Source organism: Rana temporaria, chromosome 1 (genome assembly GCF_905171775.1).
Source record: "Rana temporaria chromosome 1, aRanTem1.1, whole genome shotgun sequence".
Classification (NCBI taxonomy): Eukaryota; Metazoa; Chordata; class Amphibia; order Anura; family Ranidae; genus Rana; species Rana temporaria.
Genome location: NC_053489.1, coordinates 304143665 through 304277188, shown reverse-complemented (window position 1 = coordinate 304277188; position 133524 = coordinate 304143665). Strand labels below are relative to the sequence as shown.

Below are 133524 nucleotides of genomic sequence, written 5' to 3'. Positions count from 1 at the left end.
TAAGTCGGCCGCTGAGTGGTCGACTACCAAAAGGTCGTCTAAGTAAGCCATGACCAGAATGCCCTGTTCCCTTAGGAGGGCTAATACAGGAGCCAGGATCTTCGTAAAAACCCGAGGGGCCGTGGCTAGCCCGAACGGAAGGGCCACGAATTGATAATGCCGATGGTTTAGGGCAAACCGCAGGAACCTGTAATGGCCGGGGAAAATCAGAACGTGCAGGTATGCATCCTTGATATCGATGGAGGCCAAGAACTCCCTTCCTTGAAGGGTGGCCACCACCGAGCGAATGGACTCCATTTGAAAGGAACGGACTCTTTAAAAAGCGGTTTAATAACTTTAGGTCCAGTATAGGCCTGACGTCGCCGTTTGGCTTCGGGACAACGAAGAGGTTTGAGTAAAACCCTTGTCCCTGTTCCCCTGCTGGTACCTCCATAATCACTCCTTGAGATAGGAGACGATCTAGAGCGGACAGAAGCGATGCTTGCTTTTGAGGATCGCCTGGGAGTCTTGACGCCTGAAAGTGAGGAGGGGGGAACTCCCGAAACTCTAGTTTGTATCCCTGAGCCACTGAGGACAGAACCCACTGGTCGGAGATTCTGGCCCCCCACAACTCCGAGAAGTACCGGAGCCTTCCCCCCCCCACCCGAGAGAGTGGGGGCGCCCCTTCACAAGGCCGACTTAGGGGCAGCCTTAACCGGCTTGCGATTCCATGGTCTCTTGTTCCCTGCAGCTTGCCCCTGTGGCCTGTTTGCAGGTGCGCGTCCAGGGGGCCGTCGATACTGCCTAGAGGATGAAGGCCCTGGGACTGGAGAGGTTGGGCGCTTAAAAGAGGGACCCCGGAATCTTTTCTTAACCGGCAAGAGGGTGCTCTTACCACTAGAGATCTTTTGAATATATTTGTCAAGATCTTCTCCAAACAATCTCTCTCCCTGAAAGGAGAATCCTGTAAGGAGCTTCTTGCAGGGGGTTTCTGCAGACCAGTTTTTTAACCAAAGTAATCTTCTCATGTGAACCAGAAACAGGGATAGGTGGGACGCCTGTTGGATCGAATCCTTGATAGCGTCTACCGCGAAACATAAAGCTCTAGGTAGGTCGGCCAAGTCCTGAGCCTGTTGAGCCGGGAGGTCCTTTAGGGCCTGCTTTGCCTGGTCCTTTAAAGCCTGGCAGACGCCAATGGCGGCTACGGCTGGCTGGACCACTGCCCCCGCTGTGGCAAAGGATGCCTTCAGTAAGGTTTCAAGTCTTTTATCCACAGGATCTTTGAACATGTGAATATTGTCCACTGGACACGTTAAAGCTTTATTGACACATGATATGGCTGCGTCAACAGTGGGGACAGCCCATTTTTTTTCGAAAACGCCTCCTCTAAGGGGTACATAACTGCGAACCTTTTAGGAGGCAGAAAAATCCTGTCTGACAGCCCAGTCCTGAAATATCAGGTCCTTTAACAAAGGATGAACCGGGAACACCAAGTTGGCTTGGGGCGCCTTTAGGGAGCCCAATGAGGACACAGCGGAAGCTAGAGGCTGAGGCAAAGGCATCTTAAAAGCTGACCGCACCATATCCGTTAGGGACTGAACCCACAGTTTTTCTGCGTGAGAAGCTGAAAAAGGTTCTTCTATAGTAGAATCCTCAGAACCTAAATGGTCCAGGTGATCCTCGGTCTGGTCTCCTGGATCTTCCAATTCCTCAGGGGAAAGGACATCTTCCTCAGGAGTTTCAAACCTGGGAGACGGGGACCTAGCCCACTTCTTCCCTGATAAAGAGGCCGTAATAAAAGCGGCCATCCTCTTTTCAAATCCACCCAAGGTGGAGGCTAACATCTCTTCCGTGACATAGGAAGGAGTTGGTTGAATAGGGCCAGCCGTAGCACCTAGCAACCCTGATGGCTCACCCAGGGCAGTAACCTCCGGATAGGTAGGGGCAGCTGGATTTTGGGGAATATCCTCAGAGCCCGATGGGGAACCCTTTGGCTTTTTAACACCTTTAGCATTTTTAGCGTTCCCTGCACCCTTAGGAGCCATAATAAACAAATCTGAGATACTCCGCTAATATACAACAAACTGTAATAGCTGGAGAAAAACACACATTTAAATAAATGAGGAAACAATTAGGCTAGGGTAATGTTAGACAGAAATTAAACACTATTGTGCCCCAAGGGCTTAATCACAGCTTAATATTGCTTCCCTTAATGCTGGGCTAGGGGAGCACCAAATAATAAAAAGTACTCTGACTGCTACTTAGTACACCGGCTTTCTAGAGAAAATATGAGCTTAAACACCTCCTTAGTAAGGTGTGTACAAAAAACGGCCACTAGGTGTCACTGTGTCAGCATAACATAGGCAAACCTATCCTGCTCAGCATCGCTGCTCCGTGTCCCTTCACAGCCTACAGCAGACTGACAGGCTAAATAGAGTTTTCCCCCCTCTGATGTACAGAGGGGAGGGGACTCCCTGGGGCGTCCCCCCCCCCCCCCCCCCCCACGCAGCGTCGGCGCGCCCCGCAGTCTATTACAGTGCGCGCGCACCCGACGCCGCTCAGAGGAAGCAGGAAGCCATGTGGGGAGAGGAGCCCAGGAGCTGCTGGAAGACACACACAGGTAACCAGGAAGTACTACTTCCAATCATGGCATGACCCTTTACAATCTTATGGAGCAAACCCCCACCTTGTAGCAGCAGCAGCAGTCTACTAGCCCAGCCAGAGGAACACTATACCTGGGTGTCTGAGCCATCCAGTCATGCAGACTTTGTGGTTTCTCTTTTAGCCCATGCACAGAGGCATAAAAAGGCTTACCCCAGAGTCCCCTGTGGGGGGTCCACTGACAAACCAAGTTCCGTAGGCCCCCCGCTTACCTTTTCCACACCGCAGGGTATTGCTCATGCAAGAGGCCCAATCTTCCCCCTTCACCGTGGGTATGGTCATAGACCTTCAGGGACCGGGGTCCAAGTCAGGAACACCACACACCTGGACCTATACAGCACTACTGGCAGCAGGTATCCATAGGTTAAAAACCCAGTCCTGGAACCCAGAGTCCAGCCCTCCAGGGAGAGGCATTATAGGCAAAACCCCATCCATGAATTGGGGCCCGGGTACCGTCCACTTTGGCTATGAAGCACCTTGGACGGATCCGGTCGGCTGGCCCTGGTCCCAAGGACAAACTGCAGGCACAACCTTCAACGTGCACCAACACCTAAGACACTGGCGAAAAAACTGAGGTACTCCCACTATGGGTGGGGGTTATATAGGGAGGGAACTTCCTGTCGGAGAGTGCCAGTGTCCATCACCTAAAGGTACACTATATAACCCATATGTAATGGCTATGCTGCTCTGTGTCCCGTGATGTACGATAAAGAAAATGCACTAATTACTGTATAAATGTGACTGGCAGTGAAGGGGTTAACACTAGGGGGTGAGGAAGGGGTTAAATGTATTCCCTGGGTGTGTTCTAACTGTGTGGGGGGAGGGAGGTGACCGATGCTGTGTCCCTATGTACAAGGGACACAGATCGGTCTCCTCTCCTCTGACAGCACGTGAAGCTCTGTGTTTACACACAGAGCTCCACGTCTCTGCTGTGTTCCCGCCGATCGCGTGTACCCGGCGGACATCGCGGCCGCCAGGTACATGCATCGGCTTCCCAACGATGCGCCGGGACAGTGTTTACCCGCTGGGCTCCCCCCAGCGGCGCGCGCGGGTAATGTCAACAAGAGGACGTCTAAAGACGTTTACTCGGCACTTCAGGTCCGCGCTGCAGACGTCTTTTGTCTATAGCGCGGATCTGTAGTGGTTAAACTAGGCTTCCCTCTTTCACCATGGTTTGGTGGGAGTCCCAGGGCAGGTAGCAGAGACCCCTGGGTGTTTCCCCCACCATTCCCCTTCTGGATGGTGTGTGGCCTGCCCTGGCGGTATGGGGGGGTTCAAGTGCACATGCTATGCTGTGTGTGTGCAGTTTGAGGGTCCCAGTGCACAGTGGTGTCTCCATAAATGTTCATCCAGGAAAGTACAGTACCTTTATTGGAAGGGGGTCCCCTTGCAGAGGGTTCAGCGGTGTTGAAGGCACAGAGAGGATCCTGGCAGCATGTCAAACGACACGGCGGCCATGTTTGGGTGGTCTGATGACATCACAACGGCCATTTTCCCTGGGTCTGGCTGATGGCTATGTTTATGTAGCCGATAAGGTCATGGTGGCCATTTTTCATTAGTCTATGGAGATGCCAGAGCTCCTCTTCCTGTCCCAGGATATATAAAATGGATGCCGACATTGGTGTTGCTGGGTCATAATTGCGGCGCTCCTCTGTTTGGTAGGGTGAGTCTTTGGGGGTCCTTGTGGATCTCCCTCTCTGCTGACAGGTACCCTGACCATTGGGGTGTCCCTTAGTGGTGCCTTTAAACTACATGGTCATCTTTCTTATGGAGACTCGGGGTCACACCTCACCCCCCTGATCCACTCGAGGTGGCAGGTCCCTCCGAAACACCAGCTTACTATTGGTTGTGCTGACAGCGGTCCTTGAGTCATTTGTATCCGGGGTGGAAGTGGCGGGTGGGCAAAGACGCAAGAAAAATCACCCCCCCCGCCTTACCCTGCTCAGTCTGTCTTATCTGAGCCTGATGCCACCGGAGACATGGCCCGTCCAGGGGTGTTTAACCACTTGCTTACTGGGCACATAAACCCCCTTCGTTCCCAGGAGAAATTTCACTTACGGCACTGCGTCGCTTTAATTGACATTTGCGCAGTCGTGCGACGTGGCTTCCAAACAAAATTGACGTCCTTTTTTCCCCACAAATAGAGCTTTATTTTGGTGGTATTTGATCACCTCTGCGGTTTTTATTTTTTGCGCTCTATAAACGAAAAAAGAGCGACAATTTAAAAAATATATACTTTTTACTTGTTGCTATAATAAATATCATTTTTTTTTTAAAAAAAAATATTTTTTTTCTCAGTTAAGGCCGATACGTATTTTGACGTATTTTTGAAAAAAAAAAAAAAAAATCGCAATAAGCGACTGGTTTGCGCAAAAGTTATAGCGCCTACAAAATAGGGGACAGAATTATGATTTTTTTTTTTTTTTTTTTTTTTACTAGTAATGTCGGCGATCTGCGATTTTTATTGGGACTGCGACGTTACATCGGACACTTTTGACACAAATTTGGCGCCATTCACATTTATACAGCGATCAGTGCTATAAAAATGCACTAATTACTGTATAAATGTGACTGGCAGTGAAGGGGTTAACACTAGGGGGTGAGGAAGGGGTTAAATGTGTAGCCTGGGTGTGTTCTAACTGTGTGGGGGGAGGGGGGGTGACTGGGGGAGGTGACCGATGCTGTGTCCCTATGTACAAGAGACACAGATCGGTCTCCTCTCCTCTGACAGCACGTGGAGCTCTGTTTACACACAGAGCTCCACGTCCCTGCTGTCTTACCGACGATCGCGTGTACCCGGCGGACATCGCGGCCGCCAGGTACACGCATCGGCTCCCGAGCAATGCGCCGGCAGTGGGTAATGCTTTTAAATGACGTCCAAACACGTCCAGTTGGCACTTGAGAGCCGCACTGTTGACGTCTTTTGTCAATAGCGTGGGTCTCAAGTGGTTAATATCTCGCCCCCTGACCCATCTGATAGTGAGGACGAGTCTTCTGCGGTCTCGGCAGCGAGGGAAAAAGTGCTGGTGGATGCACTTGTTACTGTGGTGCGGGTAACTAAGATGGAGGATGCGGCTGACAGGGCCACAGATATCGTTGTGTCCCTTTGGTATGCATAAGTCACTTTGCACATCAAGGATGTTTCCTTATCTGCCTTATTTTGATAAGTTTGCCTATAAGGAATGGGAACAACCAAAGTCACCCTTTGTGGTCCCCAAATGTTTTTCAGTACGCTACCCCTTTGAAGAATCACTTTTAAAGTGGACTACCCCACCAGTGGTGGACCCTCCTGTTTCTAGGTTGAATAAGGCAACCATGATCCCAGTAGAGGAATCCCCGTCCTTTAAGGACCCGGCTGACAGGAAAGCGGATTTTTACTATGGCTGCGTCTGCATTGCGTCCAGTCTTGGCCTTGGACCTGGTGTCACAGATCCTAACTGAATGGGCCAAGCTTTTGTGCCAGGGTCTGGGGTAGTGAGCAGGTCCATGGGTTGCAGTTGCTTCTACAACCATGATGGCTGTATAAGAAATAGTTTCTGACAGTTCTCGGCTGCATTCAGAATTAATATGATTCTTCAGTGATCACATGGTACAGGGCCAAGCACCACCTCCTTATACCATGTGATTGCTGTAGCCAGAGTTCACAGTAGTTCTGAATGTCAGCCATCTTTACTACTGGACATGCAAACATATGGTACCAGGTTGGAGCACCACTGCTTGGTACTTGGATTTGTGAGCTGTTGTTTCAGGTGAATACACCCCCTGGGGGCAAAGACCTGGTAATATGTACAAGTACATCCTGCTCAGCCATTTATTCAGTGCCTCGGTGGAAAGCAGTTTAAAAAAAAAAAAAACACAACACCGTGATGGCCTAAAAGTGGCTGACCATTCTGTCTTGAGTAAATTGAAACACAATCTAAACATTCTCATCAAACTCACTGACAAGGAAGATTATTGTAGCTGTAGACCAGTGATGGGAAACCTTGGCAACCCAGATGTTTTGGAACTACATTTCCCATGATGCTCAACTACACTGCAGAGTACATGAGCATCATGGGAAATGTAGTTCCAAAAGATCTGGGGGTCCCAAGATTCGCCATCACTGCCCTAGACAAAGAGAATTATATGAGAATGTGTCAAAATATTTAACAATAAAGAGCAGTATACCAAGATACAGAACAAAGTTTTGTATCTTGGTATACAAAATGTATTTTTGTCATACATTCTAGGGGACCTTATCTTCAAATCCATTAGGGTTATTTATGCTGCCACATTCTGGTGACTGGTAAAGGAAAAAAAACACATATTAGCTAGATTGTTTTATTAAAAAAAAAAAAAAAATTGCTTGTATCGCAGGAGATGGGCCTTGTCTGTGCACAAAAATAATAGGATTTTTGTACTCACCGTAAAATCCTTTTCTCTGAGTTCATGGACTGACACAGCAGCAATCTTGACAAAGTGGGTATTAGCCTTCGATTAGGAGTGACTAGGCAGAAAACTTGTTAAAGTGTTAATCACATCATACACTGTACAGTACCGCCCAGGGGGGCAGTCTCTCTGGGTATAACCCCTCTCCCTGCATCTCACAGCCCAGTTAATCAAAAAGCAGTACAAACATAAAAAAGGTGAGGTGGGTGCTGCGTCAATCCATGAACACAGAGAAAATAATTTTACGGTAAGTACAAAAATCCTATTTTTTTTCCGTTCATGGATGGACACAGCAGCAATCTTGACAACGTAGGACGTCCCAAAGCAGTGTCAAAATGAGGGGTGGGAACAGCATTAAAACCCCAAAACAGAGCCCCTCGCCAGAGAAGTTGCAACCTTAAACAGCCAGTTGCAAAACCTTGTGGCCGAAGGACGCATCCGAAGATGCACTTACATCAACTTTGTGGACGACCAGGTCGCCACCTTACACACCTGGGGAAACAGACGCTTGATGGCAGAAAGCCCAAGAGGCACCTAATGCCCTGGTCAAATGCACCGTAACAGGAAAGGGAGGTGCCCGCCCCTTTATGGCATAAGCCTAAATCAATCTGTCGGATCCACCTAGAGATGGTGGCCGACGAGACCGCCAGGCCCTTCTTAGGACCAACCACCGAAACAAATGGTGAGTCTGACCTCCGGAACGGAGCAGTAGCAGACAAGTATACTCTTAGAGCTCGGACAACATCCGAGGAATGCAACGCCACCTCCTCGGGATGCGACGGACGAGGACACAAGGATGGAAGTACAATGTCCTCATTGAGATGAAAGCCGAAAACGACCTTACAAAGAAAAGAAGGTTGTGGGCTCAGCACCACCTTATCCTTGTGGAACACCAGATAGGGAGCTTTGCACCAGATAGGGAGCTTAGGCTGTCAGCTCAGAAACCTGTCTGACGTAACAGCCACCAAAAAGACCACTTTCGGAGAAAGTGTCAACAAGGGAATTAGCACAGAGGACCAGATTCAAGTCCCACAGAGGAAGTGGAGGATGGACCAGAGGGGCCACATGCCAGACCCCCCTGCACAAACATGCTCACTAGAGAGTGAGCCGCCAAGGGTCGTTGAAAGAAATCTGCCCCTTAATCATGCTTAAGGCAAGCTTTTGGTACACCCCACGCTGTAAGAACAGCAGTACTCTGGAGACCAAATAAGTACACGGATGCCACCCCATTTCCTCACGCATGGATATGTAAGCCTTCCAAGTGCAATGGTAAATCATCCTACAGAATAACTTCCGAGCTCTCCTCATGGTAGAAATCACTGAATCCGGCAAGCCTCGGTCTCTTAGCACCTGGCTTTCAATAGCCATGTCGTTAAAGCCAGCAACTAAAGCAGGATGAAGTATGGGACCTTTGACAGCAGGTCCTCTCGCAGCGGTAGACGCCAAGGCACATATACTAGACGCACTAGGTCGGCATACCAAGGACGCCATGACCATTCCAGATAAATTAGAATCATTGGAATCCCCTCTGCCTCTACTCTGCCAAGCAGATGAAGGAGCTTCAGGGGAGGGAAGGCATATATTAGCCGATATTGACTCCACAGTGCCACCAACGCGTCTGTTCTCGGACATATCAGGGCCATGGGCGGCAGCTGGGCTCAGCATCAGAGTCGTCCCCAGAGGAGGGGGGGCGCTTTTTACCCCCCGTGTTCCCATGTGCCGCTTCCACCTTGTCAACAAAGGCCTCCAGGATCGCAGACATAGCGTCCACTGATACAACGGGTGCATAGGCACAAGTTGCCAACTCAGGTGTAGCAGGGGAAGATGGGTCCACTTCTGACGCCATGCTGACACACAGGGACTCCAGGCAAGGTAACACCCCACCCTCCTAGGTGCCGCAGAGACGAGAGGCCCCCCCAGAGGACTCGCCACCCTAGAACGGTCACCACACAGCTGCCGTCAGCCTCCCATATGAGGTGCTTTCTCTACAGCCGCCTGTGTCAGTCTGAGCCTCTGCAGCGTGTGTTGTCAATTTGCACCAGTTAAACGAGCGCTAGAGTCCAAGGACCCTCGCAAAATGGCCACTGAACGACCGTACTATAAACTGCACAGACCACAAGAAAATGGCCGCCGAGCGGCAGATAGAGGCCAAACAGGCACTGCCAAAGTGGCCACGAGCAGCATATATAGAGGCCAAAACAGGTGCCGGGTGCAGCCAAACAGGCCGCCGGGGGGGGGGCGTTAGACGCCGGGCGCCGCCAAGATGGCCGCCTACCGCATGGAGGGAGAAACACACAGGTATGTAAAACACAACTCTGATATGGCAGCTCATCTAGCACCCCAGGAAGCAGACCCACAGTGCAGTTCCCCAGCCCCAGATGGAGCCCCCCGCAGCTAGCCTAGCTCTCAGAGCCCAGGAAGGATGGAACCCCCTACTCGACCTCCCCAGGAATGCCCAGCTATGTCCTCCTGTCGGAGCAGCGGACTGCTACTTACCCATCCTGCGTGGATTACGCTGGAAGCATCCTGGACAGACCATCATTCGTGTGGTGACTGTCGGCCCGGCCTGCTGTGACTCGGACATATAGACCGGTCATATGCGTGCCCCGGAGCGTGTAGCTCACCAGCCACCCGTAGGTTGACGGGCATGTCGTGGACTAAGGTAGGCACACGCTCGATGGCCAAAACTGGGGAGACTACAAGGATCTGGGATCCAGCCTGTCACCCATTTCGGCAGGTGATAGAAGATCACAGGAACAAGATAGAAAAAAAATCTCCAGGCCATGGGCCCAAAAGGGAGTTATGTCCTTCTCCTATGCTAGGTAGAAAAAAAACTGAGCTGTGAGATGCAAGAAGAGGGGTTATACCCAGAGGGACCACCCCCTGGGCGGTACAGTACAGTGTGTGATGTGATTAACACTTTCTAATAAGTTTTCTGCCTAGTCACTCCTAATCGAAGGCTAATACCCACTTTGTCAAGATTGCCGCTGTGTCCGTCCATGAACGAAAGAGAAAAAATAGTTTAGATAATTTTCTCAAGAATCTGTTAGAATTAGGCAGCTGGCTGTTGAGAGGATCAGTACCTAGGCCACATATTGTAAACACAGGGGACAACCTAAAACATTGTCGGTCAGCACTAGACTCTGTAATAGTCCACTGTTCATTAATATATTGCCTTACAAGCTAGCAGAGTGCTTATACAGGTCCAGGGCCAAGAATCGCAGCTAGGGGTGGGTCATGTCCTTGAATACTTTTGGGCACTGGCCCACTGAGATGGGTGAAAATTTAACCTGAAGGGTCCTGATGCTCCAGGGTCTTCAAAAGTGTGATAGGTAAGAATGAAACTAGATGTGTAATTATTGCTCCTAAAACACCTAATAGTGCTCCCTGCATGTTGGTCCTCTCTATGTGGCTAGGCTGTGAACTAGTCTCACACATGTGGTATCACCATATTCAGGAAGAGCAGCAGAATGTATTTTGGGGTGTAATTGGAAGTATGCATATGCTGTGTGTGACAAATAAATTAAAACAAAAATTCTTAATCATCCCAAGAATTGTGTGTGGGGGGGGGGGGGGGAGTACAACTTAAAAAAAACCTTGCCATGCCTCTTCCTAAATACATTGGACTGTCTACTTTCCAAAAAGGGGTAATTTGGGGAGTATTTGTACAGTCCTGACATTTCAGAGCCTCAAGCAATGCATCAGGTGTGATTAATTTTCCATGATTTGCACAATAGCTTGTATACAGACTTAGGCCCCTTACACACTATTAGATTTTCTGCAGATTTTGGTCTTCAGATTTTCTAAAACCATATAGGGCAAGGGCCTATCTGATTGCATACACATTGAAACTCTTAGGGTTTGACCTCGTATTATAAGGTTTTGTTAAATCTGAAGCCAAAAATCGGCAGAAAATCTAAAAGGGGGTCTTACTTTCACACAGACTAAATAATATCCAATTTGGGTTATTTTAACCAAAGATATGTAGCAGTATATACTGAAACAAAAAAAAAAATGTTCCACTATTATTTCATTTATATCACAAAAAAAATAACCCAGTGGTGGTGATTAAACCACCAAAATAAATTTGTGGGGGGGGGGGAATGATAAAAATGTTGTTTAGTAAAATGTCATACACTGTACCCAAACAGAAAGAAGAAATCACCGCTCAAGGATACTAATCAGGAAAATCTGATCCGAAGCCACGGGTGCTGGCAGTGCATGGGATAATGCAAAATGAAGGAAGGATTTCTGGACAGCTGCACTCCAAAACTTGTTGCTTTTATTGTAAAACAAAAAAACAAACAAAGGATACATGCCACAGCAAACGGGGTACAAGCTGGCGCATTTCACACCAAACCTTAGTGCTTAATCATAGCTTACAACTGCACTGTACCCAAACAACTGGGTACTATTTTTTGTGCATTAAGATTCACTAAAGTTTATTTCTTCCCAAAAAATGTATTTTTAAAATCCACTGAGCAAACACTGTGCAACATAAAAAAAAAAAAAATTAGAACACCCACCTCTGCTTAATATATGTTTGGGGGTTCCAAGTAATTTTCTAGCAAAAAAAAAAAAGTAGATTTTTACATATATGCGAGAAGTGTCAGAACTGGCCCGGTGGTTAAAACTACCACTTCCTCTGTAGCAAAGGTCATGCTGTGGCATCCCCAATCCTTCCATGTACATCCTCAGCTAAAGGATGTGCTATAAGCAGCCTGTTAATTGCAGCAGGCAAAGAGGAGTTGGATGTAATAAATGCAAATAAAAACTTTGTTGGTATTTAAAGTCGTATCTTTTTGGTTAAAAAATTCAAGTAGTTAATCATGACAGGCTGCAATTTATGCATGTCAACACACTCTCTTTACAGATGATTTTCATTGGCCAGTATTATTTTCCTTTGCTGGTCTAGAAAAAAACTTTTACTCAAGAGCTGCAAATGTTTATGTCCATGTTGTCTGATGGACTTGGATCACAATAGGGATTATTTACTAAAGGCAAATCCACTTTGCACTACAACTGCAGACTACAAGTGCACTTGGAAGTGCAGTCGCTGTAAATCTGAGGGGTAGATCTGAAATGAGGGGAAGCTCTGCTGATTTTATCATCCAATCATGTGCAAGCTAAAATGCTGTTTTCTATTTTCCTTGCATGTCCCCCTCGGATCTACAGCGACTGCACTTTGCACTTGTAGTGCAAAGTGGATTTGCCTTTAGTAAATAACCCCCAATATTTGCTGTCTTGAAGGGTTAATTTTACAACTCTCACACCATTTACTTAACATAGAAGTACAATTATATAATATGAAATTCCATTTAATCAGCAGTATTACATCAGAACTCCAATTCTGCCTAGTATTGTGTGCTACAGTAGAATGCGTATCTGTATGCTTTATACCTAGAAAAGAAAACCCACAGGAGATGTTCTGTATTCAAGCAAATCTCCACTTCTTTGATTACAGTCTGCAGACTTATAAAGTTCATTTCCTGTCCTTGGCCTTTATCTTTGTGACCTTTGGTGTGCCGTTTATTGCTGCAATGTTCTATTTTTAATTAAATGTTCCTGGGTCAACATATGCATATGCAAGAAAGTCTCCAAGTTTATTGCCCTCGCTGTCATAGTGAAGCATCTTAAAGCAAACATCACAGAAGAAACATGGGTCATCTGGCGCAAAGCTGTCACTTTTTGTCACCCACCTAAAAAAGAGGAAAAAATTAAACCTTAAACCACTTCATTACTACATAACTGGTTGCTGTAAATAAAATATTGCCAATGCCTTAGTTTCAACTCAAACAGTAAGGACAAGTTAAAAATATGTAGATAAAATCACAGGCACTATTTATGGGGTGCTGCCATTGATGGGAAAAAATAAATACTAACTGCTCGATTGTATATGACAAATACTTTCAATCACAGCCCTGAAATATGTACACTGTAAATTTAAAGTGTTACTAAACCCACAACAGTAAAAACCTGTACGTATATGCAGCATAGCATGCAGGTTATACTCACTGTGGAACTTAAATCCTCTGCATTATTTAAAAAGGCAGTTTTATCCTGTATGCACAGATCCTTCTCTCCTGCACTGACTATCTGGGGAAAGGTAGCCAACCTGCACATGCTCAGTTGTGTCTTTTGTGCTGAAGAGAACATTTACTTGTTCTCAGAGCTAGCCAGGTCACATGATATTGACATCACACATGTGGGTGTGTATACAGGCTGCAGTGGAAATCTCCTCCTACCTAAACTCTAAGCATTGGATAAACTGTGCAGTTTATCACTGACCGTGGTGGTATACAGGTCTGCCAAAAAGGTATATAGTGGCAATATTTTAATGTAAAAAGATTCATAAACTGTGCGGGGTGGGGGCAGATGAACTATTTTCATATTAATGGGTTTAGTCACACTTTAAGTGGAGCTATGACAGCCACCGTATGATTTTCCTCTGTTCCTGTCCTGGTGACAACCCAAAATTTGGAATTTTCTTTCACTTACAGCATTAAAGCGGGGGTTCACCCTATAAACATAAAATTAGGCATAGTAGCGTGAGCTACAGTATGCCTGTCTTGATTTTTTTCGCCCGGTACTCACAGTGAAATCCTCTATAGAAGATTCCGACTCCAAGCGGGGAATGGGCGTTCCTATCCAGACGGAGGATGATTGACGGCCGGCTCTGGCACGTCACGCTTCTCCGGAAATAGCCGAAATAGGCTTGGCTCTTCACGGCGCCTGCGCATAGTCTGTGCGCAGGCGCCGTGAAGAGCCGAGACCTACTCCGGCTGTCTTCGGGGAGCGTGACGTGCCAGAGCCGTCCGTCAATCATCCTCCGTCTGGATAGGAACGCCCATTCCCCGCGGGGAGTCGGAATCTTCTATAGAGGATTGCACTGTGAGTACTGGGCAAAAAAAATCAAGACAGGCATACTGTAGCTCGCGCTACTATGCCTAATTTTATGCTAAAATGTTGCTATGGAGGGTGAACCACCGCTTTAAGAGTAAACAGGACAATTAGATAGGGCCAAATTCCCTAATGGGGATACAGGCAGACATAAAAACCTGACATGATTTCTAATCCCTTATCACTATATCCAAAACGTAATAAAATACAGGTTTGGCCTTTAGTTATACATCAAGGCTTTTCCACAGAGGCACTGAATATGGAATTGTGGCATCTGGGCTAATGAAGAAGGTCGTGTGGGATCAGGACCAGATAATGTGACTATGCCTACAGAGTTTGGTAAGATGACATTTACTGGGCCCCTTGGATCAAAGTGTTTGGAAGAGCATTTAGCCAGCCACCTCCATGCACCATTATTTGTATCCACTGTAAGTAAATATCCTTTAGTAGAATGTATAACCACTTGCCATCCATGAAGAAATAACCGCTCACTAAGCCTCTGAACCTTTGCAATGCTCCCGCCCTACTTTAAACAAACAGGTGCTGGCTCTGCACAAGTCTATGAAGAAAGAAAACATCCTGGACTGCCGCACTCTTAAAAGATGTCTTTATTGTTGAAAAAAATCCAATCCAAAGCAATACAATCAAATGAAAATAGGGACAGAAGGCTAACGCGTTTCACATCATTAGATGCTTACGCATAACTTGCCATCCAGCGCACGCCGATTTACGTCGGCACAATGGCACAGCTGGGCAAGTGGGTGTACCTGTATGTCCCCTTTAAATTGCGGCTTATTGGGTGGGCGCGCTGCATACTCAGTGAGCATGCTCGCGGGTCCCACGGACTCCCTGCCAGTGTCATTTACACAGTAATCAGTGCATTTTTATACCACCGATTGCTGTATAAATGACAATGGTCCCAAAATAGTGTCAAAAGTGTACGACGTGTGCGCCGCAATGTCGCAGTCACGATGAAAAAAAAAAAATGGAGATCACCACCATTACTAATCAAAAAAAAATATTAATAAAAATGCCATAAATCTATCCCCTATTTTGTAGACGCTATACATTTTGCGCAAACCAATCAATATACGCTTATTGTGATCTTTTTTTAACAAAAATATGTAGAAGAATACATATCGGCCTAAACTGAGGAAATTATATATATATATATATATATATATATATATATATATATATATATATATATATATATATATATATATTTTTTTGGGGATATTTATTATGGGAAAAAATATTGCTTTTCTTTTTTTTTTTTTTAAATGTATGCTCTTTTTTGTTTATAGCACAAAAAATCAAAACTGCAGATGTGATCAAATGCCACCAAAAGAAAGCTCTATTTGTGGGGGGAAAAAAAGATTTTGTTTGGGTGCAACGTCACACATCTGCGCAACTGTCAGTTGCAGTACCGTATCGCAAAAAGTGCTCTAGTCAAGAAGGGGTAAATCCTTCCGGGGCTAAAGTGGTTAAAGAATGAGACCATCAATTACAATCTTTTGGATATATCCACAAAGGTCCCCCCGTCAACATCTGTTCTATTCAGATCAAGCATTCTGAATGCACTCCAACTTTCCTGATATTCAGTGCTGGGAAAAGCTTGCATAAGTACTGCAGCCAGAGACTGTCGGGTAACAAGCATTTTAGGAGTTTGATCATGGCAGCCTACATACAGTCATGCCCGAAATTGTTGGCACCCCAGAATTTTTCCAGAAAATCAAGTATTTCTCACAGAAAAGTATTGCAGTAACACATGTTTTGCTATACACGTTTATTCCCTTTGTGTGTATTGGAACAAAACAAAAAAAGCAAATTGGACATAATGTCACACAAAACTCCAAAAATGGGCTGGGCAAAATTCTTGGCACCCTTTTAAAATTGGATAAATAAGATTGTTGCAAGCATGTGATGCTCCTTTAAACCTTCCTGGGGCAAGTAACAGGTGTGGGCAATATAAAAATCACACCTGAAAGCAGATAAAAAGGAGAAAAGTTCACTTAGTCTTTGCATTGTGTGTCTGTGTGTGCCACACTAAGCATGGACAAGAGAAAGAGGAAAAGAGAACTGTCTGAGGACATGAGAACCAAAACTGTGGAAAAATATCAACAATCTCAAGGTTACAAGTCCATCTCCAGAGATCTAGATTTGCCTTTGTCCACAGTGCGCAACATTATAAAGAAGTTTGCAACCCATGACACTATAGCCAATCTCTCTGGGAATGGACAGAAGAGAAAAATTTATGGCTAGTTCGGATGGTGGATAAGCAGCCCCAAACAAGTTCCAAAGAAATTCAAGCTGTCCTGCAGGTTCAGGGAGCATCAGTGTCAGCGCAAACTATCCATCGACATTTAAATGAAATGAAACGCTATGGCAGGAGACCCAGGAGGACCTCACTGCTGACACAGCGACATAAAAAAGCAAGACTACAGTTTGCCAAATTGTACTCGAGTAATCTAAAATCCTTCTGGGAAAATGTCTTGTGGACAGATAAGATCAAGATAGAGCTTTTTGGTAAAGCACATCATTCCACTGTTCACCGAAAACGGAATGAGGCAAAGAAAAGAACACAATACCTACAGTGAAATATGGTGGAGGTTCAATGATGTTTTGGGGTTGTTTTGCTGCCTCTGGCACTGGGTGCCTTGAATATGTGCAAGGCATCATGAAATCTGAGGATTACCAAAGGATTTTGGGTCGCACTGTAGAGCCCAGTGTCAGAAAGCTGGGTTTGCGTCCGAGATCTAGGGTCTTCCAGCAGGACAATGACCCCAAACATACATCAAAAAGCACCCAGGAATGGATGGCAACAAAGCGCTGGAGAGTTTTAAAGTGGCCAGAAATGAGTCCAGATCTAAATCCCATTGAACACCTGTGGAGAGATCTTAAAATTACTGTTGGGAAAAGGTGCCCTTCCAATAAGAGAGACCTGGAGCAGTTTGCAAAGGAAGAGTGAGCCAAAATTCCGGGTGAGAGGTGTAAGAAGCTTATTGATGGTTATAGAAAGCGACTGATTTCAGTTATTTTTTCCAAAGGGTATGCAACCAAATATTAAGTTAAGGGTGCCAAGAATTTTGACCAGCCCATTTTTGGAGTTTTGTGTGACATTATGTCCAATTAGCTTTTTTTCCTCCTTTTTTTGTTTTGTTCCAATACACACAAAGGGAATACACATGTGTATAGCAAAACATGTGTTACTGCAATACTTTTCTGTGAGAAATACTTGATTTTCTGGAAGAATTTCTAGGGTGCCAACAATTTCGGCCATGACTGTATATTCTGTAGACCAAACAGGATTTAAAAAAAATATATAAAAACTATAAAGACTTACTTTGCAATATACAATTTACACACGCAACACTTTCTTGAAATAAACCAATGCCTTCTAATATGTAATGGGTATAGGTTCCTTTCTAAGCAGTCATCATGGTGTATTAACCTTTATAAGAAGGAAAAAAAAAAAGGTCATTTCATAAATCAAAGCTTAAACTGCATTATATATTACACACATCTATCCCAAAATATTCCTAGATTAGTTAGTGATCCGATTTTATTTCCTTTTTTTTACTGCACATTTCAAAGCTGGCATTATACCCAAACACCTTGCGCATTACCATGAGGTAGCAGCTCTGAGAAAGGGGTCTGTCCCCTGAAACACATCAGACATCCAATCGGGTGTGGTTCCATGGGTACATCACAGTCTGCTGACTTATTTGCAGATTGCTTTTATCCGCTTGTCTTGGTATTTGTAATAATTTTGTCAATGGTAATGCACAAGGTGTTTGCGCCCTCCTGTGTGTCTTTTACAGTGTATTGAAGATTTCCCACTGAGGCATTGCTTATTGAAGCACTGCGAAGGATAAAACCCCCTGGATTTAGCGCTAGAGTGTTTATGGAAAGTTTTGGCATAACACCCACACTAACAAAAATTTTGACTTGAAATTGTATGTATTGTAAAAAGGTCATAGCTTTTTTTCTTTTTTTACAGCTAAGGCTCCATTCACACTTGTACAACAAGTTGTGCGACTCTGAAGTGTAAATTTGAAGCAACTTAAAAACGCTGCGACTTGGAAGCAAATTGTTGTCCCTCTGCAAAGTTGGACCCACTGTTGCATGTAAAACATTCAGGTACAGTTAAAGCGGGGGTTCACCCCCAAAAAAATGTTTAACATTGTCATTCTGACAACTCGGCTGAATGTAATCGGCAGTTTTTAAAATTTTATTCCCGTACATACCGTATTTTCACCGCCGCTTCCGGGTATGTAATCTGCGGGACTGGGCGTTCCTAATTGATTGACATCCTTCCGACCGGCACATACAGCGCGTCACAAGTCGGCAACTCGTGACGCGCTGTATGCACCGGTCGGAAGCCTGTCAATCAATTAGGAACGCCCAGTGCCGCAGATTACATACCCGGAAGCGCCGGTGAAAATATGGTATGTATGCCAATAAAAAAAAAAAAAAAAACAACAGCAGATTGTCATTCTGACAACTCGGCTGAATGTAATGTTAAAAACATTTTTTTTGGGTGAACCCCTGCTTTAAAAAGTAAAGTCTATGGCCCACACGTTGCACGAGTCAGACCAAAGTAGTCGCACATATATGAATGGTTACAGTCGGAAAACATGGGGTAAGACATCATGCAACTGTGATGTCTAAAGTCGCATGACAAGTCACACAAGTGTGAATGGGGTCTAAAGCTGGTTCAGCAGGGACCGGCTGTATTTTGATCCACGTATGCTGGTTGTGCAGAAGTCAATCTATCCTGAATGATCCGCGCTGCTGAATGATCTGCACTCAGTGCAATTATCCCCACAAATAAGTACAAAATATCCCAAAAGTATTTGCACGCTAACCCTTTAAATTAATAAACATACTTCATACAAATTCCATGTTTGTACAATTACAGAATCACTGCAAAATCAATACATATTAAACAAATTTCTTTGATAAACAAAGTAAACTAATGAAGAAGCCACATTAAAAGGCTCTGCAGCAGAATAAGGGGATTGTGAAATGTTAAAGGGCGCTGTGGGGGCTCTCAAAGGTTGAGGGGCACTGCAGGCCCCTGTGGGAAATTAAGGGTTCTGCAGCTGGTTGCAGGAATTCAGTGGGCTGCAAGGGGCACAGTGGGGGCCTAATTCAGCAGATATTCCCCTTCTCATTCCTCTTACTTCAGGCCTGCTATCTGTGCAGATATCTGCCAGGAAGGAAGCACGAGATTTCACTCCCTGGTGGGTTGCCGTTACTGATGACCGGTCTGCTACTGCTGTACATCAAGAGGCACTGATCTACTATGCCTCCTTGTGATGCAAATTGGAGCAGCGCTCAGTTCTGGCAACCTGGTAACAGCAGCTGTCCCCTGAAAGTCCAGTCTGCGGTTGAGAACCACTGATATAGGCCACAAAGGTAGATGGCTGTGTGTTCCCCAATGAAAATTCAGTCAAATACTATGTGACTATACACCAACACATTACACCAACACCACACAGTACTACAACATACTCACAGACAACAACCTTCGACCCTCTACAGTCTGGCTTCCGACCCACAACATTCTACTGAAACTCACCAATGACCTACTAACTGCTAAAACCAATGGCCATTACTTGGCCTACACTCCCTTGGCCTTAGTGTCACTTACAAGGCCATCTCCTCCGCTCCTCTTCCTTTTTCTGTTGGGGTACCCCAAGGCTCCGTCCTTGGGCCTCTCTTATTCTCACTCTATACCTCTTCCCTGGGCCAGTTGATAACCTCCCATGGCTTCCAATACGACCTCTATGCTGACGACACCCAGATCTATCTCTCCCCTCCTCAACTCACCCCCTCGATCTCCTCACAGATCTCAAACTTACTGAATGACATATCGGTATGGATGTCACACCACTTCCTCAAAATCAATCTTTCTAAAACTGAGCTTGTTATATTCCCTCCTTCACGGTCCCTCCACCATGACTATCATGAATATCAACAACACAACCATTGGTCACTCCACACACATGCCGAGGTCCTGGGTATAATCCTTCACTCAGACCTATCCTTCAGTCCCCATATTCAATCACTGTCTAAATCCTGCCGCCTTAAAGCGGAGTTCCACCCAAAATTGGCATGTCATTTTTTTTGGGGGGGGGGGGGATTGGGGCCTTCAGTAGGAGTGGGACTTCCTGTCCCACTTCCTCCTTCCGCCCAGGGACGTCATATCGCCTACGGTGGCCCCTCCCTGTAGGCGATCGCCTGGTGAGTGCCCAGCCGTGAAGCCGAAAGCCGTCACGACCGGGTGCCCACAGTTAGAATGGAGGCGTCGGCGGAGGGGAGGAACGGAGCTACGGGAGGCGCAGCGCTGGACAGTGGAGCAGGAAAGTGGATGTTTATTAAAGCCAGCAGCTATGCTTTTTGTAGCTGCTGACTTTTAATAAACATAAAAAAAAGGCCGGAACTCCGCTTTAACCTCTGCAACATCTCCAGAATTCGACCCTTCCTGACTAATGACACCACAAAGCAACTTATTCACTTCTTGATTATTTCCCGCATTGACTACTGCAACTCTCTCCTTAATGGCCTACCCTTAAGCAGGCTATTCCTCCTTCAGTCTATTATGAATTCTGCTGCTAGATTAATACACCCCATTAACCAATCCGTGACTGCTGCTCCTCTCTGCCAATCCCTTCACTGGCTTCCCCTACCCCACCGTGTAAAATTCTAAATGCTAACCATAACATACAAGGCCATTAACAAAATCGTCCCAATCTACATCACCAACCTCATCTGCACATATCGCCCCCTGCGCTCCTCCCACCTCCTGCTCTCTAGCTCCCTTGTTACCTCCTCCCATGCTCGCCTTTAGGACTTCTCCAGAGCCTCTCCCATCCTCTGGAACTCCCTGCCCCAGCATGTCCGATAAGCCCCTATCCTGTCCAGCTTTAAGAGATCCCTGAAAACGTATTTATTCAGGGAAGCCTATCCCACACCCACCTAACAACTATCCCCGAGCCACCCCCATTAAATTCTCAGCAGCTATTACCTTTTGTACCACCACCCACTCCCTTTAGAATGTAAGCTCTACGAGCAGGGCCCTCCTGTACCTTTTGTATTGAACTGTACTGTAGTTGTGTTGTCCCCCCTATACATTGTAAAGCGCTGCGTAAACTGTTGGCGCTATATAAATCGTGTATAATAATAATAAACTTTCTAAAATTAAAATACAATAAAATACATTTTAAGCAGCTTTTTTTATGCAACAAGAAGATGCACAGCCTCAAACAATGCAAACTATTTTATTTTTATTCATACAAGAACATGTTTCTCTTATATATTTTACTTTAGATAACTGCAAAAATGAATGTCATATACTTACCTTATATCTGTAATTGTTACAACATGTTCGCAATCTCCTTGATGGCTGTACAGATAAGGAAAGCCAATTTTTATGTTGAGGTCATTAAACGTACAGTCTTCCATCTTAGCTACCTGAAATTTACCATAGCCTCTGTCACGAGATTCAGCCCATTCAACTATAGTTCTGAAAAACCAAAACAAGTTTTAGAGTGCAGAAAAACTGTTTGTAAACCCCCCCAAAAAAAATACAGATTCTGGTTACTTAAAGCAGATTACCGTGGTCAAAGTGCCTCCCTCCGTGATAGGCTGCCCTATAGCGTGGCCGAGCGTGCCGTGTTCGGTATATGTCGGTGGTGGCGTTCAGCGCGGGGATCGGCTCAAAAACAGCGCAAGAGAACACCACCAAGGCCGCAGACGGACGCCGGTCCGGACAAGGCTGCCGATGGACGCCGGGCAACTGTAAGTAACTGTATCTGTAAATTGTCAGTATTTTTTTTTTTTTCCCCTAGGATTCTCGATTGACGATAAATACGGTAACTGGCAAATCCAATGAAAATAGTTAACTTGGATGCCTCCTGACCATCCTGGGTTCTACCGGCAGCACAAACCAGGATTCCTGACCTGCACTGACAATTTAATTCTGACTGCCTGAAATACCTCCAGAGCATGCATCTGATCTTACTCCTGCCAACTGAGGATCAGAAAATAAGGCAAGGCGTTGTCTTGATTCAAGTGAAAACTAGACACCACTCTAGGCAAAAAATGGATGAGGACGCAACATCACCTTATATTGTGAGACCAAAAACGACTCCTTGCATGAAAGAGCCGCTAAATCTGACACTCCACCTAGTGAAGTGATAGCCACCAAAGAAGCCACCTTTCGAGATAAAGGACCAACAGAATCTCTGATTGGTTCAAAAAGTGGCCTCTGCAAGGACAGACAAGATCAAACTCAAGTCCCAGGGACACAAGACAGGCGGTACCTGTATACGTTACCCGCTGTATGAAGTATGAATCAAGGAGTGAGAAACAACAACCTCGGGAAAAAAAATGGAATGGGACGAACTCTGACCCTTAACAGTACTTAAGGCCAATCTCCTTTCCCCTACTGATTGGGGAAAGAAAAACAAATCTCCCACTCATATTTCTGTGGGTGCCACATCCTGGCTTCACCCCAGGCAAAAAAATATTTCCAAGTCCTGTAATTGAAGTTCCCCAAAGCTGTCATCCAGGACCAACAGTGCTGACATACAGGACTCAAGACCATTAGGTCCCGCTGGACAGGGAGTGCCCAGGGAGTAACCCGTCGCAAGACGCACTATGTCAGTGTACCAAGCCCTCCTGGTCTAATTCAGCTAACATTAATATCAGGGTTACCACCTTCCGGATTCTTTGCAAAAATGTGGCAGAAGTCAAAACAAAGGGAAAGTGTAAAATAACCCCTTTCTGCTGAGCGTACGCAGATATGCGTCCTCGGCTTTCAGGGGTTATACCGGGATTATGCCCGCAGCTGTAGGCATCATCCTGGTATAATTTTTAGAGCCGGCAATTGGCTTTCCAGGGATAACAACCGATGCGGCTAAAAGCCGGTCGGTTGGGTTCGTAGGACCCATTTACTCCGCAATAATGGCCCTATACTCAACGCCAACCGCCAGAGTGTTTACCTCGGGGACGCTTTCTAAACCCTTTGCCATTACTAATGGCACTCGCCAAGGGTGTCCATTATCCCCGTTAATTTTTAATTTGATTCTAGAACCCCTCGCCTCGTATATACGAACACACAAGGATATCAGTGGCTTTCCCTCCTCCAAAACAGTACATACTATTAGCCTTTTCGCTGACGATATTATCCTAATGCTTTCGAATCCTGTCACTTCCCTGGCTTCGGTACATGAAACACTTCAACTATTTGGGAAAATTTCATACTATAAAGTCAATGAGAGTAAATGTTTTATTTTGGGGATGGGGATTAGCGTTAATTTAAGACGTTCGCTCAGTTCACGATTTCCATACGCCTGGAGCACCGAAGGTATTAAATACCTGGGCATTACCTTATCTGCTACATCAAAAGAATTATTTGCATCTAACTATACCCCATTCTTGGCTTCTCTCCCGGTCAAATTGCAGGAGTTGGCTAAGTCTGAACTGCTGTGGTCGGGCCGCTTAGCGGCCTTCAAAATGATGGTTCTTCCGCAACTTATATACCTGTTTAGAACCCTCCCCATTCCGGCTCCCAACTCATTTTTTACTAAAATCCAGACCCTGATTAATAGATTTCTATGGAAAGGTAAAAAAGCAAGGTGGGCGTTTCGGAACTCTATAGCATCTAGAGAAGCGGGAGGGGTGGGGAATGTAGTGGTGAGAGATTACCACGTGGCTGCCGTCTTGGCACAACTGAGGACTTGGTTCCCTGACTCCAAGAGATGGCAGGAACTAGAGGAAACCCAATATACACACTGAAGCCTACATGACCTCCTAATGTCGTCTGCACTTCTAGTTAGACCCCCCCAGTGGAATGTCTCCTACGATGGTTTCCTCTTTGAAAGCTTGGGATGTACTTTTGAAGACATCCCAGATGCAACATCCCAGGACGTCCCTCCCAATACCGGTGTCATGTCTCACTGGTGTCATCCCAGACTTAAATATTACTCACTGGGCTAAAAGGGGAATAGTTAACATCTCTGATCTGATGATAGGTCCTAATGGGAAAACATTTAGATCACTCCAGGTGGAGTTTGGTTTGGGAGAGACCAACTATTTAACTTTTTTGCGAATCAACCACTTTCTTAGGACTAGTCGGACTCTCTCGATCCTGCTCCCTTGGAGGATAGCACTCTACCTCACCAAACAATTTACTAACATCAAAGGAATATCCCTTTTTTACAATGTTATGAATAATAAGTTGATATTTGCAAAATCCACCAATGTAGCAGCATGGGAGGGAGATTTGGGTGTTTCGTACTCCTCAGAACAGTGGCAGCAAGCTCTACGAACCACCTATACCTCCACCAAGAGCATTAATCTCTGGGAACTGTACCAGAAGATGCTCCTAAGGTGGTATTTAACTCCATTTAGAATCTCGAAATTCAGTTCCCAGGTTTCCCCAATGTGTTGGAGGGGCTGTGGTCTTGTGGGAACTCTGTTCCACATACTGTGGGATTGTCCTTCCATACTCCCGGTCTGGGGGGAGGTCTTTGCCCTGGCTGCTCGAGTGGTGAATATGGGGGTACCTATATCCCCGGGGTTGTCGGTCCTTTCATTGGGGATAGATTCTATCCCGAAAACCAGCAGAGCAGTTGTTTTCCATTTTCTACTGGGTACTAGATTAGCTATCACTCGTCACTGGAGAGACCAAAAAGTACCCACAGTACAAGAGATAATTGCAATAAATAATACACATATTAACTACGAACGGATGTTCGCGGCATCTCAGGGCAGATTTCTGTCGGCGTGCGAGCGGTGGAGGTCGTGGACTGAGTGGTACAATGGGGAGCACAGTTGATAATTTTATACTTCTAGATTCAAATGAATGCATGAGAGTTTAAATAGATATGGATCCAGAGTGCACTTATAGAAGCTTAAGGTCTGTTTTCGTCTTGTTTTCTTTTACCTTCATCCTTTTTTCTCTTTCTCTTCTCCCTCTTTTGTTTTTCCTTTTTTCCTAGCTAATACTCCTCTTCATTCACCTTTTGTGATGCCTTGACATCCTCGAAAGTGTCAAATGTGGGGAGCTCTGGGGCCTGCTGTTGCGGGATGGGCGGATCGGGTTGGGGGAGGGGCCCTCCTGGGAGTACACAGTCTGATCCCATTGGGGTGTCGGGGGGGGGGGTGCTTCCCCTTGTCCCTGTCTGTCCCTCCCGCGGCAGCATCGGCCTGGGGGTCGTTTGGACCCATTCAGGGCTTATACATAATGCTATGTCTTCTGGTTACTTGGTGAGACTATATGAATGTACTATTGACCATTTGCAACTACGATGTCAAGGTTTTGTTCTTTCTTTCTTTCATTTGATGTGGTTTACAACATACGATGTTCAATGTATTCATATATGTGAAAATGTAATAAAAACATATTGAATAAAAAAGCCGGTCGGTTGTTAACCCGGAGTAGCGGGAGGGGACATCACCCCCCCTTCCCGCCGCCTCCACCGCTCTTACCAGGCCTCCCATCCCACCGGGAAACCCAATCCACGATGCGCCACCTCTGGCGCCTAGAGAGAGACGGAATCCAATCAGCTATGGCTTTGATTCAGTCTCTTTAATGTAAACACAGAAGCGACGTCATGACGTCACTTCCGGGTTAGTCGGCTGCCAATGGCACCGGATTTAAAAATCAGTTTTCGGCGATCTGAATACTTTGAAGTGCAAAGGAGGGATCGGGGGTCTTTTAGACCCCCGATCCCTCCATAAAGAGTACCTGTCACTCTTATTACTGTCACAAGCAATGTTTACATTCTTTGTGACAGCAATGAAAGGGATCAATTTTTTTTTTTTTTTAACACAATTTTATACAGTCCTGATCAAAAGTTTAAGACCACTTGAAAAATGGCAAAATAGGATTTTTGTACTCACCGTAAAATCAATTTCTCTGAGTTCATGGACGGACACAGCAGCATTTGACCTTAGGGTAATATATCCTTCCTTCCAGGAGAGACTAGGCAGAAAACAGCACTTTAAGTGTTAAAACACTTTCCTCAGTACAGCTCCTCCCAGGGGGCGTGGTCCCTCGGGTATAACCCACTCTCTGACTCAGCAGCTCCAGTTCGTTACGGACACAGTTCATGGACGGACACAGCAGCATTTGACCTTAGGGACATCCCCAAGCAGTGTCAAAAAAATTAGAGGGGTGGGAAAACAACACAGCAAACCAAGCTACACCCCAAACAAAACCGGAGTTTCTCAACGGAGGAACTCCAACCTTACACTGCCGCCTGTAACACCTTGCGGCCGAAGGAGGCATCCGAAGATTCACTCACATCCACCTTGTAAAATTTTGAGAAGGTGTGAATTGACGACCAGGTCGCTGCCTTACACACCTGTAACACAGACGCTTGATGACAGAAAGCCCAAGAGGCACCAATCGCCCTGGTCGAATGCACCGTAACATGAAAGGGAGGCGCTCGCCCCTTCAGGGCATAGGCCTGAAGCACAACCTGTCTGATCCACCTAGAAATGGTGGCCGACGAGACCGCCAGACCTTTTTTAGGACCAGACACCGACACGAACAGTGAGTCCGACTTCCAGAACAGAGCCGTAGCAGATAAGTACACCCGTAGGGCCCGAACCACATCCAGGGAATGCAAAATGTCCTCCTTCGGGTTTTTCGGCCGAGGACATAAGGATGGTAACACAATGTCCTCAATAATGTGAAAAGCTGAAATTACCTTCGGGAGAAAAGACGGCTTCGGCCGCAGCACCACCTTATCCTTGTGGATGACCAAGTAGGGAGCCTTGCAGGACAAGGCCGCCAGTTCAGACACCCGTCTGACTGAGGTAATTGCTACCAGAAAAACCACCTTCTGTGATAGAGTGAACAAAGCGAATCTTTCGAATGTCCTCAAAGGGAGCGTCTTGAAGCACCGAGAGGACTAAATTCAGGTCCCATGGGGCAGTGGAGGATGCACAGGAGGGGCCACATGCCGGACCCTCTGCACAAACGTACGCACCAGGGAGTGCGCCGCCAAGGGTCGCTTAAAGTAAACAGCTAGAGCCGAAATCTGACTCTTAACCGCACTTAAGGCGAGAGCCTGATCCACTCTACGCTGTAAGAACAGCAGAATCCGGGACACCACGTATGTACAGGGGTGCCATTTCATCTCTTCACACGTACGATGGTAAATCTTTCGTGAAGTAGACTTCCTTGCACGCAGCACGGTAGAGATCACCGAGCCTGACAGGCCACGGTCCTTCAGCACCTGGCTCTCAACAGCCACGCCGTTAAAGCCAGTGACTGTAAAGCAGGGTGGAAGATCGTAACCTGCGACAGAAGATCTTCTCTCAGGGGTAGACGCCAAGGGACGTCTGCCACCAGACGCACCAGGTCCGCGTACCAGGAGCGGCGCGGCCAATCCGGGGCGATCAGGATTGTTGGAATCCCCTCGGCTTCCACTCTGCGTAGCAGGCGCGGAAGAAGCTTCAGAGGAGGGAAGGCGTAGATTAGGCGATAGTGACCCCAAGGTGCCACCAACGCGTCTGAGGCGTCCGCCCACGGGTCCTTTGACCTGGCCACGAACCGTGACACCTTCCGATTGAGACGGGACGCCAGGAGGTCCATGTCTGGAGTGCCCAACTTTCGGCACAGACTCTGAAACACCTCCGGGTGAAGTGACCACTCTCCTTGGTCTAGTGTTTGGCGACTTAGGTAGTCGGCTTGCCAATTCTGTACTCCCGGAATGTACATGGCCGACAGAGCCGGAACGGACCTTTCGGTAAGTATCTGCGACAGAACTACTAGTTCTCATTTAAGTTGAAAATAATAAAATAAAAAATGTATTATAGCATACTGTGTTATATTAGTACAGAAACTGTGAAACATAATAATGCCCTTCTGCCATTTGTATGTTATGGTTAGTGGAGAGAGTTGTTCTTTATACATAGTTTGTCATTGTTGGGCCAAACTGTCATTGTCTCTCCCTAAGCTGTCAGTATATGGAATGAAGCAGGGGTGCTCTGTTATATAATGTGGCATAGGGCGGATATTCAGGCCGCTGCAGCCCTTCAACAATGAGACAAGGGGATACTTCAGCTCTTAGTTGTCACATGTACAGTTCAACTTATGTCATGTACCTTTGTATTACACGTTCATAATTTTTAGGAGGCTGCGTCCACCTATTCTGTAAATACTGTTATATTATGTTTTATTATGTATTTTTTCCCCCTGAAAAAAAAATGTATAAACTTATATTTGCAAAAAAAAAGAGCAAACAAAAGTCCTGGATGGCCAAACTCCAATGTAAAAATGCATATAACAGCAAATGAGAAGGCCTTCAAAAAATACAAGGTTGAGGGTTCATCATCAGCATTCAGACTTTATAAAGAATGCAACAAGAAATGTAAGGGTGCAATTAGGGTGGCTAAGAACATGAAAGACACATAGCGGAGGAGAGCAAAAAAAATTCCAAGAAATTCTTTAAGTATGTAAACCGTAAAAAAGGAGGACAGGCCATATTGGCCCCATAAAGAATGAGGAAGGACATCTGGTTACAAAGGATGGGGAGATGGCAAAGGTTTAGAATGTATTCTTCTCTTCAGTCTTCACGAGGGAATCGAGAGGCTTCAGTAACCAAAACTGCAGTGTTTATCCTCATGACACATCACAGGAAGCACCATGGTCAACAGAGGACAGAATTAAAATTAGACTTCGGAAACTTAACATCAATAAATCACCGGGACCAGATGGCTTGCACCGGAGGGTACTTTGGGAACTCAGTCAAGTAATTGCCAGACCATTGTTCCTAATTTTTACTGACAGTCTGCTGACTGGAATGGTACCAGCTGATAGGAGAAAAGCCAATGTAGCGCCAATATTTGAAAATGGGCCCAAAATACATCCCTGGGAATTACAGACCAGCCTAACATCAATAGTATGTAAGCTTTTGAAGGGGATGATACAAGTAATTTTAGTAATGAGAACGGTATCATTAGCAGTAATCAGCATGGATTCATGAAGAATCGTTCTTGCCTAACCAATCAATTAACTTTCTATGAAGAGGTGAGTTGCCATCTAGATAAAGGAACGCCCGTAGATTTGGTGTATCTGGATTTTGCAAAAGCATTTGACACAGTACCCCATGAACATTTACTGTACAAAATAAGGTCCAATGGCATGGACCATAGGGCTAGTACATGAATTGAAAACTGGCTACAAGGGGGAGTTCAGAGGGTGGTGATAAATGGGGAGTACTCAGAATGGTCATGGGTGGGTAGTGGAGTCCCCAAGGGTTCTGAGCTGGGACCAATCCTGTTTAATTTGTTTATAAACGACCTGGAGGATGGGGTAAACAGTTCAATCTCTGTATTTGCGGAAAATACTAAGCTAAGCAGGGCAATAACTTCTCTGCAGGATGTGGAATTCTTGCAAAAAGATCTGAAGTTAAAGCGGGGGTTCACCCGTACATAACACTTTTTCCCCTTAGATGGATGCTCGTTTTGTCTAGGGGAATCGGCTAGTTGTTTTAAAATATGAGCCGTACTTACCGTTTACGAGATGCATCTTCTCCGTCGCTTCCGGGTATGGGCTGCGGGACTGGGCATTCCTATTTTGATTGACAGTCTTCCGAGAGGCTTCCGACGGTCGCATCCATCGCGTCACGATTTTCCGAAAGAAGCCGAACGTCGGTGCGCAGGCGCAGTATAGAGCCGCACCGACGTTCGGCTTCTAGTGACGCAATGGATGCGACCGTCGGAAGCCTCTCGGAAGACTGTCAATCAAGAAGGAACGCCCGCTCCCGAAGACCCATACCCGGAAGCGACGGAGAAAATGCATCTCGAAAACGGTAATTACGGCTCATATTTTAAAACAACTAGCCGATTACCCTAGACAAAACGAGCATCCATCTAAGGGGAAAAATTGTTTTATGGGTGAACTCCTGCTTTAATGGGGTGGGCAACTACATGGCAAATGAGGTTCAATGTAGAAAATAGGAGAATAGTGCATTTGGGTGGCAAAAATATGAATGCAATCTATACACTGGGGGGGGAGAACCCCTGGGGGAATCAAGGATGGAAAAAGAGGGGGTCCTAGTAGATGATAGGCTCAGTAATGGCATGCAATGTCAAGCTGCTGCTAACAAAGCAAACAGAAAATTGGCATGCATTAAAAAGGGGATAAACTCCAGAAATAAAACAATAATTCTCCTGCTCTACAAGACTCGGCCGCACCTAGAGCATGCTGTCCAGTTCTGGGCACCAGTCCTCAGGAAAGATGTACTGGAAATGGAGCGAGTACAAAGAAGGGCAACAAAGCTAATAAAGGGTCTGGAGGATATTGGTTATGAGGAAAGGTTGCGAGCAGTGAACTTATTCTCTCTGGAGAAGAGACGCTTGAGAGGGGATAGGATTTCAATTTACAAATGCCAAACTGGTGACCCCACAATAGAGATAAAACTTTTTTGCGGAAGGGAGTTTAACAAGACACGTGGCCACTCATTAAAATTATAAGAAAAGAGGTTTAACCTTAAACGATGTAGAGGGTTCTTTACTGCAAGAGCGGCAAGGATGTGGAATTCCCTTCCACAGGTGGTGGTATCAGCGGGGAGCATCAATATTTTCTAGAATCCATAAGATAAGCACCTGAACGACCACAACATACAGGGATATACAAGGCAATACTGACATATAATCACACACATAGGTTGGACTTGTGCCTTTTTTCAACCTCACCTACTATGTAAGGTAAACTCCCTCCCCACAGTATAGCCACCAGGGTGACTCCCATCAGAGATACTTGCTGTTCTCGCTACAGGAACCCCACCTGAGAATCCAAACCACTCACCTCAGTGGCCATGCTACTAGGGATTTAGGGGCCAGGGATACCCAGCTGGAGATCACTGCCCTGGATCTGTAAGGTACTCTGTGCAGTTCTGTATTGCCTGGCAGATCACAGAAATGGCCTGTAAGGTTGCATTCTGTCACTGCATAGCCATTTCAGTGTCTGGGTAATAATCATCTTGGCCTTAGGCCAGTGTCCAATCACCTATAGGTGACAAAATACCCCTATTGTAATGGCTATAAAAGGTGCCCCGTGTCCTAGAATGTATGATTTAGGCCTCATGCCCACAGACATTTTTACAGCCACTTTTATGAGCGTTTTTTGCAGCTTAAAAACGGCTCTCCATGTTAGCCTATGGCCTCATGCTCACCAGGACGTTTTTGAGCTGTAAATGGCTGAGCCGTTTTTAAGCTGCAAAAAAAAAAAAAAAAAAACAGGACCAGTGCATTCTGAAGCTTCAGCGTTAGAGCTGTAAAGACGTTGGCAAAGGGTGTTAAAAGCAATTTAACGAGGCTTAACGCTGTGTTGAGCCTCGTCCGGCATTTCTTTCTCTATTCAAAATCCCTATGGGAGCCCATTGATTTGAATAGGTCGCACCAGAAGTCGGATCAAGATGATCCGACTTGCAGGGCGACTCGTGTGAAGAATCTTGAAGGGGGAACCCCACAAAAATTAAAAAAATTTGCGTGAGGGTTCCCCCCAGGATGATACCAGACCCTTCGGTCTGGTATGGATCTTACGGGGAATACCCCACACCGAAAAAAAACGGCGATCCATACCAGACCCTTATCCAAGCACGCAGCCCAGCAGGTCAGGAAAGGGGATGAACGAGCGCTCCCCCTCCTAGACCATACCAGGCCACATGCCCTCAACATGGGGGGGGGGGGGGGTTGGGTGCGCCCCTTACCCCAAAGCACCTATTCCTGACAACCCTGGCCATTGGTTGTCAGGGGCTGGGGGCTTATCGGAATCTGGGAGCCCCTAGTACCCCTACCCATTCACCGCTTCTCCGCTCTCTCCGGGGTCTTCTCCCGCTCTCCGTTTTTTTTCTGCCTTCTGCCGGGCTCCGCTATCTTCTTTCAGCTCTTTTACTAGCGGCGGCCCGGTCTTCCCCGGCGTCTTCTTCCCTCTTCTCTTCTGATGTTGACTTGACAAGCTCTCCCACTGTAATGCCGGGTGCGCGGTCCGCAACAATTTATATAGGCATGGGGCATGGTCACCGGGTGATGTCACACGGTGACCCCGCCTCTTATGACGTCACTGCCTGGAACATGATGGGACTGTGATGTCATAAGAGGCGGGGTCACCATGTGACATCACCCAATGACCAAGTCCCATGCCTATATAAATCATTGTGGACCGCGCACCCGGCATTACAGTGGGAGAGCTCGTCAGAAGAGAAGAGGGAAGAAGACGCCGGGGAAGACCGGGCCGCCGCTAGTAAAAGAGCTGGAAGATAGCGGAGCCCGGCAGAATGCAGAAAGCACCGGAGAGCGAGAGAAGAACCGAAGAGCGCGGAGAAGGCACCGGAGATCAGGAGAAGACGCCGGAGAGACCCCCGAAGTCGGAAGAAGACCCCAGAGCTGCTTAATAATTTTAAAAACCTGTGTAGTGTGTTTTTTTATTGACACTTTTTCCCCCCAGATGAATGGGTAGGGGTATGATGTACCCCCATACTCATTCACATAGGGTGGGGGGCCGGGATCTAGGGGCCCCCCTTATTAAAGGGGACTCCCAGATTCCTATAAGCCCCCCGCCCGCAGACCCCAACAACCAACGGCCAGGGTTGTCGGGAAGACGCCTTGTCCTCATCAACATGGGGACAAGGTGCTTTAGGGTGGGGGGCGCAGTGCCCCCCCTGCTCCAAAGCACCAACCCCTCCCATGTTGAGGGCATGTGGCCTGGTATGGTCTAGGAGGAGAGCGCTCGCTCGCCCCCTTTCCTGACCTGCCGGGCTGTGTGCTTGAATAAGGGTCTGGTATGGATCCTGGGGGAACCCCCACGCCGTTTTTTTTCAGTGTGGGGGGATTCCCCTTAAGATCCCTACCAGAACGAAGGGTCTGATATCATCCTGGGGGGAGCCTCACGCAAAATGTGTATTTTTTTTGCAGGGTTCGCCTTCAAGATTCTCCGCACACGTGTCGTCCCTGCCAGTCGGATCGTCTTGATCCGAGTTCTGGTGCGACCTCTATTCAAATCAATGGGCTTCCATAGGGAACCATTGATTTTGAATAGAGAAAGAAAAACGCGGCTGAAAGCTAGCGCGGTGAAACGTGCATTGAATTCAAAGCACAACGCGGAAAAAATCTTGTTAAAAACGCCACTTTTTTTTCTGGCACCAGTACTAGCTTTACAGACCGTTTTTTAAAACGTCCGTGGGCATGAGGCCTAAGAAACAACTTCAAAAAATACTTTGGATTCCAAAACAGGTTATAAAGATTTACAACTCAATTCAAAATAAAAAATGTATATGCATTGTACCTGCTTAGATCTCTGCACTCTGGATACCTCATATCATTGTAAAATATACCTTCAAAATAAAAGAATGCCGATTTGAAAAGATCCTAAAAAAGAAATAATTGAGAAAATAAATATAAAATATTATTCAATTCAAACTCAAAACTTTTACTAGAAGAGGGAAGGGTTAGAACTTCTGTTATGTTTTATTGCTAGTCAAGGCCTCTGACTATGGAGATCTACCCTCTCTACTTACCTTGGTAATCATTACCACACAGACAGAAAGTGCTGGAAAATCCAAGATTTGGTAACGGTCACCAGAAGTGAGGGTAAATCTTCCATCAATGGACCTGTTCCAGGTAAACAAACTGTCCAAGGGAGGCTTTCCATGGATCAAAATTTGGCCTGTTCAGCATTCAATCCATGTATGCCAGGCTGGTTGTACAAAAATCGATCCACTGATCAACTTCAGAACACAATAGCACAGTGGAACGAATTCCCCCTATCCACATTGAACATGTGGATGGGGAAATCGGGTCATTTGTTTTTCGTTAAACCCGCAAGTTAAAATAGAATGATTAATGTATGGCCAGCTTAAGAGGGGAATTACCCTCACTTCAAAGACATTTCCTCTCATTTCCTGTCTACATATGGCCCTGATATTAAGAATAAATAGTTCAAAAGGTACATAACTTAGTATTTGTTGGACTAATAAATGACAAAATGGTGATGTTAACATGTGGTTCGATTTTAAATCCATGCCTTCAAATATAATTGGATAATGTCCACGTAAAAATAAAATACCCACAACTCACCAATACTAACTGAAAACTAATATATGTCAGGACAAAGTTTTCATGTACAAAACAAACAAACAAACAAACAAAAAAAGAACAAACACAAAAGCTCTTCAAGGTAGGATAGAGGTAGGGTAAAATTCTTATTTCCTCATTTCTTTGTAAAAAGAGATCCCAGTTCATTGTACCCCAACAATAATTTTACCTTGCAAATATTTTCAGGAGCCAAATCTGGATTGTCACTGAACTCCCCTCCAATTTGTAGGTCACTGACACATTTGATGGCATCTCTCAATTCTGAAAGCCTCTGGCTGCCAAGCACTAATATGGTCTCATAGGGTTTGTATTCTTTGTGCTGTAATAGAATAAAACATGCCATTAAAGTAGAGGTTCAGCCAAAAACTAACTCTAAAATCTACTGGCAACCACAATCTAAGATTAACCATCTAACCCTGTAAAGCAAAAATCGCTATACATACCTTTTCTGCAGTCACACCCTCCGGTCCAGTACCACGCTGAGATGTCAGCGGCAGCTTCTGTGTGTAGGTGTGTGCAGGAGAGGCAGCTGACAACAAAAGCCCCATAGTAACTATGGGTGAAGTCACTTCACAGCCGTTCAGTTTTCAGCTGTCTCTTCGACACAGCATCTGCCGCTGGAGACCAGGCCGGATAAGCTGTAGAAAAGGTATGTACTCATTTTTCTTCATAGGGTTAGATGTGGCTGCCAGTAGATTTAGAGTTAGTTTTAGGCTGAACTTCCACTTAAATTAAGACATCTAAATCAGATATACTTTTGAATAAAGCAAAATACTGTTTGGGTGTTTGCCTCCATTTTGGTAGCCACAGAACACTCAGAAAAGCATTGTAGTGAAAGTGGAGTACAGAATTTAAGACACAGTGGCATGTAAAGATATGTAGATCTTCCAGAAATTTAATTGTAGGCAATGGTGGTAAAGACTCCAGAGAAAGTAGTATGGACTAGAAGGGGACACAGCCAGTGAAGTGTGTGTGTACATTGGAAATTCCAGAGAAAGTAGTGCAAGCAGTGGAAGGAAAGCCAGAGAAGCCAATGTCCACAACACTGTCAGCTACTGCAGACAGTATGGGAAGAGCTAAGACAGAAAAGCCAATATACACACTGGAGAAAGAGCTACAACACAGATGTGTGCAGTTTTTAGTGCTTCGGACATTGCCAAAGAAAATGTGTCTGGGTTCTATTCTGTCTACTGGCAACTCATAAGAAACAGCTGCAAAAAAACTCTTGGGAGAAAAGTCTTCTCTTCCCATCATGGTGAACGCCAACTTAATATTTTAGAAAACATTTTCAAACATCTTATTCAGCTAAATTGTGCACTATAGTTACTATTACTATGTTTAAAGTAGATCTCAATAGGCCACATGCACATGGGTGCATTTCCCTAAACAATGTAAAGACACTGCATATTTCTGGTCTCTCAGATGTGCTGGAGCTGCATACAGCCACCCAAAGCCAAGAATGTGTATAGGCAGCTATACACAGCTATTTGCATAAAGTAGTGCACATGCAGACATAATGTACCTAGGGGATTTGGTGCATTACATCCATGTGCGTGTATTACTTTACAGAAAAAGGGACACCTTGCTGTGTACAGCCACCTTCACCAATTCATGTCAGTGTGTGGCAGTGTCTAGGTTACACGGGCAAATGCATCCATATGCATATAGCCTAAACATAAAAAAAAAAAAAAATGGCAATTAAAACTATTCCCATGTGTGCAAACAAATAGCAAAATTGTGCAAATTCTGTGCAAGTGCGTGTTTGTGTAAAAAACAGTTGCTTAGTGGAAAACACTGCAATGCAACAGCATTAAACTCAGCAAGTGTTCAGATCCAGTTCTTTAGGCCGGGTTCACACTATTGCGAATTGGATGCGGGATCTCCGATGTGAATTTGCACAGGAGCCCTGTGCGTCTTTTGGTCCATTTCAGGTCCAAATTCTGCCCCAAATTCGGTCTGAATTCAGACCTGAAACAGTGAACCAGAACGCTCAGGACCCCTGCTGGGAGCCGCATAAGGTGTGAACCGAGCTTAAAGGGGTTGTAAAGGTTCGTTGTTTTTATTTTTGTTAAAAAAAAAAAAAAAAGATCCTCCTCTTCTGGTCTCCCAGTGGTGCTCCTGGCTCCTCCTCGCATCGAGGGTCCCCTTGGAGACCCTCATTCCAAGGGGGCACCCTTGCGGGCACGCTCTCGAGTCCTGCTGCATCCATTGACACAGACAGACTTGGCTCCCATGTCCCTGGATTTGATTGACAGCAAGGGCTGCTGCTGCTATCAATCTATTCAATGAGGACCTGAGACAGCGGCTGGAGCTGCTGGGCTTGTTATCATTGGAAAGATCGGGTTCAAGTAAAAAGGGGGATCTAGGGGAGGGTGCTGCACTACAGAAGAATTTTCACCTTAATGCATAAAATGCCTACAGACACTTATTATTGTACCACTCTCAACAGACCTGTCACAGCCAAATATTTCAAATTCTGACTCATCAATCCAGGAGTACCTGCTGTCATTTTTCTACACCCCAGTTCCTATGGTTTTTGTACATAGCTAAAGTGATATTAACGCTAAACATTTTTTTTACCTTAATGTATGCTTTGCATTAAGGTAAAAATCGTTTTGATATTTCTCAGTCCTCCCCATTCCCAGTGTGAAAGGGAAGAGAGGTGAGAAGAGATCCAGCACTGTGCACAGCTGCATCTCTTCTCTCCTCCTCTTCTTCACCCAGGGACTCGAACAGCAGCAAAAGCCATTGGCACCTGGTGCTGTCAATCAAATGCAGTGAGAAGGAAGTGGGGGGTGGGGCTAAGCCCTGCTGCGTGAGTGTCTATGAAGAGCTTCTAGAGACTTGATTTTCGGCAAACCACTGCATGAACAACATTGACAATTTCTTCCTGTAGTGTGGTGAGGGTAGCTGTTTTTTTTTACAGTACAACACATCCTTTAGTGTTCCCCCACAGATAGAAATCGAGGGGTGTTAAGTCTAGGGAACGTGGAGGGAATTCCACAGCACCTCTATGTCCTATCCAACGTCCTGGTAGAAAGTCATTGAGATATGCTCTCGTCTCTGGAAGTAAAATTGCTCACCCGCATAAACTGCACAAAATGGCTGGTAAAATAGCTCCATTTATACACTCTTCTTTTGTATAAAATTCTAAGGTATGTGGCAATAGATCACTAGACTGAGTGATAAGATGTGATCTTGACTGAAGTGTATATTGTTCCTTCTAGTGTATGACTATGCTTTAAACTGCCTGAAGAAGAGGGCTATGCCCTGGGAAACGTAACCTGCGTTGGAGCAACAGCAAGTCTCCACACCCCCCTCCACTGATGTGGGGTTGGTGTTCATCAACACTAAGAACAACCAATCTATGTTCAATATTTGATGTCATGTCTGTGGTATATATGTATATTTCCATGTTTTTTCACAACTTTTAATATGTATAATATGAAGAATTTGACATTTTATTTTTTGGTACCGCTATAGTTCTTCTAGTTTAGTAGTAAGGGAATCTTTTGTGCATTTAACCACTTGCTTACTGGGCACATATACCCCCCTCCTGCCCAGGTGAAATTTCAGCTTCGGACACTGCGTCGCTTTAACTAACAATTGCGCGGTCGTGTGACGTGGCTCCCAAACAAAATTGACATCCTTTTTTCCCCACAAATAGAGCTTTCTTTTGGTGGTATTTGATCGCTTGTGCGGTTTTTATTTTTTGCGCTATAAACAAAAAAGAGCGACAACTTTGAAAAAAATACAATGTTTTTTACTTGTTGCTATAATAAATAGCTCAATTTAAAAAAAAAAAACACTTCTTTTTTCTCAGTTTAGGCCGATACGTATTCTTCTACATATTTTTGGTAAAAAAAAAAAAAAAAAAAAAAAAAAAAAGTTATAGCGCCTACAAAATAGGGGACAGAATTATTTTTTATTATTTTTATTTTTTTTTACTAGAAATGGCGGCGATCTGCGATTTTTATTGGGACTGCAACGTTATGGCGGACACATCGGACACTTGACACATTTCTGGTGCCATTCACATTTATACTGCGATCAGTGCTATAAATATGCACTAATTACAGTATAAATGTGACTGGCATTGAAGGGGTTAACACTAGGGGGTGAGGAAGGGGTTAAATGTATCCCTGCATTGTGTTCTAACTGTAGGTGGAGGGGGGGTGACTGGGGGGGTGACCGATCTATGTCCCTATGTACAAGGGACACAGATCTGTCTCCTCTCCAGAGACAGCACCGCTGTCTCTGTGTAAAACGGCAATGAGAGATGATCTCATATGTTTACATATGAGATCATCTCTCATTGGCCGCACAGATCGCATCGCAAATGGCCACTCTGATTGGCCGTTCGCGGCGATCTGTAATTGACGTCCTGTTGGATTTTGGGATCCGCACAGTAGCCGTCATTTGACTATAGCGCGGGTCCCAGGAGGTTAAATTCAGGATGAGGTACTGGACTATTTTTTGTCCAATACTGTGGAATCTCCCTGTGAGACCCCCCCCCCCCCCCCCTTCCCAATTTAAATTTTTTCAATAAAATGGGAATGCGATGCATGTCAAGGCACACTGGACCAGTGGCCGTGCCTTCAAAAAAGAATGGTCCAATTGAACCCCTGGATAACAGTCCACACCAGACATTGAGCCCTGGTAAATTAACTGCTTTGCCCACATTAATATGAAAATGTTCTGGGGCCCAATAAACACAAATTATGACAGTTTATAGTACCATTTCGTTTAACCACTTCATTACTGGGCACTTAAACCCCCTTCCTGCCCAGACCAATTTTCAGCTTTCAGCGCTGACGCATTTTGAATGACAATTGCGCGGTCACACAACACTGTACCCATATTATATTTTTATAATTTTTTCCCCACAAATAGAGATTTCTTTTGGTGGTATTTGATCACCTTTGCGGTTTTTATTTTTTGCGCTATAAACAAAAAAGACAGAACATTTTGAAAAAAAAAACACAATATTTTTACTTTGTTATAATATCTCAATTTTTTTTTAAAAACTATTTTTTTCCTCAGTTTAGGCAGATACGTATTCTACAAATTTTTGGTAAAAAAAAAAAAAAAAAAAAATCGCAATAAGCGTTTATTGATTGGTTGCGCTAAAGTTATAGTGCCTAAAAAATAGGGGATAGATTTAGGATTTATTTTTTACTAGTAATGGCGGCGATCTATGATTTTTGTCAGGCCTGCGATATTGCAGCAGACACATCGGACACTTTTGACACTATTTTGGAACCATTCATATTTATACAGCGAACAGTGCTATAGAAATGCACTGATTACTGTTAAAATGTGACTGGCATGGAAGGGGTTAAATGTATTCCCTGGGAGTGATTCTTACTGTAGGGGCAGGGGACTGACTGGGGGAGGTGACCGATCTGTTTCCCTATGTACAACGGACACAGCATCGGTCTCCTCTCTCCCTGACAGGACGTGGAGCTCTGTGTTTACACACAGAGCTCCACGTCCTTGCTCTGTCACTGCTGAGCGCGGGTACGTGGCGGACATCGTGGCCGCCAGGCACGCACATCGCAATCTCAGCGATGCGCTGGGCACAGTGTTTCCCCGCTGCGGGACTGCAGTGGCGCGCGCGGGGAATGCAAATAAAAGGACGTCCACCCGGCAGTTGAGAGCCGCGCTGTGGACGTCTTTCGTTTACAGCGCGGGTCTCAAGTTGTTAAACTGCACTTCATCAGACCACACCATTTTCTGCTCATCCTCATATACGAAACCAATCACAGTACTCCATTCTCCGATCAGGGTCATCTTCATTCATGCCATGCAACCATCTCCAGTGTGCCCTCTTCAGAATACATTGTATGCTTTCTTTCTTGTCTATATTCCCATCACACCCATTGCTGGATTACAGGCTCATCTGTAGCGGGTGCTGTAGCGGTTACCAGCTGGACACTGAATATATCACAGATCAATCCCTATACCTGATGAAGGGGTCCTGCGTGGCTCCAAAGCGTTGCACTAGTTCTTTTGTGATGTGATCTCTATGCAATAAAAGCTTTGGACTGCAATTCAAGATACATGGTGTGCTGGCAAATATGTGTATTAATTTACATTGTATGCTTGATCTGCCAATTCCTGTGCACATTGTTTGACAAACATTCATGCAAACTGGTTCAACATTATCTCCGAGGAAGCGCAACTTTTTGCTGTGAAATACTTCCCAGTACGTTGCTTGTGCACATCACACACAGTGCCATAAGTTTCGAACTCATCACAAATTAGGCAGTTGGTGGTTCTGTTACAAACTCACGTTGCCGCTGTCATTAAACTTCACACACATTTTCCGATTTACAATACCACTTCAAAATGGTTGTTTGAAAGTCAAGCATACTGCTGCCATTTTCTTTGACTCTATCCTGATGGTCACATGATGAGATCAACAATGATGTGACTACTGACATCTTTAGGGGAAACATCATACTACACATTGCTGCCATAATTCAATTCAGGTTTTAAAAAAGGGCATAGATAACAACTGTTGAAGTGTGTATACATTATTTGGGTGTTCTCAGTCTCTCTATTTCCCTATACACACACAGGACTTTGTATGATGGCACAATTTTGCTATTTTTTGCACTGATTTATGATTTGCGCAAAAGTTATAGCGTCTACAAAATAGGGGAAAGTTTTATAGCTTTTTTTGTTTTTACTAGTAATGGCGATCTGCGATTTTTAGCAGAATTACGGAGGGCAGATCGGACATTTTTTACACTTTTTTGGGACCATTGACATATATACAGCAATCGGTGCTATAAAAAATGCGCGGATTACTGTATAAATCTCACTGGTAGGGAAGGGTTTAACACTAGGGGACAATCAAGGGGGTTAAATGTGTTCCCTCATGTGTGTTTCTAACTGTGGGGGATGGGACTGACTAGAGGAGGTGACATATGCCTGTTCTTAATCGCTAGGAACAGCAGATCTGTCTCTCCTCCCCCGTCAGAATGGGGATTTGTGTGTTTACATGCACACATCCCTGTTCTGGCTCTCGTGCCCACCATCGGGCGTGGCCGGCAGACATTGCACACCGGGTCACCCACGCAGCGGACATCGCCCTTAAAGGTGCCAATGTACACCTATGGTGGGTTGCGGGATCGTGCCAATCTGACTTTGGTGTCCAGACTAGCTTGGCTCTGAGGAAGGGGTTGCGCCCCCGAAACGCATCTGCCTATATCCTTGCTGTGTCCATACCTTGTAACATTGTGTAGTTGTATGGCTCATTGTGGGTTGCCACTTTTGCGAGTATACACTTTTAATCTTTTAATACTTATTAAATGTGTTTGGTAATGCACTAGTTGTGCGCACCATCCTTTTGTTCTGTATTATAGTTTTTACCAGATTACCCTATCTGAGGAGGGCAGCATCCGCCTGGTTTTGGAACTCGGATGTCCCTGTTGCTGTTTAAATTATGAAAGACCCTTTTAGCACTGGAAGTGACTGTTTTTCTTGCATTTTCAAATCTTCATAAAAGTGAAGGCTTTCTTCCCTCTAATATAGGGGCATGTAGGATTATAAACTGCCCACTACTGTGACATGTAAAAAAAATGCGTAAAAATAAAGCTGCCAATATGGAGCTGAATAAACTTTAATGCATATAATAAATTATAACAAACCTTTTGGAAAATCATTGGATAAATCAAATTCAAAGTTAAAACCAGTTCTCCCTCATCAACCATGTCTGAAGGGTCTTCTGGCCTCCTTCCTAAACCACGGGATTGCTATAAAAAAATAAATACATAAAATAAAAAAAAAGACAGTTTGCAACATGCAAGTAATTTATTAAGTTAACTTTTTTTTATATAAATCAGGGGGTGTATTCCCAAAGTTTGATAAATCGTTGTTCAGAAAATCTATTTAAAAAAAAAACGAGTCTGGTCTTACAACCTAATGAGTATAGGCTGGCTGTAGTGATTTCATATTCTGGTCAACTACCTTTTCCTGACAAGGAGGTGCATTTTTAAAGAGAACTATTCTCGGTGTATAAACTGCCTGTAAATATAAAATAGGAGGCACGGACCGTATGGCATTTGTTTTAAGGGCGATAGTGTAGCAGTACTTGCATTTGAGGCTGGGTTCACACTGATACTACACGACAGTCAACCGACTTTCATCCTACTTTGCTCTGCGACATCAGTCCTACAATCTGTCCTACATCCATCCGACTTGAATGAACAGGATACTACTTTGATCCAACTTTGTGATCGTCTGACTTGTCCTTTGACCAATCAAAACAATCCCAGAGTGAGATAAAATTCCTTTTACTGCTGCTGTAATCACATGTCTGATGTCAAAAGTCGGATGGTAAGGACAAGGATCCTATTATGATCTGACTTCAATGATATTCAATGGGCTGATGTAGGATCAAAGTCGGACCAAAGTAGTACAGGGAGCATTTTCAAAGTCGGACTGACTTTAAGACGGCTCTCATAGGAAAACATTGATTTTCACACGTCATGTGAAATGAGCTCCCAATGTCAGAGCGTATGTCTACCAGTGTGAACCCAGCCTAACACCACTTTGTATAAATCATCAGAAATGTGACAGAAACGCCAGACAATTAGAAATATTACCCTCACCAAGAACAGAAAGAGAAAATTGTGAGACCACCAGCAGACTAACAGGAGATAAACATTCAATTTAATTTCCTCCTTAAGCAGCCGTGGCCGTCATTTCCGGTTTTGCATTGGTTCCTGGGAGATCTTGGTCAGCTTGGCATAGCACTGCTCGCGTAACATTTTACATTGGCGTCTATGGAAATTCTTGATCAGCTTGGCGTGGCTCCAATAACATTTAACGTTGGCGTCTATAGAAAATCTTGGTCAGCTTGGCATGGCAAGCTGACTTAGATTGCACTGCACTACTTTTGAGTGAGATTGGTAGGTGCATGCTGGGTAGCCAGGAAGGAGGACACTGGGTTCAGATGCCCACACTGGAGATTGCCGCGCTGTGCAGGAACTTCACAAAGTAAGAAAACAAACGCTGCACAAATAGAAAACTGGGCATAGTTGAAACTGGAGCGATTACTCCTTGTGATAGAAAGTGATCGAGCACTCGAAAAAGACAGCTTTTTTTTTGCAGATTCAAAGATACATAAAAAAAGCGCAGAAGGCCCTGAAATTCCAGCTTGTAACCTAAAGCCACTATACTGTGGACTAGTGGTGTGCCGCAACATATCGGCAGAAAATTGTGTTTTTGGCATTTTGCTGTAATAAAAAAAAAAAAAAAAAGTGCCGATAATTTCAGTGCAGTAGCCGCAACGCCAGGTTGTGCGGCGGCATCCCATTGTTGTGCGGCGGCATCCCATTGTTTTCCTTTTTCTTTTTTCAGTTACCAATCACCTGAAGGTGGCAGCATAACCCAATCATAATGGATTTTGTGTTCTGGGATGTATGATAAAGAAATTACTTTTACATTTATTCTTACAGAACGCCACAAATTACTTTACTTAAAACGTGCTGGTTTACAATGGGTTAACTCAATCAAGGTGCATGATGTCTTGTGGATTTCCCTCTTATTTACAACTGACAGTTTTACTAACAGCCGAAGTACTGCTATTTCTACACTCCTAGTGTTCTTACAGGAGAGATGCAGCTGCTGTGTGTCTGCCCACCCCTCTCCTGTCCATTGACAGAAGACTTTGTAATTTGTGAATGGGTTCACACAATACAAAGTGTTCTGTGACTGGGTGAGAGGTGAGGAGGGGCAGGCATTTCTGGATGCAAAAAAATGCATCCAAAGTCGGGGGTCGTCTTATACGCCGGGTACGGTCTCAGTACTCACTTTTTTTTCCCCAGCGGTGACAGTCTCCATACGGCAAGCGCGAGCGTGAATGATTTCAAAGACGCGCCTTCTCTTCAGAGTGTTCTGTGATAGGAGGAACAAAAATCTTCCCAGCAGCGCCTCTGTTCTGTGTTCCTCCTATCACAGATGCCTTCTCATCCTCGGACGAGATGAGAAAACGTCCGTGATAGGCGGAAACAGAACAGAGGCGCTGCTGGGAAGATTTGTGTGCCGCCTATCAGAGAACACTCTGAAGTGAAGGCGCGGCTTTGAAATCATTCATGCTCGCAGCATGGGGGACTGTCACCGCTGGAAAAAAAAAAAGTGAGTGTTATTGCACTGGGGGGGCAACAAGTTCAGGCATGTAATGGCACAGTGGCAATGTGGGGGCATGTAATGGCACAATGGCAATGTGGGGGCATGTAATGGCACAGTGGCAATGTGGGGGCATGTAATGGCACAGTGGCAATGTGGGGGCATGCAATGGCACAGTGGGGGCATGCAATGGCACAATGGCAATGTGGGGGCATGCAATGGCACAGTGGCAATGTGGGGGCATGTAATGGCACAGTGGCACAGTCTGGGCATGTAATGTAATGGCACAGTCTGGGCATGTAATGTAATGGCACAGTGAGGAATGTAATGGCACAGTGAGGAATGTAATGGCACAGTGAGATTTGAAAAAGCCTGTTTCTGTCAGCTGTTCTGGCTCCCCCTCAGCTTCCAGAAAGACTAGAAGGAAGGGGGTAGTCTTATACAGTGAGTATATCCCAAAATCAAAATTTTTCCTGGAAAATTAGGGGGTCGTCTTATACGCCGGGTCGTCTTATACGCCGGAAAATACGGTATTCAAAAGAATGAAGAGTACAGTTCTTAGACTCATCGTTATTCAATACAGATTAGGCAAAGATCTGGAGAAAGCATTGCATTTTTTGCACTGTGAAAACTATCCATATATGACTGTCAAGTTCAGTCCTTTACCCTGGTGCCCAGCAAACATGATGAAAAATAACGAGGACCCAGTACTGTGGACCGCCGGGCCCAAATATTGTGGCGGTCCACTACTTCGGCTTCCTAAATAAAAACACAAGGATGTAGCAGCTAAGTTGGTAAATATGTACGGTCTGATCCCCAGAAAAAAAACATCTCAGAGAAATCGCTGCAGCCACTAGAGGACACAGATTATCCAGCTGCAGTATGGCCTAACCTTTAGACCCCTTTCACACAGGCATTTTTCAGGTGCTTTTGGGCTAAAAAAGGCTCCCCTACAGTCTCAGTGTGAGAGCCTGAATGCTTTCACACTGAAGCGATGCGCTGGCAGGACGCTTTGAACACTTTTTCGGCCGCTAGCTTTACCATCGCCGACGCCCCAGTGTGAAAGCAGCCTAAGGGGGTACCCTCTTTCACTACTTCCCCTACATAAACAGTAAGCAACGCTGCCTTGCCACCATAAAGTGGTAAGGAGGCAGCAGATTAGCTTATGATTTAGGATGTCCATACACTTTACAATCTGACAGTACAATCTCTGAGAAATCTCCTTTAGATTTACCAAAACGATGTAATAGAAGGACACGCCTCAACAATCCATTCAATGTGCATCAAACCAGACAGGTCCTTTCACTACACAGTTGATGGTAGATCTTAGAGATTGTACAATTAGATTGTACAACATATGATAAATAGAAAATAAAAAAAATGTATACTCACCCGAAATACCTGTTGCTATGCGGAAGTCCGTAATCTGCCTCTTTCATAGCCACGGTCCTCCTTCTAGTGAATGGGGCGCGCTGCTTTCTGGGAACTGTGTGTGTTCCCAGAGAGCAGCCGCCCATTCACAAGTCGGCGCGGGACTCGTGCATGCGCAGTAGGAAACAGGCAGTGAAGCCGTAAGGCTTCACTGCCTGTTTCCCTAAGTGTGAATGGTGGCGCGGGACCTGCACCGATCGGCATCGGGGGGGCCATCAGCGTGGGCGAGGAGGACAGGTAAGTGTCCTTATTCAAAGTGAGCAGCTATAGTGTTAGTAGCTGCTGACTTTTAAAAAAAATAAAAATTGCGGGTGGAATCCCACTTTAAGGCAGACAGCAAAAAAAAAAAATTCATGGCCCAAAGATACAAGAATGTAGGAAACACAAGGCAAACATTGGCCTTAATGGCAAAAACATAAATACGATGAAACAAGAGGCAACATGAGGCAACTTACAATGCCTTGAAAAGGTATTCATACCTCTTGAATTTTCTACATTTTGTCATGTTACAACCAAAAACGTAAATGTATTTTATTTGGATTTTATGTGATAGACCAACACAAAGTGGCACATAATTGTAAAGTGGAAGGAAAATGATAAATAGTTTTCAAAATTGTTTACAAAAAAAAAAAAAATGAAAGGCCTGATGTGCATTTGTTTTCAGCCCCCTTTACTCTGAAACAACTAAAATCTAGTGGAACCAATTGCCTTCAGAAGTCACCTATAAAGCAAATAGAGTCCACCTGTGTGTAATTTTATCTCAGTAAAAATACAGCTGTTCTGCGAAGCCCTCGGAGGTTTGTTAGAGAACCTTAGTGAACAAACAGCACCACGAAGGCCAAGGAACACACCAGACAGGCCAGGGATAAAGTTGTGGAGAACTTTAAAGCAGGGTTAGGTTATGAAAAAATATCCTAAGCTTTGAACATCTCACGGTGCACTGTTTAATTATACGAAAATGGAAAGAATATGGCACAACTAAAAACCTACCAAGACATGGCCATCCACCTAAGCTGACAGTCTAAGCAAGGAGAGCATTAATCAGTGAAGCAGCCAAGGGGCCCATGGTAACTCTGGAGGAGCTGCAGAGATCCAGAGCTCAGGTTGGAGAATCTATTAGTCATACACTCCTCAAATCTGGCCTTTATGGAAGAGTGGTAAGAAGAAAGCCATTATTGAAAGAAAGACATAAGTCCAGACATAAATCAGTTGAGAATCTGTGGCAAGACTTGCCATTCACAGATGCTCTCCATCCAATGAGCTACAGTTACACAGATAGTCAGGCTGAAAAAACACAAGTCCATCCAGTTCAACCATAAAAATAAATATCAACCATTCCCATATACAGTTGTGCCCATAAGTTTACATACCCTGGCAGAATTTATGATTTCTTCGCCATTTTTCAGAGAATATGAATGAGAACAAAAAAATTTCTTTCACTCATGGTTAGCGTTTGGCTGAAGCCATTTATTATCAATGAACCATGTTTCTCTTTTTAACCACTTCCCGACCGCCTCATGTAGATATACGTCGGCAGAATGGCACAGACAGGCACATCAACGTACCTGTACGTGCCTGCCTAGACGTGGGTCGGGACCCCCCCCCCCCCCCCCCCCGCTACATGCGGCGGTCGGATCCCCTCGGGGAGCGATCCGGGACGACGGCGCGGCTATTCCTTTATAGCCGCTCCGTCGCGATCGCTCCCCGGAGCTAAAGAACGGGGAGAGCCGTATGTAAACACGGCTTCCCCGTTATTCACTGTGGCGGCGTATCGATCGAGTGATCCCTTATATAAGGGAGACTCGATCGATGATGTCAGTCCTACAGCCACACCCCCCTACAGTTGTAAACACACACAAAGTGAACACTAACTCCTACAGCGCCCCCTGTGGTTAACTCCCAAACTGCAACTGTCATTTTCACAATAAACAATGCAATTTAAATGCATTTTTTGCTGTGAAAATGACAATGGTCCCAAAAATGTGTCAAAATTGTCCGAAGTGTCCGCCATAATGTCGCAGTCATGAAAAAAAAAAATCGCTGATCGCCGCCATTAGTAGTAAAAAAAAATAATTAATAAAAATGCAATAAAACTATCCCCTATTTTGTAAACGCTATAAATTTTGCGCAAACCAATCGATAAACGCTTATTGCGATTTTTTTTACCAAAAATAGGTAAACGAATACGTATCGGCCTAAACTGAGGGAAAAAATTTTTTTAGATATGTTTTTGGGGGATATTTATTATAGCAAAAAGTAAAAAATATTGCATTTTTTTCAAAATTGTCGCTCTATTTTTGTTTATAGCGCAAAAAATAAAAACCGCAGAGGTGATCAAATACCACCAAAAGAAAGCTCTATTTGTGGGGAAAAAAGGACGCCAATTTTGTTTGGGAGCCACGTCGCATGATCGCGCAATTGTCTGTTAAAGCGACGCAGTGCCGAATTGTAAAAAAACCCCTTGGGTCAATTAGCTGCATATTGGTCCGGTCCTTAAGTGGTTAAATCATAATGGCGACAGAATTGCCCCCTTTAACATTAATGACAGCTTGAAGTCTTTTGTGGTATTTGTGGATGAGGCTCTATCTTCTCAGATAGTAAAGCTGCCAATTCCTCTTGGCAAAAGCCTTGAGTTCCTTTAAATTCTGTCTGTTTTGCATGAACTGCACGTTTGAGATCTCCCCAAAGTGACTCAGTGATATTAAGGTCAGGAGACTGAGATGGCCACTCCAGAACCTTTACTTTATTCAGCTGTAGCCAATGACAGGTCAACTTAGCCTTGTGTTTTGGATCATTGTCATGTTGGAATGTCCAAATACGTCCCATGCGCAGCTTCCTGGCTGATGAATGCAAATGTTCCTCCAGTATATTTTGATAACATACTGCATTCATCTTGCCATTGATTCTGACCAAATTCACACACCATCCAAAACCTCAGCAATCCACCTCTGTGTTTCACAGTAGGGATGGTGTACCTTTCATCGTAGGCCTCGTTGACTCCTCTCCAAATTTAATGTTTATGGTTGTTGCCAAAAAGCTCAATTCTAGTCTCATTACTCCAAATGATTTTGTGGCAGAAGGTTTGAGGCTCGTCTCTGTGCTGTTTAGCGTATTGTAAGCGGGATACTTTGTGGCATTTGCGTAATAAAAGACTTTCTTCTGGCGACTCGACCATTATGCAGCCATCTTTCTTCAAGTGTCTCCTTATTGTGCATCTTGAAACAGCCAAACCACATGTTTTCAGAGAGTCCTGTATTTCACCTGAAGTTTTTTGTGGGTTTTTCTTTGCATCCCAAACCCTTTTCCTGGCAGTGGCTGAAATTTTAGTTGATCTACCTGACCGCGGTTTGGTTTCAACAGAACCCCTCATTTTTCACTTCTTGATTAGTTTGAACACTGCTGATTGGCATTCTCAATTCCTTGGATATCTTTTTAGATCCCTTTCCTGTTTTTTTATACAGTCCAACTACCTTTTCCCGCAGATCCTTTGCCAATTCTCAGAATCCAGAAACGTCAGTGCAGCACTGGATGAAAGATGCAAGGGTCTGTCAGGAGTCCAGAAACACATTGACCTTTTATACACGCACTAATTACAAGCAAACAGATCACAGGTGAGGATGGTTACCTTTAACCACTTAAAGACCTCAGGTGTTTTTCAGATTTGGTGTTTGCAAGACTAAAACAGTTTTTTCTGCTAGAAAATTACTTAAAACCCCCAAACATTATATATATTTTTTTTCTAACACCCTAGAGAATAAAATGGCGGTCATCGCAATACTTTTTGTCACACCGTATTTGCGCAGCAGTCTTACAAGCGCACTTTTTTTGGAAAAATTTCACTTTTTTGAATAAAAAAATAAGACAACAATAAATTTGGCCCAATTTTTTTATATATTGTGAAAGATAATGTTACGCCGAGTAAAATGATACCCAACATGTCACGCTTTAAAATTGCGCCCGCTCGTGGCATGGCGTCAAACTTTTACCCTTAAAAATCTAGATAGGCGACGTTTAAAAAATTCTATAAGTTGCATTTTTTGAGCTACAGAGTAGCTCTAGGGCTATAATTATTGCTCTCGCTCTAACGATCGCGGCGATACCTCACTTGTGTGATTTGAACACAGTTTTCATATGCGGGCGCTACTCGCGTATGCGTTCGCTTCTGCGCGCGAGCTCGTCAAGACGGGGCGCTTTAAAAAAAATTTTTTTTTGTTTTCTTATTTAATTTTATTGATTTTATTATTTTTTACACTAAAATATTAAAAAAAAAAAAATGATCACTTTTATTCCTATTACAAGGAATGTAAACATCCCTTGTAATAGAAAAAAGCATGACAGGTCCTCTTAAATATGAGATCTGGGGTCAAAAAGACCTCAGATCTCATATTTATGCTTAAATGCAAAAAAAAAAAAAAAAAAAAAGGAAAATTTGTCATTTAAAAAAATGACAGAAAAAAAATTGTCTCTTTAAGAGGCTGGGCGGGACTGACGTTTTGACGTCACTTCCGCCCAGCAGAGCTATGAGGACGGGTGGGGGTCATCTTCCCCTCACTACAGTCCTCACTCTCCAGGCGGCAGCATCGGATCTCCTCCGCCGCTACCGACGGCTCCGGTAAGCGGCGGAGGGCGCGGAAAAGCGGCGGGAGGGGGGGGGCCCTCTCCCGCCACCGATAACGGCGATCTCGTGGCGAATCCGCCGCGGAGACCGCCGTTATCGTTTACACGGCCGCCCGCTGAAAACATGGATATCTCAGTTGTGGCAGCAGCTGCTGCCGTTACTGAGATATCCATGTTTAAAAAGAGGACGTATATATACAGTGGGGGGTCCTTAAGTAGTTAATAGCCATTCCAACCACTTTGTGTCAACTTGTGTGCATGTTATCAGGCCAAATTCACTGGGGTATGTAAACTTTTGATCAGGGTCATTTGGATAGTTTCTGTTGTCATTATGATTTAAAGAAAAAAAGAGTGAACACCGTTGATTGATAATTAATGGCTTCAGCCAGACACTAATCATGAGTGAAAGAAATGTTTTTGTGTTATTCATATTCTCTGAAAAATGGCCAAATAAATCATAAATTCTGCCAGGGTATGTAAACTTATGAGCACAGCTGTATTTTACAAAGAAGAATGGACAAAAATTTCACTCTATAGATGTGCAAAGCTGGTAGAGACATACCTAAAAGACTTGAAGCTCTAATTGCAGAGAAAGGTGGTTCTACAAAGTATTGACGAGGGGATGGAACACAAATGCACGCTACACTTTTCACATATTTATTTGTAAAAAACAAATTGAAAATCATTTATCATTTTCCTTCCACTTTGTGTTGATCTATCACTAAAAATCCATTTACGTTATTGGTTGTAACATGACAAAATGTGAAAAATCTTAAGGGGTAAGGATACTTTTTTAAAGCACTGTAGTTTTAAAAGAGCCTTCCTCTTAGCCAGAAATCAAGTGCTACATAACAATATTTTGTTCCTCTTATCTAGCCAGCAGGTGACATTCAGGCTACTTTTCAATTTTTTTTTACGGTTTCTCCTTACCTCTTGTTAAAAAAAAAAAAAAAATATTTAACCACTTAAGCCCCGGACCAATATGCTGCCTAAAGACCCAAGGGGTTTTTACAGTTCGGGACTGCGTCGCTTTAACAGACAATAGCGCGCTCGTGCGACGTGGCTCCCAAACAAAATTGGCGTCCTTTTTTAGGCCAATACATATTCTTCTACCTATTTTTGGTAAAAAAAAAAAAAAAAAACGCAATAATCGTTTATCGGTTGGTTTGCGCAAAATTTATAGCGTTTACATAGCGTTTACAAAATAGGGGATAGTTTTATTGCATTTTTATTTTTTTTATTTTTTTTTACTACTAATGGCGGCGATCAGCGATTTTTTTCGTGACTGCGACATTATGCGGACACTTCGGACAATTTTGACACATTTTTGGGACCATTGTCATTTTCACAGCAAAAAATGCATTTAAATAGCATTCTTTATTGTGAAGATGACAGTTGCAGTTTGGGAGTTAACCACAGGGGGCGCTGTAACATTTAGGGTTCACTTTGTGTGTGTTTACAACTGTAGGGGGTGTGGCTGTAGGACTGACATCATCGATCTTATATAAGAGATCACTCGATCGATACGCCGCCATAGTGAAGCACGGGGAAGCCGTGTTTACACACGGCTCTCCCCGTTCTTCAGCTCCGGGGCGGCTATAAACGTATAGCCGCGCCGTCATCCCGGATCGCTTCCCGAGGCTTACCGACCGCCGCATGTACGGGGGGGTCCCGATCGGACCCCTGACCCACGTCAAGCAGAGGACGTATAGGTACGTGCATGTGCCTGTCCGTGCCATTCTGCCGACGTATATTTACATGAGGAGGTCGGCAAGTGGTTAAAGCAGAGTTCCACCCAAAAATGGAACTTCTGCTTTTTCGGATTCCTCCCCTCTGGTGTCACATTTGGCACCTTTCAGGGGGGTGTAGATACTGGTGTAATCCAGGTATTTGCTCCCACTTCCGGGCATAGATCGCCGTAGTATCCGCGGCAATCTACGCCATGTTCGGCCCCTCCTCCCACGCGGTCTTTTGGGAGACAAACAGATCCCAGAAGACAGAAGGGACCTGTGAGATCACGTAGCGCGACTCACACATGTGCAGTGGAGAACCAGGAAGTGAAGCTGCAAGGCTTCACTTCCTGATTCCCTTACCGAAGATGTGGCGCCTTCACCCGAGAGCCGAGGGACAGATTGGCTTCGGGTGCCGACATTGCGGGCGCCCTGGACAGGTAAGTGTTCATATATTAAAAGTCAGCAGCTGCAGTATTTGTAGCTGCAGTATTTTTTTTTTAAGGGGAACTCCGCTTTAAAAGGACTTAATTCAAGCTGTAAACCGTCATAGAAATTATTAATCCCACCTTTCTCTGAGGTTTCTATCAAAGACAGTCTGTCTCAATAGAGACAGCTACTAATGTGCCATCTCTTCAGATAATGCATAATAGTCTAGGAATCAAGCGTCGTGTATTTGTAAAACAGATAAAAAACGAGTTTAAAGACCAAAGAAAAAATAAATCTTTACCCCAAACCATTTGGATAAGCTTACTTAATATGCCTTGGTTACGCTTAAAAGTGAATAAAAGAATAAAAATAAACCACTATATCCAAATATCTTACCATTTCATACATAAAAGTCTCATTCCTACATGCTCGGTCAATTATTAATTCTTTGCGTCGTTCCACTGCCTTCTTCCGAACTCTGAATTAAAAAAAAAAAAGCACACAATAAAAAGTTAATAGTAACATTATCCATACCTTGTGCATCTTGCATTATTAATCCCCTTTATATATACTCACTATCGAACCAATTCTATGAAAACACTAATCAACACAGAATACTGACTGTATTAATGACAATCTGCATCTCCCTAAACATGCATGTTAAAAGTAAGAAAAATTGGTGGGACTTTAAACAGTTCCCTACCGGGCCATAGTAAGACGACATTGGCAGGAACTGTCTCTCCCTCCGGGTGGACATCATATGACGTCCTTTGCATCGCGGCTGATAGGGGGCACGCGCATCGCTCTCGACCCGGTGCGTGTGCCCAGCGGCCGCGATGTCCGCCGGGCACCCGCGATTGCCGGCAATCACGGCAGGAGTGTGGATCAGTGTGTGTAAACACACAGATCCACCTCCTGTCAGAGGTGAGGAGACCGATGTGTGTTCCCAGTACAGAGGAACACACATCGGTATCCTCCCCTTGCGAGCCCCCCTGCCCCTACAGTTAGAATCACTCCCAGGGAACATATTAACCCCTTCAGCGCCCCCTAGTGTTAACCCCTGACAGTCACATTTACACAGTAATCAGTGCAGTTTTATAGCACTAACCGCTGAATAAATGTGAATGGTCCCAAAGACGTGTCAAAAGTGTCCGATATGTCCGCCGCAATGTCACAGTCACAATTAAAAAAAAAAAATAAAAATCGCAGATCGCCGCCATTACTAGTAAATAAAAAAAAAAAAAAAAAGGCATAAATCTATCCCCTATTTTGTGGACGCCATTAAACTTTTGTGCAAACCAATCAATATACGCTTATTGCCATCTGTTTTACCAAAAATATGTAGAAGAATACGTATGGGTCTAAACTGAGAAAAAAAAATTAAAAAAATAAAAAAGCATTTATTCAATCAAAAAGTAAAAAATTATGGTGTTTTTTCAAAATTGTTGCTCTTTTGTTTATAGCGCAAAAAAAAAAAAAAACGCAGAGATAATCAAATAGCACCAAATGAAAGCTCTATTTGTGGGGGGGAAAACAAAGATTTAATTTGGGTACAGTGTTGCATGACCGCGCAATTGTCATTCAAAGTGCAACAGCGCTGAAAACCAAAAATTGGTCTGGGCAGGAAGGGGGTGAAAATGCCCTGTATGGAAGTGGTTAAATGAGGCGCGTCTGTGCATTTAATAATTAGGATAAATAATATATTATATATTTTTTTCTGTAATAAAGTTTAATGTCGGCATGATGTGATGCGTTGGTTCCGCATGTTTGTGCAAAGCCAAACGCACACATCTGACCAATAATGTAAATAATATGATTAAATAAATTAGAGATTAATGGTAGTGGTAACAATAATGCATCACCACTAATAATGTTAATACTCATGATACTTGTAATAACAACAACATTAACTCTAATATCGATATGCTTTTAATCAAAAAACATGTCAATTCATAGTCAAACAATTTATTCAGCTGCACTTTCCATGTGCACACAGTATTTATGCAATAAAAAAAGAAGAATGCATTTGTGCCAATAAAACCCATTTCAGTTTTGCAAATTTTTACCTGCATGACCATTACCAAAAGTCCATTCATATTAAAGATAAGAGGTGAAATCAGCTTAAAACAGACATATTCTGAAGCAAAAGCCTAGTTTGACAATTTCCCCCAACCACTTCACTATCCTACCCAGCCTTGGATCAAACCCCCACACTCAGAGGTATCAAGCAAACAATCTTATTTTTCAAAGGGGAAAGAATATGCTTCAGTATACACAAAATAAATGATCAGAGGTAGGAAGACAAAACTTATCAATAGCACATAATATCTCCAATGAAGCTTTGAAATTATTTTCTGACTTCTGGGAACTGTGTCTCCCAGAAGTCAGCCGCCCATTAACAAAATGCTGTGCGACTTGCGCATGCGCAGTAGGAAACGGATAGTGAAGCCGCAAGGCTCCACTGCCTGTTTCAATTAGTGAGGATGGTGGCGCCGGGACCTGCCACGATCGACAGATCGGCCTCAGGCGGTCGACATCGCAGGCAACCTGGACAGGTAAGTGTGCTTATTAAAAGTCAGCAGCTACAGTGTTTTTTTAAAGCTGGACCTCCACTTTAAGTCACGCATTTTTGTCGCATTTTGAGAAAGTACACCAAGGATGCAGCATGCAAGACTTTTGGTGCGCTTTCATGAAATGCACCAAAAATGCGCGACCTAATACAAAGTCTATAGGAAACTGCAGGTTAATCCCACAGCGTAGCAGTGTTAAAAAACAGCATTAATATGTGTATGAAAAATAAAACATTTTTGAAAAAAAATATTTATTTAAATTACTTAATTTTCCCAACAATTGTGCCCAAAAAAAAATAAACAAAAAAAAAAAAGCTATATCACCTGCAAGAATTCAGGGCCTCATAGACCATTACTACAAAAGACTGCACACTGACATTGATGCTAAAACGGGCAATACAGTCATAAGAACTAAGGATAAGCAGGATTTTGAACAGGGGTCATTTGATTTACTTGTTGCCACATTTTTTTTTTATGATTGTGTCATTCTGTTATGACCTACAGTTGAATATGAATCCAATGAGAAACGCGTTTTGCCTGCTCACTCATGTTTTCTTGATGCGCTGTATATTTTCTTGACGCGCTGTATATTTTCTCCAAGGAAGGGCTCGACAAATCCCAGGCGCCAGGTTGTCATGGCGACCAGAAACCACGGCCCCCGCCAGCCCACACTGTTTTGCACTCTCCCATTCCCCACCCAGTGTCCTCGGACGGAGCATTTCTCCTGCCCCATAGAGCGGAGCTCAGTCCTGTATCCTGGGACTCCCGGAGTCTCCTCCATCCCTCCCTGTGTACGGAGGCCAAAAGCTATGGTGCACACTTCTCCAATGTAAAGAAATTCCCCGAACAGCCCTTTGAGAGCCATCTCCCCAGATGACACCGCAGGCTTATCAGATATTCCCTCTGGAGAGCCCATGGAGTGTACGATGCTGCCTCCTGCACTGATCACTGTGTCCATACTACTCCTTCTGGAGGGTGACCAGGAGGCAATGGACAAGTGTTAAGCGCTGCAGCCAGCCACCCTCTGAACATGAGGGCCGTAGCCACCAATATATATGTGGCTCCCCCCTGGAGGAGTACTGTATGCAGACCAGAGTCACCAAATCCTGACACCCGTATGAAAGCAGACAGCCCTACCCCCAGCACGGGACCGACTTAATCACTGACTATAACAACCAGGCAGACACGACGTGGTGGGAGAGCCACACCATGCTGGCCAGTTGATATAAGGAAAGACGGGATGGAAAGCCGCACTCCAAAAAAAAACATAAGGTTTGTCTTTATTGTAAAAAAATAGATAAAAATGCACTACAAAACAAGCAGAACACAGGGAAAACAGCCTACGCGTTTCACACTCCGATTAGTGCTTAGTCATGACTAAGCACTAATTGGAGTGTGAAACGCGTAGGCCGTTTTGCCTGTGTTCTGCTTGTTTTGTAGTGCATTTTTATCAATTTTTTACAATAAAGACAAACCTTATGTTTTTTTTGGAGTGCGGCTGTCCATCCCGTCTTTCCTTATATCAATTCCTTTGTGCATTGCCAGCACCTTTGATTTCCTGAACCGTTGCCAATTTCCCAACACACCCACCTGGAGCGGTTACTTCCTTCCCTTACCATGCTGGCCAGGATCCAGTACCCGCACTCCATTAACCTCAACCAGCACCTCAGTGACATCATCATACAGCCACCTAGGGATAGGGTTCCCCCCCACATTACCAGACCATGCCAGGCTGGGATCCAGTACCAGCACTCCATCAACCTCACCCTGCACCTCAGTGAGTGACAACACCCCCCTATATGTACACAGTGGCCCCCATAATCTCCACCTACCTGTACACAGAGGCTCCTATCTGTACCATACCCCCTGTACAACATCACATCACACTCCTTTTATGCATATTGGATGCACTAAAAGACCTTAATTCATCCATATCATGCAAGATTAATGGTTATAATCATACCCTAAAGTCACCAGACTGGTATCTTCAGGGATTTCTTCAGGATCTGATTCCCCTTCTTCCTCATTACTCTTTAGTCCATTAATGCTAAAAGAAAAAATATAAAACATCAGGGTGTTAAAATTAATCTCAAAGCGATAAAGGAAAATATTAAAAACCAAAACACATGTAGGCTTATTCATGAAAAACTTACACAAACTTGTAGCAGCTGAACATACAGTTGCAATACATACAAGTGAAGTGTTTTAACTTGGAAGTTTGTGCTTTACTGTGCCTTCTCACAATGCAATTCTAGAAGATGGATTACTAATTTAAAGGATAGGTTCAAAAAATAAAAAAGGACTTTTTTTGCAAATTACATTTTTTTATATATTTTTTAAGAAGCCTGCAGAGCATTGCATCAGTGGCCAGCAGATTGCAGGTGCAATGCCCAGCTCCGGCAGACTCTCAGCATAGCTGTCTGCTCGTACCTCATATGTGCAGAAAGTAACTTGAGAGCAGGAAGATCAACAGACTATGAGGATGCTCGCCAGTGCCCTCACAGCTCACCGAAATCTACAAGCCATCAGCTGACGGTACTTGTAGGCATTCATTCACAGGAAACGCAATGAATGACGCGCCCGTGTGGGCAGAGTCCCGAATGAAAGCGTTGTTTTAAAAAACTGACAGTGGTGGTGGGGAGAAGATCCCTGGCTTGCTGTCACAGGGGGGAGGGGAGAGAGCTGCAGCTAGAACATGTTACACGTTCTCCCTTAAAAACAGGCGAAACATGTAACTTGTTTCAAAAGTAAACGTATCCTTTAAAACAGCACACTCCCAATGTAACCAATATCTTATTTCAATAGGGGTTTCCCTTTCTGCAATATAGTCTGTTCCAAGACCCAACCTAGCTTGTGACTTGACAATGAAAGAGCAGCAGCAAACTTATGAAGTAATCCTTGTGTAACCCCTCCTGTAGGAATCATTAAAATGAGGCATCTTAACACTAAAGTCCCTTCTACACATTGGAGTTCTCCAGCTGAGGCTGGAGAAAAAGGGACTGGAGAAGCTCTGCCTTCAGTCCCTTTCTCTCCGTTTAGAACCTTGATATTTCACCAAAGCACCCCAACTGGGCTCCTAAAAAAAAAAAATAAGAAAAATAAGAACTGACACCATCCACCTCTCTGCTGATATAAACACATTTGTGTTTGTGCTCTGGGGTGCATACCCTAATGCAATAGGCTGCCCACCAATGCATACATGTCAGCAAGTGCCTGAACTTGTAAATGCAAATGTGCAGAAGGAAGGATTTTAAAGTGATTCTAAAAAGGCAAGTTTTTTTTTTTTTTTTTTACCTTAATGCATCTTATGCTTCTAATTAACTTCTGTGACCAGCCCCCCGACCCTATACTTACTGGATTTCAATCTCAATCTAGTGCTGTGCTGAAGAGCAGCAGCACTGCTCGCTCCCTCCATTGACTCCTCCTGTTGTCAATCACAGCCTGTGAAAAGGGAGCAGAGCCGAGTAGGACTGTGCGTCAATAGCGAGGCTATGGATTGTGCCCCCATAGCAAGCGACTTGCTATAGAGGAAAATAAAAAATATTCCTTGCCTTTTTTGTATTACATTTTTGGACGTTATTTACGATCCATGGTGTGCTGGCGAATATTTTTTATTTGGTTGATGGTTCCAGTGCTTAGCTGGTGATCGTTTCAGCACCCACCTTCTTTCTACGAGCCATTAGAACAGGAACGCGTGCGATTGGAATATTGACTAGATTGCAATAGAGGCACTCTGAAGGGAGGAGCCAGGAGTGCCAGGGGTTACCCCAGAAGAGGGTGATCGGGGTTGCTCTGTGCAAAACCATTACGAAGAGCAGGCAAGTACAACAGGTTTGTTCTTATATAAAAATATATATATATATATATATATATATGATATACAATAACTTTAGATTAAAAATTATTAACCAGGGGGCGTGGCTTGGACATGACTGAGTAGGAGACACGTTGCATTAGAGCTCCAGGGACCTCCGTGATAACCCTGACGAGTAGTGGTGGAGAGAAGGCTGATATTGCGACATGAACAGTGGCCGCAAATATAGGACTAGAGCCGCCATAAAGAAAGCACCGGTAATCACCTCGCAGGGAGATATTCAGCGGTATGTCACACTACCTTCACCCTTACCCTCCCGGGTGACGTAGCTCGCCTTGCAGGAGGGAGGGAGGTCAGGCTCCCCTCAGATGTCTACCGGGTCAGGCAGCGGGCGGAAGATGGAGGTGTCCCTGCAGACTGAAGGACAAACGCACACAGACTCTGAAAGTGGACGGCACGATAGACATGGAGGCAGCAGACATTAAAGCCATGCTGGCGGTGCTCCCCACACGTCAGGATCTGGCAGCGTTACCTACCCGCCTGGACATTGAGACACTAATCTTTCGGGGGGGGGGGGGGGAGGCGCACAGCCAGGATTTTCAAGCGGTAAGGTCTGATGCAAGTGCCTTAACAGAGAGGGTGACTGTTGGAGAGGGTTCTATATCATCCCTAGAACAGCATGTGGGAGCTCTTGAAAAAACGCAGACTAAGCAAGCGGATACCGTAATAGACTTGCAACTACAAATAGAAGTCCGAGGACAGAAGTCGCAGGAATAACTTGCGACTCCGGGGACTCCCAGAAGCGACAGATATAGAGGACCTGGATATTAAAGTGAGAGCGGTGTTTCAGTCTATTCTAAAGCTACCTGATATTGTGTTTGAAATAGATAGGGTGCACAGAGCCCTAGGTCCTAAATCTCAAAATCTTGAGACCTAGGGATGTAATCTGTCGTTTACATCGATATAAACAAAAAGAACAGATTCTTAAAGCTGCTTGGGACATGAGGGATATTCTTTATGAAGAGGCGCACATAAAAGTCCTATCCGATCCATCACACTTCAACGTAGGGCCTGCCTGCGACCTGTCCTAGATCTTGCTAGAGAGCAGGGGTGTACATATAGGTGGGGATACCCACTAGCAGTTACGTTCCGCAGGGCATGAACTACGTTTATTCTCTGTACACCAGCAGAATTACCAGAGCTTTTTTTGTATTTAGAAGCGACACCTATTTAGATTCCAAATTGGTTATCAGGTTTACCTACACAGGGAATAGCTGGGGGATTTTAACTACTCAAGGCCAATGGAGGAACCCCCAAATAGTCCGACAGCAGCAACTTAGACGGACTTCCCAGGGACAAGCTGAGGACTTAAGACAGGAACCAGGGCCCCCACCTGTAAAAATTAGTTAGTGCTGGAGACAACGGACGCTCTTTGGAACTTGAAGAGACTATGCTCATGCTCCTGCCCCCCTTATATTTTTTTTTCTTGGATATACTATTGGGGTTCCTGGATTTCATTTTGATAAATACGATTAAGCTGACAGAAGAGCTATGACCCCAATAACTGGAAAGGATGATATTGATATTAAGTTTCATAGGTGTTATGGGGCTTCGGGTTTTTTTTTCTTCCCCAGCATGAAGCTTGGAAATTGGGAGTCAGAATGATGAAGTGATTTTTATAGTTGCTCTTGTATCCACAGGTCCTCTTCGAATAGGAGGGATTTTTTCTTTTGTAGCGTTTTCTACTTTTGTTCCCGTACTATATGTCTGTAGAGAAGTATAATATAGGTAGGGCACACACACACACATTTAAATGTTTGTTGGGGTTTCTTTTTTTTTGAGAGCCGTTTTTTTTTTTCATTCCCCTTTCAATATAGCCGAATGGATTGTAATCCTTGGCTTCATAGTACCCAAAAGAGTTTTTTTTTGTTTTGTTTCTTTCCCTTTTTCGGGAGTTTTTGATATAACAGCACGAGACACACAAGTCATTATTAGAGTTTTTTCTTTTTAGTCTGAACCGTTGGCTCTCCTCTTTTTTCAATATATTATGAGAAAAATTTGCTCCAGAAGATTGTGCCACAAGTTCACTGTTGTACACTATATTGAGTTCACCATACTTACACATGTTGGTCATTTTTTTTTTTTTTTTTTGCAACTTTACCCACTTAAGACCCGGACCAAAATGCAGCTAAAAAGGACCTTGCCCCTTTTTGCGATTCGGCACTGCGTTGCTTTAACTGACAATTGCGCGGTCGTGCGACGTGGCTCCCAAACAAAATTGGCTTCCTTTTTTTCCCACAAATAGAGCTTTATTTTGGTGGTATTTGATCACCTCTGCGGTTTTTATTTTTTGCGCTATAAACAAAAATAGAGCGACAATTTTGAAAAAAATTCAATATTTTTCACTTTTTGCTATAATAAATATCCCCCAAAAATATATAAAAAATATTTTTTCCTCAGTTTAGGCCGATACGTATTCTTCTACCTATTTTTGGTAAAAAAAATCGCAATAAGCGTTTATCGGTTGGTTTGCGCAAAATTTATAGCGTCTAATGGCGGCGATCATCGATTTTTTTCGTGACTGCGACATTATGGCGGACACTTTGGACACATTTTTGGGACCATTGTCATTTTCACAGCAAAAAATGCATTTAAAATGCATTGTTTATTGTGAAAATGACAATTGCAGTTTGGGAGTTAACCACAGGGGGCGCTGATGGGGTTATGTGTGACCTCAAGTGTGTTTACAACTGTAGGGGGGTGTGGCTGTAGGTGTGACGTCATCAATTGTGTCCCCCTATAAAAGGGATCACACGATCGATAACGCCGCCACAGTGAAGAACGGGGAAGCCGTGTTTACACACGGCTCTCCCTGTTCTTCAGCTCCGGGGACCGATCACGGGACTCCAGCGGCGATCAGGTTCGCGACTTCCGCGGTCACGGAGCTTCGGACTGGGTCGCGGGAGTGTGCCGCGGGCCTGCGACCCCACGGCTTAAAGGACAACGTACATATACGTTGATGTGCCCAGCCGTGCCATTCTGCCGACGTATATCGGCGTGAAGGGGTCCTTAAAAGAAAGGCCTGACCCCAGTTTATCTCAGAGGGTTTCCGCCAACTTTATTGTTGATCTATTGCTGATTTATTGATTAAACTATTGCTGATTCTGTGGACGCTGTAACCGGGTACATCTGTATTTGTATGTCTTCCCCCTCCCCTATGAGGAGGGATATGGGGATCTTAACATAGGCCCATCTGTTCTATTGTCCTAACAGAGGCGGCTGGAAATAGGGTATACATACGGCAGAGGAATGTGTAGTCTGGGAGGGGACCCATTCTAGGACTAGGAGGGAGGAGGAGAAGATAATAGACATGCCATATGGACATATGAACAGAATGGGTGGCTCATAGTGCATGCAATGTATCTAAGTTGATGAAGAAAAAGTTATATCCTCTTTCTTTTTTGATAATGGAAATATTGAGGGATGGAATATAGTAGGGCTGCAACTAACGATTATTTTCATAATCGATTAGTTGGCCGATTATTGTTTTGATTAATCGACTAATCGGATAATAGCCTAAAAAAAGAAAAAAAAAAATTGCATTTTTAAATTTTTTTTGGGCCAATTTGTTGTTGGGCAGATTACAAAACACAAATTGCCACAAAGACACATTACATGCTTTTCTGCGGCTTCTCCATTGAAGTATATTGAACCAAAAAAAAAAATAGCACCGTTTTGCGTTAAAAAGTCCTCGCCCTTTCCAAATACGCAGCAGCTGAAAAAAAAATCATGGATGTGAACGTGTCCCATAGGAAAACATGTAAATGGACTGTAGTTTGTTTCTGCAAAAAGCACCAAAAAATAGAGGTGTGACCCCAGGCCTGAGATGTTTAGTAACATAAGGGGGTTAAAAAAAACAAAAATAAGTACAAAAAGAGCAAATAATTGCTACTGTAAGGGGTTAATTTTTTTTACTGTGGGACAGTGAAAGTGATATTTACAGTAGCAATTTGCTTTTTTGTACTATAAAGGGCCAATTCTAGTTTTTTTTAACCCCATTATGTTACTGGCCGATTAATCGATTAATTTCATAATCGATTAGTTGTCGATTAATCGATTAGTTGTTTCGGCCCTAGAATATAGTAGTTAATATATGCAATATTAGCGCAATTGATATTGCTATCCCTTCCCTGCCAACCCCTTCATGGTCTTTGGAAAATAAAAAGCCGCGCCAAAGAGAAAAAAAAAAAAAACACTCTAAACCAATGTTGAAACCAATAAAGGAAAAATGTTTTTAGGATTGAGCCCAAAAAAGTCTATGACAGCCAACGGATGTACTGAGTGTTGGTAAGGCTGAATATACACTGTTCATTGAGCTGCAGATGGAGACTCCATAAAGGCTAGCATATTAAGATTATACTTCTGAAACTCCGGACCACCAGGTGACATGCATACAATCAGTGCCAGCCCTCCACCGCAATATTAAGCCGCTTACCAGATGGCAAGCTTTTCCCAACGTTTGGCTATAGCCCAGCCACGGCCTTTAATACCTCAGGGACATTAGATGAAACGATTCGTCTCGAATCACCGGTAAGATCTCTCCAGAACTTGAAGCATAAACACTCCCAGCAAAGGACTGCAATCCAGCCAGGGATTATGGCTCCCCAAGGGTGACGAATGGACCAGTAGCCTCCCCAATTAGTGGATCATATGGGTACAAGAGAAGGACGCAATAGCGTGATATCGCAATGTGACAGTTTAATAAAATAAAGTAATGTACTTAAAAAATCGTAGAATAAAAACAGCATGTAAAACAGATATTTTCAAAAGCCGGCCAGCTTGAAGGAGCCCTCCTCCTTAGCGTGGTGACGTCACTGACGTAGCCTCCCAGACGCGTTTCGTCACTAGTCGGACGTTCTCAATGGGGGTAGGGCTTGCGGCAGTGAGACACCAATAAATAGCAACCACTCAATGTGAAGGGCGATCCCATGGAACCAAAACCGCCATCTTTATTGAGGTAAACATGCCCGTTCTAGCAGCGCGGTGTAACGCCGCCAGGGCTTTGTATCAACTCTTAAAAAATTCTGTATAAATTTAGATATAGAAACCTGGCAAATTAATTCCCCAGGTTGTCACAAATAAAATACGTCTCAATGCGTGTCTGTAATTAAAAAAGGAAGAATATGTTGACAGGGAGGGGAAGGAAAATGCATCCGGCAACAGGATGCCTCCCTCTACACAACCATCGCCATCTTGTGGATATATTGAAAAGGATAATAAGAATCCTAATCATGTGTATAAATTAGATCCCCTGTCACTGGGAAAATGTGAAAGAATGTGAAAAATCGACTCTAAATACAAATTGCTAAAGGCAAAATTAAATCATTATATAAAGTGATAAATAACAACTAGGATGCCCTTCATGTTAAAAAACGTTAACCTAGATAGCACTAGGAACCTGCCAATTTAGGAAAAAGAGCCCCATAGAGGGCATAGAGTGCCTTAATAGGCATCTGTGGGTGAAGAAAAATATTAATGTCCACAAAATGTATCCGTGAAAACTAGTGAAAAATATATTAAATAATACAAGTGAAATACCTAATTGGTAAATATATTACATAAAAAATATATATTATATATATTATATGAAATTTTTTTTTTTTTTTCTTTCATGAACCTTCATGGTCTTAGTCTTTTCAGTCGTTCTCTTCTTTTTGTTTTATGTAAGAGATGGGGCGCGGAGGAGCCTAATCCTCTGACCATTCCAGGCACACACACCCTAATAGGTAGACGCTCAAATACCGTTGAAACGGTGAGCGTTTCTTTTTAGCAATATAGCTAATTGTATTAGGTAAGGGGGGGGGTTCTCCCTTTTTTTTTTTTTTTTTTTTACTTTTTATACCTTGATTATATCTTGGTTGTGAGATGGGATGGAGACCCTGAATGTGTTATAATTGAACGCTAAGAGACTAAATACACCGGAGAAAAGGGGGATTATCCTGCGTGATCTGCAGCGCCTTGGAACAGACGTTGCTTTTATACAGGAGACGCATTTTAGAGATGATAAAATACCGATCTTAAAGAGCCGGTTATATCCAACAGTGTATCACTCTACTAACCAAATAGCCAAGTCAAGGGGAGTTGATATCCTTCTAGCAGGGAGAGTACTAATGGAAGTACTCAGAGATAAAGCAGGGCGTTTTATTTTTGTAAAAGGTAAAGTAGGAGATATAGGGGTTACACTAGCTACCCTATATGCCCCCAATGACCACCAAGAGTTTTTTTTGAGCAAGATTTTAGGGGGAGACTTGAACATTCTATTAGTCTTAGAAGATACATCCTCTGGAATGCCATCTATCTCCTTCAGTTCACAAAATCGTATTGCCCAAATCTTGAATAATCAACTAATTGATATATGGCGGCTTTTGCGCCCTAAAAAAAAAAAAAAAAAAAAAAAAAAAAAAAGGATTTTACGTTATTTTCCACCGATCATGAATCGTATTCTCGGATAGATGTCTTTTTGGTCCCACATTCTCAACTTCACTCAGTAAAAGCAGCCAAAATAGGATCCATTACTTGGTCAGATCATGCACCCATTTTCCTGACATGTGTTACAAGACTCCTCCTCGACCAGATCAAATCAGTGGAGATTAAATGAAAGTCTTCTACAGGACAAAGAGGTCCTGGAAGATGTGATTAAGGAGTTAAACTTTTACTTCAATATTAATGTTACCCCAGACAGTGACCCCGGAACTATCTGAGAAGCACACAAGGCGGTTATTCGGGGGGGGGGGGTGTTGATCAAACATGGAGCAAGGTTAAGAGGAAACGTTCAGAACAGCTAAACGCTTACTGGAGCGGAGACAAACAGACACGTTCAACATCATTAGAGAAAGATCTTATCAGAAAACAAACACAAATTACAGATCTCCTCTATATCAAAGCTAAGGCGGCACTACAGATATGTAGAAAATTCTAATATGAATCAGGGGATAAACGTGGGAAACTATTGGCCAGAACTTTACGAGAGCAGAAGTAAATATATCCACCATATCATTTCATCTAATAAATCAAAGGTTACGAAACCACAGGATATAGTGCGAGAATTTCCAAACTTTTATCAGTCCCTTTATAACATGCAGAGTAAACCCCCCTATTCAAAAACAGATAGATTAGTATCTCTCTGCGTCATTAATACCTAGACTTTCGGAGGGAGATATGGAGAAACTCGAGGATCCCATTACCAGTGAAGAACTTAAGGAAGCTGTTGATTCCATGAAATTGGGGAAAGCGCCGGGGCCTGATGGCCTTATGACTCAATATTATAAAATACTACTCCCTTCGTTATCTGAGTATATGATCAAACTATTTAACGCACTGGGGTCCTCGGCATCTTTAACAAAAGATACTCTGTTAGCATATAATCACAGTGATACCGAAAGAGGGGAAAGATCCTGCCTCTTGCGGATGTTATCCAATCTCCCTGCTAAACTAGACCTTAAGCTGTTCACTAAAATTCTGGCGAATAGGATCCAACAGTATATCCCCAATCTGATACATCTAGATCAGGTTGGATTTGTCCCTACACGAGAAGCTCGAGACAACACCACGAAAGCCATTAATTTATTACAGATAGTGAACACAACAAAGACGCAGTGTGAATTTTTTAATACGAACGCAGAGAAGGCCTTTGACAGGGTGAACTAGATTTATATGCAGGCAGTTCTACAGCACGTAGGTTTTGGTAGTAAAATACTACAGTGGATTTCTTCTATCTATTCCTGCCCGACGGCTCAGGAAAGGGCTAATGGAATACTATCAGAGACCTTCAAGATCTCAAATGGTACACGACAGGGGTGTCCTCTGTCTCCACTCCTCTTCGCCCTGTCACTGGAACCGTTACTTTATACACTGCATCTGAATCAGGATATCTCAGGAATACAAATAGGGAATATCCAATGTAAAATATCGGCCTATGCGGATGATATGCTATTTACTCTTACCAATCCATTGATCACGATCCCGAACTTGATGAGAGTTTAAGAAGTATGACTCAATCTCGAACCTGCATATTACTTTCACTAAATCCGAAGCAATGGGTGTCAGTCTGCCACAAACAGCGATATCAGATTCAAGACAAAATTTTACTCCCAATAAAACTAAAATTTTCCACCTTTATTGCAAAAGGTCAAGATGCTATTAGATAAATGGAATTTGGGTTTCCACACCTGGCTAGGACGTTGTATTATCATCATACTTCCCAAATTCCTGCATTTATTACAGGCATTACCAGTACACATCCCTTTAAGCTACTTCAGAGTCAGAGGCTAATATTTGGGCACATAAACATCCCCGGATACAACGGAAGCAATCAATTCTTACTAAGGGACAAGGAGGATTGGCAGTACCAGACATTCAGAAGTATCACCAAGCAGTACATTTGAGAACAGAGTTATTACCTGGAATAGACACAGACACTAAACTATGGGTACAAATTGAACAAGCCCAATCACTGGTCCCCTTGAGTGGAGCACCGTGGTGCTGTGCCTCACTGCCTAGGGAGGTGAGGGGGCACCCTGTGGTGGGCAACACGGTAGAGCTTTGCTTGGCCTTGTTTCCCACTATAGGTATAGTGTCCACGACCTCCCCTTTATATGCGATACTAGGGAATCCCCTTTTCATACCAGGATGTGAAGATAATGCTTTTCGGCACTTGGTGAACATGGGATGCACCCAAGCATCCAGCTATATCCACACAGGGGCATGGTTGACAATAATGAAGCCGATTGGGAATTTAGATTAAAATTCTGGAATGCATTACAGATTACCCACTTCTTTAGGACCCTCCCGAACCCGGGACGGTTTACTAGACCCCTCACTACATTTGAGAAACTTTGTAGTGGCAAGGGAGCATTATCCCATACACTTTCGGTAAGCTATGGGTTATTAATCACACAGCCGGAAACGCATTCCTTGAAGTGTGTCCGGGAATGGGAACAGGAGTTGGGGAGGACTTTTAGCCTGGAACAGCGACAAAGGATGCTAAAGTTTACACACGAAACATCAATACAGGGAGTGCAGAATTATTAGGCAAATGAGTATTTTGACCACATCATCCTCTTTATGCATGTTGTCAGACTCCAAGCTGTATAGGCTCGAAAGCCTACTACCAATTAAGCATATTAGGTGATGTGCATCTCTGCAATGAGAAGGGGTGTGGTCTAATGACATCAACACCCTATATCAGGTGTGCATAATTATTAGGCAACTTCCTTTCCTTTGGCAAAATGGGTCAAAAGAAGGACTTGACAGGCTCAGAAAAGTCAAAAATAGTGAGATATCTTGCAGAGGGATGCAGCACTCTTAAAATTGCAAAGCTTCTGAAGCGTGATCATCGAACAATCAAGCGTTTCATTCAAAATAGTCAACAGGGTCGCAAGAAGCGTGTGGAAAAACCAAGGCGCAAAATAACTGCCCATGAACTGAGAAAAGTCAAGCGTGCAGCTGCCAAGATGCCACTTGCCACCAGTTTGGCCATATTTCAGAGCTGCAACATCACTGGAGTGCCCAAAAGCACAAGGTGTGCAATACTCAGAGACATGGCCAAGGTAAGAAAGGCTGAAAGACGACCACCACTGAACAAGACACACAAGCTGAAACGTCAAGACTGGGCCAAGAAATATCTCAAGACTGATTTTTCTAAGGTTTTATGGACTGATGAAATGAGAGTGAGTCTTGATGGGCCAGATGGATGGGCCCGTGGCTGGATTGGTAAAGGGCAGAGAGCTCCAGTCCGACTCAGACGCCAGCAAGGTGGAGTACTAGTTTGGGCTGGTATCATCAAAGATGAGCTTGTGGGGCCTTTTCGGGTTGAGGATGGAATCAAGCTCAACTCCCAGTCCTACTGCCAGTTTCTGGAAGACACCTTCTTCAAGCAGTAGTACAGGAAGAAGTCTGCATCCTTCAAGAAAAACATGATTTTCATGCAGGACAATGCTCCATCACACGCGTCCAAGTACTCCACAGCGTGGCTGGCAAGAAAGGGTATAAAAGAAGAAAAACTAATGACATGGCCTCCTTGTTCACCTGATCTGAACCCCATTGAGAACCTGTGGTCCATCATCAAATGCGAGATTTACAAGGAGGGAAAACAGTACACCTCTCTGAACAGTGTCTGGGAGGCTGTGGTTGCTGCTGCATGCAATGTTGATGGTGAACAGATCAAAACACTGACAGAATCCATGGATGTCAGGCTTTTGAGTGTCCTTGCAAAGAAAGGTGGCTATATTGGTCACTGATTTGTTTTTGTTTTGTTTTTGAATGTCAGAAATGTATATTTGTGAATGTTGAGATGTTACATTGGTTTCACTGGTAAAAATAAATAATTGAAATGGGTATATATATATATTTTTTGTTAAGTTGCCTAATAATTATGCACAGTAATAGTCACCTGCACACACAGATATCCCCCTAAAATAGCTAAAAATAAAAACAAACTAAAAACTACTTCCAAAAATATTCAGCTTTGATATTAATGAATTTTTTGGGTTCATTGAGAACATGTTTGTTGTTCAATAATAAAATGAATCCTCAAAAATACAACTTGCCTAATAATTCTGCACTCCCTGTATGTGCTAAAACTAGGTCTGCAACTAACGATTATTTTCATAATCGATTAGTTGGCCGATTATTGTTTAGATTATTCGGATAATAGCCTTAAAAAAAATTGCATTTTTAAAAAAAAATTGGGACAATTTGTTGTTGGGCAGATTACAAAACACAAATTGCCGCAAAAAAAAACATTACATGCTTTTCTGCAGCTTCTCCATTGAAGTTAATTGAACCAAAAAAAAAACAAAATAGCATAGTTTTGCGTTAAAAAGTCCTTGCCCTTTCCAAGTACGCAGCAGCTGAAAAAAAATCATGGATGTGAATGTGTCCCATAGGAAAACATGTAAATGAACTGTAGTGTGTTTCTGCAAAAAGCACCAAAAAACAGAGGTGTGAACCCAGGCCTGAGATGTTAAGTAACATAATGGGTTTAAGAAAACAAAATTAAGTACAAAAAGAGCAAATAATCGCTACTGTAAGGGGTTCATTTTTTTACTGTGGGACAGTGAAAGTAATATTTACAGTAGCGATTTGCTTTTTTGTACTATAAAGGGCCAATTTAATTTTTTTTAACCCCATTATGTTACTGGCCGATTAATCGATTATGAAAATTGTAATTTCATAATCGATTAGTTGTGGATTAATCAATTAGTTGTTTCGGCCCTAGCTAAAACACAAGAAACCAACTTCAAGATCTTTGCTAGGTGGCACAAAACACCAGAGAAAGTAAAAAAAAAACATTTTCCTGACATCTCCGACCAGTTTTGGAGATGTCAGAGAGAGAAAGGTACCATGTTACACATTTTTTGGGACTGTTCCAAGCAGCATTTTTTCTATTGCATGTAAACCATATATCTGAGAAGGTATATAAAATAATCTATTATTTGTAGGGCCAAAACAACTAATCGATTAATCGACAACTAATCAATTTTGAAATTAATCGGCTACAATTTTCATAATTGATTTATCGGCCAGTAACATAATGGGGTTAAAAAAACTAAAATTAGCCCTTTATAGTACAAAAAAGCAAAATCGCTACTGTAAATATCACTTTCACTGTCCCACAGTAAAAAAATGAACCCCTTACAGTAGCCATTATTTTCTCTTTTTGTACTTATTTGTTTTATTAACCCCATTATGTTACTAAACATCTCAGGCCTGGGTCACACCTCTGTTTTTAGCAGAAACACACTACAGTCCATTTACATGTTTTCCTATGGGACACGTTCACATCCATGATTTTTTCAGCTGCTGCGTATTTGGAAAGGGCAAGGACTTTTTAAAGCAAAACGGTGCTATTTTTATTTTTTTTGGTTCAATATACTTCAATGGAGAAGCTGCAGAAAAGCATGTAGTTTGTTTTTGCGGCAATTTGTGTTTTGTAATCTGCCCAACAACAAATTGGCCCAAATTTTTTTTTATAATGTTATTTTTTTTAAGGCTATTATCCGATTATTCGAAACAATAATCGGCAATGAAAATAATCGTTAGTTGCAGCCCCAATTATTTGTCATCTCCTAGACGCCGCAAAGGCATGTATTCCCTTGAAGTGGAAATCAACATCACCACCAACAATACAGATGTGGGTTTGTAAGGTAAAGGAGATAAGCAAACTAGAAGACTTGGTCCTCTCCTCACGTCATCAGCAGGAGAGTTATTCCAGGACCTTGTCTTCCTGGAGTCTCCTTGACAATGAAATGAATGAGTAAGAGATTTAGAGGAATGAGCTTAACTCAGGGATGGACTGGCCATCGGGAGGACCGGGAGATTCCCGGTGGGCCGATCCCTCTGTGGGCCAAATTTCAGTGACAGCTCCGAGTCTCTGCACTCTGCTGACCGCTGCTTATCAGAGTACTGTATAAGCGAGGGCTTGCTGAGCAGCAGCTTGTGCGGGCTATTTTCGTTCCTGCACGCTGCTACGAGCTACACTTTTTACTGCAGAGAGTGCCGATTCAGCTGACATCTCTCCCCGCAGTCCCCGGCTGCCTGGCCCTGATACACACACATTGCAGAGTGCAGTGAAGAGAACTGAGCCCGCCCCCTCCTTCTCCTGCTGTGTGATATTTCCTGTGTGCACAGAGGAGGAGGAGGCTCACCATGCTGCCGAGTCAAAGCTGCTCGTCTGAGACTGCCTGAACAACTGCAAAGTAAGTTTTCCAGGAGGTGGGGAGAACAAGCCTACAGTTCACTTTGAGTGATTTGGGGGGAGAGGATATGTTTTAGGGGCACTTTAGGACTTGTGCTAAAAGGGGGCTTGTATATGAAATCCACCCCCCTTAGAACATATCCTCTCCTTCCCCCCTCAAATCAAAGAGATACTGTCTGCCACAGAGGGGGGTGGCCCTTGGCACCCCACAAGTGATGTGCCCAAACTAATGCCCCCCTTCCAGGCAAGTTAGTGCAGCAAAGTGAAAAACACAGGAACACGCTGTGCGATCTGTGCAATGCACATGTCACCCGGGTGCAATTTCAGCCCAATTATGTCTGCACACTCTCTGACCCTCTCCTGTAGTATGTTTGCAGTCTCTGTTTCCTCTCCTGTAGTATGTTTGCAGTCTCTGACCCTCTCCTGTAGTATGTTTGCAGTCTCTGACCCTCTCCTGTAGTATATTTGCAGTCTCTGACCCTCTCCTGTAGTATGTTTGCAGTCTCTGACCATCTCCTGTTGCATGTCTGCAGTCTCTGACCATCTCCTGTACTATGTCTGCAGTCTCTGACCCTTGCCTGTAGTACGTTTTGCAGTCTCTGACCCTTGCCTGTAGTACGTTTTGCAGTCTCTGACCCTTGCCTGTAGTACGTTTTGCAGTCTCTGACCCTCTCCTATACTATGTCTGCAGTCTCTGACCCTTGCCTGTAGTACGTTTTGCAGTCTCTGACCCTCTCCTGTAGTACGTTTTGCAGTCTCTGACCCTCTCCTGTAGTACGTTTTGCAGTCTCTGACCCTCTCCTGTACTATGTCTGCAGTCTCTGACCCTCTCCTGTACTATGTCTGCAGTCTCTGACCCTCTCCTGTACTATGTCTGCAGTCTCTGACCCTCTCCTGTACTATGTCTGCAGTCTCTGACCCTCTCCTGTACTATGTCTGCAGTCTCTGACCCTCTCCTGTACTATGTCTGCAGTCTCTGACCCTCTCCTGTACTATGTCTGCAGTCTCTGACCCTCTCCTGTACTATGTCTGCAGTCTCTGACCCTTGCCTGTAGTACGTTTTGCAGTCTCTGACCCTTGCCTGTAATACGTTTTACAGTCTCTGACCCTTGCCTGTAGTACGTTTTGCAGTCTCTGACCCTCTCCTGTACTATGTCTGCAGTCTCTAACCCTTGCCTGTAGTACGTTTTGCAGTCTCTGACCCTCTCCTGTACTATGTCTGCAGTCTCTGACCCTCTCCTGTACTATGTCTGCAGTCTCTGACCCTCTCCTGTACTATGTCTGCAGTCTCTGACCCTTGCCTGTAGTACGTTTTGCAGTCTCTGACCCTTGCCTGTAATACGTTTTACAGTCTCTGACCCTTGCCTGTAGTACGTTTTGCAGTCTCTGACCCTCTCCTGTACTATGTCTGCAGTCTCTGACCCTCTCCTGTACTATGTCTGCAGTCTCTAACCCTTGCCTTTAGTACGTTTTGCAGTCTCTAACCCTTGCCTGTAGTACGTTTTGCAGTCTCTGACCCTCTCCTGTACTATGTCTGCAGTCTCTGACCCTTGCCTTTAGTACATTTTGCAGTCTCTGACCCTTGCCTGTAGTACGTTTTGCAGTCTCTGACCCTTGCCTGTAGTACGTTTTGCAGTCTCTGACCCTCTCCTATACTATGTCTGCAGTCTCTGACCCTTGCCTGTAGTACGTTTTGCAGTCTCTGACCCTCTCCTGTAGTACGTTTTGCAGTCTCTGACCCTCTCCTGTAGTACGTTTTGCAGTCTCTGACCCTCTCCTGTAGTTTTTCTGCAATAAAGGAGGGCATGAATGAAGTTATGTACTGCCACTGCTGTTCATGGTCACTGATGAAATAATGTTTTTGTGCGTGTTTGCAAAATTAAAGTGGGCCGGTCTGGATGAAGTCCAGGGCCAAATTTTTTTCCCAGTCCAACCCTGGCTTAACTACACCCATGGGTATAAACTAGGAGCTCAAGAAGGGTCTGCTTTCCATCTGACGGTCATATATTTTTTATTTCTTTTTTGTACACTTCCCCTTTTGGCCTTTTTTTTTTTTATTATATATATATATATATATATATATATATATATATATATATATATATATATATATATATACACACACACACACACACACACACACACACACACACACATACATACATACACACATACATACATACACACATACATACACACACACTGCATAGGAATGGTAGTAGGGAATGAGCAGGATAAGTTTGAGATCACAGAGGGAAAAGATATGGGAATGTGGATGTTGACATGGGAAATAAATTATTAAGATGCACAAATAAGTTAGCAGTAATTAGAAGGAAGTGGGATACTAATAACCTGTCTGAACTTTTGGACAGATAGACAAGATGTGGTCTAATTTAAACTGTCTAAGGTACCGGGGGGGGGGGGGGGGGGGAATACTTCTTCCCTTAGCTTTAGTTTGTTTCTTAGTTCTTTATGAGGTTTTTTTTCCCTTTTCTTTTCGCCTGCTTTTATTTTTATTTGAATTAATAATTTTTTTTTCCCCTTCTCTTTTTCCTTTTGTAGCAATCTGTCATCTCCTCCAGACAGTCAAATCCCCCTACAGTTACAACACACATGAGGGAACCCCTTGAACGCCCACTAGTGTTTACCCCCTTCCTTGCCAGTGACATTTACACAGTAATCAGTTCATGTTTATAGCACTGATCGCTGTATAATTGTCAATGGTCCCAAAAATGTGTCAAAAGTGTCCAAGCTGTCCGCCATAATGTTGCAGTTCTGATAAAAAAAAAAAAGCTGATCACCTCCATTACTAGTAAAAAAATTAAACAAAAATGCCATAAATCTTTCCCCTAGCTTTTTGCGATTTTTATTACTAAAAATACGCATGCATGCATGCGCACACACACACACACACACACACACACACACACACACACACACACACATACATACACACACACACACAGTACAGACCAAAAGTTTGGACACACCTTCCCAATCAAAGAGTTTTCTTTATTTTCATGACTATGAAAATTTTAGATTCACACTGAAGGCTTCAAAACTATGAATTAACACATGTGGAATTATACATAACAAAAAAGTGTGAAACAACTGAAAATATATTTCATATTCTAGGTCAGGGCTCGACAATGGCGACTAGAAATGGTGTCCTGAAGACTTGGCTTGGAAGGTGGGCTGGTGCCATCTGGTGGTGAACCGTTATTACCACCAGATGTGTGAGCTGGCGCCATCTGGTGGTGGCCATTGGTATTACAAGTTAAACAGCAATTCTAATGAAATTTTTCACTGCCATCTTCTTCCCTCTAATTAGAACCCCCAAACATTATATATATTTTTATCCTAACACCCTAGAGAATAAAATGGCGATCGTTGCAATACTTTGTCACGCCGTATTTGCGCAGCGGTCTTGCAAGCGCACTTTTTTGGGAAAAAATTACACTTTTTTTAATTAAAAAAAATAAGACAACCGTAAAGTTAGCCCCATTTTTTTTAATATTATGAAAGATAATGTTACGCTGAGTAAATTCATACCCAACATGTCACGCTTCAAAATTGCGTCCGCTCGTGGAATGTCGACAAACTTTTACCCTTTAAAAATCTTCATAGGCGACATTTAAAAAAATCTACAGGTTGCATGTTTTGAGTTACAGAGGAGGTCTAGGGCTAGAATTATTGCTCTCGCTCTACCAATCGCGGCGATACCTCACGTGTGGTTTGAACACCGTTTACATATGCGGGCGCTGCTCACGTATGTGTTCGCTTCTGCGCTCAAGCTCGTCGCGACGGGGTGCGTTTTCTGGCTCCTAACTTTTTTAGCTGGCTCCTAGATTCTAAGCAAATTTGTCAAACCCTGTTCTAGGTTCTTCAAAGTAGCCACCTTTTGCAGCAGACACATCTCTAGAACTGTTCAGAGCAGACTGTGAATCAGGCCTTCATGGTAGAATATCTGCTAGGAAACCATTGCTAAAGAAAGGCAACAAGCAGAAGAGACTTGTTTGGGCTAAAGAACACAAGGAATGAACACTAGACCAGTGGAAATCTGTGCTTTGGTCTGATGAGTCCAAACTTGAGATCTTTGGTTCCAACCCCCGTGTCTTTGTGCGACGCAGAAAAGGTGAACAGATGGACTAAAATTCATTTTTATCGGCCTAAACTGAGAAAAAAAAAATGGAGGATATTTAATATAGCAAAAAGTACAAAAAATATTGTGTCATTTTCTTTTCAAAAGCTCTTTTAGTTTATAGCACAAAAAAATAAAAATAAAAAATACCACCAAAAGAAAGCTCTATTTGTGGGGGAAAAGAAAAGGACATAGATTTTGTTTGGGTACAGCTTCGCACGACCGCGCAATTGTCAGTTAAAGCGACACAGTGCCGTATCGCAAAAAATGGCCTGATCATTCGGGGCTGAAGTGGTTAAATCCATGCAAAAAAATCCCAGCCTTTAGTACTATTTTAACATTAAAGATTTATATTCCCCATCCTCCACCATTCATGCAGCTTCATGTCTGGCTCCAAGTTAAAATACCCTGTATACCCTACTTCTGTATTTCTATCAATATACTTTCACTGTTTCACAGTATAAAATAACCCCTTAAAGTGGTGATGATCTGCTGTTTTAATACTATAAAAAGGGCCAATTTTTGTTTAACCCATTCAGGACCAGGGATACAAAAAGCATTCTGCTGCTACTAAATATTTTAGTGACCGCACACACAGGTAGTGTGTATCAAGCCACCTGCCTCTGACAAGGGGAGTCTGTCAAGCAAAATATTATATTACAATCCTGCTTGAAAATCTGCAAAACAGTGCTTTAGGTCTTTAATTTTTTTTTTTTCCTTTAAATTACAAATTTTGATCTCAGAGTCTAATGATGTGTACCAGATCCAACCTCTAATAGAGTGTGTGTGTGTGTGTGTGTGTGTGTGTGTGTGTGTGTGTGTGTGTGATTAATATTTACCACCGCACAGAGAAATTCAAGATTAAAATGTTACTAAACCCAGGACCATGCAGTCACTATATCTCTTCTCCCACAGTACACAGAACATGGAAATGCAATTATTTTAGTAAATATAAACTGCTAAATACCCTTTCTCATCAGCAGTAAGAAGTCTTGTGACTTGATTACAAGTCAGTGCCTGGTTAAAGCTTTTTAGAGGAGGAGTTTCCATACTGCACTGGCTGCCCTATCAGGATGCAGGACCCTTGATTCTCTGGACAGTGCCGATTGGCTCAAGAAAAAAATAGAATTTTTGTACTCACCGTAAAATCCTTTTCTCTGAAGTCCATGGACGGACACAGCTCCTATTCTTGACAGTAGGGTTATATGCCCGTCTATTAGGAGAGGACTAGGCAGACATGTTAACAGTTAAACATGTAACTTATAAACAAAGCTGAACAGTACCGCCCAGGGGGTAGTCCCTCTAGGTATAACCCGCCACACTGCAGTATGCAGCCTCAGTTTGTCAAAAAGCAGTATAAACATAAAAAGGAAGGGTGGGTGCCGTGTCCGTCCATGGACTTCAGAGAAAAGGATTTTACAGTGAGTACAACAATCCTATTTTCTCCTTTTATTCTTGACATTTGGGATGTCCCCAAGCAGTGTCAAAAAACGAGGAGTGGGAACAGCAATCAAACCAAACTTCACCCCAAAACAACCAGAGCTCCTTAACCACTTAAGACCCGGACCAAAATGCAGCTAAAGGACCCGGCCAGGTTTTGCAATTCGGCACTGCGTCGCTTTAACTGACAATTGCGCGGTCGTGCTACGTGGCTCCCAAACAAAATTGGCGTCCTTTTTTTTCCACAAATAGAGCTTTCTTTTGGTGGTATTTGATCACGTCTGCGGTTTTTATTTTTTGCGCTATAAACAAAAATAGAGTGACAATTTTGAAAAAAAAAAGAGATTTTTAATACAGCTTACCTGTAAAATCTTTTTCTTGGAGTACATCACGGGACACAGAGCGGCATTCATTACTATATGGGTTATATGGAGTACCTTCAGGTGTAGACACTGGCAATCTCAAACAGGAAATGCCCCTCCCTATATAACCCCCTCCCATAGGAGGAGTACCTCAGTTTTGTAGCAAGCAGTATGCCTCCCAAAATGGTCCTCAAAAAAGAGGGGTGGGAGCTCTGTGTCCCGTGATGTACTCCAAGAAAAAGATTTTACAGGTAAGCTGTATTAAAAATCTCTTTTTCTTTATCGTACATCACGGGACACAGAGCGGCATTCATTACTATATGGGATGTCCCAAAGCAATGCTTACAATGAGGGGAGGGAGAACATCTCCAAGACAAAAGGATTTAATTTAGAGATATACTCAAATCATAATAAATCCAACTTAGTTGAGAAAAATAATTTTAAATTTTAAATTTAACTCAAAAAAGAGGAGCCCCCGGAATCCGAGGGTCTCAAACTGCAGCCTGCAGCACTGCCTGCCCGAAGGCAGTATCAGTATTCCTTCTTACGTCCAACTTGTAGAATTTTGTAAACGTGTGGACAGAAGACCAGGTTGCCGCCTTGCAAACTTGAGCCATAGAGATCTGGTGGTGTGCTGCCCAGGAGGCGCCCATGGCTCTAGTAGAATGAGCCTTTAATGATACTGGAGGAGGCAACCCTTTCAAGCCGTAGGCCTGAGTGATTAATTGCTTAATCCACCTAGAAATGGTGGACTTTGCAGCTGCCTGCCCCTTCTTGGGCCCATCCGGTAGAATGAACAGCACATCTGTTTTCCGGATCTTCTTTGTAGCTTTAAGATAGGCCTTCATGGCCCTGACAATATCCAAGGTATGCAGCAACCCTTCCTTTCTGGAAGTAGGTTTAGGGAAGAAGGATGGTAATACCAAATCCTGGTTCAAATGAAAACTGGATATGACCTTCGGTAGGAAGGATGAGGGCGGAGAACGACCCTGTCCTTATGAAAAACAAGATATGGTTCCTTACAGGATAAGGCCGCTAGCTCCGAAACTCTTCTTGCGGAAACTATGGCAACCAAAAATACTAACTTCCTTGTCAGTAGAACCAAAGGAATTTCAGCCAACGGCTCAAACGGTTGTTTCTGTAAACTTGACAGAACAAGATTTAAATCCCACGGACAAAGCGGGGATTTAACTGGAGGTCTAATACGTAAGACCCCTTGAAGGAAGGTCTTAACCAGCGAGTGGGTGGCCAGCGGCCGCTGAAACCACACTGACAGAGCAGAAATCTGTCCTTTGATTGTGCTTAATGCCAATCCTTTATCCACTCCTAGCTGGAGAAAACTTAATACTCTATCGATGGTAAATTTGCGAGAAAGCCATCGCTTGGACTCACACCAGCCTACATAGGCCTTCCAGACCCTGTAATAAATCACCCTAGAGACCGGTTTCCTGGCTCTGATTAGGGTAGAGACTACTTTCTGAGACAGACCTCTACCCCTGAGAATCAGGGATTCAGCTTCCAGGCCGTCAAATTTAGATGCCGTAAGGCAGGGTGGAGGATCGGACCTTGCGATAGCAGGTCTGGCCGTAGAGGAAGAGTCCAAGGGTCTCCCACTACCATCTTTAGGATGAGTGAGTACCATGCCCTTCTGGGCCATGCTGGAGCTACCAGGATGACTGGTATGTGTTCCACCCGGATCCTGCGCAGCAGGCGGGGTAGTAACTGGAGCGGGGGAAACGCATAAAGAAGTTTGAACTGATGCCAAGGGCAAACCAACGCATCGGTTCCGCAGGCCATCGGATCCCTTGAGCGGGATATGAACCTGTCTAGTTTCTTGTTGAGTCTCGATGCCATGATATCCACGTCCGGCACTCCCCATCTTTGGCAGAGTGCTTGAAAGACTTGTGGATGCAGAGACCATTCCCCCGGCCATAGAGTCTGGCGGCTTAAGAAGTCCGCCTGAAAGTTGTCCACTCCTGGAATGAATATTGCCGATATGCAGGGCACATGCGCCTCTGCCCATAGGAGAATCAAGCTCACCTCTCTCTGAGCGGCTTGACTCCTGGTTCCCCCTTGGTGATTTATGTATGCCACGGCCGTGGCATTGTCTGATTGAATTCTCACCGGGAACCCTTGCAATTTTGACGTCCAAGCCCTGAGGGCTAGTCGAGCAGCTCTGAGCTCCAAGATGTTGATGGGCAACTGCTTCTCTGGCTTTGCCCAAGTACCTTGGCGAGTGCAACCATCCAAAATTGCTCCCCAGCCCGTCAGGCTGGCATCTGTGGTCACTATCTTCCAAGCCACTGGGCTGAAAGACTTCCCCTTCAGTAGATTCTGAGGGTCTAACCACCAACACAGACTTTGTCGGACTCTTGATAAGAGCGGCAACGGGATATCCAAGGCCTGTGGCCTTCTGCTCCATGCTGACAGGATGGCTGCCTGTAGGATGCGAGTGCTTAGAACCAGTAGGATTAATTCCTTGATGGCTTTTACCTTCCTCAGAGGTAGGAACACTCCTTGTTGTTCTGTGTCTAATCTCATGCCGAGATATTCCAACTGCCTTGTGGGCTGGAAAGCTGACTTTTCTCGATTTAGGACCCAGCCGAACCTCTCGAGGTATTGGACCGTGAGGGCCACTGCTCGCTCCAAGCCGGGAGACGAGTGGTCTATGACTAGGAGGTCGTCCAGGTATGCTAGGATCGTGACCCCTTGGATCCTTAGCTTGGCTAGGATCGGAGCTAGGACCTTCGTGAACACCCGGGGGGCCGTAGCCAACCCGAAGGGAAGCGCCACGAATTGGAAGTGACGCGAAGCCACCATGAAGCGTAGATATCTTTGATGTGGCTGATAAATTGGAACATGAAGGTAGGCATCCTTTATGTCTATGGACGCCATGAAGTCGTCCTTCTGGAGTGTGGCAGCTGCTGACCGCACGGATTCCATCCGAAATGAGCGGATCTTTAGATATGCATTTACCATCTTTAGGTCCAAAATTGGCCTGACATCTCCATTGGATTTTGGATGATGAATAGGTTGGAGTAGAAACCCAGCCCCTGTTCCAGGACTGGTACCTCTACTATTACTTCCTGGGAAAGTAGATGATCTAATGCCGATCTTAATGCGGCTCCCTTTTCCGGATCGTTTGGAATCCTCGACTTCTGGAAATGAGGAGGAGGAAACCTTAGGAAATCTAATTTGTAGCCTGTGGCCACGGAAGACCGTACCCACTCGTCGGGAATGCTGGCTTCCCAAATCTCTGAAAAGAGTCGCAGCCTTCCCCCCACCTTCGTGGGTGGGGGCGCCCCTTCATAAGGTTGGCTTGGGGGCTGGTTTTGCTGGTTTGCGAAACCACTGCCTTTTGCCTCTAACAGCCTGTCCTTGTGATTTGCTGTTGAAGCCGAAGTTTGCTTTTGCAGGAGGCCGTCGATACTGCTTGGCATTAGAGGGCCCCTGCCCAGGGGAATACTGTCGTTTAAACGCAGGCCCCTGAACCTTCTTCTTAGTTGGCAAGAGAGTACTCTTGCCGTTTGAAATGGTCTGAATGTATTTATCTAGGTCTTCTCCGAAGAGTCGTCCTCCATGGAAGGGGAACCCTACCAGGAGCTTCTTGCATGGGGGCTCAGCCTCCCAGCTTTTTAACCATAAGAGTCTTCTCATATGGATAAGGGATAACGATAAACGTGACGCTTGCTGGATAGAATCCTTGATTGCGTCTACCGTAAAACATATGGCCTTAGGGACATCCGAAAATTCTTCTGCCTGCTGGGCAGGAATAAGTTTAAGCATCTGCTTAAATTGATCCGATAATGCTTGAGCGACCCCAATCGCAGCCACAGCTGGCTGTACTACTGCCCCTGCAGTAGTGAAGGAGTTCTTAAGTAGTGCTTCCAAGCGCTTATCAACTGGATCCTTGAACACCTGTATGTTTTCTACAGGGCATGTTAACGATTTGTTAACACATGAGATGGCTGCGTCCACTGCAGGAGTAGCCCATCTTTTGGAAAATTTTTCTTCCATAGGATATAGGACAGAGAACTTCTTAGGTGGTAAGAAGATCTTATCTGGCTTGTTCCAATCTTGGAACAAAACTCCCTCTAATAGAGGATGGATCGGAAACACAGCATTGCTTTGAGGCGCCCTCAGTGAGCCCAAAGCTGAAACCGTCGATACCTGGAGATCTGGTACTGGCAAGTTGAATGCCCTATGGACCAAGTCCGACAATCCTTGAATCCACCAGCTCTCCCTCAGGGAGACTGCCCCAGACTCCTCTGTATCCGGATCCTCGATCCCTGAACCTACTTGGTCCTTGTCCAAGAGGTCGTCCAATTCCCCTGAGGAAAGGACCTCCTCTTCTGAGGGTCCGCGCTCGGGCGACGGAGATCTATTCCGCTTACTGCCCCGCATAGCTGCGGCTATCATTTTACCCATGCTTTTCTGCATCTCTTTTAAAGAGGTGAGTAATACCTCCTCCGTGACCATCTTAGGGTTGGACTGACCCGCGTCAGCTCCAGCCCCAGATCCCGATGGCCCCAAGGCTCCCTGTGGGGAAAGCAGCGGCATAGCTTTGTCCGAGACCTCAGACTCTCTGGGGGAATCCCCACCTCTTGTACCCTTGTTTTTTGATGCCATGGTACAATACCGAGGTACACCTGCTACTTATTGGTACCTGGGACTTATAAATAGTTAAATGCCCAAACACCTGTTTGGGGGATAAAAAAAATGCTTCCTCTCCCCTAGATGACACTTTTTTTTTTTTTTTTTTTTTTTTTCAAAAAAAAATCTTTTTTTTTTTTTTTTTTCAAATCTAGGAAAGAAAAAACATTCTGTCCCCCTGAGTAGTATTGCAAGAAAAACTATGAGATGGAAAAGAAACAGCCTATTCCTAGGCTTGAAAACAGTCTTTCTGAAGACTGCAATATTCTTTCTGGCCACTGTGTGTCCTCGGCGCCCCGTGCTTGCCGTTCTGGTCTTTCCTCCTCAGTTCCAAAGTATTGAATGAGCTATATGGAACAAACAAGGAAGGGCCGCCCCTTCCTTAAGCCACTGACCCGCCCTTCCCCCCCAGCAATCTCAAACAGGAAATGCCCCTCCCGACAGGGGGGGGGTGGGGTTGGGAGGAAGGGACCTCTCTGCTCCAGCAAACTGCAGCCTGCAGCCTGGAACCATGAGGAGGTCAGCGTTTTGCCTGCTTTGCAGGCCGTGAGGAGGAAGACTGAATGGAGCATCGCCTGGAGGCTTGCAGGTAAGCACAGCTCTCTGACACACACATATACTTTTATATCACACAGGCCCCACTCAATGCTTTTCCAACACTACAAGGGAGGTCACATCTTATGGGGAATAATACATATAGAGCCATCCTATCTTTATGATATGTGACTAGTTTGCCAGATGCAGTGCATAACTTTAGGCATGTCCCCTGTGACCCCCCAGAAAAAACCTGCTAAGAACCAAGTTCCGCAAGTTTTCCCCTCACTTACCTGCTCCATGCCGCAGGACTTTGCCAAGCAAGAGGCCCAATCTTCCCCCATCTCGGTGGGGATGTCTAGACCTTCAGGCCCTGGGTTCCTATGAAGGATCCACTGTCCTGGGCCCATATAGCACTCTGGCAACAGAAACATTAGGCACCCAAAGGTTTCTAAGTTCTGGGCCCAGGGTCCAGCTCTCTAAAAAGAAAAGCATTATGGGCTATACCCCAAGGGTTTGGGGTCCGGTTACTGACCACTTTAGCGCTGAGGCTTTTTTGGACAGAACCGGTTAGCTCACCTAATCCCAAGGATGTGGAGGCAAGCTAAACCATGACTAACACCTAAGACACTGGCGGAAAAACTGAGGTACTCCTCCTATGGGAGGGGGTTATATAGGGAGGGGCATTTCCTGTTTGAGATTGCCAGTGTCTACACCTGAAGGTACTCCATATAACCCATATAGTAATGAATGCCGCTCTGTGTCCCGTGATGTACGATAAAGAAACAATATTTTTTACTTTTTGCTATAATAAATATCCCCCAAAAATTTATAAAAAAACATTTTTTTTCTCAGTTTAGGCCGATACGTATTATTCTACCTATTTTTGGTAAAAAAAAAAAAAAAAAAAAAAATCGCAATAAGCGTTTATCGGTTGGTTTGCGCAAAATGTATAGCGTTTACAAAATAGGGGATAGTTTTATTGCATTTTTATGAAAAAACATTTTTTACTACTTATGGCGGCGATAAGCGATATTTTTTGTGACTGCGACATTATGGCGGACACTTTGGACAATTTTGACACATTTTTGGAACCATTGTCATTTTCACTGCAAAAAATGCATTTAAAATGCATGGTTTATTGTGAAAATGACAGTTGCCGTTTGGGAGTTAACCACAGGGGGCGCTGATGGGGTTATGTGTGACCTCATGTGTGTTTACAACTCTAGGGGGGTGTGGCTGTAGGTGTGACGTTATCGATTATGTATCCCTATAAAAGGGATCACACCATCGATGACGCCGCCACAGTGAAGAACGGGGAAGCCATGTTTACACACGGCTCTCCCCGTTCTTCAGCTCCGGGGACTGATCGCGGGACTCCAGCGGCGATCGGGTCCGCGGGTCCCGGAGCTTCGGACCGGGCTGGACAATAGCACAGCACGTATCTGTACGTGCATGTGCCCAGCCGTGCCATTCTGCCAACGTATATGCGCAGGAGGCGGTCCTTAAGTGGTTAAACAGCCGCCTGCAAAACCTTGCGGCCGAAGCAAGCATCCGCAGATGCATGCACGTCAACCTTGTAAAACTTAGTGAAAGTGTGAACGGACGACCAGGTCGCCGCCTTACACACTTGTGAGACAGATGCTTGATGACGGAAAGACCAGGAGACACCAATTGCCCTGGTTGAATGCGCTGTGATAGGAAAGGGAGGCGTCCGCCCTTTTAAAACATAAGCCTGAATCACGATCTGTCAGATCCACTGAGAAATGGTGGCTGACGAGACTGCCAGGCCTTTCTTTGGACCAGTCACTGACACAAACAGTGAGTCTGACCTCCGAAACTGAGCCGTAGCAGACAGATACACTCGTAGAGCACGTACCACGTCCAAGGAATGAAAAGCAACCTCTTTGGGATACGACGGCCGAGGACACAAGGATGAAAGCACAATGACCTAATTTAGATAAAAGATTGAAACCACCTTCGTAAGAAACAAAGGCTGCGGGCGTAGCACCGATTTATCCTTGTGGAGGATCAAGTAGGAGGACTTGCAAGACAAGGCCGCCAATTCAGAAACCCTCCTGACTGATGTAAAAGCGACCAGAAAGGCAACTTTCTGAGAGAGTGTCAAAAGTGGAATCTCTCCGATGTTGGCAAACAGAGGTTTCTGAAGTAAGGTAAGCTTTCCGAGGCCGACAAGGGGCCAGCTGAGGGACAAAAGCGTCCCTGGTTTCGCAAGCCAAACAAGCCTGCGAACAAATCTGTGACAGCATGAAGGTTTGCCCCCGCCCGACTCTCGGGTGGGGGGTTGCCTTCGACCAGTGTAGAGACATACCCAAAAAGACTTGCAGGTATAATTGCATCGAAAGGTGATTCTACAAAGGGGGACTGAATATAAATGCACGTCACACTTTTCAGATATTTATTTTGTAAAAAAAATTGAAAACCATTTATCATTTTCCTTCCACATCACAATTATGTGCCACTTTGTGTTGGTCTATCACATAAAATCCCAATAAAATACATTTACGTTTTTGGTTGTAACATGACAAAATGTGGAAAATTTCAAGGGGGTACGAATACTTTTTCAAGGCACTGTAATAGATGAGTAAGAGAATCCCCCAAAAAATTTAAAATAAATATCATACTCGCTGGTTGGCTTCAGCACTGATCCCAGCTGTAAACTGCCTCCCGCCAGCTCTACCCCAAGAACTGAGTGATCAAAAACCGCTGATTGCTTAGTTCTCTCCACTCTGAGCAGAGAGCCGGGACTGTCAGTCAGCATCTCTCTGCTCTGCCCCTCCAGTGCACACTGGAGCGCTGGGCTGTGGAGGGGGCAGGATAGGGTGGTTCAGGCTCTTGGTGGCATGCTGACAGGCTGAGCCAGCTGCTGGTCTAGGAATGTGGGTAGATCCCAACCATATGGTTGGGATCTTTCCCTTGCCTGGACCGGATGAGTGATGTCAGCAGACAGCGGGCTTTAGCCCACTGTTAGATAAACACAAGTCACAGGAGTGCAGAATGAACTGCACTTCTGTGATCCATAAGAGTAAAGCCAAAATAGCTTTGGCTATACTGCTCCTTTAAACCCAAAAGCAAACATTATTTATATTGTATCTTACCAATTCTTAGATGTAATGGTTAGATTACTTTTTTAGGCTTTCTTTCCTTTATTTTCTTTTGGTGATCCAGCAAGTCTGTTATTTTTCAAAACAACATTTCTTGCAGAGGTATATTACAGGGATGATTTTGTGTAAAACCTTTATTCCAAAAGGAATGAAAAACTGTTTGCTGTAACTGTTTATAAAATATTAGCTGAAGTCTGCCTTCAATGTGTTTGTGTATCTAAATCTGCTAATATATCCAACATCCCCCTCCCCGAGGCTGACAATGCTGCTGTCCAAATATGCCCCTGTGCTCATTCATCCAGAGTTTAGGCACCCTAATACAGGAAGCGTGATACCGGTCAGATCACCAGGTTACAAGAGAAGGAAAAAAATAAAATAATAATTGGTAAGCTGAAATATATTACATTTTTGTTTTGGGGTTTAAATAATAGTTTGGTTAATACTGTAAAAATCTGCATTTATCTGCATTGCCATGCATCATGTGCTGTCATAAAAAGTTGATGGATTAAAAATGTGACTTAACCAATGCATTGCACACATGTAAAATGGCACCATATGAATCAATGGCAAACCTTTACACATGCAAATGTTTGATCGGACCCTTAATAGCAGATCGCAGCACATTTAATTAACATTTGATATGGTGGGAACCTGGGCATAGATAAAATTATTTAAACATCTAAAGAAACTCATCATAAGACTAAACACATGGATTTTCTTTTTTTTTTGCAAAAAGCACATAATGAATGCACTGTCTGGTTACACACAACCAAAGCAATACGCTTCAAGTTTGACCCACTGTGTAAAATAAATGCACACAGTTATCTCTGTCATCAAATTGATTAACTGCCATGGACCAAATGCCATAACAGGCATTGAAGTGCAGCTACACCCTTTAATATCTTATGTAGGTCAACATTTGTAAGTCTGAATGTGTAAGCTTCGCTCTGCAGCACTGGGAATGCTAAAAGCTAAATATTTTACAAGGCAGAAGCATACACAAGATGATAATTTATTATGAATGTGCAGCATGCTGTTATGTTGCACTTTGAAAATCATTTTTATACAAATTGTCTCTCATATCAAAAAGTTCGCCAAGGGAGTTACAGCCTCAGTGCCAATAGCAACAAGTTTCCTCCAGGTGAATAGATAGGGGTACGATGTACCCCATACTCATTCACATAGGGTGGGCGGGCCGGAATCTGTGGGCCCTCTTATGTAAGGGGGCTCCCAGATTCTGATAAGCCCCCTGCTCGCAGACCCTGACAACCAACGGCCAGGGTTGTCGGGAAGAGGCCCTTGTCCTCATCAACATGGAGACAGGGTTCTTTGGGGTGGAAGGGCCGCAGGGTGCCTCCCTGCCCCAAAGCACCCACCCCCCCCCATATTGAGGGCATGCAGCCTGGTATGGTTCAGGAGGGGGGTGGGGGCGCTCGCTCGTCCCCACCCCCTTTCCTGACCAGCCGGGCTGCATGCTCAGATAAGGGTCTGGTATGGATTTTGGGGGGACCCCCATGCCGTTTTTTCGGCGTAGGGGTTCCCCTTTAAATCCATACCAGACCCAAGAGCCTGGTATGCTCTTGGAGGCGGAACCCATGCCGTTTTTTATTTAAAATTTGGCATGGAGTTCCCCCTCAAGATACATACCAAACAGTGCCACAGTTTCTAGGCATTTCCTTGAACAGGGACACAAGGATTCAGATTTGAGATTTATGGTTTTGGAGGAAGTACTTAGAGCAGAGGTGTCAAACTCCATTTCATTGCGGGCCACATCAGCATTATGGTTGTATATGCAAGACTAGAGAAAGCCGCTCCGACATTGGGAGCTCATGTTGTGAAAATCAATGTTTCCCTATGAGAGCCGTCTTAACTGGTCCGACACAAGTCGTATGACTGTTGTGTAGTATCAGTGTGAACCCAGCCTAATGCCACGTACATACGATCTGAAAATCAGACGACAGACCGTCCAACTTTTTTCATTTACTAGTCCCAAGTAGAAATTAAATAGGTTACTAAAATAACGAAAATTCTCATACGACAGAAAAAAAATAAAAAAAAATCGTAAGTGATGTCATGTGTCGTACGAGGAAAATTTTCGTGCATGTCCGATAAAATAATAATCGGATGAACTGTCATGATCGGCTCACGGAAGCCCTGTACTAACGATCCGAATATCGTACGATTCTTCCTCGGACGACATTTTTCGTACAATATTTAGATCGTGTGTACGGCCATAAAGCACTCTTATACCAACACTACAGGGTGTAACCTCACAGGTGTATCCCATTACCACTCTAAATTAATCCCCCACAGGCTAAATCTACTACAATCTGTATAAAACGAATAAAAACATTTAGACCCCTTTCAAATGGGGCGGTTTGCAGGCGATATTGCGCAAAAAAATAGCACCTGCAAACCGACCCTAAACAGCGGCTGCTGTTTCTCCAGTGTGAAAGCCAGAGGGCTTTCATACTGGAGCGGTGAGCTAGCAGGACCACTCAAAAAGTCCTGTTAGCCACATTTTTGGAGCGATGAGAGGAGCGGTGCGTTTACCGCTCCTTCCCATTGAAAGCAATGGGAAACTGCGGCTATACCCCCGGCAATGCACCTCTTTTTCGGCCCGCTAGCGGCCGAATACAGCTGCAAAATTAGCGGTAAAACACTGCTAAAAATAGCAGTGCTTTACCGCCACCACCGCCCCAGTGTTCACACCATAGAAACGCAATCCGGATGCATTCCAGGTGCTTTTCGGTTTTTGACGCGTTTTTAGTGCATTTTTTGTACGTTTTTAATGCAGTACAGTCCTTTTTTTCACCCCTCTTTTTAATTAACCTTAGATAAGGACAAGTGTGTCCCAGTGCATTTTTAGAGCGTTCCGGTGGGTTCCAGTGCATTTTCAAAGCATTTTACAGCGTTCCAGTACAGTCCAGTGCAGGTAAAATGCAGCATGTTCTACTTTTTTTTCTGGAACTGCAAGCACTGGTGTGAAATATGCCATTGAAAACCATATAACTTACTTTCCAATGCGTTTTTGATGGAAAAAAAAAAAAGGATCTGTAGGAGTAGTGCTGTCATCCACTCTACTGCCAACTGCAAAGACAGGGGGGAAGAAATGAGTCGCCCTGTGGCTGCAAAGAGAAGTGCAGGATCTGGCTGGGGAGTTCTATTCTGTCCTCTCTATTCTATTCTGCACCCTGCTTTGTGGAGACAAAGGAGGGTGCAACTGCAGAAGAGGTGCAAGGGCCACATGAAATGGCCTGGGGGGCTGGATTTGGGTCTTGTGTTTGACACATGTGACTTAGAGATAAGAGAGAGGGGGCGACAGGATTTTAAAACTGAAACAGAGAGACGTTTGGTAGATAAATTGATTACGGTCCCTACATCCTGAGGGTATGAACAGGGATTATGATCTATATTTATTCCAATAAATTCAGATTGAATTGAATAACACAGGATAGGAGACATGATATACATTTTGGAGTGAGCCATGGAAATATACAGTCCATTGAGGAACTGAGATCGGTTTTGTTTTGCCCTGTTATAGGATTACATTTTTCTATAGTATGAATATTCCAAAGAATTTATGCTAGATGGTGAAGGATTAGAAAATTAGATGATTAGTGAAGCAATTTAGATCTAAATGTTTGTATTAGTTGTATATAGATTGTAGTAGATTTAGCCTGTGGGGGGTTAATTTAGAGTGGTTATGGGATACACGGTGAGGTTACACCCTGTGGTGTGGTATAAAGGTATGTCGCTAGTAGATTGTTGCACAAAGCCTGATGAAGAGCATGGTATGCTTGTAACTGTACAGTAGCATTGCTGAAAAAATGATTTGTCTTTTAAGAAGCAACCAGTATCACGGCTGCAGGTCCCTTCTTTCTCCAAAGGAGAAGGACCTGGGGGATTAGGGATTACCAGGGACCATCTAATCTGGTGTCAAAAACCCCCAAGTAGGTAAGAAAGCGGCACTTTCCCGGTTTGCTTTTGCCTGCAGCCACCTGTGCGGTCTTTCCATCCTCCTTGTCCATGAGGTGGGCTCAGACAGACTGTTAGCTCTTTACAGCTCACCAAGTTTTGGGGTTGCTCCACCTCTTCCTGCTGCGACAGGAAGTTTCAGCCTGAGAGTAAGGCTTGGAGAGCGCCGAGTTCTCCCCTTGGTGTTCGATCGTTTGGCCTCTGGCAAAATGGCGCCCGCTGCACCAGGGGAAGAGACCCGAGCTGCTGAGCGGCGTGCAACGCCAGGGGATTGAAATGCCCAAACCGCCTGCATGAATGCAGTTTTTAGGGGCGTCTTGTGAGAAGCTCTGAGGCGGCAGGTAAGTGCAGCCCTCACCGGCATTCCTAAACCTGGCTCATAGGGGTATCATCCGACTCTTTTTAGTCTTCTGGTAAGAGAAAACAACAAACGTTTCACTGTGGGAGAAACAATCAATACTGAGGGACACGGGGTATGGTGGGGCCTTATAAACAGCTGTGATTAGATTATTATTTCCTTTAGGGTGGAGCCTATCGTCTCATGTCTTGCCGTCCTGGAAGGTGAGGCGAGAAAACTTCAAATAAAATAGATCATATATGATCTTTTTATCATTACCCGAGTAAGGAATGACCTCAGTGTCTCTTGCCCAATTGAGCGATTTTTAGAGCTGAACACTGGGGACATTACCAAACTACCCTGGCAGTGGGACTTTCCCTACGCTGCAAAAGGTTAAATGCTCCGTTTTATTTAGGGTACCTTTAAAAAATACTTTTATTTACCTTTACCTAGCACACCGACACCTGGCATTTTCTGCTTCTCTCTGATGTTCCAGGTTGTGGGCAGGCCCTAGGTGTCCTCAATGTTCAATGCAGGAATGTTGGACCTGCAATGTACATGACAATGTCAAAAAGTGTAGTTGACTGCACCAAAAAGCAGCAGTTTAAGGTACCCTAGATAAAAAAAAAAAGAGCATTTAAAAAGTCTCATTCACACTGGCACTGTCAAACTGACAAATAATAAAACCCTCTTTGTGCTATAGTGCTACATTTAAATTCAAACAAATACAGGTGTCTATATATCTGCTATAAAATGTCACTAATGAAAACTATTAAGGTACCGTATATATGAAGATTGACCAATATCCCCAAACATAAGCCGCCCAGCACCCAATATTAACCACTTGCTTACTGGGCACATATACCCCCCTCCTGCCCAGGTGAAATTTCAGCTTCCGGCACTGCGTCGCTTTAACTGACAATTGCGCGGTTGTGCGACGTGGCTCCCAAACAAAATTGACGTCCTTTTTTTCCCACAAATAGAGCTTTCTTTTGGTGGTATTTGATCACCTCTGCGTTTTTTTTTTTTTTGCGCTATAAACAAAAACAGAGCAACAATTTTGAAAAAAAAAATATATAATTTTTTTACTTGTTGCTATAATAAATAGCCCAATTTAAAAAAAAAAAAAAAAATTCTCAGTCTAGGCCGATACGTATTCTACATATTTTTATAAAAAAAAAAAAAAAAACGCAATAAGCGACTGGGTTGCGCAAAATAGGGACAGAATTAATATTTTTTATTATTTATTTTTTTTACTAGTAATGGCGGCGATCTGCGATTTTTATTGGGACTGCAACATTATGGCGGACACATCGGACACATTTTTGGCACCATTCACATTTATACTGCAATCAGTGCTATAAATATGCACGAATTACTGTATAAATGTGACTGGCATTGAAGGGGTTAACACTAGGGGGTGAGGGAGGGGTTAAATGTGTACCCTGCATAGTGTTTCTAACTGTGGGGGAAGGGGACTGACTGGGGGAGGTGACCGATCTGTCTCCCTATGTACAAGGGACACAGATCGGTGTCCTCTCTCCATGACAGGACATGGATCTGTGTGTTTACACACACAGATCCACGTCCTTGTCTCTGTAACCGCCGATCGCGGGTGCCTGGCTGACATCGCGGCCGCCAGGCACGCGCATCGGCATCTCAGTGATGCGGCGGGCGCGCGCACCCCCAGTGGCCCGGAGAAGCGGAGGCCGTAAAAAGACGGCGACCCAGAGATTTAGAACCACACTGCGGCCGTATATAGTCGTACGGCCGTCAGGAAGTGGTTAAAAAGGTATCTATTTATAATCAGTGTTCAAATCAGATTCATAAAAATTAAACCTGTGGAGGATGAATCAGTTCCACCACATCCTAGTGTAAAGCAGAGGGTCCTCATGAGTGTACCTAAATATAGCTTCACCATGTGTCAATCCGTAAAAAACATCCTCAAAAAAATCCACTCCGCCCTCACTGGATTTCAGAGCCTTTTTGTTTCAAAAGAAAGGCAAAGAAGCTTAAAATATCTACTTCACCCGGCTCAGAGCTCTGCGATCTCAGCGTCTTTTCCTCAGAGTCCGCAAAATGAAAAAGGCTCATATAGTATAAAATCATCCAACAAGGTTTTTTTTTTTTAAATATCGATTCTACTCACATAAATAGGAGGTAACATGGCTAAACAAACAAAGGCTTATAGCAGGGGTTCCCAACCAGTGGCCTGCGGAACCCTCCGATGTGGCCCGCGGCCTCCTGCTCTGGGATGGCAGATCCCAGGCCAGATTGCTGGTCGCCTACCCCCCATCCCAGAGCATTTGTTTTGTGAATGAAGCCAGTGGTAGAGGAAGCAAGCGGCTGCAGAAGTCGATGCTTCCTGTATAGCGCTGGCTCCTGTCATACCAAATGCACTCTGCCTGGGACAGCAACCGCCGGCGATACCTGAATGGAAGACTTATGAAAGGTAAGCTTATTACTAAAATCGCAGTGTATATATGGGCATATCTGTTCTGCAGTGATTACTGGGCTGCTTTCAAACTGATACACAGGTGCAGAGCATTGCACCTGCGGATTACCTTCATTGAATCATAGACTTCTGTTATTACCTGCGGATTTGGTGCACTTTCAGAAAGTGCACCACACTTGCAGGATATAATATATGTCTATGGCAAAGTGCAGCTAACCCGTAGGAAAGCCACAGGTGCACTGTGCTGCATCCAGGGTGTGGGTAAACCAAAGCACATCAGTGTGAAAGCAGCCTTAGGCCCCTTTCACGCGATCAGTCTGACCCATTCGGACCCTCCATTCTTTTTTTTGGAGCTGCAGATGTAAACGGACTTGTGTGATTACACCTATCTACCTCCAATCTGATCTGCTAAAAAAAAAACAGAAGGGGATCAGTCCCCTTTCATCTGGGAGGATCAGTGGCCCCATAGAGTAGAGTGGACACGGACCTGTCATCCGCCTGCTCCACTCATTGTGGCCCGCGACCGGTTACCAAGTCGCTTAGGTGGCCCTCACTCTTCAAAAGTACCCCTGGCTTATATGGAAACCCATGTACAGCGTCACCACAGCATCAACACACACTCCCAGCACCGCCGGCCAGCCACTTACCACTGCTCTGTTCGTCTCACTATGCCTTGATCTCCCTCTTCTGCCCTAGAGTATCGCTGTGCCTCTGATGCGTTTTGTTGCCTTAGCAACTTTATCAAGAGGTAAATTCCTTCTTTCTTTGGGCTTTTATGTAAACTGCTATGTGCTTGCATGTGTTGGTGTACATTTATGGTGCAGCAAAAAGGCAGCATGCTGTAATTCTTTTGCACTGCAATGATGTGAACTATGCCCGCAGGTTTTGGACTGTCTATTCAACTGGAATGTATTAAAAAATGCATCCAACTGTATCTGGAATAAAGTTTTAATATTTTATATATTTTCTAGGATGCAAATGAGATGGCATTTTTTTTTTTTTTTCCTCTCTGCATCAGCTCTATGTCACAGTCAGAAGACCAGTAGCAGTAGAGAGTTTCCCAACAACCAAGAAGGAAAAGTACACAAGTGGGCCATGACTAGGGATGAGCCGAACACCCCCCATTCGGTTCACAACCAGAACGTTCGAACGGACTGACCGTTCGCGCGAACATTTAGAACCCCATTGATGTCTATGGGACTCGAACGTTCGAATTCAAAAGTGCTCATTTTAAAGCCTAATATGCAAGTTATTGTCGAAAAATGTGTTTGAGAACCCGGGTCTTGCCCCAGGGAACATGTATCAATGGGAAAAAAAGTTTTAAAAACGGTTGTTTTTTCTGGAGCAGCGATTTTAATGATGCTTAAAGTGAAAATAAAAAAAATAAAAATTCCTTTAACCACTTAAGGACCGCCTCCTGCACATATACGTCGGCAGAATGGCACGGCTGGGCGCACGCCCGCGACCCGGTCCGAAGCTCCGTGACCGCGGGACCTGATCGCTGCTGGAGTCCCGCGATCGGTCCCCGGAGCTGAAGAACGGGGAGGGCTGTGTGTAAACACAGCTTCCCCGTTCTTCACTGTCGCGCTGTCATTGATGATGTGTTCCCTTTTACAGGGAAACACAATCAATGACGTCACACCTACAGCCACACCCCCCTACAGTTAGAAACACAAATGAGGTCACACTTAACCCCTTCAGCTCCCCCTTGTGGTTAACTCCAAAACTGCAATTGTCATTTTCACAGTAAACAATGCATTAAAAAATGCATTTTTTGCTGTGAAAATTACAATGGTCCCCAAAATGTGTCAAAATTGTCCGCCATAATGTCGCAGTCACGAAAAAAAAAAAAAATAATAAAGATCGCTGCCATTAGTAGTAAAAAAATAAAAAAATAAATAATAATAAAAATGCAATAAAACTATCCCCTATTTTGTAAACGCTATAAATTTTGCGCAAACCAATCGATAAACGCTTATTGCAATTTTTTTTACCAAAAATAGGTAGAATACGTATCGGCCTAAACTGAGGATTTTTTATTTTATTTTTTAATATATTTTTGGGGATATTTATTATAGCAAAAAATATTTATTTCTTTTTCAAAATTGTCGCCCTATTTTTGTTTATAGCGCAAAAAATAAGAAACGCAGAGGTGATCAAATACCACCAAAAGAAAGCTCTATTTGTGGGAAAAAAAGGACGCCAATTTTGTTTGGGAGCCACGTCGCACGACCGCGCAATTGTGAGTTAAAGCGACGCAGTGCCGAATCGCGAAATCTGGCCAGGTCCTTTAGCTGCCTAAATGTCCGAGTCTTAAGTGGTTAAATATTATACCTGCTGGGTGTCTATAGTATGCCTGTGAGGTGGCACGTGTTTAGAACTGTCCCTGCACAAAATGAGATTACTATAAGAAAAAAGTCATTTAAAACTGCTTGCGGGTTGAATGTAATGTCTGGTCCCTGCAATATGGATGAAAATCATTGAGAAAAATAGCATAGACAGTACACACACCACGTAGCTTTAGGTGCACACTGCAGAGGACACGGGCAGTACACACACCACATAGCTTTAGGTGCACACTGCAGAGGACACGGGCAGTACACACCACGTAGCTTTAGGTGCACAATGCAGAGGACAATGGCAGCATACACACCACGTAGCTTTAGGTGCACACTGCAGAGGACACAGGCAGTACACACACCACATAGCTTTAGGTCAGGGTTTGACAAATTTGCTTGGAATCTAGGAGCCAGCTAAAAAAATTAGGAGCCAAAAAACGCGGGTGTGTATTTTTTCCCCAAAAAAGTGCTCTTGTTAGACCGCTGCGCAAATACAGCGTGACAGAAAGTATTGCAACGATCGCCATTTTATTCTCTAGGGTGTTAGAATAAAAAATATATATGTTTGGGGGTTCTAATTTGAGGGAAGGAGATGACAGTGAAAACAGTGAAAAATTACACAACTGGATTTACTTGTAATGCCAACGGCCACCACCAGATGACACCAGGTCACAGAAGGAAGCTTGGGACTCCACAAGGCCTCGGCCTCAATTACCGGCGATCGCGCGGCGGGGGCGCACGGAGACACAGGATCCTGTGCCTCCGTGCACCCCCCGCCACGCGATCGCAACGGCCGGTAATTGAGGCTGTGGCTTTGCAGCCTTGTAGGCCGCAAAGCCACGGCCTCAATTACCGGCGGGCGCCAGGTCACAATTTCTTGTCGCAATTGCGACCTGGCGCCCGGTCTGGCATGGATTTTAAGGGGAACCCCCAACACTGAAAACAATGGTGTGGGGTCCCCCCAAAAATCTATACCACACCCTTATCCAAGCACACAGCCGGCAGGCCAGAAAAGGGGGTGGGGATGAGCGAGTGCCCCCCCCCGAACCATACCACGCTGCATGCCCTCAACATGGGGAGAATGGGTGCCTTGGGGCAGGGGGGGGGCTCTGCTCCCCCACCCCAAAGCACCTTTGGGGTGGGGGGTGCACAGGTTTTTAAAGTATTTTATTAAGGCAGCTCCAGCGTCTCTTCCGACTTCTCTCCCCTGGCGACGTCTCCTCCCTCTCTGGTTCTTCTCCCGGGTCTCCTCTCTCCGCTGTCTTCTCGCTCTTTTGCCGGGTCTCTCTCCCTCTGTTATTCTTCCGATGTTGATTTGACGCGATCTCCCAGTGTAATGCTGGGTTCCCGGCATGGGGCGGGGCCTCCAGCTGACTTCATTCTGAGACCCCGCCCCATGCTAATATAAGTCATTGAACTCGACAGACCCAGCATTACATCGGGAGATCGCATTGAATCAACATCGGAGGAAGAACAGAGGGAGAGAGACCCAGCAAAAGAGCGAGAAGACACCGGAGAGGGGAGAAGAAGTCGGAAGAGATGCCTTTGTAAAATACTTTAAAGACGGCGATCCGACATTAGTGATATGCAATGGGCTGAAGTAGGATCAAAGTCGGACCAAAGCAGTGCAGGGAGTATTTTCTAAGTCGGACTAATTTAAAAGGGCTCTCATAGGGAAACACTGATTTTAACACGTAATGCGACATGCGCTCCCAATGTCGGAGCATTGGTTGTACAAGTGTGAACCCAGTCATTTTTAAGAGGGGGTGATCTTTTTTCCAACTCAGTGGTTCTGTTTTTGAATTTTTTTCTGACATGTTGGTGTTATATCTTTCACTTGGATGTTATACGTTGTAAATAAAGTAGTAAATAAAGTAATAAAGCTGCAAAGCAACAAAATGTGATTATATTAAAGAGTGGGGTGATTCTTTTCCATACCCGCTGTAGCCATCAGAATAAAAAGGGAAAAATATTACCGACTGCTTACTTTTTATTTATGTTAGCAAATTTGCCCATGCAAATGTTTAAAAGCAAATTCCCAAAAAAACGGGTTCCCGGTGAAGCGCTTCTATGCTTTTTACGCATAAATGCATTCTAGCGGCTTGGATAAATGAATGTTCTAGCCAATAGAATACATTTACATGCAAACGCACATAATTACGTGCCAAAACCAGCATCGTATTTATGGTGGATCTTTTAACCAGCTCAAAGATCCAGCATACAATACAGTGTGCCATGTGCATGAGGCCAGCAAGCAGCAGTTGTGGTGTAACAGTGAGGGCAGCCAGTAAAGAAGAATGGATGGTAACCTGCACAGCAGTTTGAGCTCTGAAGCTGTATCCACAGGACAGCCCAGCTCCACAGCCAGCTCAGCATCTTCCAACTCCTGCGGGTTCTCCTCTGCCAAGCTCAGGTCACACTCAGTAAGGCTGCCCCTCCACAGCGCGCCCAACGAACCCACGTGAATCTTCTGTGTGGTCACATGTGTCACTTCAAACACCGGGACGTTCTCCACTACCGTCTCCGCCATACTGCACACACAGCCCGCCCCCGTTGCATACTGGGGATTGTAGTCACTAACGCCTCATTCCCCACAATCCACTTCACTGCCTACGTCTCATGCGCCTGTTCTGCGATCTGTAGACGAGTGCAGGGTGTAGCAAGATGGCGAGAACCTAATGTCACTTCCGTTACAAATCCTGACGGATCGCCTAATCTGACGCCTTGCCCATAATTCGTCACTTCCGGTGGAAAAATCCCCGACGAGTTGCAGCTAGTGCACATGAGCGAGCGCGATGGAGTTTTTGCCAGAACACCAGGATGTCCCCTTTTCATATAGTACAGCTATGGGCTGACCAATACTTCCGTTATTAGCGCCTTTGTTACTATTAATAGTGATAATGTTTGTATGGCATGCTGTTACTGAAAGAAAAAAGGCGATTCATAACTGCTAACTGTATGACATTGGCTAAGTTTAGCCCAAATGTTCCTCATGGGCCTGTGCATAGCTCACAACTGTCCCTGATCTTTCCCACTTCCCTTCTCATTAGTCCCTCATTTTGGTCTGATCTATATAGTTGTGTATAAGATGCACTATATATATATATATATATATATATATATATATATATATATATATATATATATATATATATATATATATATATATATATATATATATATATATATATATAAACCTTTCATCCAATTTCTGAATTTTTAAATTTCAAAATCCAGTTTAACCTATTGTCGACCACCCCACATACATTTACTGCGGGGTGGCACCTCCTGTGCGCAGAATCACGTACAGTTACGTGATTCTGCACTTCTGTGGCGACAGTGTGATTGGACACAACGGGAGGCAATCAGCGGGTCCGGTGCTGTCTGCCAGGACCCCGCCGATCGTTCGAGGCAGCACGGCGATCTGACGATGTAAGCAAGGCAGATCGCCATTCTGTGACAAGAGAAGGTAGTGATCTTGTGTTTCTGCTAAGCAGGAGCATGGATCTCTGCCTTCCCACAGTACAAGCACCTCCCACACAGTTAGCAAGCGCTCCCTAGGAACACTTTGATCGCCCCTGATGTTAACCCCTTTCCAGCCAGTGTCCTTAGTACAGTGACAGTGCTTTTTTTTTTAGCACTGATCCCTGTATTGCTGTCACTGGTTCAAAAAAAAATGTCACTTAGTGTCCAATTTACCTGTGGCAATATCACAGTTCCTCTATAAGCCACTGATCGCCGCCATTACTAGTAAAAAATAAATAAAAAAATCCATAAAATATATCCTATGGTTTGTATAACTTTTGTGCAAACCAATCAAAACCGCAGAGGTGATCAAATACCTCCAAAAGTAATACACTCAAAGCTTGAGAAAGAAGCACAGGCTAAGTGTATTCCCCTAGTACGGGGGTCGGCAACCCATCGATCGCGGACTACCTGTTGACCGCCGACAGGTAGACTGCAAAGACGTCCCACAGTTGCGACCTGTTTCTTGCTCTAGAGAGGCACATCCAGCACACAATCCAGCTGCGTGCGGCTGCAGGGTAGGGAAAGCCTCCATAATAGCTCAGGCAGGTCAATAAGCCCAAGCGCTTTGTAGTGCTATTGCACATTCCTTGTCACTGGCCCGATGCACGGATACCATGTGGGATGGTGAGAGAGGATTGCCAAGAGGAATCAGCACCATTGCACCTTCCCTGTGCCACTCTGCATTTGGTAAGAGAGGATTGCTAAAAGGAATCAGCACTGTTGCAGCTTCCCTGTGCCACTCTGCATTTGGTGAGAGAGGATTGCCGAGAGGAATCGACACCATTGCACCTTTCCTGTGCCACTCTGCATTAAGAACTTCTCTGCTCTCCTGATCCTCCCAATACCATACCCTCCTGACAACCCCAGCCCACCTGATCCCCCCCAATACCATACCCTCCTGTGTCAGGTATCTCCTGGGTATGGTATCAGCCCTCCTGATCCTCCCAATACCATACCCTCCTGAGACCCCAGCCCTCCTAATCCCCCCCAATACCATACCCTCCTGACACCCCAGTGCCATGCCCTCTTGAGACTTCAGCCCTCCTGATTCCCCTGTACTGGGCCCTCTATATCTCCCAGTACCATACTCTCCTTATCCCCCCAGTATCGTGCCCCCCTGAACCCCCTTTACCTTGCCCTCCCGACCCTAATATACATACTACTTACCTCTGTACCCCACCCTACATCCTACTGACCTGTGTACACCGCCTTACATCCTACCGACCTCTGTACGCCGCCCTACACCCTACCGACCTCTGTAAACCACCCTACATATTACTGACCTCTGTACACTGCCCTACATGTTACTGACCTCTGTACACTGCCCTACATGTTACTGACCTCTGTACACTGCCCTATACCCTACTGACCTCTGTACACTGCCCTACACCTTACTGACCTCTGTACACTGCCCTACCTACTACTGACCTCTGTACACTGCCCTACACTCTACTGACCTCTGTACACTGCCCTACATCCTACTGACCTTTGTACACTGCCCTACCTACCACTGACCTCTGTACACTGCCCTACATACTACTGACCTCTGTACACCGCCCTACAAACTACTGAACTCTGTACACCGCCCTACAAATTACTTGCACTGGACAAAAATCAGAGCAGATAGCCAGGCATGAAATTAGTCAAGAAAATCAGCCTGCAGTACCAGATGTTCTGCTTTCATGATGAACTCTGACATCAGACTTGTGGAGGGTGACCAATTACTCCCCAGGCATGAAAAAAAAAATGTGAATGAAATTAATTCCGAGTTGTTCACTGAAGCTAACTTTTAAGGTAGGCTAAGTTTATATTTTTATATTAGACATTAGTTTTCAGTATATTTTTCTAGGTTTTTATTGGGGGCTTGCTAGTTAATTTCTTTAAAAAAAGGGGGGGAACTGCACCCCGGTGATCTTTGATCCATTCAGTGTTGTCCAGTCAGATCTTCATCTCTCAAAGGTGGCCTTCCCCTGCCCTAGTGCGCATGCTCCAAAATGCATTGTGATCATGCCAGTGACACCATCATGGATGACGTTACATTCCTGCCTGTGTTCCAGCTTGTGTTCCAGCTCTCGTTCTCAACCATCCACCATCTTACCAGCATCCTGCTGGCCAGGACAGCTCCACGAGTGGCATGAAAAGGCTCTCAGTGCGGACCAGTGAAGCTCCCTTCCACATGATCATTATACATGCCTATAACTTATGTCCCCCATGTGAGTTTTTTTTTACTCTACTATTAAATACTTAACAGTCTACACTTAGAGGCGCCTGTATCTTTTTTCTTTTTTGTCCCACTGGGGAGCCCAGGACCAATGTAACCAGTCGCATCAGGTGCTCTGTGAAGAGTGGAAAGAACAAAGTTCCTCCCCCTCCTCTGTGACGTCAGAAACCGGAAGAAACAAGGATTTCCTTAATTTCCAACTTGTTTGTTTACAAGCTGTTACCAGCTTGTTAAGCAGCCGATCCGACTGATCTTGGTCTGATTGGCTGCTTTAGAGGGCAGAGTACAGATCTGGAGTCTTACAGACCCTAGATCTCTCCATAAAGAGGACCTTTCATGGCCCATGCTATCACAAGGGATGTTGTTCATCCCTTATGATAGCAATAAATTAGATTCAATTTTTTTTCTATTACCCTGAAAGAGATATGGGCTCCTTCTCCTTCATGTAGTGTGGTCTTGCCCGCAGCTGCAGGTCTTGTCTTCTGGAATGGCATCAATTCAATAGGTAAATTATGGGTCCCCTACGATCCGATACCCCTACTACTCGGTATTTGTTATACGTTGGAAGCCCCCAATCTAAAAAAATTATTTGTATTTTATGCAGATTTGTATTTTATGCTAGGAAAGCAATCCTTCTTCAATGGAATAAGCCTCTCCCCCTGATGGTCCATCAATGGAAAACCCTAGAGAACACATCCCTACCTCTATACAAGTTGACATACTGTATATGGGACCTAACTGTCCGAAAAAGTTTGAAAAGATATGGGCAGCATGTGTCCGTTAGAGACAGTGGGGCCAGATCCACGAAGCAGTTTTGCTGGCGTATCTATTGATACGCCGCGTAACTGCTAGTTTGCTCCGGCGTATCTTTGTTTTGTATCCACAAAACAAGATACGCCTGAAGCTGGGCTAGATCCGACTGGCGTACGTCTTAGTACGCCGTCGGATCTAAGGTGCATATTTACGCTGGCCGCTAGGTGGCGTTTCCGTCGATTTCCGCGTTGAGTATGCAAATTAGCTAGATACGGCGATCCATGAACGTAAGTCCGGCCGGCGCATTTTTTTACGTCGTTTACGTAAGGCTTTTTTCGGCGTATAGTTACCCCTGCTATATGAGGCGTACTCAATGTTAAGTATGGCGTCGAATTTTGAAAATGTTACGTTGTTTGCATAAGTCGTTCGCGAATAGGGCTTTGCGTAGAATGACGTTCACGTCGTAAGCATTGGCTTGTTGCGGGTTAATTTCAAGCATTGGGAACTGGGATACCCCCACGGACGGCGAATGCGCCGTTCAGAAAAAACGTCAATTACGGTTGGGTCAAGTAAAATTAACATAAAACACGCCCACATCTTTAACATTTGAATTCCGCGCCCTTACGCCGGCAGATTTACGATACGCTGCCGTAACTTTAGAGGCAAGTGCTTTGTGAATACAGCACTTGCCTCTCAAAGTTGCGGCGACATAGCGTTAATACGCTACGCCGGACTAAAATTACGATCCGCTACGTGGATCTGGCCCAGCTGACTCTAGAGTAGGGCCCAAAATAATTAAAATCTAAATAAAATAACTAAAAGATAGAAGTAGAAAAACCCAAAAACGGAAAAGGAGGGGGAATTGGGACTTTGCGATGACAAAAGGATAGAAACAATAAGTGTAAGCAAAATTAGGTTAAAATTACAATATTTTTATTCAGATCAAGGTTAAAAAAGCCTCTAAAAAGGCAGACAAAGGTGGAGAACAATTAATAAAAAAAACTGTACACAGTAATGCAGAAGATGACAAGGTACTAAACAGTACCAAATAGATTATACCATGAAAGCAAGAGAGACAGATGCATGAGACCCCAACGCATTTAAAAAAATTCTGTCTTTTTTAGTGGGTGAGCGTCAACTTAAAATGATCTCTGTAAAATATACAGGGACACGGCTCAACCCCAATCTTGACAAAGAGCCACAGCCATTTATCCATGTAATTGGCTGTGTCCAATCACAGCTTATCACATGTAAACAAGGAGATGCCGTTTATCAGCTCTTCTCACCTCACACTGACAGTCTGAGGCGAGGAGAGCCGATAAGCGGCATCTCCACACACAAAGGTAATCAGGGCACTGATCATCAGTGCCCATCAGTGATGCCACCATGTGCCCCAACAGTGCCCATCAGTGATGCCACCCTGTGCCCATCAGTGACACCAGTCTGTGCCCATCAGTGAGGCCAATCAGTGCTGTCTTTCAGTGCCACCTATCAGTGCCCATCAGTGCTGCATATTAGTTAATAGGTTAATACTTCTACAAGGTCAAACAAAAACATAGGTCCATTAAACAGAGGAGGAAAAGCAGAACACGCAGAGTAATATAGTCACCTTGTATGTAGCTGGAGTGCTGGAAGAACTCAGAACGTTTGTTAACAAATAATAAAGTGGTTCTAAAGCCTAAAGTTTTATTTTTTACCTTAATACATTCAGTGCATTAGGATAAAAAACTTTCTGTGTAACAGAATCACCCCCTGTCACCCTTTATAATTTCCTAAGCCCATTCCCAATCCAGCGATGTGCACGAGAGCCAAGGCTCTTCTGGCTTTGTCCCTCCTCTCTGGGCAGATTGATAGCAGTGGGAGCAATTGGCTCCTGCTGCTGTCAATTAAATGCTGTGATGAGGAATAGACATAGACTGGGCATCTCAAGAGTGAGCTCCCATAAGTGCCCACCCCCATTTGAAGCAGCTTCCTATGGGGGCACTTGCTGAAAAGGAGGAGCCAGGAGCGCTGACGGGGGACCCCAGAAGAAGATGATTGGGGCTGCTGTGTGCAAAACCATTGCACAGAGCAGGTAAGTATAACATTTTTATTATTTTTGTAGCGCCCTGCTCCCAATGATTGGGGTGCTAGTCTAAATTTAGAGGGCGTCTGAGCCAATAGTGGGCTCAGACTTTGTTGAATTTCAGTGAAATTAGCCTCTGTTCTGGCTATGGTTGTGCTTGATAGAGTTTTCCCCTGTTGCCTGTAGGTGGCGTTACCACCTCAGGCCCATGTTGGAACACAAGCGAACCATGGTGTGTTGAGTGACCCTTCTCGGCAGCAGCCCAGTGGGAGTGGTGCCCTGCTGTGCATGCTGGGAGGGGGTACTTAAGGGGCAGACACCATTTTTTGCCTCGTGGCCCTCCTGGCGCGAGGCATGTGTGTGTGATTCCAGCTCCCGGACCACGTTGGTCTGGGGCTGCATCTCTATTTAGTAGGCCCAGCTATTCTGGCTGGGGCCTATGATGCTAAAGGGGATCCCAAGCTGTCCATCCAAGTGGGGGAAGCTGCTTAACAAAGGAAACCGGGGGAGGGCCTGCCCTGGAGGAGACCAAGCATGGCAAGCTAATGTCTCGGGATAGGCCTGGTGACTTCGTTATAAAGGGATCCACTACTCAATTTGTCTTACAGTCCGCCGGATCGGCTTAAAGAGGAGTTCCACCTAAATTTGAACTTCTGCTTATCCCACTCCTCACCCCCTTACATGCCACATTTGGCATGTAATTTTTTTTGGGGGGGAGTGGGGGCTTCAGGAAGAGTGGGACTTCCTGTCCCACTTCCTCCTTCCTGTAGGCGACTAAGCTTAATCGCCTACAGGAAGGGGCTGCTGTAGGCAATCGCCTAGGACACGTCACAGGTCCTAGGCGATCTCCTGGCCAATTACACGGCGAAACGCCGGGCCGCGCCGTTCGCGCATGCGCAGTGCCGCTCGCGCATGCGCAGTATGTGCCCGGCCGTGAAGCCGAAAGCTGTCACGGCCGGGTGCCCACACTGAGAATGAAGACGCCGGCCGGGGAGGGGGGGAGAGGAGCGGAGCCCCGGCCGGCGCGTCGCTGGAGCAGGTAAGTGTCTGTTTATTAAAAGCCAGCAGCTACACTTTTTGTAGCTGCTGACTTTTAATAAACATACAAATTGGCTGGAACTCCCCTTTAAAGGCTCTTTTGCTGTAAGGCAGGAAGTTCGGGACTAAAATCCTGTGGCAAAGAATTCCTGGCTATCCATCTTTCGTTCTCAGACAATCTGTGGCAGAGACTGTTCTCATACTGTCCGTGCATCTTTCCGGCTGCTAGGACATGTGAGAGGGGTCTATCTGGGTGAGCAATACACACTCAGGAGAGAGTGGTGAATACTGGAACTTTAGATAATTTTTGTGCATTCTGTACCGCGTGCCTGAACCTTCCCTTTCTCTCCTTTTACCTTCCACTTTCTTCACAAGTTTTATGCAGCAAAAATAAAACCTAATGCCACGTACACATGACCGTTTCTCGGGATGTAAAAAATGTTTTTATTTTAATGTCCTTAAAAACGATCGTGTGTGGGCTCCAGAGCATTTTTAACGTCGTAAAAAATGGTCGTGTGTGGGCTTTAAAGCGGGAGTTCACCCGAAAAACAATTTTTAACATTAGATTGAGAACGCCCAGTCCCGCAGCCCATACCAGGAAGCGGCGGAGAAGATCTATCTCTAAAACGGTAAGTACTGCTTCGATTTTTAAAAAAAACACCCGATTCCCCTTGACAAAATGAGCCTCAATCTAATGTTAAAAATTAAGTTTTTGGGTGAACCTCCACTTTAACGACGTGAAAAAAACGTGCATGCTCAGAAGCAAGTTATGAGACGGGAGCGCTCATTCTGGTAAAACTAGCGTTCGTAATGGAGATAGCACATTCATCACGCTGTAACAGACTGAAAAGCGTCTCACCAAGTTTTACTAACACAAAATCAGCAAAAGCAGCCCCAAGGGTGGCGCCATCCGCATGGAACTTCCCCTTTATAGTGCCGTTGTATGTGTTGTACGTCACCGCGCTTTGCTAGAGTATTTTTTTTCACGATCGTGTGTAGACAAGGTCGGCTTAACAATAATCGGGTTGAAAAAAAACGTTGTTTTATCTAGACCATTAAAACCGGTCGTGTGTACTAGTGTTGCTCACGAATATTCGTATTGCGAATATTCGGCTCGAATATGGCATATTCAAGTATTGGCGAAATTATAGAATTTCGCGGCCAATATTCGCTATTCCGAATATTCACATTTTTTCAATTTTATTTTTAAAACAGATCACATCCTAGTGATCTCCATCGACGTCTAAAAGCATTGCTGGTATGATTAGAGACACTGGGCCGAGTAGCTGAAGCGATCATTTTATATTGCCGAATATTCGCAATGCGAATATTTGGCAATAGGAATATTGCGCGATTATTTTCTCCGCCCTTCTTTTGCATCAGAGCCAATCAGAGTTTTCCTACCACAGTTGTCGAAATTCTGCAATCAATTTCGCATTCGCATTTGCGTAATTTCGATAATATATCACGAATATTCGATTTCAGCATGAGCCAATCCTACCGCACTTGTCGAAATTTCGCAATTATTTTCGCATTCGCAATAGCGAAATTTCGCAACAATTTCATTTGGATAAAATATCACGAATATTCGATTTTAGCGAATATTTCTCGAATATTCGGCTATATATTCGTGATATATCGCGAAATCGAATATGACGTATTCCGCTCAACACTAGTGTGTACGCGGCATAACAGTTGAAGGTTTTATATCTTGTGTGGACATTGCAATTTCTACAGACTTTCTTCCCCTGACAACGAACTTAGAGGTAACGTGCAAAACCCAATCTATTCCAGCAGCTCCTACGGTAGTAGTGCTACATTTTATTTTATATTATTAAAATGAACCTTTAATATCACTTTAAGCCTAGCAATACATTGGGATAAAAACTTGCTTATTCAAAAGATCCAACACTTAAACACAAGGGAAGTCATTTAGTATATGCAGTGCATTAAAGTGAGAAATGCAAAAAATTATATTGGGGGGATGCCATGGATCAACTTCTCAACAAATGCATGGTCCAACATTGGGGGGCAAATTCTACAGGTCAAGACTTGGTGGTTTTCCCACGCCTTAACGAAAACTGATATTCTGACAGTGAGGTCACATTTTGTACAGAGAGGACAGCTGGTTCACAAGGGGCATGAAAGAGGCCATCTACGTCAAACTGGAACAACCATCACTGAACTGGGGTGGGAGGTTCCAACGCCATCTGCTTGCCACATATAATTCTGTTTTAATGGCAATTTGATAACTTAAACCATTAGTCATGTGAAATAAATGATTAACGTTTACAAAGCCTTTTTGACACCAAGCATGGGACTATGTAACTAGAACAGGATCCCCTGTCTTATGTCGTTTTTGCTTTACTTCTTCAAAGGCTTTTCAGGGTCAACAGAAGCACTGTCCATTGCAGAAGGGTGAAAATGCTGATTAACACAGATATTAATTGGTTTCAGATGCCCTTTCTTTCTGGTTGAACAAATTATGGGAAGTAGTCACATTTGATCTCCTGAGTCATTACATATTTTGAACATTATTTAACAGCCCTATAGCTGAACTCCAGGCAGATATATAAACACAGTGGCCTGGATTCAGGTAGCCTTGCGCTTTTTTTACGTAGGCGCAGGGCACCGTTTTTGCCCTGCGCCCCCGCAAATTTACTGCGCTACCCGCGATTCACGGAGCAGTAGTTCCGTAAATTGCGTGTGCGCTCCGGCAAAATGCCCGGCGTAAGCGCGCGCAATTTAAATGATCCCGTATGGGGGCGGGAATCATTTAAATTAGGCGCGTTCCCGCGCCGAGCGTAGGGCGCATGCTCCATCGGGAAACTTTCCCGACGTGCATTGCGGCAAATGACGTCGCAAGGACGTAATTTGCTTCAAAGTGAACATGAATGGCGTCCAGCGCCATTCATGATTCACTTACGCAAACTACGTAAAAGTTCAAATTTTGCGACGCGGGAACGACGGGTATACGTAACATTGGCTGCCCCTGCTAATAGCAGGGGCAGCCTTACGCGAAAACCGCCGTACGCAAACGACGTAAACTGCGTACGTAGGGCTCTAACGTTGTGAATTGGCGTTAGTATGCAATTTGCATACTATACGCTGAGCACAACGGGAACGCCACCTAGCGGCCATCGCAAGAATGCAGCCTAAGATATGCGGGCATAAGAGCCTTATGCCACGCATATCTTAGGCTGCAGTCGGCGTAACGAGGTTCCTGAATATGGTTACGCAGGCGCAATTGCTCTCTGAATCCGGGCCAGTGTTTCATGAACCTGTGTATGAATCAAATGTATTATATGATTTACAAAAATGTCTGATATAACTTCCAGTCATCCCTTGCACAGGGTAAAAGGCAAGCAAATTGGACAATTTAACAATATGTTTAGCAATGAGAAGCCTGTAGGCATGTAGGGAACTCTGTATTACTAAAAGGGTATGGTAGTATTAGTTGATGCTCCATTAGATATCCATTCTTCTATTCAGCCATTGGGTGAAGCTCTCATCTATTTTTAAAATGTATCTCTCTGTCACTTGCTATGAAAACCCTGTTATTTATAGGACATACTAGCTAAAAACAAAATTTACACACAGTTGACTGTGTCAGAAGAGTGATGAATTCATAATAAAATTACTCCATTCAAGGTTTCAAGCATAGCTGTGGCTCATCCTATCCCCTATGATTGCCAAGACTGTTTTTAAGGCAGGGTTAAAGGGGCAAATGCCCTTGTCCCCATCATTGTTGTGGGGCCCAAAGCAGCTGCCTCATACTTGCCAACTATCTCAGTTTAAATTCCCTTATCCCTTGAAGTTTTAGTCTCGTGCTGTGTCCCGATATCTCAGTGTAAAGTTCTGTTGCTGCTGCCCAGCTCTGCCCTTTTGCCATGTACAGCTGACTCATCTGCAGACCCTGTGTTTACATGTAAATAACCTGCATTTATATGTAAATAGAGGTGGCATTCATATGTATATCATGTCCACCTAAGGCAGTGGTTCTCAACCTTTTAGTGCCGTGACCCCTTGATAAAATTTCCCAAGTTGCGGGGACCCCTAACATTAAAATTATTTTCGTAGCGTGGGTTGTCAGCACCCAAGGCAAGACAAGTAATTTGCGCTCCTAACCCACGGAAATTTAGCACTCCTGAGTCCCCTCCACACGTACAGTATTAAAACCTCATATGGTACATTTTAGGATGTACCACTCTCTTTGTTCTCTTTTCCCCCTTTTATCTCTCGCTATCCTAATTTATTGTTTTTTCCCCCCCATCCCTCTCTCTAGCCGTCAGGTAGTGTTACCCACAGTGTCCCTCCGACTTGGTGGTGTCTTGTAGCAGTGACACCTATGCTGAAATCAGCCCCTCCCACCTCACAATCCTCACCAGTCAGCGGACCTCTAATCTCTGCCCCAACCCATGCCATGAACTGAATGGGCGGCTGAGAAGAGGCCAAGTGGGCAGCTGTGTGCTCCAGGAACAGCCCAGCTGGGTGGGCACCTGCTCCAGAGGCAGCCCTGCTGAGTAGCCACAAGAAGACTGGGAGAGTGGTGCGGGCTTCAGGAACAGCCCAGGATTTGGTGACCCCCCTGGAAAATCATCATTTGACCCCCGAGGGGGTCCCGACCCCCAGGTTGAGAACCACTGACCTAAGGTCTTATCTACCATCACTTCTGCTGGATGCTTCCCACTGTTGAGGTACAGGAGCATGCCTGAAAGTCCTCAGGAGGAAACACATACACAATATTGGTATAATGTTAAGCGCTAAACCATCTGATGAAAAAAATTAACATTTAAATGAAAAAGCATGCATCTGCATACATGAAGGTGCAACCATATGACTGGGGAGTAAATTGAAAGATCTGGGGGATGAACCCCTAAAAATTTGTTTCTAAAAAAGTCTCTAAATGGAGGCTGTAAAGGGTGTGGGCTGGGAAACCCAATCACTGTAAACAAAAGGAAAGCAAAAGGAGGAGAGAGAAGTGCCAAGCCAATCCTTTAAACAGCTTAGGAATTTCTTCAGTATATAAGTATAAAACAACACTAAAAACTTGCGTGTAAAAATGTTGGAGCACTTGCAGAGTGCTTGAGCAGGTGGGAGCTTCCATGTGTAGTGTCACAGGAGGACCGCCGGAAAATCTCTATTGAGGGATCCACGAGCACCGTGTGTTAGCCGCAGCTGGAGCCTCGGTAATCCTCATGGAGATGTCAGCTGTGTGTCTCTGGGTGAGATAGGTCCAGGTCTGTCAAACTGGGGAGCCACCCACACGATGTCTGGCCAATCAGAACGTGTTTCGAGGGCACAGTCTCGCCTTCTTCATCGTCCCTGATCAAGCTGATGAAGAAGGCAATTTTAACCCCTTTTCAGCCACTAGTGGGAGTTAAAAGCACCTGGGTAGTGGCCGAAAAGCAACACTAAAACGACAGTAAAGCGCCACTAAAAATAGCGCCTTACCGCCCCAGTGTGAAAGTGCCCTTAAAGTTTACAATTATATGTTATGCTCCCCTGCATTAAATTAAATTTCTACCAACATAGCCTCAAAGAAAAAAGCTCTGTGTGTAATAGATGTGCACCCAGCATCTATTTAGTATTATGAATGAATCAACAAGATTTTATTGACTTCTTGTGCAATTGGGAAAGGGTGGTTTTACAGTATATGTCTGTGAATATGTTTTTTATTTATTTTTATTTGGGGTTATAAGCTATATAAACATGTATTTTTTTTTTATTTTTTTTATTCTCTATTTTTGTATTTTTTTTTTTAAGAAAGAAGGACATAAACCAAAAGAAGAACAGACATATTCCAATAGCAATACAGACATCATATATGGATATTACATTACCTCTTCCTCTTCAACTATATTATATTACATATATTACGTCAAAGGAAAATAATAATATTTCCCCAAAACCTTGGGTTTCAATATAACGGAGGAAGAATGGCAAAGCAGAATACTATTCCTCCTTTAACTTAAATCCAATTTTCCCCAGTTACTTCATCACCCGCCCTACTTAATCCATATATTCTGTACTTTAAAATTTTTAAACTGGTTCTTTCTTTGACTCAATTTTTCTTCCTTCCCTATTTCTTTCCCCCATTCCCTCACCCCCTATCCCCTCCTCAAGGCCCCCATCTCCTCTACTTCCCGTCTCAGCACTCTGCGGAGCAACTGGTGGGAAAAAAAAGGGGGGGAACCTCCACCCCTCCGCTGTCTTCTCCGGTGCACAATGTCTAGACATCCTACTCTTTTTTCCTTTCTTCTTTCCTCTTTCTCCTGGTCAAAATAATTCTTATTCTTGCTCCCCTAATAGCGTTTTACCTTCCTCTGGTTGTACAAATAACTCCCAAGGTGCCCATATCATTTTAATTTGTTCTTTCTTATCTATCGTCATTGGCAAAAGTTTCTCCATTATTCCTATTTTCCTGACTTTATTACGCCACATTGAAATTGAGGGTGCTTTAGGATCTTTCCAATTTATTGCGATACAGCTTTTTGCCGCATTTATCATATGACACATCACCGACTTTATGTATCTTTTCGGTGGGATTTGTGTATGATGTAGCAGGAAAAAAGCAGGATCATCTGAAATCTGATATTCCGTAAGTAATTGAATAATTCTCTGCACTGTTTGCCAGAATTGTCTGATTATTGGACAACCCCAGAATATATGTATCATTGTCCCTTTCTCCCCACAACCTCTCCAACATCTATCTAAAACTTCTGAGAAAAATGTATTTAAAAGCGATGGCGTATAATACCAGCGTGTTAGTATTTTATAATTTAATTCTTGTATTTTCGTACACCTTGAAGATTTTAATGACAGGTCTATAATATTCTGGCATTGTACTGGGGAGAACGTTTGGCCTAAATCTCTCTCCCATTTGGCCAGGTATGACATTTTAAAGTCTTTCCGGGGGTGCAATCAAAAGTGTATACATTTTGGAAATCACATGGGGGAGGGGCTCCCCCCCCCCCACAGTATTCCTCAAACTTTGTTAGTGTCCGGGTATAGTTTTCTGCATTACCCAGAGTTTCCAGAAAATGTTGAACCTGCCGAGCTTGCCATACCGGGATTTCAAAACGCCCACCTCTTTGTGTTAATTCACCTATTGTTAGCCACCCCCTGTCTCCTAAAAAGTGTGAAGCTTGAAATCTGCCTTTTTCGCTTAATTTCTTAAATATTTGGGATTCCATGCCTGGCTGAAACTCTAGGTTTCCTACAATCGGATAGAGGGGGGGAATTTTTAGTAGAGAATTTCGGATTATGACATACTTTATTGCCAGTCCATAGTGTTGGGCCTATCGTAGGCTGCGTTTGAACGAAATGGGGTAGTGCCGTATAACACCATAGTGCCCTATTTAAAGGTACTGGGCACATTTGTTGCTTAATCGTAATCCACAATTTATGATCCCCATGTCTACTCCAGTCAACTATCCTTCCCAACTGGGTGGCCTGGTAATACTTCAACATATCAGGTGCTGATATTCCTCCAACCCCTTTGGGCAAGGTCAAATCCAATCCTTGGCCGTTTACTAGCCCAAACAAATTTCGTAAATATAGCCCGGACTTGAGTGAAATAAGACATGGGGATCTAAATTAATAGAGCTTGAAAAAGATAAAGACATTTTGGCACTACACTCATTTTTAAGATATTACATCTCCAAAACCATGAATGCATCCCTCAACTCCAGCCATCTAGCAATGTTTTAACTGTACCGAGTATTGGTTTGAAATTTAACTCAAAAGTATCCTTTAAATCTGGGGGCATTTGTGTTTCCAGATAATTCAGTGCCCTAGTCGTCCATTTAAACTTAAAACTATATTCCAGACCACGTTTAATAGACTCCGGGAGTGCCACCCCCATCGCCTCCGATTTGCTATAATTTATTTTTAGGTTCGACATCTTCCCATAGAGTTCTACTTCTTTCATTAAATTTGTGGTTTTGCTAAGGAGAAAAGCATATCATCTGCGTATGCCGACACTTTATATTCCCTTCCCCCCAGTTCAATGCCCACAATATCCTTATTCTGTCGAATCTTATTTAACAGTGGTTCTAATGTCAATGCAAATAACAGAGGCGACAAGGGGCAGCCCTGCCTAGTACCATTTGTAATCGCCAAAGGCCTAGAATACACCCCATTTACTTTTACTAGGGCCCTAGGCCCTGCATACACTCCTGCTATCCACTGTACCATCCGCTCTCCTAGACCCATTTGCTTTAGGGTCTCCCACATAAATTCCCACTTAACTCAATCGAATGCTTTCTCTGCGTCCGTATTCAGGAACACACTCAATATCTTTTTTTTTATTTGCTTGGTGTATCAAATTGAACAATTTAATAGTACTATCTCTCACTTCTCTAGTTGGTATAAACCCTACTTGATCTAGGTGGACAAGTCTTGATAGCTGGGGCTGTATGCGGGATGCCATGATCTTTGTCATTATTTTTAGGTCAAAATTCAGTAGAGAAATTGGTCTGTAACTACTACATATCCCTGGATCCTTCCCCTCTTTCGGGATGACCGTAATATGCACCATTACAGCCTCCGGTGGTAGCGACCCTGTTTGTCCAACTGCGTTAAATACCTTGGTCATATATGTCCCCAGTTGTGTACTGAAACTTTTATAGTATTGTATAGTGAACCCATCTGGGCCTGGCGCCTTACCATGTTTTATTGTTTTCATTATTGTTTGCACTTCTTCCAAAGTAATTGGTCTTTCCAGATTTCTTCGTTCCGGAGAATTTAGTCTAGTTAAGCATGAAGAAGATAAATATTTCTCCACAGAACCAGAGGGGTTCACTGTCCTTTGAAAATTATATAAAGAGGCATAGTATTCCCTAAATTCTTGCGCTATTTCTTTTGAAAGGTAGAGTTTTTGGTCTGCTTTTGTTTTAACAAATGGGACATACAAACGTGTCTGTAATTTTTTCAATTTTTTTGCTAATATCTTCCCACATTTATCTCCTGAGTTATACGTCGTCCTTTTCGCATATTATAAAACCGCTTCGGCCTTATATTGAAGGAGATCTGCTATTTGTCTTCTTAGATGTGTTAATTCAGTTCCTATACCTATTTCTGTCTTCTTTTTATGCTGTGTCTCTAATCTCTGTATCCTTTATAACAGTTCTTTTATTTGTTCTTCTCTTGCCTTTTTAACTCGGGAGCCGTGTTTAATTAGGACCCCTCGAATTACAGATTTATGTGCTTCCCATATTATTCCTGGGTCACATTCTTCATTATCATTTGTCTGGAAATACCACGTTATTTCTTTTTTTTACATCTTCCATTATTTGGGGAATCTGTAGTAAGCTCTCATTTAACCTCCATCTCCACAATGACGACTGAGTTCCCCCCCCCCCAAATTTTTTTTACCTGCATCGTAACTGGTGCATGGTCTGTCCATGTTATGTTCCCTATTGAAATTTCCTGTACTAAATGTAGCAACTGGTGAGGTATCAAAAAAAGGTCTATTCTTGAATACGTTTGGTGTGGATTCGAATAATATGTATAGTCCTTTTCTCTTGCATGTAAGATACGCCACCCATCTACCAGCTGTAATTCATGTAATTTCCGTATAATACGTTTTCTAATTCCACTGGGTACAGATGAAACCCCCCCGAGGTATCTGCTTTTGGATCTAAGGTGATATTTAAATCTCCATCACATATCAACTTTCCCTCTCTGAAGTTCATCAATTTGGAGAGCACCTTAACTAAAAAACTGTCTTGATGTACATTCGGTGCATATATAGTAGCTAATGTTACCTTCTCGCTACCTATTGCACCTTTAAGAAAAATAAATCTCCCTCCCGGATCCACATTTTAATCCGTAAGAGACCATGGTATTCTATTTGATATTAAAATAGCAACTCCTTTACTTTTAGCTTCCTGATTTGAGGCCTGATATACATTCGGGAAATTCCTATTTTGAAGATAGGGATATACCCCCTCCTTAAAATGTGTTTCCTGAATAAATCCTATGTCTGTGTTAAGGTATTTTAAATCATTCAATAATATCTTACGCTTTTCGGGGATATTAAGCCCTCTCACATTTAAGGAAGTAACCCGTATTTTGTCCATCTATCGCACTTCGGTATAACAACAGCGGTGAGAAAAAAACAAAAACCTCCTATATCAGGGTCTCAAGGGGTTATATATACCGGCCCCTACTTGGGAATTCTACTTTTCCATAGGTGCCGAAGTTGGGGTACTGGCCTCCAATAGCAAGAGTGGCTGAGCTCCCGCCTCCTCCCCTCCAATCATGTATTTCCCATTTTTAACCCTTTATATCTCATTTACCTTCCAGCTCCCTTTTTTTTCCCCTGTTCCACTCCCTTTTCTTCCCCCCTTCCCCTCCCCTTCCCTTCTAATCTCCATCCACATTTTTGACTAATCCTTAATCCAGTCTATCTTTTCCTTTCCTGCCATCCGCCCCCCTCTCCCCCAATCCCCTCTCAACCCCCTCCAAATCGCCACCTTATACTTATGAATATGACCAGTTCTACCCTCTTCGTATCTAAATTCTCTCCATATATATTGCGTACAAATCTCTCATTAATGGAAATTCATAATATTCATATATTACTGGATCATCTATTTCATATAACCCATTTACAATTTATTCCGGTTCATGTATTTTTTTCATATAGAAAATCACTGGTGCCAGAAAGGGTTTACAAACCAGCAAATAGCAAAGTATATAAAGATAACCCCCGCACACAGCCCAATGTTCCACAGATTATTAAGGCAAAGGCATACAGCTAAAATATACGTGCACCAATGCGTTTCAACCTTGCAAGGGTCTTAATCTTAGCTAATTTAGACAACATCACAATATTTTAATATACCATGCACCTCCCAATAGAGACAGCAGGAGGAGCCCCCAATTAACATTTATTCCATATGTTCAATCTACAGTTATATATATGACATATATAATATAAGAATATTACAAAACATTAAAAACTACATACATGGAGATCGCATCTCAAATCAGCGGCATTTGTCGGCAATGACACCGTCCTAATCGGTGCGACGCCGCATCTGCGGCGCTGCACCGATTTCAAAAAGTAGTTCCTGTACTACTTTTTGCGATTTCGGGCCACGATTTACATAGACATCTGTGCAGAAACCTGCACAGATGTCTCTTAAATCGCGGCCAAAATCGGGACTGCCGGCGGGAGTGAAATCGTGCGAGTTCAGCTGAACTCGCACGGCTTCACTCCCGCAGCCCAGTGTGAACCAGGGCTAAGGCTCATTTACACTCAGGCAAAGTAAACCACTGTGTTTAGATGTGCACTATAGTTATCAATCAGTTCATATATACAACTGCGTGTACATGTAAAATTGCGCACGAATAAAAAAAGTGTAGTGCCCTCCTCCCATTGAGTGGGCGCTATATGTAAAATTATAGTTGCCTGAGCAGTAGTTTTGGCTCAGGATGATTATTCTAAATTGTTGGTTCTGTTCAGTTCAGCTGGGTTGCACAAGTATTCCCCTGACGGTGGGTGTCGCTGTTACTGCAGGTCATGGTTTGAAAGGCAACAGGCTGGATGTATTGGGTATATCTCTCTCTCTCTCTCAGAAGAGGCTCAGGGGGCGTGGTTAACCCGCTGTGCATTCTGGGGAGGGGTACTTAATGGCCCTCCTGGCCTCAGGGATGTTAAACTGTTTCATAGCCTTGGGGTCGGCTGGCCTGAGGCCTAGCAACTGAGAGTAGGCCCAGGAGTTGCTGGGGCCTACTATACCAGGGATGGTCCTTCGCTACCTTATCTAAGGAAGGGAGCTGAACCAGTGGGATTCAATTGATGGACATACCCTGGCAGATATACCTCACTGTGCTGCCGATCCGGCTGAAAGATTCTTAGCACTGTGAGTTATGTAACTTTTGTTGGAACTATATTAAGTGTGCAGTCGGTTACATGATCTTGTGGCAGAAGATCGTGGGACGGCCTGACGACACTTATCAAGTCTGTGGCAGAGATTTTTTCGAGCTTTGCATCAGCTGCTAGGTCGGTGAGAGTAGGCCTATCTGGTGGTTGCTGAAATCCAGTGTGGAGCTGAGTTAATCCTCTGGATCTAATTGATACCTGTGATCCGCAAAGCAAAAGTGCCTGAGTCTTTTCCTATCCCTTTACCCCACTGTTGGAGAACTGTGTTAATAAAACCCTTAAAAGAGACTTCGTGTTGGTGCGTACATTCTTATGGATAACTCTTCAAGGACAACCCCTGAAACGAGCATATGGAACAGTAAGGTAACGGCAGGCCCAAATCTAAACCAGCAGCTCCTTCGGGGGTAGTGCTACAAAAGTAAAACACAGCTACATCCAGGGCTTCACAGATCTGCAGATAACTGCATGTCCGTATACATGCATAATCCATAAAAAATGTGTGGGTATCCAAACACTGTACACATCTAAAAACGTCTAAACACATCTAAAACGTGAGTTCTTCAGGTGTATATTTTATGCAGGATCTTCTGCTGGCTCTTAGAACTTGCGCCCTAAGTTACGTTGGCGTAACGTATGTGGTCAGGCCTAAGCCCGCCTAATTCAAATGTGGATGATGTGGGCGTGTTTTATCTAAATGAATTGTGACCCCACGTATTTGACATTTTTTACGAACGGCGCATGCGCCGTTCGTGAAAGAATCCCAGTGTGCATGCTCGAAATTACGCCGCAAATCGTCAATGCTTTAGACATGAACGTAACTTACGTAGAGCCCTATTCGCGAACGACTTACGCAAACGACGTAAAATTTTCAAAACGACGTCCATACTTAACATAGGATACGCCTCATATAGCAGGGGTAACTTTACGCCGGAAAAAGCCTAACGTAAACTACGTAAAAAAATGCACCGGGCGGACGTATGTTTCTGAATCGGCGTATCTACCTAATTTGCATATTCGACGCGGAAGTCTAGGGAAGCGCCCTTAGCGGTCAGCGTAAATATTGCAGCCTAAGATACGACGGCTAAGGAGACTTACGCCGCTCGTATCTAGGCAACATTGAGGCGTATCTGATTCTATGATTCAGACGTCGAGATGCGACGGCCCGCACTCAGAGTAACGACGGCGTATCTGGAGATACGCCGTCGTAACTGCTTTCTGAATCCAGGCCAGTGTCTGCAAACGCACAGAGTAATAATGACATCAATATAATTGACAAAATACACAGTTTGGGGCTCAATTTTCACCTGCAGACTTTGGCCCGGATTCAGAAAGGAGTTACGTCGTATCTTAGGGTGCAATATTTACGCTGACCGCTAGGGGCTCTTCCCAAGACTTCCCCGTTGAATATGCAAATTAGGTAGATACGCCGATTCAGAAACGTACGTCCGCCCGGCGCATTTTTTTACGTCGTTTACGTAAGGCTTTTTCCGGCGTAAAGTTACCCCTGTTCTATGAGGCGTAGCCAATGTTAAGTATGGACGTCGGGCCAGTGTCGAATTTTGCGTCGTTTGCGTAAGTCGTTCGCGAATAGGGCTGTACCTAAGTTACGTTCACGTCCAAAGCATTGACTATTTGCGGCGTAATTTGTAGCATGCGCACTGAGATACGTTCACGGACGGCGCATGCGCCGTAAGTCAAAAACGTCATTTACGTGGGGTCAGCCTTGATTAACATACAACACGCCCACTGCCTGGATAATTTGTATTACGCGGGCTTACGCCGGACCACATACGCTACGCCACCGTAACTTAGGGCGCAGGTTCTTTCTGAATACAGAACCTGCCTCACAAAGTAACGACGGGCTTTCTGAATCCGGCCCACTGTGTTTTTGAATCTGTGCACTCACTCCTGTACTCGTCAATTGTTTGCATGCTATTGTGTTACGGATGGTGGGAGAAAGTGGCAAAAATATCCAACTGAAAGAACAAGCATTTTCCCATAGGGGTTTTATTCATCAAAGATTTGAAGGGCTTTTCACCTGATATTAGTGGAAATGTACCCAGATTTGTCCAGCAAAAATTACATTTCCATGATATTTGGCAACATTTGTTGTTCACAAAGGTGTTTACTGTAACAATTACCCAATGTATCAAGGGTAAGCCCTGGTTCACACTGGGTACGATTTGGAACGATTTGAGATGCGATTTGACATGTCAAATCGCATCTCAAATCGGCGGCATTTGCCGGCAATTGTCGGCAATGGCACTGTCCTAATCAGTGCGACGCCGCATCTGCGATTTCGAAAAGTAGTTCCTGTACTACTTTTTGCGATTTCGGGCCGCGATTTACATTAAATTGCGGCCGAAATCGCGGCAAAATCGCGCATTTTACCGCGATTTTGAATTCGCAGCAGTGTGAACCTAGGCTAAACGTTACCTTCTTTGCACATTTATATGATATTTTGTCTAACTGTTTCAGACTGCCAAAACAGTCACATGGAGGTGCTAATCTGTCCCAAAGGCCCTACAGAAAGAAAGGGGAGAAAAGAGGGGATGAAAACTTATCATCCAGGGAGGTACTTTAAGTGCAGCAGGGGGTAGGGTATTAGTTCACCTTTCCATTTTTGTGAAAGAAGAACTTGCACTTTAGATTTATGTGTAGGGTGTGGGGTGGACGTGGAATAGCAAATACAGTTTAGGGGATGGTGCCTCTGTAGAAGTATTTGCTATTCCACGTCCACCCCACACATAAATCTAAAGTGCAAGTTCTCCTTTCTCAAAAATAGAAAGGTGAACTAATACCATACACCCAGCTGCACTTACAGTACCTCCCTGGATGATACGTTTTCATCCCCTCTTTTCTCCCCTTTCTCACCACCGTTCCTATATTTATTTTTTTGAAACACAGTTGCACTTTAGATATGTTTTACTTTAAACACATTTATAGCTACTGACAGCAGATTATCAGAGTAAAAACTATTAGGGCTCATTTACACTGGTGTCACCCTTGCCAAATAGCACCTCTTCGTCCTCTGTTGTAATACCTAAAAACTTGCACCACTGCATTGCACATGGTTGTGGCTCGACTCCATTCAGTTAATTGGGTAGCATTCGGCAGGCAGTACTCCCCCCCCCCACCCCCGAATCAGAGATACACTACGCCGCCGTACCTTACCTGGCGTATATTCGAATCCTCAGCGAGTTCGCGCCGTAAGTTACAGCGGCGTAGTGTATTTCTGGCGGCGCATTTCAAATTGGGCGGGTTGGGGGCGGGTTTCATTTAAATGAAGCGCGTCCCCGCGCCGAATGAATTGCGCATGTGTCGTCCAGAAATTTCCCGCTGTGCTTTGCGCGAAATGACGTCGCAACGACGTCATTTTTTGAACTTAGACATGAGTTACGTCCATCCCTATTCACGGACATCTTACGCAAAAAAAAAAAAATTCAAATTTCGACGCGGGAACGACGGCCATACTTAACATGGCAAGTCTATCTATACGCCGCAAAATACCAGCTTTAACTAAATGCCGGAAAAAGCAGACTACAGACGACGTTAGAAAATGCGATGGCCGCGCGTACGTTTGTGGATCGTTGTAAATCGCTAATTTGCATACCCGATGCGGGTATTGTACCTACGATCTGAAGGCGTACAAAGCCGTACGCCTGTCGGATCGAACCCAGAAGCCATCGTATCTTGGTTTGAGGATTCAAACTAAAGATACAACGCAGGAAATTTGAAAGTACACCGGCGTATCTTGCTCTGTGGATCTGGCCCCCTGTGTTTTTCGTTTATTCATTTTGTAACGAATTCCAAATTTTCAGAATGATTCAAATTCGAATCGGTCAAAAATGTATTGACCAATCTGAATTCTGTGGGAAGAATAGCTTGTTGTTAAGGAGTGGGTCAGGAAGCAGTCCGCCGCATCCTTAAAGGAGTTGTAAAGGCAGAAGGTTTTTTATCTTAATGCATTCTATGCATTAAGATAAAAAACCTGTGTGTAGCAGCCCCAGTACCCGCCTAATTACCTACTTGAGCCCCTTCTCTCTCCAGCTATGTCCACAATCCCCTCAGCCATTCAGGACACTCTTCCTGATTGGCTGAAACAGAGCAGCGGCGCCATCGGCTGTCAATCAAAGTCAGTCAGCCAATCAGGTGAGAGAGGGAGCGAGGCCAGGTCGGGGCTCTGTGTCTGAATAGATACACAGAGCTCTGACTCAGCTTGGGTGCCCCCTGTAGCAAGCTGCTGGCTGAGGGGCACTCAAAGGAGGAAGGGTCTAGGAGCAGCGACAAGGGATCTGAGAAAAGGTGCAAAACCAACTGCACAGAGGAGGTAAGTATAACATGTTTGTTATTTAAAAAAAAAAAAAAAAAACACGAGCCTTTACAGTCACTTTAACAACTGATGACTCATCAGCCGTCAGTGAGTTTGCCCACTGACAGCTGAATGTAAGCAAAAGAATGTTGGCAATAAAAATGAAAGAAAACGACAGCATGGGGTCACCCCTTCGGGTCTGGTATGAATTCTGAGGGGAACCCCATTCCAAAATTAAAAAAATAACAGTGTGGGGTCCCCCCAAAATTAATACTAGACCCTTGTCCAAGCATGCAGCCTGGCATGTCAGGAAAGGGGGAAACAAATGAGCGCCCCCCCCTGAACCATACCAGGCCACATGCCCTCAACATGGGGGAGGTGCTTTGGGGTAGGGGGGTCCCCCCACATAGCACCTTGTCCCCATATGGAGGAGGACAAGGGCCTTTTTCCCCCACAACCCTGTTCAGTGGTTGTAGGGGTCTGCAGGCAGGGAGCTTATCAGAATCTGGAAGCCCCCTTTAACAAGATGGACCCTAGATCCTGCCCCCCCCCCCCATGTAAATGAGTATAGGGTACATTGTACACCTACTCATTCACCAAAAAAAGTGTCAAAAATAAATAACAACACCCCCCGAAAAAAAAAAGGATGATCCGCACACGACAAACACTCCTGCCGTCTGACAGCGACACTGTCTGACAGTTGTTAAATAACCAAGGGGTGCAGAGTGGCCCCTCCCCTTGTGATGTAATCGTCCCATTATGCCCCGGTTAATGACATCACAAGGGGCGTGTTCACCCAGTGACCAATTTTGGGGGGACCCCATGTGTGTTTTTTTTTTTAAGATTCGGGTCTGGTATGGATTTTAAAGTAAACTCTGTACTACCACTTACCACCTACAGGTAAGCCTATAATAAGGCTTACCTGTAGGTAAAAAGAATATCTCCTAAACCTGTACGGTTTAGGAGATATTCCCCTCGCAATGAGCCGCTGACTGCAGTGGCGCATTCGCAGGGGTGTTCCTCGGCTAAAGGCCCGGCAGCCGCCGGACCTTGCCGGAAAGAAGTCTCCCGCATGCATGCGCGGGAGTGAGACGACATTGCGGCTCCAGCCACTCACAGCGCTGAACCGGCGATACCCGGAAGACACGCCTAGGCAAGATGACATCCCCCTCGGCATGGACCAGGTAAGTTCCCCATGTCTCGTTCTAAGGTATGTATTTCATAATGAGCTAGTATGCGGTGCATACTAGCTCATTATGCCTTTTGCCTTTCAGGTATGAAAAAAAAAAAAAAAAAAGCTGCTGCGGGTTAACTACCGCTTTAAGGGAAATCCTTATTTTCTTTTATTTTTCATTGCCAGCATTCTTTTGTTTATATTTAGCTGCCAGTCAGGAAACCCGCTGACGACCGATGAGTCAACGGTTGTTAAGGACGTGTCGGCTGGCTTCCCGACCCACTGCTTAACCACTTGCTGACAGTAGGACATCCATGAACAGTCCTCTGTTTGCAGTGGTTATAGGATGATGCCTGACTTTCCAGGGCTCTGCCGTCCAATCGCAGATGCCCAGGAGTGATGTGATTTTCTAGCAAAAAAAGTAGATTTGTACAAGTACTGTAGGAGAGAAGTGTCAGAATTGGCCATCAGAATTCGGATTGGTTGATACATTTTCGACCAATTCAAATTCAAATCGTTCTGAGAATTTGGAATTCATTTGAAAATCTATAAATGAAATTAAACTAAACGAATCCACAAAACAAAATTAGTCACATAGCGAATTTATTCGAAACTAAACAGATTTTTCCGTTCTGCACATGTCTAGCGGTCTGGAGTGAGTGGCAGCCCTATCTGGATCACAGTGGCCACTCAGCAGCCTGGGTGTCCTGTCTTGAATCTCCCCCCCCCCCCCCCCCCGCCGCTGTTGTCATCCCCATAGTAGGACAGAGGGAGGGAGGTTCAGCAGGTCTGGGTGGAGGTCGTGAGCTGCCCCCTCTCCAGATCTGCTGCACCTTCTGCCTCTACCCTGCTGTGTAAGGTAGTACTGTGAAGGGGAGGGGGGTGGAATCTGTGATGGGAAAGAAGAGTGTTATGTGCTTTAGTAATATACCTACAAGCCCATTGGATCTAGCATTGTCCTGTTCTTCCTCCATTAAATCTCTGGGCATGTGCAAGATGTGGCACCACCTCTGTGTACCTGTATTCGAATGGAGTGGAATTTCTCCTGTGATATGTGATGCTGATATCCCAGGAGGCAGCAGAAATAAAAAAAAAGTACCGGTACATTTAAAAAAATTAAACAAAAGTCAGCTTTTTAAAAAAACAAAGGGCACTTTAACTGATCTGTTTACTTAACTTTATAAAAGCAGATTGTCTACTATAAAAGCTTTGCTGGCAACTGACCAGAATAATAATGCGGCAATCAGGGTTTCTTGTTATGAATCAGCAAATGTCACTGCTGCAAGCAAATTAAAACAAATTGCAATGTATGTATTTATAGGCAACAGTAATCACCAAGACATTATTTTTCAAAACTGTATTCATATGTAAATAGCCTATCCCAATTTACTAAAAAGGCAAAAGCTTGGAGTAATTTACACTATTAGCCATAATTCAACTATTGATGCTAAATCTCTTCATCTTTAATTTTTTTTGTTCTATTTGTACAGTAAGGTATTTTAGACCATGTTCACACTGAATGCGGGTTTGAAATCTTGCGAGTTCAGCTGAACTTGCAGAAGTTCAAACCGGCATTTCAGTCTGACTTCGGGGGCGATTTGAGAGACATCTGTGCGGGGTAATGCACAGATGTCTATTGAAATTGCCCCTGAAGTTGCCAAAAGTAGCGCAGGAACTACTGTTGGGAATATAAAAGGAAGGGGGTGCCTGTCATAGGCCTCCCTTTCTAGATGGGATCACTGCGGCAGTATTGGTTATTAGGTAGTTTAATGGAGCTGCTGTATAGTGAGTTAAGCTGGCTGGGGTCAGGCAGCGGTCAGGGGGTTATACAAAGGACAGGGAATAGGACAGCAGTGGTAAATTAGTAGTTAACTGAGGCAGGTTTGATTTATTTCAGGTGTGTCAGGTAAGCTCAGGTGGGCTCAGGAGGTAGCCAGCTATTGGGTCAGAAGGGTCAGGTGATACTAGGAAGGTTCTGGAATCAGCCTGGAAGCGTATTTATTGGTCCAGTCTGGCCTGGGTCGGTGCCAGCCTGATTCCAGAACGACAGGAGAAGCTCCCCGTGGGTCCCGCAGCTATTTTTCCCTCAAGATGGATGCATTGCTGAGACAGCTATTGGACAAGGCCGAAGCAGATGGTGGCGAAGCATGGCTGCGACAGTGTCTCTCCCTACCTGGTCCTCGGTTGCTGGAGGATGGCGAAATAGACGATCCGGTCCCGGGTGCCAGCGGTGTATGCAGCCCACAGCGTCTTTCGGGTATGCTGTATTCGGAGGAGGAGTCCGCGGAGCCCTGGTCCACTGATGTCGCGAGAGCGGAAGAAATCTCGTCTGAAGTGACGGTGGGTCGGAGACAGAGCAAGAGGAAGCGCGGGCCGAAGTTGATGGACAGCCCCGCTCCGCCCATGTTGGGTGGCGTGGGGCACGGTGAGCCATTTTTCCCTTACAGGTCCCAGCGCGGTGTCGCTATGCCCGCAGTAGGTGGAAGAGGCCGGGCGGCGCGCGGAGCGGCAGCAGCAGGAGCGGGAGGAGGACCTTCTTCTTGTCAGCAGGGGAAGTCAAGCCAGAAGCACAGCGCGCCGAGGAGCAAGGGGAGAGGAAGAGGGGGAGCAGCAGCAGCCCCACAGCCAGCGTCTCAGCCAGCAGCCAGCCCTATCACTGTGATGTGTTCATCTCCTTCAGCAGCCCCTGGAGCAAACCGTGCTCAGGGGCTGGCAGGTGAGTCCATTACTGGAGCTCAGTTTACTAGCTTGTCTGCTTCATTAGAGCAGCTGATAGCATTGATTAGGGGGCACACAGATCCTCAGCAGGAGGGGTCGGGTGGCTATCCCCCCAACGCAGCAGGGGTCTGGGCAGCAGTTTCTGCAGACACCAAGGCTACACCCCTTTCTCCCCCTATTACTGTACAAATTGCTCCTGATAACATAAATGCTCCTGAAAAGTTGTCAAAAGAATGTATGCCCTGTCTGCTTTCTCCTCTGGGTTTTCACGTCACAAACACGCTGAGGGAAAAAATCTGGAGGGGGGAGTTTATGGATTTAAATCTGATCCTCCCTCCATCCAGGGATTTTTATAAGTATGAGAAGAAGGAGGAGAGAGCAGAAGAGGAGAGGCGCAAACCCATTATTAAGTCCTTTTACAGCTGGTTGCAAGCTTTTATGATTTATTCAAGTATTTTGTGTGAAAAATTCCCAGAGAAAAGTTGTTTGTTATTCCAACATGTTGATATAATATTGGAAGCTTATAGGAGTTTTTCTGGGTTTGCTTGGCTTACGTATGACGAGGCCTTTAGGCAGAAACTGGCGGTGCAACCATCCCTTAGCTGGGGTGCAAAGGATGTTGGTTTGTGGTTAAATTTATTTTTACCACAAAGGCAGCCAATTTCTCGCACTACAAATACAGTTTCTTCAGCAGTGGCACCCCCTTCAGGTTACAAAAAGGGGTTGTGCTTTGCATTTAATGACTCTCAATGCAAATGGTTGAACTCCTGCAAGTTCAAGCACGAGTGTGCTTTTTGCGCAGGGGCTCACCCAGTAGCCAAATGCTTTCGTAAATTGCAGTCTCACCCGAAGGAGGGCTTTTCAAAAAGCAACTTCTCCAGTGATACTGGAAAAAATGCTTCCATGGCTGCAGGCGTACCCAGACAAGCAGAAGGCTCGCTTGTTAACTGAGGGCTTTTCGGTAGGTTTTAGTTTACCAGCTTTTAACGGGTCAGGATGCTGCATAGTGGAGAATCTACAGTCGGTCAGAACCGCACCTCACCTGGTAAAAGCGAAATTGCTAAAAGAGGTAAAAGCTGGAAGGATGGAGGGTCCTTTTGAGCTACCCCCATTTAAAAATTTCAGGATTTCTCCTTTGGGCCTGGTTCCAAAGAAGGAGCCTATGGAGTATAGGTTAATACACCATCTGTCATTCCCGGTGGGTGCTTCCCTTAACGACCAGATTGATGCCACCTTGTCATCAGTATCCTATACCTCATTTGATGCTGCGGTGGATATGATTGGCCGTTTGGGTAAGCATGCGCTGCTAGCCAAGGCAGATATCAAATCTGCTTTTAGGCTTCTTCCTTTAAATCCAATTTGTTTCAATTCATTAGAAATTCATTTCGAGAACCAATTTTATTTTGACAAAAGCTTGCCAATGGGCTGTTCATTATCTTGTTTTTATTTTGAAACCTTTTCAACTTTTTTGGAGTGGGTGGTGAGGGAAGTGTCCGGATCGGCTTGTCTAATCCATTATTTGGATGACTTCTTGTTCTTAGGGCCAGCAGATTCGGACTCCTGTTTGAGGTTATTGGAAGCCTTTCAATTGGTCTGTAAATATTTTGGTATTCCCCTGGCGGAGGGCAAGACAATTCTTCCCACAACCTGTTTAGATTTTTTGGGTATTACACTGGATTCGGTTGCCATGGAGTTTAGACTCCCTGAGGATAAAATTTATGGCCTGTCTCAACTTCTTCAGATGTTTATGAGGAAGAGTAAGGTCACGCTACGAGAGATGCAGACATTGCTAGGTCAATTGGCATTTGCCACCCGGGTGTTACCCATGGGCAGAGTTTTCTCTAGGCGACTGTACTCAGCGATTTCGGGCCTGAAGAATCCGTCTGCGCATGTTAGGGTATCAGCAGAAATCAAGAAAGATTTGTTGGTATGGATAAAATTTTTAGAGCATTACAACGGGAAAACGATGTGGCAGCAAGAGTTTGTCCCGGATAGTGATTTCATGTTTCAGACGGACGCAGCCGGGTCGGTGGGCTTCGGGGCAGTATGGGGACCCCATTGGTGCGCAGAATGTTGGCCAGACAGGTGGGTGGTAAATGGTTTTTGTAAAAACATAGTTTTATTAGAACTGTTCCCTGTGGTAGTAGCTTTGGAAATTTGGGGCCCCTTGTTTGCTAACAAAAGGATATTAGTAAGCACAGACAACAAAGGGGTGGCGTTTGCAGTGAACAGCCTGTCATCCAAATCTCAGCTAGTAGTGGTCTTTTTAAGACATTTAGTGTTTCTTTGTTTAAGATGGAATGTATGGATAAAAGCGAGGTATGTTCCGGGAAAAAATAACGAGATCGCCGACTCTCTTTCTCGTCGACAGATGGATCGTTTTTTCAAACTTCTACCAGTGGCAGAGAAGGTTGGGGTGCCCCCCCCCTTTGCATTTATGGGACCTAATCTGATCTGTCAGAACATTAGGAGTTCGGTGGCCCCTTCGACGTGGAGGAATTATGTTTCTTCATGGTTATTATGGGTGTCGTTTCTAAATTCAATACAATTATCTGTGTCTGATCATTCAGAACAGGTAATTCTGTCTTTTTTACACTCATTGATTATGAAAAAATATTCTTGGTCCCACATTAATAAAACCCTATCGGGTATATCCTTTTTTCTTCGACTCTATAATTTACCGGCATGTCATGATTTTTTTTCTGTCAAACGTGTGCTTAAGGGTTACAGAAGAAGTGGGGCTACGCAGGATAATAGGTCACCCATCACTCCGGACATTCTGTCCCGGATTTGTGGGGCAACCTCGTCGATTTGTTTTTCGGGTTACGAATCTATTTTATTTTCTTCCATTTTTTCGTTAGCATTTTTTGGAGCATTCCGTCTATCAGAAATTCTCCCTTCTTCAGGAGCTAAGGGCGCGGGCATCTTAATGTCCGAGGTCATGGTTCTACAGAATGAGTTAAGGGTCTTTGTGAGATCTAGCAAAACCGACCCTTTGGGCATGGGAGCATGGGTCAAGTTAGGCAGATGTCGAGTCAGGAACATTTGCCCAGTATCAGCGCTACAAGCTTACTTAGAAATCCGCCCCCCATTGGCAAAACTTTTGTTCGTTCACGAAAATGGAGCTCCGGTGTCAATGTATCAATTTTCTGCCGTGTTAAGAAAAATCGTTGTGTTTCTTCAGTTGGAGCATTTGAGGATAACTACACACTCATTTAGAATCGGGGCTGCCACAGAAGCAGCAAGGTTGGGGTTGGAGGAAGGTACCATCAAGAAAATTGGGAGATGGAGGTCAAATGCGTACAAAAGTTATATACGCCCGTGTTAATCTGTTATTTTTATTACAGGATATCAGCGCTCTGTTTGGATAATAGGGCACTCTTTTATTTTTTGGGCTCAGAAGCGAGCAGCAGAAAGAGTTTATTTGGAGAATTTAGGTTTGGCTCCCTCAATCTTTCGTGTATTTTGGTATGGACGTAGGGGGATGTTATGGGGTGATTTGTTATTTGAGTTGAGTAGGTTATACTCTTTATATTCCGCCCCGGATATTTTAATTATTCACGTTGGAGGGAACGACATCGGGAAAACTAAGACTTTTGAGTTACTGTCAGAAATGAAGGAGACATTCAGGTTTCTGAGACGGTCTTCCCCAAATTCAGTCCTGATATTCTCAGAAATAATACCAAGATTACGTTGGTCAGAGTCAATGGTTTTTAAACCATTGGAAAAAGTACGGAAACGCATCAACAGAGCGATGGAAAAATTCCTCGCTCCAGAGCTGGGGTTTTCCTTTCGCCATTTGGAGTTAGAGGGAGGAGTGCAAGGTTTATATAGGAGTGATGGGGTTCACCTAGCAGAGATCGGTTTGGACATTTTTAACATGGGATTGCAAACATGCATAGAGACGGCCGCGGTCTGGGGGGGGTGGGGACAGAAGGGCGGCAAGTAGCGCCCTTCTGTCGGTTGGGAGATTTAAGTCATGTTGTATGGTTAATGATGGATCAGCCCGAGTCTCAAGTGGCTGGGCTGGGTAAGGTTGGTATTAAAGTGGTTTTCAAAAAATTAAAGTGTTAAACAAAGTTGAATCAACAGTTTTTATTAAACCAGTGGACAAGGCCGTGGCCAATATATTCCAAAAATGTTATTGTTCGTGCGTGTCAGAATGGTCATATATGTTGTGGAATATATGGACTAACATTTAATAAACAAATTATAGGATTTTTCCTGGGTCTTGTGGTCTTTATTTTCTCTATGCATGTTTGGGTGTTTTTTCTCTGGGTCAAAAATTGGTGCATGTGATCCCATATAAAAGGAAGGGGGTGCCTGTCATAGGCCTCCCTTTCTAGATGGGATCACTGCGGCAGTATTGGTTATTAGGTAGTTTAATGGAGCTGCTGTATAGTGAGTTAAGCTGGCTGGGGTCAGGCAGCGGTCAGGGGGTTATACAAAGGACAGGGAATAGGACAGCAGTGGTAAATTAGTAGTTAACTGAGGCAGGTTTGATTTATTTCAGGTGTGTCAGGTAAGCTCAGGTGGGCTCAGGAGGTAGCCAGCTATTGGGTCAGAAGGGTCAGGTGATACTAGGAAGGTTCTGGAATCAGCCTGGAAGCGTATTTATTGGTCCAGTCTGGCCTGGGTCGGTGCCAGCCTGATTCCAGAACGACAGGAGAAGCTCCCCGCCCTACCCCCCCTTTTTTCTTTTTCTTTCCCGTCGCGGCCGGTTCACGTGGTGGCTCACTCTGAGTGTAGTTCCTCGGAGGGGAGATTTAAGTCATGTTGTATGGTTAATGATGGATCAGCCCGAGTCTCAAGTGGCTGGGCTGGGTAAGGTTGGTATTAAAGTGGTTTTCAAAAAATTAAAGTGTTAAACAAAGTTGAATCAACAGTTTTTATTAAACCAGTGGACCAGGCCGTGGCCAATATATTCCAAAAATGTTATTGTTCGTGCGTGTCAGAATGGTCATATATGTTGTGGAATATATGGACTAACATTTAATAAACAAATTATAGGATTTTTCCTGGGTCTTGTGGTCTTTATTTTCTCTATGCATGTTTGGGTGTTTTTTCTCTGGGTCAAAAATTGGTGCATGTGATCCCATCAGTGTGGTGCCGTAAAGTCAGCGTCTCACTAAAACGGACACTGCCATTTGGCGGCAATAGGTTGATATTTCATGTCAAATTGCCCCGATGTGAACATGGGCTTAAGCAGTGTTATTATTTCCAGATTTGCTTTTTCCCTTCACGTTCTGACTTGTTACAGGACTGTGGAAGATGCTGGAGCTATATAAATCTATAATAATAATACTTAGGGTCAAAATTGAAAACTGCTAAGACCAGGTAGCATTGAAACATGTACAATTTTTGATAGACCTGCTTAAATAATACCAAGCTGACTGCAAACATACAAATGGCCCAAACTTGGGTTTCAGTATAGGAATCCTTAGGCAGTCCATATATGGTTCAAACCGTTTATGTGCAGGCTGAATGTACCAAGTTGATCAATCGATCAACTTTGGTACAACCAGCATGCTGGGTTTTACCTGCCTGAACATGCGAACAGGCAAAAAGTTTATGCGAACACGCGAACACCGTTAAAGTCTATGGGACACGAACGTGAAAAATCAAAAGTGCTAATTTTAAAGGCTAATATGCAAGTTATTGCCATAAAAAGTGTTTGGGGACCTGGGTCCTGCCCCAGGGGACATGTATCAATGCAAAAATACGTTTTAAAAACTGAAGTTTTTTCAGGAGCAGTGATTTTAATAATGCTTAAAGTGAAACAATAAGAATGAAATATTCCTTCAAATATAATGCCTGTGGGGTGACTATGGTATGCCTGTAAAGTAGCGCAGTTTTCCCGTGTGTAGTACAATCCCGCAGCAAAATTAAATTTCTAAAGGAAAAAAAGTCATTTAAAACTGCCAGTGGCTATAGTGTAATGTCGGGTAGATGAAAATCATTGAGAAAAACGGTTAACCCCACCCCCAGTCTATTACCAGGCCCTTTGGGTCTGGTATGGATATTGAGGGAACCCGCACCCAAATAAAAAAAAAGGCGTCGGCTCCGAGGCCCTATATACTCTGAACAGCAGTATACAGGTGGTCCCCGGGTTACAAAAATAGGCACTCTAGGCTTGTTCTTAAGTTGAATCTGTTTGTAAGTTGGAACAGGTAAATTTTTTAAGTGTAGCTCCAGCCAAAAAATATATTTTTAAGCTTTTTGGATAGCATAGGGAAGGTTTATCACCCCTGTAACATTTGTTGTGTTGTCTGTGCCCCTGTTCAGAAGATTTCACCTCACTTTCTGTCCCAATGGCAATTGGATTTTTAAAATTTGGGGTTATTAGGTAAACAAGGTTTGGTAATAAAGCATCAGTGGAGACACCTTTTTCCCATATTAACTCTTACAGGAGAGAATTTCCCTTCCTAGGGGTAGATTTCCTCTCACTTCCTGTTGTCTTCCTCCGTTTGTAAGTAGGAGTCGCTTGTAAGTCGGATGTTTGGAAGTAGGGGACCACCTGTATATACTATACGGCCTGCCCTATATACCCTACTCTGCATAAAATTGGGCCTTAGGTGTTAGTGGTACCAGAACACTGTAACCCCCTTACAGTTACTCTTGTTGAGCGCAGGAACGGGCCCTGCTGCAAACTATTATATCAAGAATTGTAATTACACGCCCCTGTTAAACAGGGGCAGAAAAATTGGGTCTTAAACAGGGTTGATGGTGCCACAACACTGTAACCCCCTCACAGTTACTCTTGTTGAGCGCAGGAATGGGTCCTGCTGTGAAATATTTGATCACAAACTGTAATTACATGCCCCTGTTAAACAAGGGAAGAAAAATTGGGCTTTTGGTGGTGCCACAACACTATAACCCCTCACAGATACTCTTGTTGAGCGCAGAAATGGGCCCTGCTGTGAAATATTAGATCAAAAATTGTAATTACATGCCCCTGTTAAACAGGGGCAGAGAAATTGGGCCTTTGGTGGTGGTGGTGGTGGCACAACACTGTAACCCCTCACAGATACTCTTGTTGAGCACAGGAACGGGCCCTGCTGTAAAATATTAGATCACAAATTGTAATTACATGCCCCTGTTAAACAGGGGCAGAAAAATCTGGCCTTAGGCGGTGGTGGTGGTGCCCTAAATCCAAAAATATTCTTAGATGCTAGCATCATCAAGATTGAGGAGGAATAGGATAGTCACTCAGCATAATAGGATAGTCACTCAGCATAGGCAGTATTCAAGGGATCTCACATCCATAGAAAAATCAATTTGTTACATCAGCATCAAGTGCTTGGTAGCTGGTGATCCAAGACTGATTCATTTTTATCAATGTAGGCCTCAACAGAGTCAGTGAACAGGCGCACTCTGTGATCGGTTACAAACCCTCCAGCAGCACTGAATGTGCGTTCAGAAAGAACACTGGATGCAGGACAGGCCAATAGCTCAATTGCATATTGAGACAGCTCTGGCCAGTGGTCCATCCTCAAGACCCAGTAACCTAGTGGATGCTCTGTTGGAAAGGTCTCCGAGTCTGATCTTGCCCCTAGATATTCCTGCACCATGTAATGCAGACGATGGCGATGGTTGCTTGAACTGATCAGACCTTGGCGCTGAGGACTAAGGAATTGTTTGAAGGCATCGGTCAGCCGGTCACCTTCTTCACCGCTCTTTCTGTGACTGAACGAAGCCTCAGCAACACGTTGTCCAGCACCAGGAAATTGTAACCTCACAGGGTCTGGAAACGCATTGTACAAACATTTCTTCAAGGCCTCCTGAAGATGTTTCATCCTCTGCTCCCTCTGCAAAGGCAGGAGGAGTTCTGCAACCTTACCCTTTTAACATGGATCAAGAAGGGTTGCCAGCCAGTAATGATCCCTGTCCTTGATACCATGAATCCTAGGGTCCTTTTGCAGGCTTTGCAGAATCAGGGAGGCCATGCAGCATAAGTGCTTACGTAGCCCCTACGGAGCACCGCTGGTTCAGAGGAAGAGGCCATAGAGGAAGAAGAAGTGGAGGGGGTGGAGGAGAGAGCTTTGGCAGAATCACCACTAGCATTTTGGAGGAGTGTTGACAGAACAAGCTCCAACAATACTGAACCCTGTCCTGCATCCTTCCCAGCTGCCAGCAGAGTTACCTAGTGCGCCGTGAAAGAAAGGTAACGTCCCTGTCCATGCCTGCTGGACCTTGAGTCAGTGGTAATATGCACCTTACTGCTGACTGCCCTGTCCAACGAGGCCAAGACTTTGCTTTCCACATACCTGTAGAGAGCCGGAATGGCCTTCCATGAAAATAAATGGCGTTTGGGAACCTGCCCCTGGGGTACCGCACATTCCACAAATTCACGAAAGGAGATAGAGTCTACCAGCTGAAAAGGCAGCCGTTGCAGTGCTAGCAATTTGGCCAAGCTAGCATTCAGATGCTGAGTATGTGGATTGCTGGGACAGAATTTCTTTCTACTGTTTAGCAAATGGGGTAGGGAAATTTGCCTGCTAAAATCGGATGGGGATGTACCGCTAGCAGATTGGCCGCAAGTACTTGGGACACCTATTGCCATACCTTCATTCCTCTCAGTGCAGGTTTCTGAGAGGACTGGAGGTATAGTGGGGTTGCAGATCCCAGATGAGGAGCAAGGAGAAGTCTGCCTTGTTATTTGATGTGGGTCTTTTAAGTACTGTTGCCAACGGACTGCATGGAAGGTCGTCATATGTCAGGTCAATTGAAGAAAGGGGAGAGTATAGCCTCTTTTTGAATAAAGATAGAAGAGGTAAAATGTGCCAACATCCCATTTGGTATAAAGAACAATAAGACCAAAGTAATTTCGATAACATCGGCTGCTTGAGACCAATGAGTATCAATTGTTAGG

At 44.4% G+C, this 133524-nt stretch overlaps 1 protein-coding gene across 1 annotated transcript; it reads right to left on the bottom strand.

The window, feature by feature from the left end:
- Window positions 1-12368: 12368 nt before the first annotated feature.
- SNAPC3 (small nuclear RNA activating complex polypeptide 3) lies at window positions 12369-97583 on the bottom strand. Its single transcript, XM_040358532.1, has 9 exons — window positions 97257-97583; window positions 56976-57059; window positions 52839-52920; window positions 41754-41858; window positions 34265-34414; window positions 33287-33369; window positions 21338-21502; window positions 17315-17422; window positions 12369-12767 (listed from the first exon to the last, which is right to left on the bottom strand). Exons 1-9 carry the CDS (start codon window positions 97475-97477, stop codon window positions 12620-12622), a joined length of 1146 nt encoding a protein of 381 aa, XP_040214466.1. The 5' UTR covers window positions 97478-97583; the 3' UTR covers window positions 12369-12619.
- Between the last annotated feature and the right edge of the window lie 35941 nt (window positions 97584-133524).

Bases quoted from the DNA above. Each gene is read 5' to 3' on its own strand.
- SNAPC3 (XM_040358532.1), bottom strand. From the start codon at position 97,477: ATGGCGGAGACGGTAGTGGAGAACGTCCCGGTGTTTGAAGTGACACAT. The intron at 34,415-41,753 runs GTTTGTTATAAT...ATTCTATTACAG, and splicing joins ATCCAATGATTTTCCAAAAG to CACAAAGAATACAAACCCTA. The intron at 21,503-33,286 runs GTACAATGCATA...TTGGTTTTTCAG, and splicing joins GAGTGCAGAGATCTAAGCAG to AACTATAGTTGAATGGGCTG.